Here is a 144,179-nt window from a genome sequence, read left to right on the forward strand (position 1 = left end):
CTCTCTCTTTCTCTCTCTGGGTTGTGTCTTTCTCAATTTCAGATTGATAAATAAATAATTTTAAATAGCAACAACAACAAAAAAAACCAGCTTTTCTTGAAGAGACTAGACTTTTTGCCAGGATTGTTTTCAGTTTTCTTCTCAAACATTAGTTGTCTATACATGTGTGGCTCCCTCTGCTGTTTCTATTCTGTTCCACTGGTACCAGACCCAGCCTGTTTTGATGGGCACTGCTCTATACTAAGTCTTGTGGCCTGAAATTGTGATTCCTCCACATTGTTTTTATTCTTCAGGATAGCTTTGGCTATTTGTGGTATCTTTGGATTCCAGATGAACTTTTGTATCATCTTGTCTATTTCTGAGAATGTTGTTGGGATTTTGATTGGGATTGCATTAAATCTGTATATTTCTTTTGGTATTATTGTCATTTTCATGTTGTTGATCCTGCCAATTCAGGAACATGTTAAGTTTCTCCAGTTTTCAGTATCTTCTTCTATTTCCTTTTCTTAATGTGCTATTGTTTTCATCGTCGAGATCTTGCACTTATCGAGTTTGCTTAATTCCTAGGTATTTCAGATTCCTCTCTGCTATTTTAAAGTTGAATGTACTTACAATTTCTTTCTCATTCATGGAATTATTTGTGTACACTGCTGCCATCGATTTGTGTTCATTAATTTTGCAATCTTCTACTCTGCCAAAGTCTCTTAGAGCTCCACTAGTTTTTTGACTGGGTTTTTTAGTTCTCTTATTTCAGTTACTCACTTCCAATGTGGATTACTCTAAATCTTCATTCTTGCCTGATAGATATGGCAAGGACTTCCAATACAATATTGAAGAGTAGTGGTGACATTTCTGTCTAGTTCCAGATTTTAATGGAAGGGCTTTTAAGTTGCTTTGATTGTGTTGTAGAATGCTCCTTCTATGCCTATCTTGCTTAGGTTTTTCAGCATGAAGAGGTGTTGGGTTTTATCAGATGCTTTCTCTGCATCTATTGAGAGGATCATATGGTTTTTATTTTCATTTCATGAATGTGATGTATCACATTTATTGATTTGAGGATGTTGAACCATCACTGCACACCTGGGATCAATCCCATGTGCTCCGGGTGAATGATCTGCCTGATGTACTGTTGGATCCTGTTGGTTAGTATTTTATTGAGGATCTTTGCGTCTATGTTCAACAAGGGTATCGGTCTGTAATTCTCTTTTTCTGTTGATTCTCTATCTGGGTTTGGCATTAAGGTGATATTGGCTTCATAGAAAGCATTTGGAAGAATTGCCTCTATTGTTTGGAAAGGCTTGTATAGGATTGTGTTATGTTCCTCTTGAAATGTTTGGTAGAATGCAAGAGTGAAACCTTCTGGTCCAGGACTTTTTTTTTGAAGGTTAGGGGTTTTTAATTACTGATTGAATCTCAGTGCATGTCATAGGTCTATTAGATTTTCAATTGCTTCTTGATTCAATTTTAGTCAATTGTATGTCTCCAAAAATCTATCCATCTCTTCTAAGTTGACTGATTTGTTCACATAAAATTACTTATAATAGTCTCTCATAATTCTCTGTATGTCCCAGGTTTCTGTTTTATTTCCTTTTTCGTCACTGATGCTATTGAATCATTTTTTCACCCTCATGTTTTTGATGAGTTGGACTAGAGAGAAGTCTATTTTGTTGATTTTCTCAAAGAACCAGCTCTTTCATTCATTGATCTTATGTATAGTTCTCTTCATCTCTGTTTATTTTTCTCTTGTTTTGTCTATTTCTCTTTTTTTTTTGTAGAAATTTGGGGATAGCTTTGCTGTTGCTTTTCTAGTTTTTTCCACTGTAAGCTGAGCTCATTTGCTTGGTTCCTTTGCAGTCTCTTAACATAAGCACTAACTGAGATGAAGTTTCCTCTTAAATAAACCTTGAATAAGTTAAATAAAACTTGAATAAGTTTTTATATGCTGTATTGATGCCTTCATTTGTTGGTAGCGATTTTTAATTTTCCCTTTGATTTCCTCTCTAACCCATTGCTCATTTTGTAACATATTATTCAGTCTGCATGTGTTTGCCAGTGTTTGTTCCTGTTTTGACTTTTTGGTCTCTAACTTCACTCCATGATGGTCTGAGAAGATGCATGGTATAATGTCAATTTTTCTAAAATTTACTGAGGCTTGTTTTGTAGCCTATAGCACAATCAGTCATGGAAAATGTACATACACTGATGAAAAATATGTATTCTGTGCCTAAAGCATAAAAGGTTGAGCAGATTACTACTAAGTCCATTTGGTCTAGAATTTGTTTAAATTCTGTGTTTTTTCTGAGATTTTCCTTAATCTGTCCATTGATGTTAATGGGGTATTTTGTTCCCCCACTATGACTGTATTGGAGTCTATTTCTCCCTTTATATCCATTAGTATTTGTTTCACATAGCAAGATGCTTTGGTATTTAGCATAAATACATTTATTATGGTGATCTCTTTTTGCTGAATGGATCCTTGGCTCATTATGTGGTGTCCTTCTTCATCTCTCTTAATTTCTTTCACATCAAAGTCTATATCATTTGATACAAAATGGCTGCACCATCATGTTTTTTCCTTACCATTCACTTGGGATATCTTTTTCCACCCTTTCACTTTCAATTTCTTCTGATCTTTGTTGGTGAGATGTGTGTCTTGTAAGCAGCAGATAGCTGGGTTTTGCCTTTTGATCCAGTCCTCTAATATGTGGTGTTTGATGAGTTTAAGCCATTTACATTCAGTGTTGTTATAGATAGGTGGCATTTTGCTCCTGTCATTTTAGTGATGGGTTATTCTTTGATTTAATCTTCTGTTAGCATTTCAGTGGGATGTTCTCCACATTTGCATTGATGTTTGTAGTTGCTATTCCTTTTTTCTTTCATGAGAACATTTTTCAGTATTATTTGTAGGCCAGGTTTAGAAGAGGCAAATTCTTGGAGTTGTTTCTTTTTGTGTGTGTTTGTGTATCTTTGTATTTTGTGTGTTTGTGTGAGTGTGTGTGAGAATTTTATTTCATTTTGAAAGACCAATTAGAGGTTTGCAGGATATATTATTCTGGACTGAAAATTTTCCCCTTATTTGAATCTGGAATATGCTACTCCATTCTCTTCTCTTCTGTATTGTTTCCTTTGAGATGTCAGCTGTGAGTTTAATTGGGCCTCATCTATATGTCACTAATTTTTTTCACATGCACATTTAAGGATTTTCTCCTTTTGTTGAAGAGAGCTTGTCATGTGTTGTGGTAAAGTTTGCTTTTGATCATCACTCTTGGGATTTCTGTGGCCCTCCTATATATGCTTATCTGATTTTTTCTCCAGATTCTGGAAGTTTCCATTGATTATTTCATTGAATACACCTTTAATCCCAGCTTCTTTTTCTGCACCTTCAAAGAACTCACCTAACTCTTATGTTGGGCCTTTCAATCCTATCTTTCAACTCTTGAATACATGTTAGCTATCCCCAGCCCTGCTTCTAGCATTTTCTTTGTTTCTTCATGGTGACAAGAAATATCTTCCATTTCTGAAAATTCTTTCTTCTGCTTCATTAATTCTGTTGTGGAGAGTCTCCATTGTAGTTTTAATTATCAGTTCTGTGTTCCTAATTTCTGATATATCAGCTTCCATTTGATTCTTTGCTGCTATTTTCTGTGTAACAAATTGCTTAAGTTCCTTGAACTCCTGTATGTGCTTCTCATCATTGTTCAAAAGCTTTATCATGAGGTTCTTGAACTCTGTGTCCCTATTTTTACAATGTCTTCCTCAGTTAACTCTGAGGGTAGTCAAGAGTTTTTATCCTGTGCTGTATTGTCTTTAGTAACATTCATAGTACCTCTGTCTTTTCTTTTACCTTTTGTCATTGCCTTTCTGGTTGGCAGATTCTTCTCCTCAGTGCAGATTTCTAAGATATATAACCTATAGATCTACAAGTTGATTTTTATGTTCAATCAGTGCCCTGGATTAGGAAAACACCTGTTGTCCTGAATAACTTTTTTTTTTTTTTTTTTTTTTTGGCAGCTCTGATATTGTCAACACCTGTTGGCTGTTCACTTTGCCTCCTGGGCTTATTTTGGGTGGAGTTGGTAGGGTGCTACGATGGGATTTTTTTCCCCTGTGGAATCTGTGCAGTGCTCTAAGATGAGGTGATCTTGTTCCCAGCTTAGCTCTTGGGCAGCTCAGCTGTCTTCTCTTCAGTTTAACAGTGCCTGGTCCCCTGACACTGGCATCTGAGTACTATTGATTTAGCACATGCGGTTTATCACTGCTCCTCCTGGAGTTTACCAAAGCTATGAGCCCTCATCACTCTGTGTGATATGGTTCTCATAGGGGCACAGACAATGATCCCAATCTGTCAGCCATCAGTTCCAGGGAACACAAATACCCTGCAAGAGACAAGGCTGGCTCTGTTCTCTGTGTGGACTCAGCTCAGTGCAAGCCCACTTTTGAGCCATCTGCTCCCTGTGTTTCACCCTATCTAAAGTTTCTCCATCAGCCCAGATGTGTCTGTACCCTATACTTCCCCCTAAACTGATATTAAAATTATTTCTAACTTAATTCCATGTTATCAGAGAAACTACCTAATGATTTTCATATTTTGGCGTTTAGATCTTGTAGTTTTCATGGGTTTTAATTTTTTTAAGGATTATACAGGAAGAAGAAATAAACACAAAGATTATACCCAATTTTTCCCTAAGCCTTGAAGTATGCCATCCTGATCATCTATGTCAGTATTACCAAAACTGAAACTAAAACCAAAAAAGTTCATATGAAAATATTTTTTTATTGGAAAGGTAGATATAAAAAGACAAAATTCTCCCTATGCTGGTTCACTCTCAAAGTAGCTACAATGGCTGGAACTGAGCTAATCACAAGCTGAAAGTGAAGAGTGTCTTCTGGTTCTCCTGCACAGGTGCAGGGTCCAAAGGTTTTGGGCTCTCCCAACAGAGGAGTTTCCCAAGCTTCTCCATCAGAACCTCTTCCAGTCCCAGATCTTGTGCACACTGGTGTGTCCATGGGCCAGCCCAACTTAGTCCAACTCCTGCTCCAGCTGGAACAGTAGCCTTTCCTGACTGGCCTTCAACCCATTCCAGTTCTTCCTGTTGGATGTGTCAGCCCAGACAATCGTGGCACACACCCAGACACAGCTCACACATGGCTCAGTAGAAACAGAGATCTAGCCAGCCTGTCTTACACCTACCCTCATCCTCCAGAGCTCCAGTGGGTGTGGAGTCTAGCCCAGTCTGGTGGGTCCAGCCCCAGTCCACACCTGCGCCAAAAAAACTCAAGCCATAACCAGACCAGAATGCAGCTACCACTCTGGCTCCCACTCTCACCAGTGAGAACCCCAAATCAACCAGGATGTCCCCTTAGCTTTCTGATCAGGCCTGTTCCCAGCCATAGATTGCATGCATGCCACTGCTTACTCTGTCCCATGTAGACATAGCCCCTTCCCTGTCATGCTCTTTACCTTAGATTCTATATCCTGCCCTGACTCGGCCTGCTGTGGTCCCAATTGTGCTGGCAGGTGATCAAACCTGGCTGTACTCATTCTGCTCCCATCTCTGGCCCCTGTACCCATGAGTGACAATAGGTTCCATGGTCACACCTAACTCAGGCCATTATCACCCCAATGCTGAAGCTAACCATTGGGGCCTGTATCTCCACAGGGTTTGACCCACAAACTCCCCACAGAATCTACCCCCTGACCTGGTTCTCTCAGATGCTGGTTAGTATCATGGCTCTGCCTAATGTGACCCATCCTCTGTTCTGACATTCTGTTAGGTACTTTGATTTAGCCCTGCTAGACTGGACTCCAGTCCAGTGACTCTGTGGTGGTCAATATACTTTGGTGATAACAAAACTACATAGGACTCACAGGTAGGCCAAGAGTAGGCTGGCCAGATCCAAGCTGCAGCACCCAAATGTGCATTCTTAGACAGGGTGTGGGATAGGCTGAATGCACACCAGATCATACAAAGCCAAGATGGAAGGCACACTATGCTGGGCAAAGGCCTAACAGCAGCTGGCATGTACGAGATCTGGGTCTAGGAGTGGCCCAAGAAGGGGAATTTGGGAAACTCACCTAGTGAATCATAACTCCCACTGCTGATCACATGGTCCAGGACTGGGGGTCAGGCAAACTGGGAAAAGTAGTTCCAACTGTTGGTGAATGTGTGGGTCGGTTATGGAAAGGTGTGGACTGGGCAGGGCCAAGCAAAACTTGGCTCACCAGCAAGTACAGAAACCAGGCTGCAGCACAGGTCATGCTGAGATAGGCTCTTGCACATAGTGGTTTACATGAGTCAGGGATGGGAGCAGACGACTTCCAGATAGGTCAGCACCTAATCGACTGAAAATTTGACGCATAGTTCATTAAAGATTGATTGGAACTCTGATTTTTTTAAGTTTCTTCCTAAAGGATAGCTCATGAGACACAGGAATTCCACAATCTGCATGTGTAGGTTTATGCTAGTAATGCCTTTCAAAATTTGTTGGCAAGTAACCATACATCTAGAACTACTTATTGCTCTTTTCATGATCCCTAGCACTTGAATCATCATCTGCCACCTGCCAGATACATTCTCAGGAAGTTGTATTTGAAACAGAGTAGCCAAGACAGGACAAATTGGTGCTGTTATGGGATGTAAGATGCCTCAAGTCTTATTTTGATTTTCTGTGCCACATTGTCAGTCCTATCCCACATCAACTTAAAATACACATTTCAAAGTAATTCAAATTTTTATTTTAGAAAAAAAATGTATCATGTTAATGAACTAATACACAAATGTAATGCTCATTAATTATGCTCATAAATGTCCACATTTCACTAATACTAAAATGTGCTGTATCTAGAATGGCAACAAACCCCATTGGCTTTAATTGAGCATTCTATAAGTAACACTTAGGTGAGATTCATGGAGATGGTTACTCTTTTCCTCATTTCAGATTCCTACAGAAAGAATGAGCTGCTTGGAGCTAAACAGAAAAGTCAAGAAATAATGTTCAGGCAAGTTGTAATCACAAAATTTGCATAATAACCCAAAAGAGAGTTGCATTGCCAAAGGTGATTTTTTTTCTTAAGATATACTTATTTTTATTGCAAAATCAGACATACAGAGAGGAGGTGAGAGAGTAAGATCTTCCATGCATTGATTCACTTTCCAGGCAGCCACATTGGCCAGAGCTGAAGAGAGGAGCATGGACCCCCTTCCAGGTATCCCTCACAGCTGCAGAATCCGAGGCTTTGGGCTGTCCTTGACTGCTTTCTCAGCCATGTGCAGAAAGCCGGATGGGGGACAGGGCTGTCTGGATTAGAATCAGTGCCCATATGTGATCCTGGTACATTCAAGGCCAGGAATTTAGCCACTAATGTACCTCACTGGCATTGCTAATGATGCCTAATATTAGCTGTACCTATAATTATAACATGATGTGAATGCAAAATTGTACAAAACTGAAACTTAAGAGATATAATTTGTTTATATATACATGCATATATTTCATTTATAGACAGAGTGTTATTTTCAAAGTGACCATGTGAATGTAGAAAGCAGATGGAATGAAATATCATTTCTTTTGAGAATGCAAAGAGATGACGTGCCTCTGGAATGGAGAGAGGTAGAAACAACAAAATTCTTTAAAAGTGTTTTAGGTTTTTAAGTGTCCCCTGACCCTTCCTTCTCTGGGCAGGAGCCTGTGAATAAGGCATTTCCCAGTGGTTTTCTCTTGAGGAGTCAGGATATAGATCCTACTTCTAGCTCCAACTATATCCTTGCTATTCTATGCCTGCTCAGGTCTCAGATTCAGGAAGACACATGAATGAACCAATTGAAATTAGATACAAAGGATACAAAGGATACAAAGAAAATCAACTGTTCTTTTTTCAACTCATCTATGTTCTGTAGAATGGGTCATCTAAAGTTCTACATAGGTCATTTCTAAAGATCAAACAAGAGGCACAGCTTGGTAGGATAGCACCTAAGTCCTTGTTTGTACATGCATTGATCTCATATGGGCACTTATTCGCATCCTGGCAGGCCCATTTAGCATCCAGCTCCGTGATTGTTGCCTGCATTGCAATCGAGCATAGCACAAAGCCTTGTGACCCTGCACCTGTGTGTGAGACCCAGAAGAATTTCCTGGCTCCTGGCTTTTGGATCAGCTCATATCCTGCCATTGTGGTCACTTGGGGAGTGAATCAATGGATGGAAGTTATTCCTCTCTGTCTCTCCTCCTGTCTGCATATCTGACTTTCCAATAAAAATTTTAAAAATCGTAAACAGAAAAAGAAATCAAGGGCAAGCTGCATACTTGGGGGTGCAAGGACTCTCATCAGTCCTCCAATAGAATAAACCAACCTGAATCATGAAAAGGAGCCCAGAACGTCAGTACCATGTCATGTGATTGACACTGAGAATCCAGCTAGTGTGTTTCAAGCATGCCAGAAGTGCCCTTTGCCAGAGACCATCAGTCCAATATGAAAATTGAGTAGATAGGAAAAGTGCAAATAGGTAGTTGATGAGTAGTGTGTGTGAAGTGCTAAACTGCTGTGCTTCCTATCTCCACCCCTCTAAAAGTGAAATCCATCTGTAGGTTTAACCCAAGCTATGCAGCAATTGGGGGTTGAGTCTTTGTTCAGGTCTTATATTGCACACCAGAGCAAATGTTACCAGGAAAACTCAGTGCTTCTTTCCTCAACATACTATAGAAATAGCAACAGGAAATCAGTTTTCAATAGTTTTATTGCTAAGTGACCAGATAAACTTGGATGCAGGGCAGAGAAAGCTCCTCCAAGAAGAGATGTTAGAATTCAGCAGGCTTTTGAAAGGAGAAAAGAAAGACACCATAGCTCATTTGAAATCTTTTCCTCCCCATGATGCCTCTTGAGATAAAGCATACCTCTAATTTCCCAGAGACCAAACTCCAGAGTGGGGAAACTCTCAGTCAGCATGATAAGATGCACACTTGTCAGCAGCCTTTTGAACGCAGTTGAGAAGTAAAAACTTTCAACAGGAAGAAGATATTCCTTGTGTGTGAGAAAGTTTATACCAACAACCCAAGTAGTAAGCAACCTGTCAAAGTGGGAGAATCTGTTTAGGTTAAAAGCAGATGTCCCATAACAATCCTGACTTTGCCAAACATCAACAAATACAGTCAGGAGAGAAATCTCATGAGCATTTCCAGAGTGAGAAATCACTTATTTATAAAAAAGATGTCAAAGTCAATCAGATAACCCAAACAGCTAGAATTCACTATATATATGGTTACTGTAAAAAGCCTTTTAACTGTAAATCTTGCAGTACAACCAAACAGAGAACTGGCACTAGATCAAATTTCTATGTGTGGAATGAATATAAAGAAAACATTGACCAGAAGTCAGAACTCATGGGAGATCAGATCCTTGACACTACAGAGAAGCCATATGAATATAATGAGCATGGAAAAGCCTTTCACCAGCAATTATCTCTCATTAGGTATCAGAGAATTCACAGGGAGGGGGACCTTATGAATGCAAGGAGTGTGGAAAAGTGTTTAAGCAGAAATCATCCCTAATCAGACATCAGAGAATCCACACAAGGGAAAAACCTTATGAATGTAGTGAGTGTGGAAAAGCTTTTTCTCAGAAGCCACACCTCATTACACATCAGAGAATCCACACAGGGGTAAAACCTTACGAATCAAATGAGTGTGGAAAAGCATTTAAGCAGAAGTCATCCCCAATCAGACATCAGATAAAGCACACCGCCATAAAACCTTATGAATATAGTGTGTGGAAAAGCATATAAAGTGAACTCATCTCTAATCATATACCAGAGTCCACACAGGGGAAAAACCTTATGAATGTAGAGAGTGTGGAAAAGCATTTACGCAGAAGTCATACCTAATTCTACATCAGAGAATCCACACAGGGTAGAAAACTTATGAATGATGTAGTGAGTGCGGAAAAGTGTTTAAGCAGAAGTCAAAACTCATTACACTTCAGAGAATCCACACGGGAGTAAAACCTTATGAATGGGGGCTCGGTGGCGTGGCCTAGTGGCTAAGGTCCTTGCCTTGATCCCATATGGCCACTGGTTCTAATCCCGGCAGCTCTACTTCCTCTCTGTCTCTCCTCCTCTCAGTGTATCTGACTTTGTAATAAAAATAAAATAAATCTTTAAAAAAAAAAACCTTATGAATGTAGTGAGTGTGGAAAAGCTTTTTCTAAGAAGTCAAAACTCATTACACATCAGAGAATCCACACAAAGGAGAAACCTTATGAATGTAGTAAGTGTAGGAAAGCTTTTTCTCAGAAGTCACATCTCATCACACATCAGAAAATCCACACAGGGGTAAAACCTTATGAATGCAATGAGTGTGGAAAAGCATTCAAGCAAAAGTCATCACTAATCACATCAGATAATCCACACAGGGGTAAAACCTTATGAATGTAGTGTGTGTGTGGAAAAGCATTTAAACTGAACTCATCTCTGATGATCCATCAGAGTCCACACAGAGGAAAAACCTTATGAATTTAGTGAGTGTGGAAAACCTTTTTCTCAGAACTCACATCTCATTAAACATCAGAGAACTCACACAAGGGACAAGTCTTATGAATTTAGTGAGTGTGGAAAAACATTTAAACTGAACTCATCTCTAATCATACATCAGAGAGTCCACACAGGGTAAATACCTTATGAATGCAGTGAGTGTTGAAAAGCTTTTTCTCAGAAGCCACGCTTCATTACACATCAGAGAATCCACACAGGATAAGAACAATATAAATGTCCTGTTGGGGAAAATGCTTTTGCAGGCAATCAGATTTCATTACACATCAGAATTCACATGGGAAAAACATTACAAATATAGGTAATGTGCAGAATCCTTTTGGAAAACATCAATTTTCATTACTCAAGCATGTAAACACATGTTAGCTACCATAAACCTGCTGGCATGCTATATCAGCTTACAACATGAAAGAAACAAGCTTTAGCAACATTGCAACAGAAAGTACTAAAAGTAAAATGGAAGAGGAATAACATTAGAAGTCTCAGCAACTCTTAAAAAAGTAACCATGATGAATGTCATTGTATTTCAGAACGCAGGCCATGTGTTGCGAAAATAAGATGCAATTTGTATGTAATCTGCTTTATTGTGAGGGGTAAAGTGTGAATGAGTACTGCTTTCAGATTTTCATGGGGATAATAAATGTTCAATGCATGACACTTTTTTGGAATGCCATCTTTATTATTTACACATTGTATGTAATAGGAGTTTTCTAGAATTTCAAAATTCCAGATTCTGTTTCACAGCCCAGTTTGCCCACTAGAGCCATATCCAGCACAATTTTGTGTAAGGAGGCAAGGGCTATGGGGCAGGACTGTCCATGCCCTGAGCTAGGAGTGAACTCATTTTTGACTCAGTGGACTGCAGCAACGTGGCTTTCTATAGGTTCCACCAAAGACAGTTCTGGGTAGCCTTCAGACCTAAGGGCCAGCAGATCAAGAACTCTAATAGTGGCATGTCACGTGCCATTTTGTTAGTGTGGCAAAAGCTTTAGGACTGCATGGGACAACAGTAAACTGTGCATGTGTTGAGCTTACAAGGACTCACTGAGTTTAGTGGTTTGCACTGGTCCCACAGGAAAATAATACTGGCTGTGGCATAGTGTGGGTCAAAATAATTCCATGTGGTACCCATACCTCATGTCTAAAAGGTTCCAGCAAAATCAGCACCACCAACAACCTAATTATATAGGACACCTGTTGTCTTCCTAATCCCGGGACCTGCTTCAACCAGAAGTGAGAGAAAGTTTGCAGAGACCACAGTACAGCACAGGAGCTTGGATACTGGTGAAACAGGAGCTGGGGATACAGAGTTCGTTGTGGAAATCTAACATAAGAAGCCAGACCTGGAACTTGATGGTGCAGTGTACCAACTACAATAAGTAAAATTGAACTATAGACCTGTGCATGACATAGTTTAGAAACCTGCCCCAAGGAAAAGAATCTGATAACTAGAAGTACAATGATCAAGAGCAAAAGAATACAGAAAGGTAAAATGGATGTTATTTAAGACTCCCCTGCAAATGAGCAAAGCCTGATGCCAACCTCATAGTTAACTGAGGAAGACACTGAGACAATGGGGGACTCAGAATTCAGAAAACCCATTATAGAGCTTCTAATCAACAATGAGAACCACATACAAGAATTGAAAGAATTTAAGGAATATGTTACACAAGAAATAGCAGCAATAAAGCAAATCAAGACTGATAGAAATTAAGAACAGTAGAGCAAATTAAAAGTACAGTGGAGAGTCTCAAATACAATGAAGCAAGCAGAAGAAAGAATCTCAGAATTGGAAGATATTTCCTGTCACCAGGGGAAAGCAAATGAAAAAGCTGGAAGCAAAACTTGATCAGGCCAAAAAAAGTATTGAAGAATTGAATACTTTAGAGACCTAATATAGGAGTTATGGGAGTACCAGAAGGTGCAGAAAGAGAAACTGATTTTACAGATATATTTAATGAAATAATAAGGGAAAATTTTCCTAATCTAGAGAAAGACTTGGGAAACAAGATCCAGGAAGGGCAAGGAAGGGTAAGGAAAAGATGCTTAGATGTGCATGTAAAAATTCAACAGTCATATAAAGGGATGCCAATTAAACTCACAGCAGATATCTCACAGGAAACTCTACAGGCAAGAAGAGAATGGAGTGACATATTACAGATTCAGAAAGAGAAAAATTGTCTTTATTTTGTCTTTGAAAATGAAATATAATTCTTCCACAGTAAAGTTAAAAGAATTTGCCTCTTCCAAACCTGCCCTACAAATGATACTTCAAGATGTTCTCTTGACAGAGAAGAGGAATAACACTCAATAAAACCAAAGGCAAATGGGAAGAATATCCCAGTAAAATGACAACAGAAGACTAAATCAGGGAACAACCCATTGCTAAAATGACAACACCAAATTACCACCCATACATATTAACCCTGAAAGGAATTGGCTTAATATCAATCAAACGTCATATATTAGTAGACTGGATTAAAAATAAAACACATCTGTTTGTTGTCTAGAAGAGACATTTCACCAACAAAAATCAGTAGAAGCTATATCTCCTGGATTTTGATATTTTTATTTTTGTTAGTTTCATCTCCTCAAAAGTTTTTTGTGATTAAATTATTCAGTGACTCATAGATCATACAGTAGCATCATTTTCTTCAAGAAACTTCTTGATTTTCATTTCTTCAGCAACACATGCACCATTCAGTAGCATGTTATTTAACTTCATGATGTTAATTTCTTTTTTCTCCCTGATGTTGATTTTGTTTTGTGGCTTTTCAATTAAAGGGATGTATAGTAGCTTTATAATGGAGACTGTCATATCTAGTAATATGTTATTTAGCTTAATGGCATTGTAATTTTTTTGCTATTGTTGACTTTGCATTGTGATTTTTTTATATTAAGGGGATGTATAGTAACTGTGAGATGTATAGTAACTGTATAGATGGAGACTAACATATCCAGATGTGAGGATACAATGTAGTATGCATCTCTACTTCCAAAGATGGACTGTTTACTATAAAAATGAAACTGTTTTCTATATCTTGACAATAGGATGCTGGACACTCTGCCATTGTCCATGCCCACAATGATGGACATATGACTGTGTATGAAAAACTATATTTCAGTAATGATACAGAGGAACTAGGTCAGGGGGTGAATTGGGGAGAGGATAAGGGAAATGCCAGGAGCCTCTTTAACTTTTATAATAATAATTTTATAATAATAATAATAATAATTTATTATAATAATTTTATTGTTATAAAATGATAATAAATAAATGCAAGATTTAAAAAAGAATGAGGAAAGAGGAAGGCAGGTTAGAGACACAGGTAGAAAGAAAGGTAGAATAAGATCTACCACTATGCTCATAAATGTGTTCCATGATGTATGTGAAATTTGCTTGCTTTATATAAATTTTAAAAACATATGTTGAATGAAAAACAACCACAAAAAAAGAAATTATGTGATAATCAACTCCAAGAAGTTAAACGCGATTCACATTCTGTTTTCCATTCACATGCAATGAGCAAGCCCCCAGACATGGCTTTCAGCCCAGGTGCTAACTTGTCTTGGCCTGCCTGCATGTGGGATGAAACACAGTTTTGAGTTCTTGTTGTGCGATGTGACCTGTGCTTGATTAGAGGCTTGAGAGAGATAGACATTCCTAGTTAGACAGTTACAATATCATTGTTGTGTGGGAATACTGTTGGTACCACCCTTCCACTTTCCCCCTTTTCTACTCTATATAAGCTTGTAAGTTAGTCCCAATAAATGGATATCCCTCTCCAGTTTGTTTTTGGTGACTCTTCAGCCAAATAACAGCATCTTCTCACCACTCAGTAGTCTTAGTGCCCTGACACTATGATATATATATCCCAGAGACATTAAAATTGTCCAGCATCATGCTCTTGGAGTTTATGTGTCAACTGCCACAACTACTTCTCAGATTCGAACAGATTTTGTGCATCATGGCTTCCCACAATCAGTTTCTTGCCATTGGCTGATCTACACCTCTAAATGCCAGGCTATGTCTGAAGTCTGAACTGTAAGAGTGAGTGAACACCAGGCCCAGCACTACTGTGGTGTAGTAGGTAACATGTCTGAAGTGTTGGCATTTCCAGATGGACACCACTGGTTTACATCCTAGCAGATCCTCTTCTGGTCTTGCTAATGGCTTCTGGCTTCACATCAGCTCAACGACTGCCATTAAGCCATTTGGCATGTGAACCAGTGGATGGTAATTATCTCCCTGCTTCTGTTTCTCTACTCATTATAACACTGCACTTCAAATAAAATATATTTTAAGTGGATACCATGACTTGTGTTGAGGTAAATCAAATATTTTATGTGGAACCTACTGACATGTATCTCAGTGACTTTCACTTATTATTTAGAGTCCAGGCCTTATCAAGCCCCAAAATGATGAGCACTGAGTGCAGGAGAGGCAACTTTCTCTGCTGACTGTGCCATGTAATCAGTGCCTTACTGAAAGTGCAGAATAAAATTTGTACACTGCTAAATGCTTCCCACCAGCATTTTCATGTGAACTTCCAGCTGTGAACCCTCTGTTGTTGCTGATCCGCTCCTGGCTCAGGTCCTCCCTAGGAACACTCCTCATTCTACCTTGCAGTTAGATTTATTTAATGTTTCAATTGCTCTTTTCAAACATTCCCAGAATCTGACAGCCTCCTAACATCCTTTGATTCTTGATTGCATCATAGGGAGGTGGAATAGGGCAGAAGGATGGGATTAATGGGGATTGAGATAAAACAGAGGAGTGAGGTATATATTTGAGTTTTAAATCTTGCTTCAGTAACCACAGGTTGAAACAAAGTGAAAGAATTGTACAGGTGTCTCTCAACAGGCACATCAGCAGCTTGCTTTCTCTTGATATGTACTTTCCTCTTATGTCTTCTTTCCTTGCTCTCCAGGCCATTTTACAAATAAAACTTTGCTGTGTGCAATAATTAATTAATTAATAGAAATAGATGAATTAGAGATCCAGTGTGGCTGCACCAGACTGGGCCAGACCCCAGCACTCACTGGTGTTCGTGAGGACCAGGCTAGGTGTAGGACAGGCTAGACTAGGTCTTTGAAGCTGCCTGGCTGGGTATGAGCTGTGTCTGTGTGTTGACCAGGCTAGACTGGGCTGTATCATCCAACAATAACAGAATGGAATGAAAGTTGATCAGAAAAGGCCATTGTTCCTGCTAGATCAGGAGGTGGACTGAGTAGAGCTGGCCCGTGGACCCACTGGTGTGCACGAGGTCTGGCATTGGTAGTGGTTCTGATGGATGAGCCTGGGAATCTCCTCTTTCCATGCAGGTGAACTACAATAGCCCAGACCAGTCCAGGCAATGGTACCCAGCAGTATACATTTCACACAGACTGGGGGTGAAACAGGCAGGTCAGGCTCACACCACTGGCTGCCAAATCCAAGCACCAGAATGGAGTGTGGGTTGGATCAAGTCCAGTTGCCATACACACCAGTACATATTATAGCTTGGCCTGAGTGCCAGCTGGGCTGGGCTGGGATTTAGCCACCAACAACCTGAGCTGGAATTGGGTGTTGGCTAGGCCGGGCCAGTCTACAGCACCCAATGTCAAAAGCTGAGCTGAGGCAGGCTGTGCCAGAGCAGGCAACCAGGCCCAACCAGCATACACAAGACCAAGTAGGGGGAAGAAGTAAAGCTGGTAGGGGAAATGTGGAGGGCTCCCCTGCTGGGTAGCCACTCCCACTAAAAGAACATGAGCTGAAATGGAGGTAGACCAGTCTGGGTAGAGCTACAACACCTGTGGGCATCATGTGAGCTAGATCAGGGAAAAGCCAGGCTGGGTTGGCTGCTCCTACTGGGTGGTACAAGCATAAATCAGAGTGGGTGAGGTGATGGCCTGCCTCACCTCAGCTTTTGGTTGGGCTTTGCCTCAGCATCAGCTGGCAGATGCTGGCGCATGGGGCTAATTGTATCAAGCTAAACTGCAGAACCACCTGGAGAGTGCATGGTCCGGGAGTGGGAGTCGTCCTAGTAGGGAAAATAGTGGGTAATTCCCTCTTGGGTTACCACTCCCATTGTAAAGCATGAAAACCAGGATTGGGGCAGGTGTGGCTAGACAAAACACCTACCGGCATCTGTGGATAGTGGGGTTGGTTGAGTTGAACTAGGCTTCAGTACCCTCTGACATGTAGGAGAGCTGAGTGGGATGTGGGACAGACTGGACCAGTCTGTTGTGCATACTGGCAAGCATGGAAATAGGGCAGGGGCAGGCCTGGTGGGGGTTATTAGAAGTCACCCTGACTATGCTGCAGCTCTTACTGGTTTGCATGAGGGCCAAGTGTGTGTGGGGCAGAATCAGGGTAGAAAGCAACAACCATTTTTTTTTTTTTTTTAACTAGGACGTTAGTACTGGAAATAGAACTGACCCAGGCATTGCAACCACTAACATATGCATACCATGTTTGGGTCAACAGACGGTGCCGGACACTGTACTGGCAATCACAGGCAGGACTCATGCCTGGAGTCACCTCAGACAAAATTTCTTTTGGGATCCATCAACTAATCTGCTGATTTCAGAAACCCAAACATGAAGAGAAGTACAGATTCCATGGTCTGACACAGAGTGCAGGTAACAAAGCTGAGCCCCCTCAGATGCTCAGATGGAAGAACCTAAAGAGGACATATGGTACCACAACAGAGGACGGAGGACAGAACAAACTGATATGTACCCGAGTCATGTGTTGGCCATGAAAATCTGGACTAATGAAGACTCTCAGGTAGACTGTGTAAGTCAGTGGATTTTAGAGCGATTTCATCATGCTTGGAATGGCAAGATTGGCAGCGTTTCAAGATGGTTGGGCTATCAAAACCACTGAGGGCACGCCCCATGTTGGGGAACTGTGATGGGTGGGAGACTGGGTGGGGCTCCTCGTTTTATCTTACCTCTTATCCCAGATCTAGAAAAAAAATATGCGTAAAATGATCTTACCCAATTTCTGTCACACTTGACCATTTGTGCCCTAATCGACTATGTAAACATTATCAAAATAAAATAATAAACTTAAAAAAAAGAGGAGAAGCTATACCCATCCTCCCAACCACCCCCATACCCAGGCATGGAGACTAGCCCTCCTAGCCCACCCACCCAGAGTCCTAATGTGCACACGTTCCAAGGGCTATGCCCAGGTGGTTTTGATACTTCTGAAATGTTGTCAATCTCACCAATTCAGTGAAAAGGGAACACTTTCAATGTTCATTGGCTGACATAGTGAACCTTAGAGTTTCCTTTCTCCCAGATATTTTCTGTCAACATTTGGCTTGGGATAGTTGTCCAATTTGTTCTGTCCTCCTTCCTCTGGGATGGCACAGACGTCCTCTGTAGAACTCAGTGAGCTGTTGTCTCCGTCCATCAGTAACACTAAAGTGACGAGGCACAATCTTGCATGTCTGGGAAAACAGGAGCCGCCACCTCAACCAGAACATGAATGAACGAACGAACGAACACACGGACACACACACGAACAAAGGAACAAAGCAACCTTTATTGCCGAAAGTGGGCTGCTTATATACAGTTCTCCACCAATCACTTCTCCCTGTGGGTCCACTTGGCGATACCTGATAGGCCAGTAGCAATGACATAATCACAGTGAGGCCATTAGCCTACCCCCATGACTTTCTGTTTGCCTAGTGGCGGGACCAACCCTGCCTCCTAGCCCTCGGCCAGCTGCCATTTTGCGACTGCCTATCATGCACGTGGGGTCAGCTCTGGTGCACTGCTCCCCACAGGTTGTCATATCATTCATAGGATCTAATCCAGCTGTCCACTAATCTGTCTTCCACTGAGGAGGTGCAGTTTCCACGGGTGGGTCAGTTATCTGGCTGTCAGACCTGAGCTAGTTAACCAGTGCACAACTCAACCACCACCCATGGGACTCATGGACCTGGCACCCCAACACAGGTGGACCAAGGACGCACAGAGGAGGGCCTACGGGAGTGTGCCATGCAACATAGCCTCCACGGGATCCTCCACCCCAGAAGCTCACAGATCCAGCACCCACTGTGAAGGCAGGACAAGGATACAGGCCAGGTGACTTGCTTCCCTCTGCATGCCCCATTCCCTAAGGCTCATGAACCCAGCACCGTTTCCATGTCAAGCCCCTCGCCCATGCAGCTCATAGACCCAGCAACTACCTCTCCTGCCTAATATGGCTTACATCACCTCTTTCACCAGTAGGTGCTGCAGCCTGGCCCTGTCCAGCCTGTTCCCAACTCCAGCTAAGCTGGTGAACACTGCAGCCTAACCAGGCTCAGCCAGCCCCCAGCCATGGTCCTAATGTGAATTGGCTCTTGTTGTGACCCAAATGCAGCCCCAGCCCAGCATCTGGGTCTCAAATCTTCCATTGAACACTAAGACTGTCCAATCCTGGCTCCTTTGTACAATAAGCTAATCCAAGCTTGACACACAAGGCACAGGTAATGTTGTCCCTCAGAAGGAAGTGTACAGAATGTTGGAGTCACCAGGATTCAATTTCTCACATGGAACAGGTTTCTTTCCAGGACCCAAGGATTCTTTTTTTTTTTCCTTTACAATCTTTACATAGGTAATTAGGGTAAGATGGTTCAAGAGCTATAGGAAATTGGGTAAGACTATTATTTCCACTTTGTTTTCTTCATGTATCTGAGATAAAGGGGAATATTGAGGGAGAAACCCCACCCAGTCTCCCACCCATCCCAGGTCCCTGATGTGGGGTGTACTCCAAAGGTCTTGCTCAAGTGGTTTTGATAGTTCAACACTTATGAATTGCTGCCAGTCTCGCCACTCCAAGCACGATGAGGTTGTTGAATTATTCACTGATTGATATAGTCCATCTTAGAGTCCCCGTTTGTCCAGTTTTTCACTACCAACATATGGCTGATGTGGTTGGTTGATTAAGTTGTTCTCTCTTCTATCTTTTCATGGTTAGGGTTCTGAGTCCAGTAGTTTGATTGGGCTGATCCCCAAAGAAACTTTGTCTGAGGTGTTCCCAGTGTAACTTTGATTTCTAAGAAAAATAAGTAAATCTTATAAAAAAAGTATAAAATTGTCCAAACAATACCCATAATTTTAGTGTCTACTTAATAGAATCTGATTTTACTTTACTATGAAGATTTTTTCAAGGATTTATATTTGAAAAAAGAGAGATCTTTCATCCACTGGTTTAGTCTCCAAATGGCTGCAGCAACCAGGGCTGAGACAGGATTAAGTCAGGAGCTCGGCGCTTGTTCTGAGGCTTGCATATGGGTGTAGTGGCTAAGCGTTTGAACCATCTTCCACTGCTTTCCCGGTGGCACCGGGAAAGAAACTGGTGCCCATATGGGGTACTGGTGCTGCAGGCAGCAGCCTCACATATTGCATCAAAACTCCGGCTTTTCTTTTTTAAATACTGAAGCACAGTTTAATTATGAGAACTGCACACCTGCCATCCCAGGCGAGGGCTTAGTGAAGCAGGGAGAGCCCTAGCTGCGTTCAGTTTGCAGTACTTAGGGGTTTAGGTATGAATCCCCTGGCGTCCTCCTGCCTCTCAGGTCTGGAATGTCTTTGCGAGGTAGAAGGGTTCCTGGGAGTGGGATAGTCACATTCCCTCCAGGAATCCCCTACAGTCCTCTTGATGGTGCAGGGCAAGTGAGATTCCTCTGAGCTGCTGGAAGACTGGGACCCACCCAGCCGGGTTGTTGAACTTGCTATATAAATGTAAAGCTGTTTCTGACTCATATTTTATTGTCATTTAGATAGATTCTGAGATTCACAAAACCTCTTAACTAGTGTATTTTTGCTTACTTCAGAATGTTTACCAAAACATCTAGTTTCACTTTGAAATCAAGTCAGTTTTAGACTGTATGCAACTTAGGTTACTGATTGAAGCTCTGAAACAAAATACTTCAGATAATCTTCAAAAAAAGGTAATTTTGAAGTCTTTTAACATGTGTGCAATATGTGTATTTTAATGTTTTAAAATAAATTGCTGCTATGTGTGATGCCTGACACCAGGAAGGGGTCTGATGGAGGAATCTGTACAGTTCCTCTGATGGGACACTGACCCTACAAATAAACGCTGGAAGCATGGAGGTAAACAACCCAGAAGAGGCTTTGGAAAGTGACCTACTGGCATACATTTGGCTCAGGTTGGGGGCAGACCAGGCTGAGTCAGTTCACGTCATCCACTGGCAAATCTGAGTGCTGGAACTGTGTGGGGGTCTGGCCAGGTTCGGTTGCGATAAAAACAATACAAAACACAAAATTCCAAGGTGAAATGGCCTGTGCCAATAGGGAATGCAGCACCCAACCAGCACACCTCCCACTGGTTTAGGTGAGGGACAAGTGTGTGATGGGCAGAGCCGGGAAGGGCTGCAATACTCATTGGTTCCAATGGAGGTCGGGGCTGAGAATAGAACCAACCCAGGGGTTACAACCACCAGCTGATTGGAGTGATGGACTGTGGCGGGCACTCTGCTTACTAGTACATGTAGGAGCCTGGACTGGGAACACCTCAAAGTTTCTTTGGGGATTCACTTGAACAAAATGGAGGAATCAAAACATTAACCAAGAAAAGATGGAAGATGGAGTAGATCAATCAACCACCTCAGCTATATGTTGGCAGTGAAATACTGGACAAGGGGAAACTCTATGATGGACTGTGTCAATCAGTGGACTCTGCACCAGTCTCATCGTACCTGGATTGTTGCTGATGATATGTTGGAGCTTCTAATTGATCGAGGTGACGCTCTGCTGGCTCTGCCTTCAAACCTGAGAGGGCCTCCCTAAGAGGCCGTTGAACTTGATTGAACAGTGGGATGCTGGACTCTATGTATGGTGTGTACTTGTAATGAGGGAATCCCAACAGAACTTGAGCTGTGGTTATGCATCAAGGTGAAGGAACCCACCATCGGGGGAGGGTTTGGGGTGAAGGGGGGAGAATCCCAGTACCTATGAAATTGTGTCATGTAATACAATGTAAACAGTGAATAAATGAAAAAAAAAGATAAATAAATAAATAATTAAATAAATAAATTGCTGCAAGAATTGTTATCTACTTTGCAAACCGGTTTATGTAAGGTACATGCAAACGTGTGTATATATATATTTAACGTTTAATTGTGCATGTAGCTCACTGTGGACTAGTTCATGAAATCTGTATTTACCAGATATTTTAAGAGATGAATTTGGATATTTGCCTTGCCAGGGTAGCTGGTTTTGAGACACTGTATCACCATTAAATATGCTTTTGATTAATGTATGTCTGAAAAAATTCGTGAGACCTTCAGAAGCCACAGTATTTTTTGTTGGTGTATAAGGAGTTATATATGTTCATTTTTGTCAATGCTGTATGGCTCTCACACCTCTTTAAATGTGTGGAAGACAGCACTGATTTTGTGTCTTGTTAGCGTGTGGCCCCTGAAGCTGTGTGGGCTGGTGCTTGCTCACATGGGAAATGAGAAGTGCATCTCAGCAGCCTTCATTCTAATTTCACTATTTCCTAGTTTGTGGTCACTGAATTAATTTCCTTTGACTAGGAAAGATTGACTTGGCATATGTCAGTTAATGTGAGAAGACAGAACTGGTTGAGAGAATGATCCAGCATAACTAGTTAGACAACTTTCTTCTATTTTTGCTCAGTGCATTTGCTGAAGAAAACTCTACAGAAATGTGAAAAGAAGGGGTGGATGGAGCAGATCTCTGGAAAAGGATTCAGTGGCACCTTCCAGCTCTGTTTTCCCTGTTACCCCAGGTAAGCACTTTTAATAGGAAGCATTGGCCATGGTGGATTTAAAGTCTGATTTTAGGTTATAGGATTGGTTTAATTTATTTTACCCTTATTGCTGTTACACACAACTGGAAATGTATGAAAATGAAGGCAATATTGTTTTGAAGCAGAAGGTCTCCATATAAGGACAGGAGAGGGGACAGGTAACTGGACAGTGCGTTAAGCTGCTGCTTGGGATGCCCACATCACATCTGAGTTTCTGATTCAAGTCATGGCTTCTCTGCTTCTGATCCAACTTTGTGCTAATGCAGTCCTGAGCAGTAGCAGATGAACATTACACAAGTGCTTGAAACCCTGCCACCCCGTGGTAGAACCAGATGGAGTTCCGTCTTGTTGCTTTGACCTGGCCCGCTCCTGCCGTTGAGAGCATTGGGGGAATGAACCAGCAGACAGAAGGTCTCTGTTTAACACATACAAGCACATACACGCATGTGTATACACATTCTTTATCCTGCCCTGTCTCCCTCTAAATGAATTTGAAACAAAGACTAAATTGGAGTTTTTGCTGTCCTATCGAGTTTACTAGCCAGTTGTTTTTCAAATGAAGCACTCAATTGTTGAGATTCTTGGACAGTCATTTTGATACTCATATCTTTAAGTGATAATGACAGTAAGATATTGGAAAATTACATGTATGCTTCAGGGCCTGTACTGTGGCGTGTTATGCTAGGCTTTCACCTGAGATGCCAGCACCAGTGTAAGTCCCAGATGCTGCACTTCCCATCCAGCTCCCTGCTAATGGGAGAGCAGCATAGGATGGCCCAATTCCTTGGGCCCCTGCACCCATGTGGGTGGCCCAAAAGAAGCTCCGAGGTGCTGGCTTTGGGCTAGGTCATCTCTGGCTATTGAGGCCATTTGAAGAGGGTACCAACAATGGGAGATCTCTCTCCCCCTGATGCGTCCTTTGTGTATCTTTGCCTGCGTGATGGTTCATTGAATAAATCTTCATCTTGCAAGTGTCAATCCCATGTGAATGTCAGTTCATATATCAGCTACTCCACTTCCCATCCAGCCCCCTGCTTGTGGCCTGGGTATGCAGTCGAGGATGGCCCAATGCATTGGGACCCTGCATCCGTGTGGGAGACCTGGAAGAGGTTCCTGGTTCCTGGCTTCAGATCGGCGTGCACCAGTCTGTTGTGGCTCACTTGGGGAATGAATTATCGGACGGAAGATCTTCCTCTCTGTCTCTCCTCTCTGTATATCTGACTTTGTAATAAAAATAAATCTTAAAAAAAAAAAAACAGAAGTTCTTGTCAAATTGCTCTTGAGTATTTTTGTGTATGAGGGACTCTTCAAAAAGTTCATGCCAAACTAATTGGGAAAAAAAATACCTTGTGAATTTCAGATTGTAAGAGATAAAGACTTTGAGGTCTTTACCCAGAATTGTGAAGGCAAAAACTGTATGCTGATGTGTCGACTGTTACCTGGCTTATATACCTTCCATGGTTATGTGCTCAGTGTCTCACAGTGTTGGACATGTCAGGAATTTGTAATTGGTTACTAATTAAATGGTAAATTACATGAAATGGTAGGAAGAGGACAATGAAGGATAGTCTGCAACTTGTCAGGATTTGTCCTAAGTTTTAATGTGTGTTCAAAATAGGTGAAATTGGGGCCAGTGTTGTGCACACAACCACCACTTGTGCTGCCAGCATCCCATAGGTGATGGAGTGGCTAGTTTGAGCCCCGTTTTTCCTGCTTGCAGATGCTTGTGGAAGATTGCATTTGATGACCCAAGTGTTTTGGCTCCTTCTACCCAGATAGGAGACCAGGATGGAGTTCCTGGCTTCTGGTGGCTTCAGTCTGGCCCAGTCCTGGCTGGTGCCGGTATCTGGGGAGTCAGTCAATTATTGAAAGAGGTCTCTGCCTCTCCCTGTGACTCTGTCACTCTCCCTTTTATTTACTTTTTAATTTATTCATTTATGTATATCATTTTATGACACAGTTTCATAGGCTCTGGGATTCACCCAGACCCTCCCCCCACGTTGAATTCCTCCACATTGTTACAGTTCATAACCAGTCATGTACCATGTGGAGTGTCACTCTCCCTTTTAAATAAATAAACAGATCTCTTTTTGGTGAAAAAAAAAAGTTGTTTATCGTTTGTAACATGGCATTTGTAACCTAACATGCTGTTTCAGAGGTAGCTGGGGTGGAGTGGGCTGTGTCCTGGGTGGGGCAGGTGAAGCCTACATTCTCCGCTGTGTGGACTGTTGGCTGTAATAGATTTTTGTTTTTTTCAGCCCGGGGGTTCTGTTTCCAAAGAAAGAGCCAGAGGATTCTGAGGATGAGGATGAAGATGACAATGAGTCATCAGAGCATGACTCTGAGGATGAGCAGCCGCCACCTAAGAGAAGGTGTGGGTGTGTGGAAACCCTGCGTGGGGTGGGGAGGAGTATGGGGGCTGCAAAATGTTCATGGGAAATGAGAAGTTTATTTGGATGCCAAAAAACATTGAAATCCATGTGTACATTTTTCATGATCTATATGAACTTTCTGAAGTGCCACTGTGGAAAGGATTCAGATAGAAAGGTGTTTTTTTTTTTTTTTTTAAGATTTTATTATTATTGGAAAGCCGGATATACAGAGAGGAGGAGAGACAGAGAGGAAGATCTTCCGTCTGATGTTTCACTCCCCAAGTGAGCTGCAACGGACCGGTGCGCACTGATCCGATGCTGGAAACCAGGAACCTCTTCCAGGTCTCCCACACGGGTGCAGGGTCCCAATGCATTGGGCCATCCTCGACTGCTTTCCCAGGCCACAAGCAGGGAGCTGGATGGGAAGTGGAGCTGCTGGGATTAGAACCGGCGCCCATATGGGGTCCTGGCGCGTTCAAGGCGAGGACTTTAGCCGCTAGGCCGCGCCGCCAGGCCCAAGATAGAAAAGTGTTTTAAGAGCTCAAAATTCTCAGGTTCTTTGTGTGACATTGAAATTTATCTTCTCTGAAAATGCAGAGGCTCTGAGTATAATGAAACTCTCACTGTGTAATAAACCTTTCGGTTAAGCCTCTCTAGGTGTATACATTTGTGTATATACAAAATATGTATGAATGTATATATTTATACTTTGTTGAAAGAAAAATAATCTGAAAATGAAATTTTGCATAGATTTCCATGAATTGGACTGAATTTTTAAACAGTTTTACTGAAGTCACTAGGAAGTATTTAAGTCACATTGCCATCATAGTTGCTGTCTACTGTGTTGTGTTTCTTCAGAGCACCTGGCTGTCTTGGCAAACTGAATTTCTGCTTTAAGTCATTACCTTTGCTTTTTTGTTCCTGCAGGTTGCAGAAGAAAACCCCAGCCAAGTCCCCAGGGAAGGCTGCAGCCATGAAACAAAGGGGGTCCAAGCCTGCACCTAAAGTTCCAGCTGCTGTACGGGGGTAAGTGAGGCCTCTGCCCAAGAAAGCCCCTCCAAAGGCCAAGACGCCAGCCAAGAAAGCCAGGCCTTCCCCCCACCCCAGTCACTAAGAAACCCGCTGGTGGCTCTTCAAAGAAGCCTGCAGCCAGAGCAAGAAAGCAAGTGAAACTGCCTACTAAAGGCAAATCTACTGTGAAGAAATCTTTCAGAATAAAAAAGTAAATTTTATAGGAAATAAGGGTATCATGATGGAATTCAAAATCTTATTTTCTAAGGTCAGTGTGCATTTGTTTTAGTTTTGGTGTTTTTAAAACTACATTTTCCCCCTCCTCTCTGAGTATTATGAGAAGGGGACTATACATAACACACGGAGGCATTGGCTAGCTTGAGGTGCTGTTCTCAGTGCCTGCTCTTGGAGTCATTTTAATTTCTGCAATAATCCTGGACTTTATTCAACCATGTAACCTATATTTGCCCTTTGTTGCTCCCCTTCCCCAGACTTTTTTTATGGGCAGCTTGGCACTCCCCTCCCCCCGCCCCACCTTCTAGTTTTATGTAAACAGTTGTAAAAGTTTTTATATTTGTAAAACGCATCAAAAACAGATGCCAGCCGGTGCTAGAAGTAAAAACAGTATAGCACTGACAGGCCTGTTGACCCTCCTGCCGAGAAGGCTGGGTTAGAGCCATAGTGATCTTATTTATACAAACCACTCCACTCATCCTTCCTCTCCGGCCATAAATACAGAGACATGTTAGCTTTGGAAGTAAGCCAGAAGCGAAGTGATCTCATTTAATTTGAGGACTGGCGGCTCCTGGGGGCCACTCTTGACACTGATTTTCTAGGTGTTTTTCACAGAGCCAAGTGTTGTATTCCCTGAACAGCAGCACACAGTTTCTGTACCACTTGGTTTTCGACTGAAGGGGAAGTATAAGGCTGTATTGAATCTGTGATTTCTAGTGTCACTTGGTTACCAAAAATCAAAACATAGAAATCTTGATCAAATGTTTAAATATATCTTTTAATATTTGGAGAATGAATTGTCATTTCCTGTTCACCTTTTTTATAAGGAAATGTTGAAGAGTTCCCTCAATGCTAATATAGAAATGTTAAATGGAAAAGCAAACAATTTGCTAAAATAAACTAGATTGGAGATTCATCTCTGGGTTTTTCCCCTGTCTTCTTTCCAAGGCATTTTTGATATTAAGCAAGTGGCTTCTTTTTTGAGATATTAAAATCAGATAAGTAAATGAAGCCCTACTACCTACCCCTTTCTTACTTGTATTTGTTTCAATATTGTGAAATTGTGTTAAGTAGTACTAGCTTTCTACCTGGAGAAATTCCAGTGTCTGGTTATCATTTATCCGCCCTGTGGCACTTACTATTTTAATTGTCTTAAACTTTTTGCAGTACATCTTCTGGCCCCTTGAGTGCTACCAGAGACAAAAGGTGTTTGTTTCATTTTCATTCCACTTTCATTGTCTGCTGGGATCCCTTCTGCAGCCTAAACTGTGGGAAATGGACTGAAGAAGATTGGCTTAAATTCCATTGAAATCATGTGTGATCCCATCATGAATTATTGGAATTGTGTTGCACGTAGGCAGTCTTTCCTGTTGTAAATCTTCCTTTTTTTAAATGTACATATATTTTGAAAAATATGAATAAACATGACATTTTAAAAGCTGCTGACCAGTAGCTTATGTTTTAAAGTTTCTAGTGTTTCCCCAGAAGTTGCTAATATTATTAACCTCACTTTGAGTTTTACATTCCTTGTGGTGGAATGTTTTGCTTTACTTTTTAAAATACAAACTCTGGTTTATTTGCTTTTTTAAAATCCACTTATTAAGACAGTGTTTCTTTATCTTTTTTTTAAGAGTTATTTATTTTATTACAAAGTCAGATATACAGAGAGGAGGAGAGACAGAGAGGAAGATCTTCCGTCTGATGTTTCACTCCCCAAGTGAGCCGCAATGGCCGGTGCCCACCGATCCGATGCTAGGAACCAGGAACCTCCTCCGGGTCTCCCACACGGGTGCAGGGTCCCAAAACCTTGGGCTGTCCTCGACTGCTTTCCCAGGCCACAAGCAGGGAGCTGAATGGGAAGTGGAGCTGCCGGGATTAGAACCGGCGCCCATATAGGATCCCGGGGCGTTCAAGGCGAGGACTTTAGCCACTAGGCCATGCCACCTGGTCCCACCTTCTTTTTTAAAAAAAATTTGTATTGGAGAAGCCGAGAGAGGTCGGGTGGGAGGGAGGCCTGTCATCTGCTGGTTCACTCCGTAAGTGGCCACAATGGCCAGCCTGGTCTGGAGCAAAGCCAGGATCTTAGAACACCCTCGGGTTCCTCCCACACTTGGGTCATTTTCCACTGCCTTCCGAGGTGTGTGAGCAGGGGGCTGGATTGGAAGAGGGCTGGGATCACATTAGTGTACTCTGATATGGACTAGGTGTTGTTGAAAGGAGCAGCTTACTTTGTTTTATCACAACAGCAGCCCTGCTTGATTTTATGTATGTGTTAACAAAGAGCTGGATTGGAAGTGGCACAGCAAAGGTGTGAAACCATTGTCATTATCTGATGCTGGCATTACCAGGAAAAACAACCTGCTACACCACAATGCCAGTTCCGAGTTCTTTTTTTTTTTTTTTTTTTTTTTTTTTTTAAGATTTGTTTATTTTTAACTGTCAAGGCAGATTTACAGAGAGAAGGAGAGATTTTCCATCTGCTGGTTCACTGCCCAAGTGGCCACAAGCCAGAGCTGAGGTGGCCCTAAGCCAGCGGCCAGAAGCTTCTTCCGGGTCTCAAATGTGGGAGCAGGTTTCCAAGGCTTTGGGCCGTCCTCAGCTGCTTTTCCCAGGTCACAGTCAAGGAGCTGGAAGGGAGTGGAGCAGCCAGGGTAACGAACTGGTGCATATGGAATCCCAGCACATGCAAGGTGACGACTTTAGCCACTAGGCTGCCACGCTGGGTCCAGAATTCGTTATTTTATTGGGAAATTATTTCTGATCTGTTGAATCCTGATTGCTTAATTGGAGTTTTCAGAAATAGTTTTCTGGGGGCCCGGCGGCATGGCCTAGTGGCTAGGGTCCTCACCTTGAGGGCTCTGGGATCCCATATGGGTGCCGGTTTGAATCCCGGCAGCTCCACTTCCCATCCAGCTCCCTGCTTGTGGCCTGGAAGGGCAGTCGAGGGTGTCCCAATGTCTTGGGACCCGGAGGAGGATCCTGGTTCCCGGTTTTGGATCGGCGCAGCACCAACCCGTTGTGGTCACTTGGGGAGTGAATCATCGGCCAGAAGATCTCCCTGTCTCTCCTCCTCTCCGTATATCTGACTTTGTAATGAAAATAAACAAATCTTTAAAAAAAATAGTTTTCTGGGTTTTTAAAAGATTTACTTATTTGAAAAGCTGAGTGACAGGAAGAGACAGATCTTTCTTCTGCTGATTCACTCCCCATATGAGCACAACAGTTGGGCTGCGCCAGCTGAAGCCAAGAGCTAGTAACTTCCTTGGTCTCCCATGGGTGCAGACACCCACATACTTGAACCGTCTGCCACTGCCTTTCCTGGCACCATCACAGTATGCTGGATTGAAAGCAGAATAGCTGGGACTAGCATCAGCACTCCGATAGAGAATGGTGGCTGTGTAAGCCTTGGTTCAATCTACCTGCACAACACTGGCCCGTTTCATATTTTCTTCAGGGTTGATAAAGATCCTAAGTCCTGCTCTTGGACTGGCAAACACTGAAGCGCTACGCACAGTGGTTAGCAGTTTTCTCTTGAGCTGTGGACATTGTGTGAGGTGCTCATGACGCCTTCTGCTGGCCCAGCAGCCCTGTGACTAGTCCTGGGGAAGAGGAAGGGCTTTGAAGCACAGATGGGGCAGGCACCCTACAGTGATGAAGCTGGCACCTGGGGCACTCCTTTCTGTGCTGGAGTCCCTGGGTTCCCGTTGCAGCTCTGCTTCTCATTACAGCTTCCTGTTAATACGCATCCTGGGAGCTTCAAGTCATGCCTTGGGTCCTGATACCCAGGTGGGAGGCGAGTTGCAGGCCATTAGCTTTTGGTTGGCCAGTTCTAGGCCATTGTGGTCTCTGGAATGAGCCAGTGGGTGTTACTTTGTCTGCTTGTCTTGCTCTGCCTGCCTGCCTTTCTTTGAAATCAACAGTGAAAATACTTTTTTAAAAAAACGAAAGAAAAGCAAAGGACAGGCCTGGCAGGCACCGTAGCCTAATGGCTGAAGTCTTCACCTTGCATCCACCAGGATCCTGTATGGCACAGGTTCTTATCCCACCTTCCCCACGTCCCTTCCAGCTCCCTGCTTGTAGCCTAAGAAGGCAGTGGAAGACAGTTCAGAGCCTTGGGACCCAGAACCCACGTGGGAGAGCTGGAAAAGGCTCCAGGCTCCTGGCTTTGCCTCAGCTCAGCTCTGACTGTTGCAGTGACTTGGGGAGTGAGTCAGCAGATGGAAGATCATTGTCTCTCCTCTCTGTAAATCTGATTTTCCAGTGATAGATGAATGAATCTTAAAAATAAGTATGTATAAACAAGAAAAGGAAAGGACTTGGAAATGAAATTGCATACTCAAATTTATTAGTATGAGTGTCTTTTAAATTTTAACATATTTAAAAACACTGTCTTGACTGTGCTGTTGAAATTAGGTGTGAGATTACTGAGAAGTGTCTGGACTGCCCTTACTTCTGAAGGACATCGTCCAGATTCCACGGCTGCCCTCAAATCCTGTCCTCACAGTGGAGTCACCCTCAGCGTGGGAGGGGGCAAGTTTACGGGACGCTAACACATGCATGATCTTGTCCCCCGCCTGGAGCCGCAACGCGTGTCACAGCTTTTATGATCCTACTCTGCGCTGTGGACTTGGTATTGCAAAAGAGGCCATGGGGAATTCCCAGTGAGGACTGTCAGATGAGTGGGTTGTTTGGACGTGCTGTTGCTTCGTAAGGATGAGCTGGAAGTTGGAAGTCCTGCTTGCGCACTCACTCTGCAGGGAATCTTTTTTTTAAGATTTATTTATTTTATTACAAAGATATACAGAGAGTAGATTGAGAGGAAGATCCTCCGTCTGATGATTCACTCCCCTAGTGACTACAACGGCCAGTGCTGTGCCAATCCGATGCCGGGAACCAGGAACCTCCTCCAGGTCTCCCACGCGGGTGCAGGGTTCCAAAGCTTTGGGCCATCCTCAACTGCTCTCCCAGGCCACAAGCAGAGAGCTGGATGGGAAGTGGAGCTGCCGGCATTAGAACTGGTGTCCATATGGGATCCCGGGGCACATTCAAGTCGAGGACTCTAGCCGCTAGGCCACGCTGCCGGGCCCACTCTGCAGGGAATCTTACTCATCCAGTCTTTGAAGCTGTCCAGCAGCAGCAGAAACCATGCTTTCCTGAGGCCCAGGCTGTGTCATCCTCATGCGTCCATTTTCCTGATGGAGAGCTTTAGTTCCAATGAGGTCGCTTGCATAGCAGCATGACTCCTTTAGGTAACTTGGTGTGACTCAACCTCACTGAAATAGTGTGTCCAGTGAAAGCATTTTAAATTATGCAGAGACAGAATGAGTCCCTTTGCAGTGTTCATTCCTCAGATACCTGCAGCAGCTGGGATGGGCTGGGTGGAAGCTGGCCCTGGGGACACAATCCAGGTCACCTTGTGGTGACATTAGATGGCAAGATGGAGCCAGGAGTTGGAGCTGAGAATTGAATCGATTTGAGTGTGTTACGAGGGTGTCCTACCTACTGGACCCCTAAAAGAGCAGCTTCCCATCAATTCCCACGTTACAGTTGACTTAATTGTGGTACACCACTCAGCCCAGTATCCTAACATCTCTGGTTGTGTGTGGTCCTACATGGTGATCCATGGGATGTGTCATTCACCATCTGTGTAACTTTGGCTATCCACTTCATCACCCCAAGTCTTCACTTCCACATTTGAAAACAGTGGGCTCAAAATCCACAACCCTTGTTTGTTTTTTCAGAATGATCACTTAGAAGCATTGTGATTATTTCAAGGAAAATTGAACTGTATTGGTAACATTGCAGTTACTAACACACTGTAGAATCCTAGCAAAGACTTAACTTGCTCCTTAAATCATTGGTGTTTTGGGCCAGCATGTTGGGTCAACTGGCCAATCCTCCAGCTCCAAGCAGAATCCCATATGGGTGCTATTTTGTGTCCTGGCTGATCCATTTCTGATCCAGCTCCCTGCTTGTGGTCTGGGAAAAGCATTAGAGGATGACCCAAAACTGGGACCTTGCATCTGCATGGGAGACCTGGAAGAAGCTCCTGACTCCTGGCTTTGTATCACCTCCGCTCCAGCTATTGCAGCCATTTTGGAAGTAAACCAACGGATGGAAGATCTTTCTGTCTCTTCTCTCTGTAAATCTGCCTTTCCAGTAAAGTAAAATAATTCAGACAAAAAAAGCAAGGTTCAGAGAGCATTCCCATAAGAAAAAACATTTCTCTGAAAGACTGAGTGGCAGAAACCTCCTGTGAGCTGGCTGGTGCCCCAGGTGGCCACAACAGCTGGGCCCTGTTGGAGCCAGGAGCTCAGACCTCCAACCTGGTCTCCCACATGGGTGACAGAAATCAAGTCGCCATCCCCTGCTGCCTCTCAGGGTGTGTGTTCGTGGGATGACAGGATCCTAAGCAGTGTGGGGACGAACCCCCAGGCATTCACATGGGGAACACAGGTACCAACTAGCAGGGTCTTAGCCTCCAAACCACAGAGCTTTTGTTGTTATAGTTTCTTTTTTTTTTTTTTTTTTTTTTTTATCTGCTCATATTATTTAATATACTTAGCATAAGGTTTGAAATAACATAGATTATGTCTTAAAAATCATAGGAAAAAAGCAAGATGGAAATAGAAGCAATTCCATCACACCGATGATAGTAAGATTACAGATTTTTTCAGTTTTGTTTGTGGCTAGATTTAGGTAGCTTTGAGAATTTGTTAAGATGCTTTAAAGCATGTAGCATTAAGAAACTATAACACTGAAGTGTATACTTTTAGTGTTATAGTTTCTTAATGCTACATGCTTTAAAGCATCTTATCAAATTCTCAAAGCTACCTCCGAGTTCAGCAGCAAGTGAATTTAGCTAAACTGTCCCACAGTTAAAAGTAATAAGTCATGGACAAACCCAGACCTGGCTAAAACTTAGTTACTGCTCATCTGTCATTCACTCGTCTACCAGTTCTGTACACTAACAGTTAAAGCAATAAAACCTGGCAACAAAATACAAGAGGGCTGAGAGTTTTTTTATTCGGCGTGTTAAAAAATATTTTTTAAGGGAGGGGGCAGTGTATATCCTAGAGGCTAAAGTCCTCGCCTTGAACATGCCGGGATCCCATATGGGCGCCAGTTCTAATCCCCTCAGCTCCACTTCCCATCCAACTCCCTGCTTGTGGCCTGGGAAAGCAGTCAAGGATGGCCCAAAGCCTTGGGACCCTACACCCACATGGGAGACCTGGAGGAAGTTGCTGCATCCTGATTTCAGATGGGCACAGCACCGGCCGTTGTAGTCACTAGGGGAGTGAATCATCAGATGGAAGATCTTCCTTTCTGTCTCTCCTCTCCTCTCTGTATATCTGACTTTGTAATGAAAATAAATAAATCTTTAATAATATTAATAATTTGTTTTTGCTTGAAAGAACCAGGGAGGACCCGGCAGCGTGGCCTAGCGTCTAAAGTCCTCGCCTTGAATGCCCCAGGATCCCATATGGGCACCGGTTCTAATCCCGGCAGCTCCACTTCCCATGCAGCTCCCTGCTTTTGGCCTGGGAAAGCAGTTGAGGACGGCCCAAAGCATTGGAACACTGCACCCTCGTGGGAGACCTGGAAGGGGTTCCTGGTTCCCGGCTTCGGATCGGTGTGCACCGGGCCGTTGCAATCACTTGGGGAGTGAATCATCGGACGGAAGATCTTCCTCTCAATCTCCTCCTCTTTGTATATCTGACTTTGTAATAAAAATAAATCTTTAAAAAAAGAAAGAAAGAAAGAAAGAACCAGGGAGAGATGTTCATCCACTTTCACTCCTCAAATGACCGCAACAGCCAGAACTAAGCAAGAGAGGAGCCAGGAGCTGCTTCCGGGTCGCCCAGATGGTTGGCAGAGACCCAAGCACTTTGGACCATCTTCCACTGCCTTCCCAGGGCATTGCAAGGAGCTGGTTGGGGGTAGAACAATTGGGAGTCTAACTGGGGCCCATTTGGAATGCTGGCTTCCTGGTATGCTATGCAACTTTGCCAGCCCCTACTCAGCATATTTTAAAATTAGATTTTTTTAATGATTTATTTGTTTATGATTACAAAGTCAGATATACACAGAGGAGGAGAGACAGAGAGGAAGATCTTCCATCCGATGATTCACTCCCAAGTGAGCGCAACGGCCGGTGCACACTGATCCGAAGCCGGGAACCAGGAACCTCTTCTAGTCTCCCACATGGGTGCAGGTTCCCAGTGCATTGGGCTGTCCTCGACTGCTTTCCCAGTCCACAAGCAGGGAGCTGGATGGGAAGAGGAGCTGCCGGGATTAGAACCGGTGCCCACGTGGGATCTCAGGGCGTTCAAGGCAAGGACTTCAGGTGCTAGGCCATGCCGCCGGGCCCAAAAATTAGATTTTTTAAAGATTTTTATTTCAAAGGTAAAAGTAACAGAGATCTTCCATCCATGGTTCACTCCCCAAAATGGCCACAACGGCCAGATGTGAGCTGATCTGAAGCTGGAAGCTTCTTCTAGCTCTCCCATGGGGGTGCAGGGTCCTAAAGCCATAGCCCGTCCTCCACTGCTTTCCCAGGCCATAAGCAGGGAGCTGGATCAGAGGTGGAGCAGCCCAGGCTTTCTAGCTGTCAGGGAGATACAAATGAAACCCACATGGAGGTTTCACCTAATTCCAGTGAGATTGGCCTATATTCACAACTCTACTAATAACACCTGCTGGTGTGGATGTGGGGAGAATGGTACCCTCCTCCACTGTTGAGTGTAGATTAGTATCAACCCCTATGGAAGTCAGTATGGACTGAAATAAACCTGCCGTATGACCCAGCTGTCCTAGGAATATAACCAAAGGAAATGAACTCTGCATATGCGAACAGGATCTGTGATTCTGTATTCACAGCAGCACAGTCTGCAATAGCAAAGACATGGAAGCAACCCAGATGTGCGTCCAAAGAAGAGAGATAAAGAAACTGGTACATCTACTTGTTGGAATATCACTCAACCATTAAAAAGAATGAAATTCTACTATTCACAACCAAATTGTTCCAACTAGAGACCACTATGCTCAGTGAGATAAGTCAGTCCCAAAAGGACAAACATCGTATGTTCTCTGATATAAGGCAACTTTCATGCAAATTGTAAGATCAATAGCCTTTTTCAGTACTGTTTTTGCTGCAACCCATGTTTTGATATTTTTATTTTTCTTCAAAATAGTTCTTTTTATTAAATTCTTCACTGACTCATAGATCATACAGTAGCACCATTTTCTCCAAGAAGGGTTTTTTTTTTTTTTTTGCATTTCTTCATCTACATATTGGTTATTCAGTGGCATGTTATTGGACTCCATGGTGTTGTAAATTTTTTTTTAACTTTATTCCTGTTGTTGATTTTGTTTTGTGGCTTTTCATTTATGTAACTATGTAATAGAAACTATCATATCCAGATGTGAAGATACAATGCAGTGTGCATCTCTACTTTCAAATCACAGATGGACTTCTAATAAAACTATTAAATATATCTTGACAATAGGATGGTGCACCTTTTGCCATTGTCCATGCCTGCAATACCAGGATACACTTAAATAGCAGAATAATGAACTTATGACTATATATGAAAAGCTGTAGTATTCTAATAATAGAAGGGAAAGCAGTGGGATGGGACAATATGAGGATACACTTAAACAGCAGAATGATGGACTATGACCTATTGCAAAGGACTATACTATTATAATAATATAGGAGAAACCATTGGGGGCAGGGAGAGGGATATTGGGAAGGGGCAAGGGAAATCCCAGGGCCTATAAAATTGTATCCTAAAATAAAATAGCATCATAAAAAAAGAGGAGTAGCCAGGACATGAACTGGCCCCCTTATGGAATGCCAGAGCTGTGGGCAGCTGATTAGCTTGCTATGTCACCACACTGACCCGTAAAATGAGGCTTTATGTTTTGTTTTGTTTTAATTGTTAAGGGCTTATTTGTTAAGAGAGGAGTGGAGAAAAAAAAAGGAAATAGACCATCTTGAGTTTCCAAAGCCAGGCCCCAGAGAAGAGAAGCCAGGAGGGTAAGAGGTGTGGACGAAGAGCCAGGCTGCAGAGAGACGGAAGGCACTTGATGGGTGGTTTTGTTTTGTTTCCAGTCTTCATTCAAGTGCCAGGGGCCATTCTCTATTCCTCTGCCTCAGCTGGATTGCAGGCAGCAAGAGGCCACCTTCTGGGCCTTCAACTGTACAGATAGGGTGGGGCTTGGCATGCCATTCTGTGATGGTAAAGATGGGCACCCAGAAAGAGCACTAGGGCACAAGGGCTGGTCCGAGGAAGCCCTGGGACGCTATCACCTGATCTCAGAGAGGGCACGTTCACTTGCAGAATGGGAGACGGTGCCCTTGGCCCTGACCCTTATGCAGGGAGAGGCCCCTGCGGTCTGTGTCCCTGCTGAAAGTGGCACTAATGGTGTGACCTTGGATAAGCACATAGTCTGTTGGCCCACCGGGAAAGGCAGAGAGTTGAACTAGAGTCTGTGGCCTGCCCTCTGGCTTGGACACTTGTTGACACTAACACGTATCTTGCGCCCACCCGTCTTTCAGGCTTGTTTATTGCAGATCAGATGTGTGCAGGCGCACAGCAAACCCTCACAAACGATCTCATTTGAATTTACCTCTTCAGGGGTGGACATTTAGACTGGCAGCTAAGACACCAGTCTGGATCATCTGCAGCCCACAGCGCCATGCCTGGGTTCGATTCCCAGCTCTGGCTCCGGACTGCAGTTTCCTGCTAATGACGTTGTGGGGGGCAGCAGTGACGGTTCCAGTACCTGAGCTTCCATGTTGGGGGCACTTCAAGCTGCCAGCTTTGGCTGCAGCTCAGCCCTGGCCATTGTGAGCTGGGGGTGTGAAGCAGCAGACTGCAAAGACCCCCTGCAATTCTGGTTATGTTACAACGTTAGGATCCTATTGGGAAGGATTTCAAAACAGATTTGGTGAGGTGATGACACAATCCAGTCTGTAACACTGACAATTTTTTAAAATCTCCATTCTAGGTCACTTATTGTGGGGGAGAGTGCTGGATGGATTGTAGGGACATCCATGAGCACACTTATGAGGGATCAGCAAGGGGTGCTCAGGGACCGGATGGGGTGGGGCCGCAGGGGAAAAGGAGATGCCAGCGTGTGCGTGTGCGTGAGGAGCCGCTCGCGTGCCAGGCCTGCCTGAGCTCACCCCCTCGGCTCCAGGTTCAGCGCTCCACCCGTGTCGCTGCCCACTCACCGCTCAGCTGGCAACAACAGAGCCAGATTCTGGGATTTGGGAGAAAGGATGTGACAGCAGGCTGACACCTGTGCAATTCAGTAATTGTCACTGACTCACCGGCCGCGCCTGCCTCCGCTGCCATCCCTTCCCTGGCGGAACAAGGGCGGTTCCTTGGGGCTGCCTACGCAAGTGAGTCATGAACCCCACAGCTGGCCGACCCTGCTCCCGGTGGCTCCTGAGGGCTGCTTTGGCATGGACAGGGGATAGGCATTGGGCAGCAGCTGCCAGGAGCTGGCTGACCCCCAAGGGCGGTGTGTACCTCCAATGAACTGTGAATGGGGCCACAGTCATGGTAGGGACTTGGAGTCACTGTGTGCCCCGGGAATTAGGTCCGCTGACTTCAGTCAGCCCAGGTAGTGGTAACATTGACACCTAAGTGACAATGAAGGAGTGAGCTTCAAAATGTCTACATGCACTTGGCTTGGAGATACTGTATTTCCAAGGAGGGGTGAAGGCCAGTGGAAGAAGCCCAGGGGTGGCAGCAAGGTCAGGGGGCAAGGTCACGTACTTGACCTCACACACAGTGCTCCAGATGTGGTTTGGAAGGCACTGTGTGTGTGTGTAGATTTCAATGTCTCTGAACCCCAGTGCATGCCCCCCTTGCAAGGTGGTCCTCTCTCCTTCAACCCATTGCAACAGAGGCACAGTGCCCCCTCTCAGCCTTCTCCGTCACATGCAAGTCCTTGGGCTTTTCTTATGTTGACCTGAAATTCCTGTCACTGTTTTAAAATTCTATCAGAAATGTGTTCGAGTCAGTATTTAAGTTTAATATTTGCTTGTTTGAAGATTTACGTATTTGATTCCTGTCACTGTTTTAAAATTCTATCAGAAATGTGTTCGAGTCAGTATTTAAGTTTAATATTTGCTTGTTTGAAGATTTACGTATTTGAAAGGGTGAGTGACAGCGCAAGAGACAAAGCTTTCATCTGCTGGTTCATTCCCCCCAAGGACCCCAACGGCCCTGGCTGGGGCCAAGCCGAGGGTCCGAAAACTCCGCCTGGCAGTTCTAGCATCAGCTAGCATGTGGGCGCTTGGAGCCAGGCCTAGCATGGCAGGTAAGACTCCCAAAGAAGTGGGGCGCAGGGCGACTGCCCCACGCGGCCCTAGCCACACACACCCCAGGCCCTTGGCCCCCTTGCCCCTCGGCCCCGCACTTGCCTCTTGTGTGCTGGGCAGGTGCACGGGCAATCTGCTGGTTTCATCCACATGAGCAGCTTGGCCCACTCGGGTTTACTGTGTCATTTCTAGGCTCCCCCAGGGCACCTGGCTCACAGCACTGGTCTCCACTCCTACTACCTCTGCATTTTCAGGGAGGTGGGGCGGCACTGTCACCCCTCCTGCACAGAGCAGGCCCTGTGCTAGGAGCGGCTGCAAGAGATGAGGATGGGTCCAAACAGCATCGCTGAACGACCAGGGAGCTATAGGATGAGATGGGTAGCAAGCGAGGAGTCACAAGGGTTCCACAGAGTGGTGGTACGGGAAGGCTTCGTGGAAGAGGCGCTGCGGAAGCCAACGCTTGCAGGACCAGAAGACCCTAAGCAAGGGGGAGGAAGGAGTCAGAGTTCCTCAGGAGTGCCCTGGGAATGAGTCCTTGGGGGACTCAGGGCGCGCAGTCCAGCAACAGACTCCCCATTAGGCCCTTTAAGCGGGAGTGTGGGGTGCAGTGGATGGGGATGGGCGGTGTCCAGGCCCCCAGCGGCCGCTGATTGGGCGGCGCGGGCGAGCGCGGCTCCACGGGCTCCGATTGGCTAGCGGCACTGGACACCGCCGCCCGCTGATGCCGGGGTCGCCTCTCTGGGGCACGTGGGACGCGCGGTGCTCGGGACACGGCGGACGCGCGTGAGTGCAGGCGGCGAGGGGGGCCGGGGTACGCGAGGGCCGCGAGGAGCGCCCGGTCAGCGCCGGGGTCGCCGCTTCGGGCGTTCTGCTCGCCCTCGGCGGTGACGCTGGGCTCCCCGGGCCCGCGCTCGGCGGGCTGCTGGACAGAGGCGCGGGCAGCCCACGCTGGGGAACCCGTGCGGCTCGGGCCGGGCCGGGCCTGGCGAGCGTCCCACCCCCGCAGCTCCGCGCACGCAACCCGCGCTCTTTTCTCCCTTGCGCGTTTTCTCCATCACTAACTCCGTCCCCCTCGCCCTCGACTCCAGCTTGGGTGCCCCGCGGAAGCGGGCACTTTGTGTTAGGGAGCAACCACAAGGCTGGCTGCTGCCACCCCAAGATCAGCGCATGGCAGAGAAACTGAGGCAGGGGGAGTGACTCGCCTGGGGGGGTCCCACCTTGTCAGACTCCACCTCCAACTGCTGCGCCCGGCTGCGTGGACCTCGGTCTCCCAGCAGCTGCAGGTCCGCTGGCGAGGGAGGCGCCGGGACCAGGCCGGGACGCAGCCCACTGCCACGGAGGACCCCTGTCCACAGGAGGAGAGCGCCAGCCAAGGTGCCCGGCCCTCAGGGAAGGGCCCCAGGGCGCTGGTTTTACTGCCTGCTGCACCCCATCATCCCCACATTTTGCTGCCAGCAGGTGCCTTCCCATACCTGAGTCCCACCCCACCCTTGGCCCTAGGCTCAGCTGTGTGCAGCAGAGGGGCCTCCGTGCCTGACCCTGGAGGGGCGCCCATCTGTCTCTGAGCTGGACCATCTGGCAAAGCCCAACCCTGTCCAAGTGGTCCCAGCCTGTCCCAGCCGCCCCTCCCCTCCAACTCCCCCGCCCCCAACCCCCCGTGGAGCCATGGAAGAGAAGGGGTAAGGGGGAGGAAGAGCATCTAATTTCAGAGAAGGCTGAGGACCAGAGCTTCTGCAGGTGGGGAGCTAGGATCAGGTGAGGGTGCAGGGGGAGGGTGAGCCCGCCCCCCCCTCCTGCCGCCTGGACGCTGGAGCCACCCAGAGCTCCCACTTGAGCCTGGCTGTAGGCAGCCTTTAACAGCCCTGGGCGAACAGGGGCTGGTGGAGAGCAAGCCTACCAGTGTGCCTGGCTGGCTTGCACCCCCTTGCCCTCTCAGTGCCGGGGGTGGAGAGGGGTGTCAGCCTGAGGGTGGGGTTGGGAACCCTCCTGCTCTCCTCCCCACTTGGCTTCCCACCATCTCTCCCTTGTTCTCTGCTCCTTGTCTCTTTGGTGGTCTTGGCCTCTTTCGCCCATCCCAGCCCCCAGATGGGACTCAAGCCAGGGGGAGCCTGAAGCCCTAAGCCCCTTTTGTGCCAGCTGCACAGCTAACCAGTGCAGAAAGTGGGGGCACACTGGGATCTACATCAAAGGTGCCAGAGAGCAGGGGGAGGCCTTGGGCTGGGAGGGCCCCCCAGAGCGCTTCCTGTCGCTGGGCAGTGTAGTTCCTACCGTGACCCTGGCTGCCAAGACCCCAAGCAGCTGCCGCTCTTTGAAAGGCCCATGTACCTGCACAAGCTCCCAGGCCGGCTAGTGTCATGGAGGGTCCCTGTCAGATGCAGCTAAGGGGACCTGGGGAGAGACTGAGGGGAGGTGATTCCTGGGCCGCTGGGAAGACGCACTGTGCCCCTCGCTGATGGGTAGCCCACTGGTGTGAACACATTGGTTGCCCTGCCCTGACTCAGTGCTGGGGTGGCTGGAGGATGCTTGCGGAGGCCGCTTCTCTGCCCACAAGCGAATGTGTGTGAGGTTGACCACCTTCTCCTTACCCCGGACACTGGGTGACTGTAAGTTCAGTTGGGTTCAGATTTTATGGTCTGCATTGGGTTCTGGGAAGGGCCGGAGCCAGGCCACGCCAAATAAGCCAGGGTGCCTAAATCAGGCTCTCAGCCTTAGCTCTCCCATCCAGCTCATGGCCACCCCATGGGCTGCCCTACCCCAGAACCTGCTTTGGTTCCCCACTGCCCACAAAGCAGAGCTCCCCAGTTTGGCACTGAAGACTGATTACATACCAGATCAGACTGCCACAGGGGCGGCTCTGCCTCAACCCAGCTGCCCACCTGCCGCCTGCCTTTACAGGCCAAGCCCGAGGCCCTCACACCCCTCGGATGCCTACAGTCTGCCCACCACCACCACCACAGCCACCACCCCCCGCGCTGGGAACAGAGGCCATGTGGCATTAGGCTCTGAGCTCTGTGCAGGTTGGAGTTGCTGAACAAAGTGAGCAATTGGCCCGTCCTCGCTCTGCTCCTGGCAGGGCCGGGCACGGCGCAGCCTGTCATATCACGAGGTGTGTAATTTGGTGTCTTTCTCCTCATCGTGATGTGAAATAGAGCGATCACTGCCTGCTAGTCTGTGTCCCCAGCGCCTGTGGCCTGGGGTATTGTTGGATGAGTGGACAAAGGACTGGGAAGGAGCAGAGGAGCTCCTGGGGGCCTCAGCAGGAGCTGCGCGGCTTGCCTGCCTGGAACCCACACTCCTCCCCTTCCCTCCCTCGCCCCCTACAGCCTTCATTCATGGGCATCTTGAAGCTGGGCATCCCAAGGCCATGCAGAGGGTGGAGGCAGGGGGCCGGAGGGCCTCTGACTGTGGGCCTGCCCTGTACCAACCCAGGTGCATCATCAAGTTTGCCCAGATGGGTGGGACTGCCCAGCCTGGGTGCCCTGGCATGTGGGTGGCCCTGTCTGGGTAGGGGAGGCTAAGGGTCAAGGAACTACTTCCGAGTCTCCCCTCAGTGACTTTGGAGTGGGATGCGTGTGTGTGTGTGTGTGTGTGTGTGTGTGTGTACAGGTGAGGGAGGGGATCCACAGGGACATGGCAGAGCCCATAGCTTGCCTGACTGAGCAGAGAGTATCTCTGGGTCGGGGAGAATTGGAGAAGGGTGGCCAGGGGCTTGCGTCTGACCCCTGCCACCTTCCTTGCTCCCTGCCACGCCACCACTGAGCAGTACGTGGGCTCCTTCCCAGTGGACGACCTGGACACCCAGGAGAGTGTGTGGCTGGTGCAGCAACAACTGTGGCTACTGAAGGTGGAGGCGCTGGGGGTGCCCCCAGTGGGGGCCACGACTGGTGGGAGGATGAGCCCCTTCCGAGGCCAGCTGTCCCCTGGGAATATAGCTCCTTTGGCCCGGGAGCCCCTCCCTCGGGGCTGTGCGGGATCCCGCAGCTGGGAGACCACGGGAGATTCTCAGTGTGGCCCTGATGGGGATGGTCAGCGAGGAGCCACCCACTCTCCCCTGGCCCCTGGGGGTGGCAGAGCGGGTTCACGACACCCCGAGGCTGGGCTGGGCAGGTGATGCTAACTCCTGCCAACTCTCCACCCAGGACTGTCCCCACCGCCGGGCTGTCATCCTCAAGTTCAGGCTCCAGGGACTCAAGATCTACAGTGGGGAGTGTGAGGTAGGAGCTTCAGGGGCTCTGGGAGGGGCATCTACCCTGGGGCTGTCCTCAAGCTCTGCCTCCTGGGGTGCACATGGGGGTGGGTACAGGGAGGTGCTCCCCCAGCCCTGCTGAGCCTGGGGCCGGAGATGCCCACTCCTCCTCCTGGCACCCAGGGGCTGGAGACGGCCCACTCTTTCTCCTGGTACAGAATGGACTCTGACCATGGGTCACACTGTGCTGTGCTCCCCGTGACTGAGGGCCTCCATCACCTAAGGTCCAGGCACGTCATGGGGCTCTGCCTTCAAGCACTGAGCTGCCGGCATGAGGTGTCACCCACCACCTGTTTGAGAGGGACTAGTGTCTCCACACTTGAGCCATGTCACGCCAAGGCATGTGGAGGAGGTATGGCAGGGCTAGGACTTGAACCCTTGGCATGTGCCTCAGAGACCAGGCTGCAAGCCCGGGCCTGCGCCACTGTCTGTCTCTGACCCAGTGGTCCGTGCAAGTTCTGCCCTTGGGTCACAACCCCACCCACAGGCTGGCACATCCCAAGGCCATGGCCCCGAGCAAGATCCAGGTGGCTGGAACTGGTTGATGGAGGCCATGAGCACCCCTGCCCCCCAACCCGCAGGTGCTTCTGATGGCGCACGCCCTGGGGCACATCCTCTACTCCACCTGGTGCCCAGCTGACTGCCAGTTTGCCTTCATCGCCCAGAACCCACGGAGCCCGGCCAGCAAGCTGTTCTGCCAGCTCTTCGTGGGCAGGCAGCCAGGATAGGTGCCTGGGCCATAAGGCCGGCAGGTGGGGAGGTCATGCTAAGGATGGAGAAGGGGATGGGCCATGCATCAGGTGGCCTTTCGGGCATGGCTGCCTGCAGGCACAGTGCCCCTGTCCACATGTCACCTTAGAGGCTCTGGAGAGCAGGTCCGTGGCCTCAGTGGTCCCTGGCGGCCTGCAGGCCAGAGCCTGTGCTTGGCTTCGAGGAGTGCAGCCAGCACCAGGCCTCTGCTTGTGCCGTGGCCTCTGTCCTGTCTCTACACTGTCTGCCCTTGAGGCTCAGCCTCCATGTTCCCGAGGCTCCTGCGGCGCCCTCCCCATCCCCATCCCTCTATCCATTTGTCCCTAATGATGGTTGCCTGAGTTCTTGGAGAGCAGAGGCCGGACCAGGCTGGGCTGCGTGTGCTCCACTGGGGTGGTGGGGACAGGGCCATCTGAGAAGCTCTAGGCGAGACAGCTGCAGAGCCCCAGGACCCCGGGGTCGGCAGGCAGAAGCTGAGGCTGTTGCTCACTGCTGCCGTGTGCGTGCAGCTCCATGCTGGATCCAGGCTGGCCCCTGCCCGCGAGCTGGTGCTTAGTCTTCCAGTGTGTGGCATGTCTTGCAGTCGGCACACAAGTCTGGGGCCTCTGCTGGGCCGCTTCATGAACTCCTCAAAGGATCATAGAGAAGGCCATGGTCACCCAGCTGTTCCTGAGGAATGGGGCCAGGCTTGGAACCCAGGGCCTGAACTCTTGGCGCCCTCTCCAGGGTGAAGGCAGGATCCCCAGGGCAGCCGCCTCTGTTCCTGCTGAGTGAGGGAGGCTGGGGTGGGAGCCTGGTGGTGAGGTTCCCGGGGCTGAGTGAGACAGCACTCCTGGTTGAGAGGCTGTGCACAACCGTGGTGATAACCGAGTGCCCCGTCCAATGGGAGCTGCTTCTGCCTGTCCTACATCCACATCTTGCACCTGTTACTCTTCCGCTTCTTCGAGCTCACCTATCTCCTGCAGCACCCTGAAGAGAGGGCATGACCTGAGCCCTGACAGGCCCCCACAGGGGATGAGCCCCGAAAGCCCGCAGTGGGCCCACCGGCCCTAGTGTGGGAACCCTTCGGCCGGGATCAGCTGTCACAGAACGTCCATACCTTAATCTCCTTCTGGCAGCTGCCAGCAGAGGGCCGGTGGGCAGTGGGGTATGCAGTGCCCCTAGCCAGGGGCGGGCAGGAGGAGGGCAGAGAACTGGGGGAGGGTTGGGGGCTGCACCCGGGTAGCTGGGGCCGAGTCTGCCTTCCCACAGCCTCTCCCTGCTTGTCCTAGAAGGAGCTGTCAGAGTTGGAGGGCCGAGGGGGCACCCGCCACGGCCGCCTGGGGAATCCCTACTGCTCCCCAACGCTGATCCACAAGAAGGCTATCCGTAGCAAGGTGATCCTCTGTGGGGCCTACTGGGCCTGCACACATGAGGCTCAGCTGCAGCTGTCGGCACGTGAGGCCTGTGAGTTGCCCCAGCGCACTGGTGCCCATCGCAGGGCATGGCCAGCAAGGGTTGTGCTGCAGGGCAGTGGCTGCACCTCAAGACAGGTGCCTCTGTGCAAATGTGGAAGTACCTGTGCCTGTGTACCCAGTCTGAGTGCCTGGGGCTTGCACAGGTGCCGCTGCACAGCGGGGTGTGCCTGTGAGGCAGGGCAGGGAGGCTCTGGGAGGAGACCCATCTGGGATTCCTGGGGCCTTCATGGAGGGTGGGCTTAGCGCAGGAAGGGGGAGACCCTAATTCCTCTGACCCTGAATGGTATCTCCACAGTTCCTGCCGCATGGGAGGCATGGCCCCAGGGTCCTGGAGGCTCCTTGTGCCTGGTGGAAAGCGAGGGCAGCCTGACGGAGAACATCTGGGCCTTCTCAGGCATCTCCAGGTTTGGGGGAGGGGCATGGGGTTTGGCCTAGTCTGATGCTTAGTTCTGTTGTGGGGATAGGGTGAGGGGACGGACTCCCCACCCTGGTGCTCTTACCAGCCCCATCTCTGTGCACGGACAAAGCTCCCCAGCCCCGCAGACCTTGGGCCCCCTGAGTCTTCTTAAATGTGAAATGAGATAATGAGACCTCCTTGGTGGCAGGGCTGTGGGGAGCTCCAATGACGGATCCCGGGAACATGGCCCGCTGCTGGCCCTCTTCATGGCTCCCTCCTTCTGCTGGGGTCCTGAGGCTAGCAGCAAAGGACAGTTAACCCCAGTGCCACTCCAAGCCCAGGACCCGTCTATTGCTCAGGGAGACTGCCCAAGGCTACCCCAAACTAGGGGTCCTGCCCACAGCCTCTCCCGCCCTCCATCCCCCAGGCCCAGTGCCCTGGCCCTGCTGTGGAGAGACGTGCTTGGAGCCTTCCTGCTGTGGCCAGAGCCAGGCACCAGTGGCCAGTGGTGCCTGTCGGTGCTAACACAGTACGGCGTGGTGCCCTACCAGGTCTTCCGCAACCGTGTGGGCCGCTACTGCCTGGAGGTAAGTGCAGGAGGGGCCTGGCTCTGCCCCATTGGTGGCCTAACCCTCATCACAGCGCAAGCTGGCCCTGCCCCTTATCTTGCCTCCCTTACCCTGCTCCCGATCCTTCCTTATTGGTCCAGGCCTGAGCAAAGCGCTCTTGGAGGAAAAGTTGAAGGCTTTGTGGTCACTGAGGGTCCCCAATCTAGAGGGTGCTCCCAGAGGGCACCCTGCATAGAGCTGGGCTGAGTGACACTTCACATTTCTGCTGGGATGTTGACTCTTAGAAATCCTGCTTCCCCATACCCTAGCCGGTGGGTAGCCAAGCGGAGAACCCACACAGAGGGGCATGACCTTGCCTAAGCCCGCACAACCAGAGTCTCCCTTTGGGTGTCAGCCAGGGTCAGACTGGAATGTCGGGGCTTTTCTGGACAGGTAGTGAGGGCAAGAGGAAGTGGTTTCTGGCCCTGCCCAATAGCACATGCCGCCTGAGCCCTAGGGTGCTGCGCTGGGTGCAAGCCACAGGAAGGTACCCCCATGCTGAAACCCCTTCCTTTGCCAGCACCTGCCGGCTGACTTCCCCAGCCTGGAGGCCCTGGCGGAGAGCCACTCAGGAGCCGAGCGCAGACTCTTCTGCCCCCTGGACATGGGCCACCTGAACCCCACCTATGAGGAACAGGACTTGGCCATGAGGGCAGGCCACCTCGGACTCTCCAGCCCCTCAGCCATGCCAAGTCGGAGGCAGAACTGCAGGGCCTGGGCTAGGAGGCTGCGGGGTCCAGGGCTGCTCCTCATTTAGCTGCAACCTCCGCAGCCTTCTGCCCTTCTCATCTACACTGGCCAGCGGGTCCTGTGGTTGTTGTGTCCCTTGCGTGGGTCTTCTGTCACTTCCCAGCCCGTGGTCTGTGTCCTGCTGACATGCTTCTGTGAGGGGGCGGAACGCAGCACCCAGCCCTAGGGGCTTTGTCATCTTGTTGCCTCCGGCGTACTGCTTGACTCCTGGCTTAGGAGCTTGCCAGGGTGGGTGGGGGGCCCTCCCTGACTGGGGTTTCCAGAATCCAGAATGTTCCTGACCAAGGCCTCCCTTCCCAGCTCACCCTGCTGTTGGAGAGGCATAGGCCGACCCATGCCTATGATTTGTGGCTGGCACAGCTGTCAGGACTCAGCACAGCTCACCAGGCCGGCCCCATGAGGTGAAGGAGATGGGTCTAGGTAGTGGTCCTGCTGACAACTGACAAATCTAGGTTACCCCCCTTTCTGCTTTGAGTGAACTTGGCAGGCCAGCACGGGTGTGCTGGTGAAGTTACGGAATACTTGGTTCCCGAGGCAGAGGCCCCACCACGCTAGCAAGCAGCAGGTGTGTCACCCTTCGGTGGCAGAGACAGCCACCACTCCCGCTCCGCTCAGGGCAGTCCTGGTCAGTGGCCTTGTCACTGTCTCACCAATCTAGTAACAAAAGGGAGCTGTCCACTGGGGTGTCCTCTGTTGGGACAGGCCATCCTGATCTGTGTCAAATGGGAGTGGGCAACTGGGCCTCTCTCCCAGCATCTCAACTGCAACTGCTCCCCTCCCTGGGCATGGGCAGTGGAGGACACCCTGTCCCCCTCCCCTCCCTCCCTCCCTCACTCCTTCCGCAGTCTCACATGCCTTTAGCAGGGAGAGGGTTTTGCGCTTTCCTGTGCCTGGGAAGACAGTCCATGAAACCTTGGAGTTGGCCCAAGCACCCCCGTGGGAGGAATGGGACTGGCTGCATGCTGGCAAGGTCTGGGGCCAGGTGCCCAGATGGCTTCCTGACAGCTTTTATTGGTTAGAAGTTACACCTAGGGCAAGAGTTTTGGCCCACAGGTGCTGACTTCTCAGTGTCCTAACATCAGAGCACAGCTGTGTGTGTGTGTGTGTGTGTGTGTGTGTGTGTGTGTGTGTGTGTGTGTGTGTTTCCAGCCTACATGATGTGGGCAGCCTAGCTGTGTGGACACAAATAAAGTGCATTTCCTCCCCTCTTCCGATACAGGCTCCTTTGAAAGGTGGGGCCTCTGTCCAGCCACTTGGTGCTGAATGGGCTCAGGATCTCTGGAAGGAATTGGGTAGGGGGTGTGATCAGCCAGGTCCAACTCCTTCATACCTTCAGGGGAAGGTGCTGTAGGAACAATGCTTGGTGCCTTGAGCGCTGGCTACTGGAGCTTGCTCTCTGCTCCTGTAACATGCCACAGGGCCTTGGCACAGCCCGGGTGGCCGCTGGGGCCTCCCCTTCCTCCTGGGCGGCCCTCATCCTCAGCCTTGGTGTTTCAACTTGGTCCCAGGGTGCCTGTGGCCCCTCTCCCGGAGTGGGAGTGCGAGCCTCCCTCTGCGGGTCCAGGTAGGTGTACTGGGTCTGTGCCGCTAACCGCTTTGGAGGATGTTGGCTTCCAGGGACAGTCTCCTTTGCTGGGCTGCGGGTTGCAGGGGTATCGTCCAGCGGCTCCCCTGGCCAGCCCTTAGGGATGGGCCAGACTGCCTCTGCCTGCCCAAAGGGTTTGACTCCTAAAGCTTTGAAAAGTGATGAGGTTTAGGAAAAACGAGGTGACATCTGGGGAAGGAGGGCCCGGGCTCTGGGCTGCCCCACACTGACTGATGCACACCAGAGCTGAGCTGTGGGTAAAGGACAGCGGGCACTATCGGCGTCTGGAAAAGGAATTGGAGTCCAGTCTGCGGGTCCCTTGGTGGCGGGGCATCCTGGAGTCAGGTGCTGGACCTGGACCATTCCAGGCAACGACGGACTGCGGGTGGGGGGCTCAGGTCGCAGAGAACACATGGCCTTTGCGCTGCATCCTCCTGTGACGCCACGGCCGTTGCCAGGCAACCGCGAACGCCTTGGCGATGTGTGCTGGCGCGCACGAGCCAGTGACTCCGGGGCTCTGGTCCTGTGGTGGCGCCAGCAGCTCGGATCTCCCCCCGTCCCCGCACCCCCTTTCCCCGCTGAGGCCCAGGCCCAGGCACGGGCGAGCCCGGGCTCCGGAGGAGGCGGCGGTGGTGCCAGCTGGAACCCTGGGAGTGTCCCAAGCGCCCCCTCCTCCCGCCGCGGCCCCGTCCCCGCCACAAGCCCCTGCCCCGCGCGGGCACCGGCCGCGCCATGGCCGCGGAGGAGGTGAAGGTGGTCATGCGCTGCCGGCCCATGAACCTGCGCGGCCATTGCTTCATCCAGAACCCGGGCGCCGCCGAGGAGCCCCTCAAGCAGTTCACCTTCGACAGCGCCTGCCACACGGACCACATCACCCAGCAGATCTACAAGGAGATCACCTACCCGCTGGTGGAGGTGCGCCTAGGGACGGCCCTGCCCCCAGGCGCTCGGGGTGGGCGAGGGGCTGGCAGCTGGGCACAGATGGACAGCAACCAACTTGTGTGCAGACAGGAGATGGCGTCCTGGGCTCCGCCATGCCCAATGCCCCTTCCTGTTCCTGCAGACTGAGAACTCCGCCCAAGGGTACCCCTGCCTCGTGGGATCCATGAAAGACCCATATGCTCCGTGTCCAGCCTCCTGTGTCCCTCCTCCTGCCCTTGGCCAGCCTCACCTTTGCCACTCTCCACCTCAGACTGTAGTGTGAGTGCAGCTGGCTCCTGGAGGCCCCGGCCCTAGCTCGGGGGCAGCCCCAAGGCTGTGAACAGGGGCTCTGCCTCTTGCTGCAAGGACCCTGGTGTCTCACTCCTGGGGACAGCGTGGCCAGGCTCTCCCAGTGAGCTTGACTGGAGCTAACCTGCTTCCTACCCTGTCCTCTGTTAAACACTGGCTCAGGTATTTGAAAGAGAGAGGGTAGGAGAGATGGTTTGCTCCAGTGGAGTAGCCAGGGCTGGGTCGGGACCAGCGCTCTGACATGGAATGCTGGTGTTGCCTGCAGCAGTTCCCTTGGCTCCCCATCTCTTGTGCCAGGAGTCAGTCCAAGCCTGGAATGAGCTGATATGGTCTGAAGCTCCCCCAGCCAGAGATGATGCCCCAGGCATGAGGGCCAGCTTCCTCCAGGCTTTGAGACTTAGCAAGGTTGTGCCTTGGCCCAACTCCACTCTCCAACTGGAAGGGCCCCAGGGGCTCACCTGACCCAGTTGTTGTTCCCTATTGGGTTCTCAAAGGCCACCAAAGTGAGGACCAGCTCTCCCCAGCACATCTGCTCCACAGGTGCTCAGGCTTCCCAAAGCAGCCCCTTCTGCCTTGTGGGAACTTGGGTCCCCTCCTTGGCCTGGAGCATGGCCCTGGGCCAGCCATTTGTGGGGGCCCAGGGAGCCCCAGCCCATAGAGGGAGGCAGACAGGACAGCCCTTCAGGTCCCTCCTGCAGCTCCTGGGCAAGGGGCAGCGTCTCTGTTCTTAGCAAGTTAATGAGGAACAGCAGCAAGCTAACAGTTGAGATCCAGGGTGATGAGTTGGCAGGGGAAACCCTGGGGACTGGCAACACGGGGATGCTCCCAAGCCTGGATCTAGGTGGGGAGAGGTGTGGATGGGAGGAGCAGGAGGACTTCCTGGGAGAGGTGTCACAGAGGCTGTGAGCTGAAGGCTGAGTGGAGTCAGCCAGTTCCCAGAGCGGTCCTCTGCGTGGAATCAGGCTGGAGCCGGGCGGGTTTAGTCTTCAAAAGAGCTGGGGACCCTGAAGACTGAAGAAATATGGAAGGAATTAGGGCTGGTACTGAGCCTGGCGCCAACATTCCCTGCCCCGTCCGGCTGCCTCCTGTTAGCAGGGCAGCCAGCAAGCACTTACAGCCTAGGAGCAGTGGTACTGGGCAGGCCGGGCTGGCAGTCTTGGTGGCTCCGGGGTCCTGTGACAGCCTGGACAACCTCTGCCCAGGACACTCCCTCTGGGTCCTCCGTGCTCCTCCCCTCCTTCAGATAGAGGCTCCCTTCCTGACCTTGTCACTGGGTGATATGTCACCTCAACTGGAAGCTGCCCACCCAGGACCCTCCTTCCAGCTGATCCATCTCCCCACCACACCCCATCACCACCTGGTCAGCTCAAGGAGCCCAGTCCCAGGACAGCCCCGAGTTAAAGAGTTGGTTAACCCTTGATCTCCCGGAAACTGTTTGGCCCTTAACTTCAGGGCTGTGGAGGAATGCTAGGTCTGACATGCGGACCTGCTCCATGGATGTACTTGTCCCATGGAGGTCTGTGAGGCCAGCTGGTGGGAGAGACGCTGTCTCCATGGAGATCTGGAGCTGAGCCGAGGGACCTTCTGTGACAGTGGTCGTGCTCCGTGGCTGCACTGTCCTGTGATAGCCATGAACTACATGGTGCAAGTGAGATGCCACTGAGTGTCACCCGGGGGCTGTATGTTAATTGTTCTTTTTAATGTGTTTATTTGAAAGGCAGAGGGACAGAGAAGGAAGGAGAGAGGGAAGTTGGGGGAGGGTGGGCAGAGAAGATTTTCTCCATTCTCTGATTCAATGCCCCAAATAGCCCCAACTGCCGGGACTGAGCCAGGCTGAAGCCAGCATCCTGGAGATCCACCCACGTCTCCTACATGGGTGGGAGGGGTGCAGGTGCTTGGGCCGTCTGCTGCTGCCTTCCCAGGCCAAGCTAGCAGGGAGCTGGATAGGAAGTGGAGCAGCTGGCACTTGCACTGACATTGCAGGCAGCGGTTTAATGCACTGTGCTGTGATGATGGCCCTCTGAATGCTAATTTAACTAGAAGTTTTGGTTTCTGAAAGATCAAGTTTTTAAAATTAATTAATTTATGTTTTATTGATTACATTGCATTATGTGACACAGTTTTATAGTCACTGAGTGCCCCCCCCCATGGTGGATTCCTCCACCTTGTTGCATTACCACAGTTCAAATTCAGTTGAGATTCTTTCTTTGCAAGTATCTACCAAGTGCAAAGTCCAGCATCTTGCTGTCCAGATAAGTTCAATGGTTTCTTGGGGAGACCATCTCTGGTCTGAAGGTAGAGCTGGCAGAGTATCATCCCATTCAATTAAAAGCCCCGACATTACATCAGTAACAATTTATAATGTTATGGAATTAGTTGACATGGTATTGAGTAACCAATATGTTAAAAGAGAAAAAAAAAGAATGCAAGTTCTGAACCACATCCTGTCACTTCTACATTGACATTTCTTTTTTTTTTTTTTTTTTTTTTTTTTTTACATTGACATTTCAATTATTAGTTTATATACAGCCGGGTGCTATAACCTTAAAATAGGTATAGATTACTATTCAGCTGTCTCGCGCTGTTTTAATTTTAGTATTTAGCAGTTCATAGCGTTGAAGCATGATTTTGCTGAACCTGGCTGTTTTTCGGGTAGTCTAACTCCATAACTCTAACAAGACATATGTCAACAGTTTAGGTGAACAGTTTTAGGAGGGGTGTGCAGAGAAATCTTCAATACCCCAGTGAGGAGTGACTAATCTTTGTGTCCCACCCAATGAGTTCTTAGTGCATCCCCGCTGACCATTTTCTGTCTGTTTCTAAGCTGAAAGATCAAATTTAACTAAACCCTTGTGGCTAGCAGCTGCTGTGCTTCCTGGCACAGCTCTCCAGCCAAGTCTTCCGGTACGAATACCAAGTGAGCCACATTTTGTGAAGTGAAAGGAAACAGATTCGACTATTCCAGCTCATATTAACTACATATTGCTTCCCTAAGATGTAAATGGGTATTATCTTCATTGCATAATGTTAGTGAAATCTCTTACATCCTTTGTTCATACTATGTAAAATCCAGTGTATGTTTTATGCTAATGTCCCAGCAGTTGAATTGCAGGTGGGCGTTTGGTGTAGTAGTGAGGGTGCTGCTTGGGGTCACCATGCCCGGTATTGGCACTCCTTCCTGTTCCACTGTCTGCCGACGTGCATTCTGGAAGGAACAGGTGCCAGCCATCCTTTGTTAAGTTTCTGGATCCTGGCTGTTGTGGCCCTCTGGGGAGCGAAGCAATGGAGGGGAACTTGTCTGATGTCTAACCCCCTTCAGCTGAATTGAATACATTAACACAGCAGTGAAACTGTGGCTCCTGGAAGGCTATTTTATAGTGCTTAGGCTTTAAAATCTAAATTAATTGGAAGTTCAGTTTCTTAGTAACATGGGTGTCCCCTAGTGGGGGCTGGGAGCTGCTTGAGTGGGTGGGGCAGCCTGGCAGTGCCACTAGGATCCCTCCCCGTATGTGGGTGAGGCCACAGTCCTCCAGCTAAGTGTCAGGGCCACACGAGTTTCCTGGGATGAGGCTCCTGAGCTTCCAGTGCACCTGCTCTGGCCACAGGGCTTTAGAAGTGTGCTTGTGGACTGGTGGTCTCCTGCTCCTGCCCTGCAGCTGTCCACTCTCGAGTCCCAGCTTCTGCGGGTAAGAGTGCATGCTTACCCATCCTGTGGACAGCTGGGAACGGTGACCTTAGTCTCCTTGGGATGGCCACACCCCATTCTGTCCACCTGATGGGCCTGGGGTGTCATACAGGGCCCTGGGGCATGGCAGCAGCCCTCCAGGTCCACATTCCAACACTCTGTTCCATGGTAAATTCTAGAATATGTGACCTCATGTGCTGTGTGTATGGCGGGTGGACAGATGCTGGCTAAGTAAAGAAAGTCCAGGAGATGGGCTGGTTCGCCCCCATTTTCCTGGGCAGCCTCGTCCCCTCTCCATCCTTCCCCGCACCTGCTCTCAGTTCGCACCTCTCCATCCGTGCTCAGCTCCCCTGTGACCTGCTGTGAGTCTTGTACCTGCAGCCCTGTGGGAACCCATACCTCCCTTTTGGTTCCTGATGCCCCTGGGAGACTTTGCCGAGTTCTTGCCTCCCCTCCCCGCCCCCTTTCCCTCTTGGCCACCTCTCTTTGTGCAGTGCCTATCATTACTTGCAGCCACACGGCCTGCTACAGGTGTCAATGGTGCTTGTCCTGCCCCCACAGTCCAGGGGGACACTGAGCGAATGCCCTGTGTGCCTGCTCTTGGGTGCTGCTGCAGTGTGACTCAGTATGGTAGGCCCAACAGCAGGTGTTCTCTGCCCTTATTACAGGTGGGCACACTGGGGCAGACCTGGCCATGGGCACAGGGCCAAAAGTGCAGATGGGACATGAATGCCCTGGGCCATATCCCCCAGCAGGCTTGTCACCCTCCAAGGGGTCAGTTCCTCCCTCTCCTTCCCAGCACACCCCTGGCAGGGTAGAGCCCAAATGCTTGCTTGATTTTTTTTTTTTTTTTAGATTTATTTGATTTATTTGAAAGGCAGAGTGAAAGAAACAAAGAGATCTTCCATGCACTGGTTCACTCCCCAGATGGTCAGCATGGCAAGGGCTGGGCTGTGTGCATTAGCAGGTAGGGGAGCCTCAGGCTTCAACTCTCTGAGCTCTCCTAGTCTCTACTGCAGCCAGGGCTGTTGTGCAGGAGGCCCAGGGAGGGCCCCAGTCTAGTGGGGGGAGCCTCACTGTCCACCTTGACCCTGCCCTGGACCCCTGCTGAGCACCAACTTGGGTTTCCTCCCCAGCAGGGTGTCACCAAGGGCTACAATGGCACCATCTTTGCCTATGGCCTGAGGGGCAGCAGAAAGTCCTTCACTATGCAGGGCCTGCCGGACCCGCCCTCCCAGCAGGGCATCATTCCCAGGGCCTTTGAGCACATGTTTGAGAGTGTGCAGGTACAGCCTTGGGTGGAGGGTTTGGGAGGCTGCCCTGTCAGAGGCCTGCCTTGCCGGCCCACAGCTGCAGGGTTGGCACTGTTTTCTGGCCAGCTGGTAGAGACAAGCTCACCCTAGGATATTGGTGATGTTGGTGCCAAACACCCGGTGGCCCTGGCTTGGACCTGTCTTGAGCTTCTGTTTGGATTAAGCCATTGCTACTGTCCAAGCCTGTGTGGGGAGCTCTTTGCCTAATGATGTCACCAAGCTTCGAGACAGACCCAGGGGGTAACTTAGAGCCCATTTCTGAGATGGGGGAGACTGAGATAGGGGAGACCCTGACATCTGAGACAAGTCCTTCCCAGTGCCCGGGGTGTGGGGGGCCATGGGTGGCACTGGGTAGAAAGTCCCCCAATGGGAGATGGCAGAGCCTGGCCTGAGAAGGAGCAGCTGGGGGCTGGGGCTGGCTCGAGTCTCACCTGACCCCAGGGAGGACTTTATTCTTGTCCCTGAGGCATATGGCTGGAACCTTGGGCATAGCAGGTGGATACAATGCAGCTTGGAGAGGCCTGGAGTCCCCGGGTTGGAGTGGCAAGGAGGGAGAGGCAGGGTGGGGCCTCCTCCCAGCCTGGCCTCTCCTGCTCCCTGGCTGCAGAGGACTGTAGTCCAGGGCGGGCTGGTCAGCCAGTGGCTTGGAGCTCAGTCCTGTCTGTGCTTCCCAACCCTGCAGTGTGCAGAGAACACCAAGTTCCTGGTGCGGGCCTCCTACCTGGAGAACTACAATGAGGACGTGTGGGATCTGCTAGGAGCAGACACCAAGCAGAAGCTGGAGGTGGGTGCAGGGGTGACTGAACGGGGGATGCTGCTCCTGCCCCAGGGCTCTCGTGCCAGTTCACACTAGGTGGGGACTTTGAACTTGGACTTTGGAGTGTTCTCAGTCAGATTTCACGGTGCAGGGGAAGTATAATGGGCCTCTCCGACCATTGGGCGATGGAGAAAAGACTGGATGTCTCCCAGGTGCACCTGCTCAAACACGGCGTTGGTGATAGGCGTCATTTGACTAAAGCCTTTCTCTGCTACAGTACTCACAGAAATGCACACTTGCACATGCGTACTGGCAGGTGCACACATGGACACAGATGCATACAGAACAACACCTGTGCATACACACGTAATCAGCACACGATGCTTATGGCAATGTGTGTATGCATGCATGGTGCGCATATGCTAATAAGTGTGCAATGCATGCTAACACGTGCTAGCATGCAAACATACATGCACATATACTCACGAATACACATGTATCCATGCACACACAGCAGCACCACTATCCCTCCTCACCTTTAACCGTAGGCCCCAGATTGCAGGCAGGGCTCCCATCACAGGACCCACCCCAGCCCTCACCCTCCTCCTCTGCCTTGGCCCCTTCACTCCCTGACACTTCCTGTGTGCTACTGCACAGGTAACAGCCCCTCAGCTCCACCTGCAGCTCCACTGCCCGCACGCTCCCCTTGGATGAGCCGTCTGGCGTCCAGCCTGCCTCAAAGGCAAGATGCTCTCCCACCTGCCTCCCACGCCTCAACCTCTCTCCCTGAGACCACGTCCACCTGCCCACTTCTCACTTCCAGCACCAAAACGTCAACTTCCTGGCTCCATGCGCCCCTCCAGGCCTCATGCCAAGCAGGCTCAGAACACGCTAAGGATGAAGGGGCTGCAGCACAATTCCCCCTCCTCTTGCTTGGTCCTCACTGCACATCCCAAAAAGAGATGTCCCACATGTCGCATTGCCCACCCCATGCAGCTGTGGGACAGCTGCCAGGCACCTGTGTGTGCTACAGGTGAGGACCCAGAGGCGCCATGCCCACCAGCAGCCTGCCCAAGGTCTCAGAGCCTGCCAGGGCCAGGCCACAAAACAAGACAGCAAGATGGGAATATTCTGGTCAACTCTCATTGCCCCTTCCCCCATCCTGTCCATACAGGTCAGAGCACCCCTCACACGAACTCATAGCTGACTCGTTCCTGACCACACCACTCCCTGCCGAGAGGCCTCCTCCCTGGGCCTGCGCCTCCTCCCTGGACCCTTTCCTCCTAGGACTGTGCCTCCTGCTTACATTGTAATGGACAGGAAAGCCCAGCCCCAGCAAGTCCCCTCGCCGACTCCTCCAAGTAGGGCTCCCAGGAGAGACCCCTGGGGCAGTCAACTGAATCCCGGTGGCGAGGCAGCAATGGCGGCGGCGGGGGTGGTCGGCTCTTGCTATCACCGTGCTGTGCTGGAGGATGGCAGGCGGCCTGGTTCATGCCCAAGGCACTAGGCCCTCCCCTTTCTGGTCTCCTGCCCCTTCTCTCCTATACAGTGGACTGGCAGCAGCGCTGTTCTCCAAGCTGACCACGAGATGGCGCCAGCCGCTCTACATGGAAAAGGCTGAACAAGGTCCTGGACCCAGGAGCAAGGTCCCACAGTGGCTGCTGCTGCCATGCCCCGCCTCTCCTGTCTGTGGACTTCTGCCACTCATCATGCCTCCTCCCTGGGAGCCCTCCCCAGGAGCCAGCCTCCCAGAACCTCGAGCTCCCCTAAGCGTCGCCTACTGTGCTTCCCCCAACCAGGGGAGCCCCTGGCCCCTACAGCCTGAAAGACTTCAGGGTCTGAGGGTTGACCCCAACTGAGGTCATGTTGAGTGGCAGGAGCCAAACTGTCCCTGCAAGAGTCAGGGTGCTCAGGGGAGGGGTGGTGCCCAGTTCCCCACATGAAGGTCTCAGGGGCAGCCCTCGAAAGGGAGGGGTGTCCAGAAAGCCAGAGACGAGAGGCTGTGGCAGTGACCCCTGCCCCACAGCTCCCCAGGGAGGCTGGGAGGCCCTTGGGTCCCAGAGGCTAAGTCTGCCCTCATCCACTGGCCAGAGGCTGCTCTGTTGGACGCCCCAGCCTGTGTACAGGCCTCTCCCACAGCCAGGAGGCCCTCTCTGCTTCCATCCCCAGGGCTCCTGGAGGAGCCTCGCACCCTGCTGCTCTCTCCCATGCAGGCTCTGAAGTGGCAGGGCCTGCAGGCTGGACTCAGGACCCCAAGTTCAAATCCTGGAACCTGCCCTCCTTAGCCACGTGAGCTTGGACAAGTCATGGCATCTCGAAGCTTCATCCACACAGTGGGCCTGCAGGTGCAGAGGATAGCGACAGCAGTGAAGGAGGAACTCTACCTATGGAGAGGAGGCAGCGTCTCCCAATCCCCATCCCTCTCCCCACTGTGCCTGCTCGGGCCTCACCTCCCGGATGAGCTGTTTCTCAGTCTCAGCGTCATGCTGGTTCACAGGTGGGATCAGCTTCTCCTCACCCTGGCCGCGACTCTGGGGCTCCTGGCCAGACAGTAGGGCTGGGAGAACAGGGGAGAGCAGCTGAGAGGGAGGCACACACGGCTTGCAGGATCTCATGCAGGGGTCACCACATGCTCGCTTGGATATGCCCGTGAGGGCTGAGGTCATCGCAGACAGGACACAGGGTGGGTGCCAGAGCCGCAGGTGCCAGAACCATGGGCATGCAATGCCATCAGCAGGTGCGGATAGCAACAGGACACTGGGGCAGCATGAGCCTCGGCCATCCTGGGGCAGTGCTTTCCACTGCTTCACGGGGAGGACTGGGGCCCCAGGGGCCTGCGGAGCCGGTGGGGGGTGGTGAGCTGGTGTTGGCTATCTCACTCACCACCTGCCCTCACTGCCATGCTCGCTGTAGCCGCGGAGCAGCGACCCTGGAAGGCCTCAGTGTTAGCGGACCCAGAGACACAGCCTCCCCAGCCACTCCTGGGACCTCTCACCATTCCAACTTACTGCCCTTGGGGGGTGGGGGGAGCTGGGCAAAGGGGAGAAAGGAAAGAAGAAGAAAGCAGGTGGCCAGAGTGGAATTCCTCCTGGAGGGTTCAAGGCCCTCCCCTCTCCACACCCTGCCAGTCCCTCCCCCCTGCCCGACCTTAGCAGCCTGTGGGTCTTCCCAGAGGAACCTCGAAACCCTAAGCAATCACACCGGCTACTCGCAGCCCCACGTCCTCACAGGCTTAGTCACTGTCTGCTCCGTGAAGCCAGCTGGGACTGACCACACCCCACCCCACACAGACCTGGCCACCCACCCCTTTCTGCCCACTGCGGGGGTCTGCCCTAGGGCCTGCTAAAACATTTAGCTCAGGAACTGGGAATAGGTGAATGAATGAAAGGGGGAGGAGGTTGGACTGGAGTGAGGAGGTTGGACTGGATATATGGACTGCAGGGTGGGCTGGGAGGGCAGTGGGGTCTGGTAACTGCATGGGTGGAACAAATGAGGAGCAGGTGGGTGTGTGGTGAAGGAAGGAAATGGACAAACCATGGCGTGGATGAGAAGGCAGGCAGGAGGACATGTGAGCAGACCAGCCGATGGAGGTGGCACGGGGCTTGACAGATGGGCAGACAGACCCGGCTCTCGCACACTCGCTTCCCCGAGACAGAGAAGCAGATCAGGCAGTGCTCTGGGCCCTGTGCTCTGGGCTCTGTTCCGCGGGACTGGGCCACCTTGCGTCTGATCTTGACCCTCATGGATCATGTGCATTTGGCAGGCCTGGCTCAGCACAATGGCCTGATATCCCTCTGCCCAATGGCAGCCCACGCACCTGGGGTGCACATGGCAGCAACATCCTCCTTACTCAGAGCAAGGTGGGACGTGGGGGAGTCAGCCAGCCAGCCAGCAGCCATGCAGCCCAGCACCACAACACTGCCCTGGGGACAGCCAGCACAGAGGGAATGACGGAGGTGCAGTGGGGCAGGCAGCGGGTGACAGGGCCTGTGGCTGGTGGGACATACCAGAGCAGGGCCACTTCCTTAGATCACTGACACATTCCACGTGACTGTTCCAGCCAGGGCTGCATCTGACTCTTGCCAAGCTGTGCCCAGGAGTGAGCCTCCGGGACAGCAGGTAAGACAGTGAGAGCTTGGGAAGCCTGCATCAGTATTGGAGTGCCTGGGTCCAGCTCTGGTTATCTTCCCAATGCCAGCTTCCTGCTATTGCTTGCCCCGGGAGACAGCAGGTGATGGCACAAGCACTTATGCAGGGAGAACCAGACTGTGTTCCGGGCTCCTGCCTTTGGCCTGACCCAAGCCCAGCTGTCGCTGACACTTGGGGAGTAAACCAGTGGATGGAAGATCTGTCTCTCTTTCAAATAAAATGAACAAAACAACCAAACAGGGAAAGCTGTGCCCACATGGAATCAGGAGAAGTGGGGGCAGGAAATCAGGGGCAAGCTCCCGCCTCCTTTGCCGGCCGCCACTGCCCGGCAGCCTACCTGTCTGGCCGCCAGGGCCCATCTGCTGGGCCAAGATGGCCTTGAGCTTCTTGATTTCCTCCTGGTACTTGTGAAGGAGCGCGTCCTTGGGCTCCTCATTGATGCGCGGCTTGTTCTTGATGTTCTTGGCCAGGTTGGCATAGCGCAGCGTGCTCAGGGACTCGTCGTAGTAGTTGTCAGCAGGCGACAGGCAGGCCATCATCAGCGTCTTGGTGTTGTCGCCCAGCAAGTCCTGTAGCAGCTGGGTGAGCTTCAAATTGCAGTACGGGATGTGCTTGCAGCGCCCGTCCACCAGTGCCGAGATGACGTTGCCTAGCGCTGACAGCAACAGGTTGATCTTGGTGGCCTCCTTGAGCTGCTCCCCGGTGGCTCCTGTCTTGGACTGCCGCTCGCTGCCCGCCAAGTCCACCAGATTCAGCTTGCCAGCGCGGAGGTGGTCCTTGCCCCGCTCATCTGCAGACAGAGTGGCCAGGTGCGGTGGGGTCATCACGCAGTGAGAGAGGAGTCCCTGGGAGGTGCCACCATGGTGCCCAAGTGACAAAGGAGGTCACCGGGCCCAGAGAGGACACATGATTCACCAAAGTCAAATCCACATGATCTACTAGGTCAAGATCAGACGCAAGGTGGCCCAATCCCTGGGAACAGGGCCCAGAGCACAGGCTGTTCTCGGGATAGAGGTTCTTTCTGGCTCCCCCAGCAGCTCCTTCATCCTCCTCCAGGCCTGAGGTAGAGGGTGAGGAGGTAGCCGGGCTACCTCTTTGGTCCTCAGTTCTGCACACCAAGCCAAGGAGAGCAGCTCTAGCTCCCCCCGAGGGTCAGCGGCTGGGACGGGAGCAGCTAGGGCAGCAGCACATTCACAGGGTGCAACAGCCCTGGCGTGCAGAGCGGTAGCACAGCAGCCGTGGTGGGCTGCACCAGGTAGCCTGGGGGCTGTGGACTTAAAGGGTCCCATGCTGACCCTGTCCCTCAGTAGCTGTGACACTTGGGGGGGACAACTCCACTGGATTCAAAGCCTGCTCTCTTCCTCTCAGCACAGGTGCCCCGAGCCCAGGTCTGGACCTGCCCAGGGCCCGTGCCCACCTGGAGAGTGCTCTGTCGCTCCCTGTCCCTGGGCAGCCCTATAACTGCCCCCACGTGAAGGAGGGCAACAGCGCCCATGTCCCACTCAGCAAACAAGGCCCAAAGCCCCAGCTGTGGGGGCAGAGAGGCAGGGGCAGGGTCTCCCGCTGGCTGGAACCATTTGGGGAGTACACTAGCAGATGGATGAGCTCCGTGTCTCTCCCTCAGTGTCTCTCTGTCTCTCCCTGTTTGTGACTCTGTCTTTCAAATACACAAACCTTTAAAAAAAAAAAAGAGCAAAGCAGAGTGTGCTCTGATGTGAGAGCTGGCTGTGCCGGTTCATTTCCCCTCCGATTTCTATCTTTGTGGAGCTTGGATATTTTAGAATGAAAACAGTAGCTGGGCCCGGTGCAATAGCCTAGTGGCTAAATCCTCGCCTTGCATGTGCCAGGATCTCAGATGGGTGCCAGTTCCTGTCCTGGTTGTTCCAGTTCCTATCCAGCTCCCTGCTTGTGGCCTGGGAAAGCAGTAGAGGACAGTTCAAAGCTTTGGGACCCTGCATATGTGTGGGAGACCTGGAGGAGGCTCCTGGCTCCTGGCTTTGGATCGGCTCAGCTCTGGCTGTTGTAGTCACTTGGGGAGTGAACCAGCGGATGGAAGATCTTTCTCTCTGTCTCTCCTACTCTCTGTATATCTGCCTTTCCAATTAAAAATAAACAGTCATCGCTTTTACATCTGTTAATGGTCTGTCACCCCCTCCTACAAACCCCCAGAGGGACACCACCCTCCCACCTGCCCACTTCCGTCCCTGTCCCTCCCCCAGCCACCTCACAGGCAGCTATGACGAGGTTGATCCTTCCCTCCACAGAGGCACACCCCTGGGGAGTGTTCAGCCAGCAGCAGGTGTAGGGAGGGGGGTGGCCTGGGCCCCAGCTGCTGACTCTGCTAGGTGTCTGCTCCCCAACTCTCTGGGTCTCCCGCCACCTTGGGGACAGCAGCAGCAGGGATCACAGGGGAGCTGGGGTGTCAGGAAGACGTGGGCTCCACCTGGGCTAAAGGAGCTGAGACAAGCAGTGCACCGGGTGGCTGCGAGCCTCAGCTTCTCCACTGTAAAAGCAGACAGATGGGGCCTGCCCAGCCCAGGGCTGCGGGGTGGGACCCAGAGCACAGCACCTGCACCTGCGGGTGGCCCCAGATCAGCCTTCCTTTCACTGAGGTTCCCACAACTCTAGCCTGGGGCAGCCTAAGGGTAGGGTCTCAGTGATACACGCCTGGGAAGCCCCCAGATGGAAGCCCAGCTTGGACACCCCCGGCTGTGCAACCTCGACTCCACCCTGGGAACTGTGGACAGTGGTCTGCCTTGGGGAGTGGGGCGACTGTCATGTCCCTGGGGCAATGTCCACAGACTGCGGGCTCATGGTGACCAAGGGACTGCTGCTGTGATGGCCGTGGGGGCGCCCTCTGGCGGTCCCCCTCCTAGCTCCTGACTGCACTCATACCCACCCCCAGGAGTGGGACTGGCTCAGGGCCTGCCCTGCCACATACCCACAGCGTAGATCTCGATGCTGATGGTGAAGATGGAGCGGGAGCGCGAGGAGTCCTTGTTCATGAGGGTGTAGCCCACCGAGCGGTTCTTCCAGCCCCTCTCCATGATGCGCTCGCACTGTGCCACGCTGTGCACCGTGTGCATGGACAGCCCCTTCACATACATGCCCTTCTCCGGGTGCTCCTTCAACAGCAGGCGGGAGGGACTGTTCAGGGGTGGGGCCTCCAGCCTGGGGGGTGCAGTTGCACCCAGCTCCACCCAGACCACTCCTGCAGCCTCGGTGGGCTCTTTCCCATGTCCCTGGGTAGTCATTCCAGGCTGCCCTATCCCTGCCTCCTTCTTGTGGGACGTTGGGTCTGTGACTCAGTGTGGGCCTCAGTTTCCACATTTGTACAAAAGGTGTGAGAACCATCTCATCCAGACATGGTGAGAACCCAATGAAATAAGGGGTGTTGCTGGTTTGGCATGGTGCCTCTGGCATAGGACAAGTGTCCCCTAAATGCCAGCTGCCATTCCGAAGCTGCAGTGTCACCACTGGAAAGGTGGGTTTTAGCCTGGCAGCTGCCCTCACTCCTGGGACCCTAGCAGGTGACTGGCCATTTGCTGCCACGGCTCACAGTGCCAGGGATGCCAACAGCTGTGCCAACCTGAACACAGAAGATGCCAATGCTTCGCTCCAGGCACTTCAGGGCCTCACATCTGAGGGGCCCAGCCCAGGGAGTGGACCTGGGGCACAGGGCAAACAGGGAGGCACAGCAAGGCTGAACAGCTTGCTGAAGGTCCTAGCTATGGTGGGGCCCTAGCAGTGGGAGACTTCAGGGGCTGGGCGGAGGCAGGCTGAAGCCTCAGCAAGACAAAAGGCTGACCTTGACCTGGGAGGAGATGCACAGGCAACAGAAGTAGGAGGCAGGGTTGTGGGGGGCAGGGCAGCCCCTCCAGCTGCAACCACACCATTCAAGGGCTGCTGGAGGGCTGGTTGGTGTGATCCCTGCCACCCCCAGAAGCTGGGACCCCACCTGGCACAGAGGTCCAGTGAGAGGGGCTCCCAGCTGCACCAATTCCCTGTTTTAGACTCAGACTGGAAACCTGGTGGTGCCACCTGCCTCTCTCTATGCCTCAGTCTCCTTGCCTGTGAAATGGGAATGACACATTCTACTTGCATGAGACTGCCCTGCGCGTGAGGCCAACAGTGGGTCTAAACAGCAGTTCGGTGCACCTATGTCGGGATAGGTCGCACAGGCCTGGGAAGCCCCAGAAGATGCAGCCCTGTACAGGGTTGTGGGGCTCTCGATGCTCGATCATTGGTACAGGAGGTTCTGTTCCCCACCCCCACACCTGAGGGGACCCCAAGGAGTGCCCTGCCGAGAACCCCACCCCCGGCAGGGCTCCACTGAGAAGTGGCCACCCACAGTGCACAGCTCCTCAGTGACTGCTCATCCCAGCTGTGCTGAGGCCACAGTAGGGTTGCTATGACAACCAGCTGGGAAGTGGCAGGTACAGAGATGGACCATGATCCACATCTGTAGGTTGGGGGAGCAGGCAGGCCCTTGACATGAGTTGTATGATGGAGGTTTTTAGCGGCTGCAGCAGACATGAGACTCTGCTTCCCCGATCTCTTGCAGGCAGATCTGTGCCAAGCAGGTTCAGGGCCCACGCCGAGAGCACACGGCCCAAAAGGCACAGCCTTGCTCTACCAGCTATGCAGCGGCTGGCCGTGTATAGGCCATGCATGGAACCTCTGTTCCCCTCTCTGTGGCAAAGGATGAGAAAGTACCCGTGCCTTTGTGTCCCCCTGCATGTCCTCCACAAGGCATGGGCCAGACTCATGGTGCCCCCTGGGGAGTGGTCACGGGCAGTTCCTGGCAGGCCAGCTCACCCAGCCCTGGGTCCGCAGGAGGTGGGTGAGGGCATGGATGGTCTGGATTGGCAGGGAAGAGCAGTCAGGGTGGCAGAAGTTTCCCAAGTGGGCAGGGCAACCAGACCCCTCTGTCTGACACAGCAGCAGCCGATGTGCCTGCCCGCCTGCCTGGGGGCTTAGCCATGTGGCAGATGTACCCAGAGCCAGAAGGAGGGCACAGCTCCAGGTGGGTGGCCGAGGATCTCACACAGACAGGGCAGAGCACTGCTGCCTAGCAACAAGCCAGCTGGGTCCTGTTCTGGGTCGTGCAGATGGCAGAAGCAGGTAGACGAACATTCCTGAAGGGCCTGTGTGGCTCCATGTTGTGAGGATTTGTCTAACTCCTCCCTGGGCCTGGGCTGCTCAGTTGGCCGCACAGTTGTCACCCATTCCCGGGACTCACAGACCTTCCCCCTCAAAACCCAGGGTGCAGGCAGCAAGGAGTGAGCTGAGCAGGACATGAACGGCCCTGAGGGTCACTGCAGAGTGGGGAACCCTCCCAGTCAGGACCCCCAGCCCACAGCAGTGACGGGGCATGGCCTGGGGATCATGGCCAAGGTCCAGCGTGGAGTCTAGCTCCCAGCCCTGTGGCCGCAGCAAGCCGCCTCCTCTTTCTGAGTCTGTTCCCCTTGGGTAAAGCCAGTGTCTCCATAGCACCCTCCCAGCTGGCTACTCCTAGAGGACTAAGGATTCCCCACGGAGGTGGGCTGGCCCTAGGTCACCCACAGGCCTCTGGGGGCCCCGGTTGCCTGGCCAGACAAGCAGCATCAGAGCTGCAGGAAAGGGAGAGCCCACCAGAATTCTGGCCATGGATTTGTATCAGCACCCCTCCTCCCACCGCTGCTAGTCTATTCTTTCAGGCTAACCCCACATAAGAGACACGACCAAGGCTGCTCACCAAAGTGCAGGCCAAACAACCCCAAGCAGAGCCAGCCTGGCCACTCACTGGCTGCCCAGTCCTGCCAGGTCTTTCAACTTCACTGGAGTTCCCAAGGGACCAGCCTGGTCTACGTATGGTGACAGAAGGAAGGTAACACACCTCCCTCTGCTGCCCCCTGCATCTGGCCACTAAGAGGCCAGGGACAAACGACAGGCAGTGTGCAGTGATCGCCCACAGAGCCAGCCCTAAGCTTGGCTGCTCTGAGCGATCTGTGCCCCTGAGGCTCCTCTCTGCAGTGCCACCCCAGCATGGATCTCCATCCTACTCTCAACACAGCCACCGCCACTAGAGCTGGGTCCACGCGGGACTCCTGCCCAGAGGGATAAGGTCCCACATCTGAACCCTTCTATAAAATGGGGTGTGTGATGTTCCGGATCTCCGCGTCCCCTCCCCATGCTGGCAGTCTGGAGGTTTCTATACCCCCTCCCCATGCTGCCAGCGTGGAATCTCAGCCACCAACCAGGTGACTGAGCAGGAGGCAGGAGGATGTGCTGCCAACAGCCGGTAGACAGGAAGTGCTTAACAGGTGACCATTGCTATGGCCTTTTTTTCAGCACAGGGGGCCTTTGGAGATTCCCTGACACTCCTGAGTAGCAGAGAAAGGCTTTAGTCAAATGACGCCTATCACCAACTCCATATTTGAGCAGGTGCACCTGGGAGACATCCAGTCTTCTCTCCGTCGCCCAATGGTCGGGGAGGCCCATTATACTTCTCCTGCACCGTGAAATCTGACTGAGAACACTCCAAAGTCCAAGTTCAAAGTCCCCACCTAGTGTGAACTGGCACGAGAGCCCTGGGGCAGGAGCAGCATCTCCCCTTCGGTCACCCCTGCACCCACCTCCAGCTTCTGCTTGGTGTCTGCTCCTAGCAGATCCCGCACGTCCTCACTGTAGATCTCCAGGTAGGAGGCCCGCACCAGGAACTTGGTGTTCTCTGCACACTGCAGGGTTGGGAAGCACAGACAGGACTGAGCTCCAAGCCACTGGCTGACCAGCCCGCCCTGGACTACAGTCCTCTGCAGCCAGGGAGCAGGAGAGGCCAGGCTGGGAGGAGGCCCCACCCTGTCTCTTCCTCCTTGCCACTCCAGCCCAGGGACTCCAGGCCTCCCCAAACTGCATTGTATCCACCTGCTATGCCCAAGGTTCCAGCCATATGCCTCAGGGACAAGAATAAAGTCCTCCCTGGGGTCAGGTGAGACTCGAGCCAGCCCCAGCCCCCAGCTGCTCCCTCTCAGGCCAGGCTCTGCCATCTCCCATTGGGGGACTTTTCACCCAGTGCCACCCATGGCCCCCCACAGCCCAGGCACTGGGAAGGACTTGTCTCAGCCGTTGGGGTCTCCAAGTCTCAGCCTCCCCCATCTCAGAAATGGGCTCTAAGTTACCCCCTGGGTCTGTCTCGAAGCTTGGTGACATCATTAGGCAAAGAGCTCCCCACACAGGCTTGGACAGCAGCAATGGCTTAATCCAAACTGAAGCTCAAGACAGGTCCAAGCCAGGGCCACCGGGTGTTTGGCACCAACATCACCAATATCCTAGGGTGAGCTTGTCTCTACCAGCTGGCCAGAAAACAGTGCCAACCCTGCAGCTGTGGGCCTGCAAGGCGGGCCTCTAACAGGGCAGCCTCCCAAACCCTCCACCCAAGGCTGTACCTGCACACTCTCAAACAGGTGCTCAAAGGCCCTGGGAATGATGCCCCGCTGGGAGGGCGGGTCCGGCAGGCCCTGCATAGTGAGGGACTTTCTGTTGCCCCATCTGGCCATAGGCAAAGATGGTGCCATTGTAGCCCTTGGTGACACCCTGCGTGGGAGGAAACCCAAGTCAGTGCTCAGCAGGGGTCCAGGGCAGGGTCAAGGTGGACGGTGAGGCTCCCCCCACTAGACTGGGGCCCTTCCTGGGCCTCCTGCACAACAGCCCTGGCTGCAGTAGGGACTAGGAGAGCTCAGAGAGTTGAAGCCTGAGGCTCCCCTACCTGCTAATGCACACAGCCCAGCCCTTGCCGTGCTCACCATCTGGGGAGTGAACCAGTGCATGGAAGATCTCTTTGTTTCTTTCACTCTGCCTTTCAAATAAATCAAATAAATCTTAAAAAAAAAAAAAAAAAAATCAAGCAAGCATTTGGGCTCTACCCTGCCAGGGGTGTGCTGGGAAGGAGAGGGAGGAACTGACCCTGTGGAGGGTGACAAGCCTGCTGGGGGATATGGCCCAGGGCATTCATGTCCCATCTGCACTTTTGGCCCTGTGCCCATGGCCAGGTCTGCCCCAGTGTGCCCATCTGTAATAAGGACAGAGAACACCTGCTGTTGGGCCTACCATACTGAGTCACACTGCAGCAGCACCTGAGAGCAGGCACACAGGGCGCTTGCTCAGTGTCCCCCTGGACTGTGGGGGCAGGACAAGCACCACTGACACCTGTAGCAGGCAGTGTGGCTGCAAGTAATGATAGGCACTGCACAAAGAGAGGTGGCCAAGAGGGAAAGGGGGTGGGGAGGGGAGGCAAGAACTCGACAAAGTCTCCCAGGGGCATCAGGAACCAAAAGGGAGGTATGGGTTCCCACAGGGCTGCAGGTACAAGACTCACAGCAGGTCACAGGGGAGCTGAGCACGGATGGAGAGGTGCGAACTGAGAGCAGGTGCGGGGAAGGATGGAGAGGGGACAAGGCTGCCCAGGAAAATGGGGGTGAACCAGCCCATCTCCTGGACTTTCTTTACTTAGCCAGCATCTGTCCACCCGCCATACACACAGCACATGAGGTCACACATTCTAGAATTTACCATGGAACAGAGTGTTGGAATGTGGACCTGGAGGGCTGCTGCCATGCCCCAGGGCCCTGTATGACACCCCAGGCCCATCAGGTGGACAGAATGGGGTGTGGCCATCCCAAGGAGACTAAGGTCACCGTTCCCAGCTGTCCACAGGATGGGTAAGCATGCACTCTTACCCGCAGAAGCTGGGACTTGAGAGTGGACAGCTGCAGGGCAGGAGCAGGAGACCACCAGTCCACAAGCACACTTCTAAAGCCCTGTGGCCAGAGCAGGTGCACTGGAAGCTCAGGAGCCTCATCCCAGGAAACTCGTGTGGCCCTGACACTTAGCTGGAGGACTGTGGCCTCACCCACATACGGGGAGGGGTCCTAGTGGCACTGCCAGGCTGCCCCACCCACTCAAGCAGCTCCCAGCCCCCACTAGGGGACACCCATGTTACTAAGAAACTGAACTTCCAATTAATTTAGATTTTAAAGCCTAAGCACTATAAAATAGCCTTCCAGGAGCCACAGTTTCACTGCTGTGTTAACGTATTCAATTCAGCTGAAGGGGGTTAGACATCAGACAAGTTCCCCTCCATTGCTTCGCTCCCCAGAGGGCCACAACAGCCAGGATCCAGAAACTTAACAAAGGATGGCTGGCACCTGTTCCTTCCAGAATGCACGTCGGCAGACAGTGGAACAGGAAGGAGTGCCAATACCGGGCATGGTGACCCCAAGCAGCACCCTCACTACTACACCAAACGCCCACCTGCAATTCAACTGCTGGGACACTAGCATAAAACATACACTGGATTTTACATAGTATGAACAAAGGATGTAAGAGATTTCACTAACATTATGCAATGAAGATAATACCCATTTACATCTTAGGGAAGCAATATGTTGTTAATATGAGCTGGAATAGTTGAATCTGTTTCCTTTCACTTCACAAAATGTGGCTCACTTGGTATTCGTACTGGAAGACTTGGCTGGAGAGCTGTGCCAGGCAGCACAGCAGCTGCTAGCCACAAGGGGTTAGTTAAATTTGATCTTTCAGCTTAGAAACAGACAGAAAATGGTCAGCGGGGATGCACTTAGAACTCATTGGGTGGGACACAAAGATTAGTCACTCCTCACTGGGGTATTGAAGATTTCTCTGCACACCCCTCCTAAAACTGTTCACCTAAACTGTTGACATATGTCTTATTAGAGTTATGGAGTTAGACTACCCGAAAAACAGCCAGGTTCAGCAAAATCATGCTTCAACGCTATGAACTGCTAAATACTAAAATTAAAACAGCGCGAGACAGCTGAATAGTAATCTATACCTATTTTAAGGTGTATAGCACCCGGCTGTATATAAACTAATAATTGAAATGTCAATGTAGAAGTGACAGGATGTGGTTCAGAACTTGCATTCTTTTTTTTTCTCTTTTAACATATTGGTTACTCAATACCATGTCAACTAATTCCGTAATGTTATAAATTGTTACTGATGTAATGTCGGGGCTTTTAATTGATTGGGATGATACTCTGCCAGCTCTACCTTCAGACCAGAGATGGTCTCCCCAAGAAACCATTGAACTTATCTGGACAGCAAGATGCTGGACTTTGCACTTGGTAGATACTTGCAAAGAAAGAATCTCAACTGAATTTGAACTGTGGTAATGCAACAAGGTGGAGGAATCCACCATGGGAGGAGGAACTCAGTGCCTATAAAACTGTGTCACATAATGCAATGTAATCAATAAAACATAAATTAATTAATTTTAAAAACTTGATCTTTCAGAAACCAAAACTTCTAGTTAAATTAGCATTCAGAGGGCCATCATCACAGCACAGTGCGTTAAACTGCTGCCTGCAATGTCAGTGCAAGTGCCAGCTGCTCCACTTCCTATCCAGCTCCCTGCTAGCTTGGCCTGGGAAGGCAGCAGCAGACGGCCCAAGCACCTGCACCCCTCCCACCCACGTAGGAGACGTGGGTGGACCTCCAGGATGCTGGCTTCAGCCTGGCTCAGTCCCGGCAGTTGGGGCTATTTGGGGCATTGAATCAGAGAATGGAGAAAATCTTCTCTGCCCACCCTCCCCCAACTTCCCTCTCTCCTTCCTTCTCTGTCCCTCTGCCTTTCAAATAAACAAATTAAAAAGAACAATTAAAATACAGCCCCCGGGTGGCACTCAGTGGCATCTCACTTGCACCATGTACTTCATGGCTATCACAGGACAGTGCAGCCACGGAGCACGACCACTGTCACAGAAGGTCCCTCGGCTCAGCTCCAGATCTCCATGGAGACAGCGTCTCTCCCACCAGCTGGCCTCACAGACCTCCATGGGACAAGTACATCCATGGAGCAGGTCCGCATGTCAGACCTAGCATTCCTCCACAGCCCTGAAGTTAAGGGCCAAACAGTTTCCGGGAGATCAAGGGTTAACCAACTCTTTAACTCGGGGCTGTCCTGGGACTGGGCTCCTTGAGCTGACCAGGTGGTGATGGGGTGTGGTGGGGAGATGGATCAGTTGGAAGGAGGGTCCTGGGTGGGCAGCTTCCAGTTGAGGTGACATATCACCCAGTGACAAGGTCAGGAAGGGAGCCTCTATCTGAAGGAGGGGAGGAGCACGAAGGACCCAGAGGGAGTGTCCTGGGCAGAGGTTGTCCAGGCTGTCACAGGACCCCGGAGCCACCAAGACTGCCAGCCCGGCCTGCCCAGTACCACTGCTCCTAGGCTGTAAGTGCTTGCTGGCTGCCCTGCTAACAGGAGGCAGCCGGACGGGGCAGGGGATGTTGGCGCCAGGCTCAGTACCAGCCCTAATTCCTTCCATATTTCTTCAGTCTTCAGGGTCCCCAGCTCTTTTGAAGACTAAACCCGCCCGGCTCCAGCCTGATTCCACGCAGAGGACCGCTCTGGGAACTGGCTGACTCCACTCAGCCTTCAGCTCACAGCCTCTGTGACACCTCTCCCAGGAAGTCCTCCTGCTCCTCCCATCCACACCTCTCCCCACCTAGATCCAGGCTTGGGAGCATCCCCGTGTTGCCAGTCCCCAGGGTTTCCCCTGCCAACTCATCACCCTGGATCTCAACTGTTAGCTTGCTGCTGCTCCTCATTAACTTGCTCCTCATTAACTTGCTAAGAACAGAGACGCTGCCCCTTGCCCAGGAGCTGCAGGAGGGAACTGAAGGGCTGTCCTGTCTGCCTCCCTCTATGGGCTGGGGCTCCCTGGGCCCCCACAAATGGCTGGCCCAGGGCCATGCTCCAGGCCAAGGAGGGGACCCAAGTTCCCACAAGGCAGAAGGGGCTGCTTTGGGAAGCCTGAGCACCTGTGGAGCAGATGTGCTGGGGAGAGCTGGTCCTCACTTTGGTGGCCTTTGAGAACCCAATAGGGAACAACAACTGGGTCAGGTGACCACCTGGGGCCCTTCCAGTTGGAGAGTGGAGTTGGGCCAAGGCACAACCTTGCTAAGTCTCAAAGCCTGGAGGAAGCTGGCCCTCATGCCTGGGGCATCATCTCTGGCTGGGGGAGCTTCAGACCATATCAGCTCATTCCAGGCTTGGACTGACTCCTGGCACAAGAGATGGGGAGCCAAGGGAACTGCTGCAGGCAACACCAGCATTCCATGTCAGAGCGCTGGTCCCGACCCAGCCCTGGCTACTCCACTGGAGCAAACCATCTCTCCTACCCTCTCTCTTTCAAATACCTGAGCCAGTGTTTAACAGAGGACAGGGTAGGAAGCAGGTTAGCTCCAGTCAAGCTCACTGGGAGAGCCTGGCCACGCTGTCCCCAGGAGTGAGACACCAGGGTCCTTGCAGCAAGAGGCAGAGCCCCTGTTCACAGCCTTGGGGCTGCCCCCGAGCTAGGGCCGGGGCCTCCAGGAGCCAGCTGCACTCACACTACAGTCTGAGGTGGAGAGTGGCAAAGGTGAGGCTGGCCAAGGGCAGGAGGAGGGACACAGGAGGCTGGACACGGAGCATATGGGTCTTTCATGGATCCCACGAGGCAGGGGTACCCTTGGGCGGAGTTCTCAGTCTGCAGGAACAGGAAGGGGCATTGGGCATGGCGGAGCCCAGGACGCCATCTCCTGTCTGCACACAAGTTAGTTGCTGTCCATCTGTGCCCAGCTGCCAGCCCCTCGCCCACCCCGAGCGCCTGGGGGCAGGGCCGTCCCTAGGCGCACCTCCACCAGCGGGTAGGTGATCTCCTTGTAGATCTGCTCGGTGACGTGGTCCGTGTGGTAGGCGCTGTCGAAGGTGAACTGCTTGAGGGGCTCCTCGGCGGCGCCCGGGTTCTGGATGAAGCAATGGCCGCGCAGGTTCATGGGCCGGCAGCGCAGGACCACCTTCACCTCCTCCGCGGCCATGGCGCGGCCGGTGCCCGCGCGGGGCAGGGGCTTGCGGCGGGGACGGGGCCGCGGCGGGAGGAGCGGGCGCTTGGGACACTCCCAGGGTCCCAGCTGGCACCACCGCCGCCTCCTCCGGAGCCCGGGCTCGCCCGTGCCTGGGCCTGGGCCCCAGCGGGGAAAGGGGGTGCGGGGACGGGGGGAGATCCGAGCTGCTGGCGCCACCACAGGACCAGAGCCCCGGAGTCACTGGCTCGTGCGCGCCAGCACACACACACCACCAAGGCGTTCGCGGTTGCCTGGCAACGGCCGTGGCGTCACAGGAGGATGCAGCGCAAAGGCCATGTGTTCTCTGCGACCTGAGCCCCCCACCCGCAGTCCGTCATTGCCTGGAATGGTCCAGGTCCAGCACCTGACTCCAGGATGCCCCGCCACCAAGGGACCCGCAGACTGGACTCCAATTCCTTTTCCAGACGCCGATAGTGCCCGCTGTCCTTTACCCACAGCTCAGCTCTGGTGTGCATCAGTCAGTGTGGGGCAGCCCAGAGCCCGGGCCCTCCTTCCCCAGATGTCACCTCGTTTTTCCTAAACCTCATCACTTTTCAAAGCTTTAGGAGTCAAACCCTTTGGGCAGGCAGAGGCAGTCTGGCCCATCCCTAAGGGCTGGCCAGGGGAGCCGCTGGACGATACCCCTGCAACCCGCAGCCCAGCAAAGGAGACTGTCCCTGGAAGCCAACATCCTCCAAAGCGGTTAGCGGCACAGACCCAGTACACCTACCTGGACCCGCAGAGGGAGGCTCGCACTCCCACTCCGGGAGAGGGGCCACAGGCACCCTGGGACCAAGTTGAAACACCAAGGCTGAGGATGAGGGCCGCCCAGGAGGAAGGGGAGGCCCCAGCGGCCACCCGGGCTGTGCCAAGGCCCTGTGGCATGTTACAGGAGCAGAGAGCAAGCTCCAGTAGCCAGCGCTCAAGGCACCAAGCATTGTTCCTACAGCACCTTCCCCTGAAGGTATGAAGGAGTTGGACCTGGCTGATCACACCCCCTACCCAATTCCTTCCGGAGATCCTGAGCCCATTCAGCACCAAGTGGCTGGACAGAGGCCCCACCTTTCAAAGGAGCCTGTATCGGAAGAGGGGAGGAAATGCACTTTATTTGTGTCCACACAGCTGGGCTGCCCACATGATGTAGGCTGGAAACACACACACACACACACACACACACACACACACACAGCTGTGCTCTGATGTTAGGACACTGAGAAGTCAGCACCTGTGGGCCAAAACTCTTGCCCTAGGTGTAACTTCTAACCAATAAAAGCTGTCAGGAGGGCATCTGGGCACCTGGCCCCAGACCTTGCCAGCAGGCAGCCAGTCCCATTCCTCCCACGGGGGTGCTTGGGCCAACTCCAAGGTTTCATGAACTGTCTTCCCAGGCACAGGAAAGCGCAAAACCCTCTCCCTGCTAAAGGCATGTGAGACTGCGGAAGGAGTGAGGGAGGGAGGGAGGGGAGGGGGACAGGGTGTCCTCCACTGCCCATGCCCAGGGAGGGGAGGAGTTGCAGTTGAGATGCTGGGAGAGAGGCCCAGTTGCCCACTCCCATTTGACACAGATCAGGATGGCCTGTCCCAACAGAGGACACCCCAGTGGACAGCTCCCTTTTGTTACTAGATTGGTGAGACAGTGACAAGGCCACTGGCCAGGACTGCCCTGAGCGGAGCGGGAGTGGTGGCTGTCTCTGCCACCGAAGGGTGACACACCTGCTGCTTGCTAGCGTGGTGGGGCCTCTGCCTCGGGAACCAAGTATTCCGTAACTTCACCAGCACACCCGTGCTGGCCTGCCAAGTTCACTCAAAGCAGAAAGGGGGGTAACCTAGATTTGTCAGTTGTCAGCAGGACCACTACCTAGACCCATCTCCTTCACCTCATGGGGCCGGCCTGGTGAGCTGTGCTGAATCCTGACAGCTGTGCCAGCCACAAATCATAGGCATGGGTCGGCCTATGCCTCTCCAACAGCAGGGTGAGCTGGGAAGGGAGGCCTTGGTCAGGAACATTCTGGATTCTGGAAACCCCAGTCAGGGAGGGCCCCCCACCCACCCTGGCAAGCTCCTAAGCCAAGAGTCAAGCAGGACGCTGGAGGCAACAAGATGACAAAGCCCCTAGGGCTAGGTGCTGCGTTCCGCCCCCTCACAGAAGCATGTCAGCAGGACACAGACCACGGGCTGGGAAGTGACAGAAGACCCACGCAAGGGACACAACAACCACAGGACCCGCTGGCCAGTGTAGATGAGAAGGGCAGAAGGCTGCGGAGGCCAAATGAGGTGCAGCCCTGGACCCCGCGGCCTCCTAGCCCAGGCCCTGCAGTTCTGCCTCCGACTTGGCATGGCTGAGGGGCCGGAGAGTCCGAGGTGGCCTGCCCTCATGGCCAAGTCCTGTTCCTCATAGGTGGGGTTCAGGTGGCCCATGTCCAGGGGGCAGAAGAGTCTGCGCTCGGCTCCTGAGTGGCTCTCCGCCAGGGCCTCCAGGCTGGGGAAGTCAGCCGGCAGGTGCTGGCAAAGGAAGGGGTTTCAGCATGGGGGTACCTTCCTGTGGCTTGCACCCAGCGCAGCACCCTAGGGTTCAGGCGGCATGTGCTATTGGGCAGGGCCACAAACCACTTCCTCTTGCCCTTACTACCTGTCCAGAAAAGCCCCGACACTCCAGTCTGACCCTGGCTGACACCCAAAGGGAGACTCTGGTTGTGCGGGCTTAGGCAAGGTCATGCCCCTCTGTGTGGGTTCTCCGCTTGGCTACCCACTGGCTAGGGTATGGGGAAGCAGGATTTCTAAGAGTCAACATCCCAGCAGAAATGTGAAGTGTCACTCAGCCCAGCTCTATGCAGGGTGCCCTCTGGGAGCACCCTCTAGATTGGGGACCCTCAGTGACCACAAAGCCTTCAACTTTTCCTCCAAGAGCGCTTTGCTCAGGCCTGGACCAATAAGGAAGGATCGGGAGCAGGGTAAGGGAGGCAAGATAAGGGGCAGGGCCAGCTTGCGCTGTGATGAGGGTTAGGCCACCAATGGGGCAGAGCCAGGCCCCTCCTGCACTTACCTCCAGGCAGTAGCGGCCCACACGGTTGCGGAAGACCTGGTAGGGCACCACGCCGTACTGTGTCAGCACCGACAGGCACCACTGGCCACTGGTGCCTGGCTCTGGCCACAGCAGGAAGGCTCCAAGCACGTCTCTCCACAGCAGGGCCAGGGCACTGGGCCTGGGGGATGGAGGGCGGGAGAGGCTGTGGGCAGGACCCCTAGTTTGGGGTAGCCTTGGGCAGTCTCCCTGAGCAATAGACGGGTCCTGGGCTTGGAGTGGCACTGGGGTTAACTGTCCTTTGCTGCTAGCCTCAGGACCCCAGCAGAAGGAGGGAGCCATGAAGAGGGCCAGCAGCGGCCATGTTCCCGGGATCCGTCACTGGAGCTCCCCTCAGCCCTGCCACCAAGGAGGTCTCATTATCTCATTTCACATTTAAGAAGACTCAGGGGGCCCAAGGTCTGCGGGGCTGGGGAGCTTTGTCCGTGCACAGAGATGGGGCTGGTAAGAGCACCAGGGGGGGGGAGTCCGTCCCCTCACCCTATCCCCACAACAGAACTAAGCATCAGACTAGGCCAAACCCCACGCCCCTCCCCCAAACCTGGAGATGCCTGAGAAGGCCCAGATGTTCTCCGTCAGGCTGCCCTCGCTTTCCACCAGGCACAAGGAGCCTCCAGGACCCTGGGGCCATGCCTCCCATGCGGCAGGAACTGTGGAGATACCATTCAGGGTCAGAGGAATTAGGGTCTCCCCCTTCCTACGCTAAGCCCGCCCTCCATGAAGGCCCCAGAATCCCAGATGGGTCTCCTCCCAGAGCCTCCCTGCCCTGCCTCACAGGCACACCCCGCTGTGCAGCGGCACCTGTGCAAGCCCCAGGCACTCAGACTGGGTACACAGGCACAGGTACTTCCACATTTGCACAGAGGCACCTGTCTTGAGGTGCAGCCACTGCCCTGCAGCACAACCCTTGCTGGCCATGCCCTGCGATGGGCACCAGTGCGCTGGGGCAACTCACAGGCCTCACGTGCCGACAGCTGCAGCTGAGCCTCATGTGTGCAGGCCCAGTAGGCCCCACAGCGGATCACCTTGCTACGGATAGCCTTCTTGTGGATCAGCGTTGGGGAGCAGTAGGGATTCCCCAGGCGGCCATGGCGGGTGCCCCCTCGGCCCTCCAAATCTGACAGCTCCTTCTAGGACAAGCAGGGAGAGGCTGTGGGAAGGCAGACTCGGCCCCAGCTACCCGGGTGCAGCCCCCAACCCTCCCCCAGTTCTCTGCCCTCCTCCTGTCCGCCCCTGGCTAGGGGCACTGCATACCCCACTGCCCACCGGCCCTCTGCTGGCAGCTGCCAGAAGGAGATTAAGGTATGGACGTTCTGTGACAGCTGATCCCGGCCGAAGGGTTCCCACACTAGGGCCGGTGGGCCCACTGTGGGCTTTCGGGGCTCATCCCCTGTGGGGGCCTGGCAGGGCTCAGGTCATGCCCTCTCTTCAGGGTGCTGCAGGAGATAGGTGAGCTCGAAGAAGCGGCAGAGTAACAGGTGCAGGATGTGGATGTAGGACAGGCAGAAGCAGCTCCCATTGGACGGGGCACTCGGTTATCACCACGGTTGTGCACAGCCTCTCAACCAGGAGTGCTGTCTCACTCAGCCCCGGGAACCTCACCACCAGGCTCCCACCCCAGCCTCCCTCACTCAGCAGGAGCAGAGGCGGCTGCCCTGGGGATCCTGCCTTCACCCTGGAGAGGGCGCCAAGAGTTCAGGCCCTGGGTTCCAAGCCTGGCCCCATTCCTCAGGAACAGCTGGGTGACCATGGCCTTCTCTATGATCCTTTGAGGAGTTCATGAAGCGGCCCAGCAGAGGCCCCAGACTTGTGTGCCAACTGCAAGACATGCCACACACTGGAAGACTAAGCACCAGCTCGCTGGCAGGGGCCAGCCTGGATCCAGCATGGAGCTGCACGCACACGGCAGCAGTGAGCAACAGCCTCAGCTTCTGCCTGCCGACCCCGGGGTCCTGGGGCTCTGCAGCTGTCTCGCCTAGAGCTTCTCAGATCGCCCTGTCCCCACCACCCCAGTGGAGCACACGCAGCCCAGCCTGGTCCGGCCTCTGCTCTCCAAGAACTCAGGCAACCATCATTAGGGGCAAATGGATAGAGGGATGGGGATGGGGAGGGCGCCGCAGGAGCCTCGGGAACATGGAGGCTGAGCCTCAAGGGCAGACAGTGTAGAGACAGGACAGAGGCCACGGCACAAGCAGAGGCCTGGTGCTGGCTGCACTCCTCGAAGCCAAGCACAGGCTCTGGCCTGCAGGCCGCCAGGGACCACTGAGGCCACGGACCTGCTCTCCAGAGCCTCCAAGGTGACATGTGGACAGGGGCACTGTGCCTGCAGGCAGCCATGCCCGAAAGGCCACCTGATGCATGGCTCACCCCCTTCTCCATCCTTAGCATGACCTCCCCACCTGCCGGCCTTATGGCCCAGGCACCTATCCTGGCTGCCTGCCCACAAAGAGCTGGCAGAACAGCTTGCTGGCCGGGCTCCGTGGGTTCCGGGCGATGAAGGCAAACTGGCAGTCAGCTGGGCACCAGGTGGAGTAGAGGATGTGCCTCAGGGCGTGTGCCATCAGAAGCACCTGCGGGTCGGGGGGCAGGGGTGCTCATGGCCTCCATCAACCAGTTCCAGCCACCTGGATCTTGCTCGGGGCCATGGCCTTGGGATGTGCCAGCCTGTGGGTGGGGTTGTGACCCAAGGGCAGAACTTGCACGGACCACTGGGTCAGAGACAGACAGTGGCGCAGGCCTGGGCTTGCAGCCTGGTCTCTGAGGCACATGCCAAGGGTTCAAGTCCTAGCCCTGCCATACCTCCTCCACATGCCTTGGCGTGACATGGCTCAAGTGTGGAGACACTAGTCCCTCTCAAACAGGTGGTGGGTGACACCTCATGCCGGCAGCTCAGTGCTTGAAGGCAGAGCCCCATGACGTGCCTGGACCTTAGGTGATGGAGGCCCTCAGTCACGGGGAGCACAGCACAGTGTGACCCATGGTCAGAGTCCATTCTGTACCAGGAGAAAGAGTGGGCCGTCTCCAGCCCCCGGGTGCCAGGAGGAGGAGTGGGCATCTCCGGCCCCAGGCTCAGCAGGGCTGGGGGAGCACCTCCCTGTACCCACCCCCATGTGCACCCCAGGAGGCAGAGCTTGAGGACAGCCCCAGGGTAGATGCCCCTCCCGGAGCCCCTGAAGCTCCTACCTCACACTCCCCACTGTAGATCTTGAGTCCCTGGAGCCTGAACTTGAGGATGACAGCCCGGCGGTGGGGACAGTCCTGGGTGGAGAGTTGGCAGGAGTTAGCATCACCTGCCCAGCCCAGCCTCGGGGCGTCGTGAACCCGCTCTGCCACCCCCAGGGGCCAGGGGAGAGTGGGTGGCTCCTTGCTGACCATCCCCATCAGGGCCACACTGAGAATCTCCCGTGGTCTCCCAGCTGCGGGATCCCGCACAGCCCCGAGGGAGGGGCTCCCGGGCCAAAGGAGATATATTCCCAGGGGACAGCTGGCCTCGGAAGGGGCTCATCCTCCCACCAGTCGTGGCCCCCACTGGGGGCACCCCCAGCGCCTCCACCTTCAGTAGCCACAGTTGTTGCTGCACCAGCCACACACTCTCCTGGGTGTCCAGGTCGTCCACTGGGAAGGAGCCCACGTACTGCTCAGTGGTGGCGTGGCAGGGAGCAAGGAAGGTGGCAGGGGTCAGACCCAAGGCCCCTGGCCACCCTTCTCCAGATCTCCCCGACCCAGACATACTCTCTGCTCAGTCAGGCAAGCTATGGGCTCTGCCATGTCCCTGTGGATCCCCTCCCTCACCTGTACACACACACACACACACGCATCCCACTCCAAAGTCACTGAGGGGAGACTCGGAAGTAGTTCCTTGACCCTTAGCCTCCCCTACCCAGACAGGGCCACCCACATGCCAGGGCACCCAGGCTGGGCAGTCCCACCCACCTGGGCAAACTTGATGATGCACCTGGGTTGGTACAGGGCAGGGCTGCAGTCAGAGGCCCTCCGGCCCCCTGCCTCCACCCTCTGCATGGCCTTGGGATGCCCAGCTTCAAGATGCCCATGAATGAAGGCTGTAGGGGGCGAGGGAGGGAAGGGGAGGAGTGTGGGTTCCAGGCAGGCAAGCCGCGCAGCTCCTGCTGAGGCCCCCAGGAGCTCCTCTGCTCCTTCCCAGTCCTTTGTCCACTCATCCAACAATACCCCAGGCCACAGGCGCTGGGGACACAGACTAGCAGGCAGTGATCGCTCTATTTCACATCACGATGAGGAGAAAGACACCAAATTACACACCTCGTGATATGACAGGCTGCGCAGTGCCCGGCCCTGCCAGGAGCAGAGCGAGGACGGGCCAATTGCTCACTTTGTTCAGCAACTCCAACCCGCACAGAGCTCAGAGCCTAATGCCACATGGCCTCTGTTCCCAGCGCGGGGAGTGGTGGCTGTGGTGGTGGTGGTGGGCAGACTGTAGGCATCCGAGGGGTGTGAGGGCCTCGGGCTTGGCCTGTAAAGGCAGGCGGCAGGTGGGCAGCTGGGTTGAGGCAGAGCCGCCCCTGTGGCAGTCTGATCTGGTATGTAATCAGTCTTCAGTGCCAAACTGGGGAGCTCTGCTTTGTGGGCAGTGGGGAACCAAAGCAGGTTCTGGGGTAGGGCAGCCCATGGGGTGGCCACGAGCTGGATGGGAGAGCTAAGGCTGAGAGCCTGATTTAGGCACCCTGGCTTATTTGGCGTGGCCTGGCTCCGGCCCTTCCCAGAACCCAATGCAGACCATAAAATCTGAACCCAACTGAACTTACAGTCACCCAGTGTCCGGGGTAAGGAGAAGGTGGTCAACCTCACACACATTCGCTTGTGGGCAGAGAAGCGGCCTCCACAAGCATCCTCCAGCCACCCCAGCACTGAGTCAGGGCAGTGCAACCAATGTGTTCACACCAGTGGGCTACCCATCAGCGAGGGGCACAGTGCGTCTTCCCAGCGGCCCAGGAATCACCTCCCCTCAGTCTCTCCCCAGGTCCCCTTAGCTGCATCTGACAGGGACCCTCCATGACACTAGCCGGCCTGGGAGCTTGTGCAGGTACATGGGCCTTTCAAAGAGCGGCAGCTGCTTGGGGTCTTGGCAGCCAGGGTCACGGTAGGAACTACACTGCCCAGCGACAGGAAGCGCTCTGGGGGGCCCTCCCAGCCCAAGGCCTCCCCCTGCTCTCTGGCACCTCTGATGTAGATCCCAGTGTGCCCCCACTTTCTGCACTGGTTAGCTGTGCAGCTGGCACAAAAGGGGCTTAGGGCTTCAGGCTCCCCCTGGCTTGAGTCCCATCTGGGGGCTGGGATGGGCGAAAGAGGCCAAGACCACCAAAGAGACAAGGAGCAGAGAACAAGGGAGAGATGGTGGGAAGCCAAGTGGGGAGGAGAGCAGGAGGGTTCCCAACCCCACCCTCAGGCTGACACCCCTCCCCACCCCCGGCACTGAGAGGGCAAGGGGGTGCAAGCCAGCCAGGCACACTGGTAGGCTTGCTCTCCACCAGCCCCTGTTCGCCCAGGGCTGTTAAAGGCTGCCTACAGCCAGGCTCAAGTGGGAGCTCTGGGTGGCTCCAGCGTCCAGGCGGCAGGAGGGGGGGGCGGGCTCACCCTCCCCCTGCACCCTCACCTGATCCTAGCTCCCCACCTGCAGAAGCTCTGGTCCTCAGCCTTCTCTGAAATTAGATGCTCTTCCTCCCCCTTACCCCTTCTCTTCCATGGCTCCACGGGGGGTTGGGGGCGGGGGAGTTGGAGGGGAGGGGCGGCTGGGACAGGCTGGGACCACTTGGACAGGGTTGGGCTTTGCCAGATGGTCCAGCTCAGAGACAGATGGGCGCCCCTCCAGGGTCAGGCACGGAGGCCCCTCTGCTGCACACAGCTGAGCCTAGGGCCAAGGGTGGGGTGGGACTCAGGTATGGGAAGGCACCTGCTGGCAGCAAAATGTGGGGATGATGGGGTGCAGCAGGCAGTAAAACCAGCGCCCTGGGGCCCTTCCCTGAGGGCCGGGCACCTTGGCTGGCGCTCTCCTCCTGTGGACGGGGTCCTCCGTGGTAGTGGGCTGCGTCCCGGCCTGGTCCCGGCGCCTCCCTCGCCAGCGGACCTGCAGCTGCTCGGAGACCGAGGTCCACGCAGCCGGGCGCAGCAGTTGGAGGTGGAGTCTGACAAGGTGGGACCCCCCCAGGCGAGTCACTCCCCCTGCCTCAGTTTCTCTGCCATGCGCTGATCTTGGGGTGGCAGCAGCCAGCCTTGTGGTTGCTCCCTAACACAAAGTGCCCGCTTCCGCGGGGCACCCAAGCTGGGGTCGGGGGCAAGGGGGACGGAGTTAGTGATGGAGAAAACGCGCAACGGAGAAAAGAGCGCGGGTTGCGTGCGCGGAGCTGCGGGGGTGGGACGCTCGCCAGGCCCGGCCCGGCCCGAGCCGCACGGGTTCCCCAGCGTGGGCTGCCCGCGCCTCTGTCCAGCAGCCCGCCGAGAGTGGGCCCCGGGAGCCCAGCGTCACCGCCGAGGGCGAGCAGAACGCCCGAAGCGGCGACCCCGGCGCTGACCGGGCGCTCCTCGCGGCCCTCGCGTACCCCGGCCCCCCTCGCCTCCTGCACTCACGCGCGTCCGCCGTGTCCCGAGCACCGCGCGTCCCACGTGCCCCAGAGAGGAGACCCCGGCATCAGCGGGCGGCGGTGTCCAGTGCCGCTAGCCAATCGGAGCCCGTGGAGCCGCGCTCGCCCGCGCCGCCCAATCAGCGGCCGCTGGGGGCCTGGACACCGCCCATCCCCATCCACTGCACCCCACACTCCCGCTTAAAGGGCCTAATGGGGAGTCTGTTGCTGGACTGCGCGCCCTGAGTCCCCCAAGGACTCATTCCCAGGGCACTCCTGAGGAACTCTGACTCCTTCCGCCCCCTTGCTTAGGGTCTTCTGGTCCTGCAAGCGTCGGCTTCCGCAGCGCCTCTTCCGCGAAGCCTTCCAGTACCACCACTCTGTGGAACCCTTGTGACTCCTCGCTTGCTACCCATCTCATCCTATAGCTCCCTGGTCGTTCAGCGATGCTGTTTGGACCCATCCTCATCTCTTGCAGCCGCTCCTAGCACAGGGCCTGCTCTGTGCAGGAGGGGTGACAGTGCCGCCCCGCCTCCCTGAAAATGCAGAGGTAGTAGGAGTGGAGACCAGTGCTGTGAGCCAGGTGCCCTGGGGGAGCCTAGAAATGACACAGTAAACCCGAGTGGGCCAAGCTGCTCATGTGGATGAAACCAGCGGATTGCCCGTGCACCTGCCCAGCACACAAGAGGCAAGTGCGGGGCCGAGGGGCAAGGGGGCCAAGGGCCTGGGGTGTGTGTGGCTAGGGCCGCGTGGGGCAGTCGCCCTGCGCCCCACTTCTTTGGGAGTCTTACCTGCCATGCTAGGCCTGGCTCCAAGCGCCCACATGCTAGCTGATGCTAGAACTGCCAGGCGGAGTTTTCGGACCCTCGGCTTGCCCCAGCCAGGGCCGTTGGGGTCCTTGTGGGGAGTGAACCAGCAGATGAAAGCTTTGTCTCTTGCGCTGTCACTCACCCTTTCAAATACGTAAATCTTCAAACAAGCAAATATTAAACTTAAATACTGACTCGAACACATTTCTGATAGAATTTTAAAACAGTGACAGGAATCAAATACGTAAATCTTCAAACAAGCAAATATTAAACTTAAATACTGACTCGAACACATTTCTGATAGAATTTTAAAACAGTGACAGGAATTTCAGGTCAACATAAGAAAAGCCCAAGGACTTGCATGTGACGGAGAAGGCTGAGAGGGGGCACTGTGCCTCTGTTGCAATGGGTTGAAGGAGAGAGGACCACCTTGCAAGGGGGGCATGCACTGGGGTTCAGAGACATTGAAATCTACACACACACACAGTGCCTTCCAAACCACATCTGGAGCACTGTGTGTGAGGTCAAGTACGTGACCTTGCCCCCTGACCTTGCTGCCACCCCTGGGCTTCTTCCACTGGCCTTCACCCCTCCTTGGAAATACAGTATCTCCAAGCCAAGTGCATGTAGACATTTTGAAGCTCACTCCTTCATTGTCACTTAGGTGTCAATGTTACCACTACCTGGGCTGACTGAAGTCAGCGGACCTAATTCCCGGGGCACACAGTGACTCCAAGTCCCTACCATGACTGTGGCCCCATTCACAGTTCATTGGAGGTACACACCGCCCTTGGGGGTCAGTCAGCTCCTGGCAGCTGCTGCCCAATGCCTATCCCCTGTTCATGCCAAAGCAGCCCTCAGGAGCCACCGGGAGCAGGGTCGGCCAGCTGTGGGGTTCATGACTCACTTGTGTAGGCAGCCCCAAGGAACCGCCCTTGTTCCGCCAGGGAAGGGATGGCAGCGGAGGCAGGCGCGGCCAGTGAGTCAGTGACAATTACTGAACTGCACAGGTGTCAGCCTGCTGTCACATCCTTTCTCCCAAATCCCAGAATCTGGCGCTGTTGTTGCCAGCTGAGCGGTGAGTGGGCAGCGACACCGGTGGAGCACTGAACCTGGAGCCGAGGGGGTGAGCTCAGGCAGGCCTGGCACGCGAGCGGCTCCTCACGCACACGCACACGCTGGCATCTCCTTTTCCCCTGCGGCCCCACCCCATCCGGTCCCTGAGCACCCCTTGCTGATCCCTCATAAGTGTGCTCATGGATGTCCCTACAATCCATCCAGCACTCTCCCCCACAATAAGTGACCTAGAATGGAGATTTTAAAAAATTGTCAGTGTTACAGACTGGATTGTGTCATCACCTCACCAAATCTGTTTTGAAATCCTTCCCATTAGGATCCTAAGGTTGTAACATAACCAGAATTGCAGGGGGGTCTTTGCAGTCTGCTGCTTCACACCCCCAGCTCACAATGGCCAGGGCTGAGCTGCAGCCAAAGCTGGCAGCTTGAAGTGCCCCCAACATGGAAGCTCAGGTACTGGAACCGTCACTGCTGCCTCCCACAACGTCATTAGCAGGAAACTGCAGTCCAGAGCCAGAGCTGGGAATCGAACCCAGGCATGGCGCTGTGGGCTGCAGATGATCCAGACCGGTGTCTTAGCTGCCAGTCTAAATGTCCACCCCTGAAGAGGTAAATTCAAATGAGATCGTTTGTGAGGGTTTGCTGTGCGCCTGCACACATCTGATCTGCAATAAACAAGCCTGAAAGACGGGTGGGTGCAAGATACGTGTTAGTGTCAACAAGTGTCCAAGCCAGAGGGCAGGCCACAGACTCTAGTTCAACTCTCTGCCTTTCCCGGTGGGCCAACAGACTATGTGCTTATCCAAGGTCACACCATTAGTGCCACTTTCAGCAGGGACACAGACCTCAGGGGCCTCTCCCTGCATAAGGGTCAGGGCCAAGGGCACCGTCTCCCATTCTGCAAGTGAATGTGCCCTCTCTGAGATCAGGTGATAGCGTCCCAGGACTTCCTCAGACCAGTCCTTGCGCCCTAGTGCTCTTTCTGGGTGCCCATCTTTACCATCACAGAATGGCATGCCAAGCCCCACCCTATCTGTACAGTTGAAGGCCCAGAAGGTGGCCTCTTGCTGCCTGCAATCCAGCTGAGGCAGAGGAATAGAGAATGGCCCCTGGCACTTGAATGAAGACTGGAAACAAAACAAAACCACCCATCAAGTGCCTTCCGTCTCTCTGCGGCCTGGCTCTTCGTCCACACCTCTTACCCTCCTGGCTTCTCTTCTTTGGGGCCTGGCTTTGGAAACTCAACATGGTCTATTTCCTTTTTTTTTCTCCACTCCTCTTTTAACAAATAAGCCCTCAACAATTAAAACAAAACAAAACATAAAGCCTCATTTTACGGGTCAGTGTGGTGACATAGCAAGCTAATCAGCTGCCCACAGCTCTGGCATTCCATAAGGGGGCGAGTTCATGTCCTGGCTACTCCTCTTTTTTTATGATATTATTTTATTTTAGGATACAATTTTATAGGCCCTGGGATTTCCCTTGCCCCTTCCCAATATCCCTCTCCCTGCCCCCAATGGTTTCTCCTATATTATTATAATAGTATAGTCCTTTGCAATAGGTCATAGTCCATCATTCTGCTGTTTAAGTGTATCCTCATATTGTCCCATTCCACTGCTTGCCCTTCTATTATTAGAATACTACAGCTTTTCATATATAGTCATAAGTTCATTATTCTGCCATTTAAGTGTATCCTGGTATTGCAGGCATGGACAATGGCAAAAGGTGCACCATCCTATTGTCAAGATATATTTAATAGTTTTATTAGAAGTCCATCTGTGATTTGAAAGTAGAGATGCACACTGCATTGTATCTTCACATCTGGATATGATAGTTTCTATTACATAGTTACATAAATGAAAAGCCACAAAACAAAATCAACAACAGGAATAAAGTTAAAAAAAAATTTACAACACCATGGAGTCCAATAACATGCCACTGAATAACCAATATGTAGATGAAGAAATGCAAAAAAAAAAAAACCCTTCTTGGAGAAAATGGTGCTACTGTATGATCTATGAGTCAGTGAAGAATTTAATAAAAAGAACTATTTTGAAGAAAAATAAAAATATCAAAACATGGGTTGCAGCAAAAACAGTACTGAAAAAGGCTATTGATCTTACAATTTGCATGAAAGTTGCCTTCTATCAGAGAACATACGATGTTTGTCCTTTTGGGACTGACTTATCTCACTGAGCATAGTGGTCTCTAGTTGGAACAATTTGGTTGTGAATAGTAGAATTTCATTCTTTTTAATGGTTGAGTGATATTCCACCAAGTAGATGTACCAGTTTCTTTAGCTCTCTTCTTTGGACGCACATCTGGGTTGCTTCCATGTCTTTGCTATTGCAGACTGTGCTGCTGTGAATACAGAATCACAGATCCTGTTCACATATGCAGAGTTCATTTCCTTTGGTTATATTCCTAGGACAGCTGGGTCATACGGCAGGTTTATTTCAGTCCATACTGACTTCCATAGGGGTTGTACTAATCTACACTCAACAGTGGAGGAGGGTACCATTCTCCCCACATCCACACCAGCAGGTGTTATTAGTAGAGTTGTGAATATAGGCCAATCTCACTGGAATTAGGTGAAACCTCCATGTGGGTTTCATTTGTATCTCCCTGACAGCTAGAAAGCCTGGGCTGCTCCACCTCTGATCCAGCTCCCTGCTTATGGCCTGGGAAAGCAGTGGAGGACGGGCTATGGCTTTAGGACCCTGCACCCCCATGGGAGAGCTAGAAGAAGCTTCCAGCTTCAGATCAGCTCACATCTGGCCGTTGTGGCCATTTTGGGGAGTGAACCATGGATGGAAGATCTCTGTTACTTTTACCTTTGAAATAAAAATCTTTAAAAAATCTAATTTTTGGGCCCGGCGGCATGGCCTAGCAGCTGAAGTCCTTGCCTTGAACGCCCTGAGATCCCACGTGGGCACCGGTTCTAATCCCGGCAGCTCCTCTTCCCATCCAGCTCCCTGCTTGTGGCCTGGGAAAGCAGTCGAGGACAGCCCAATGCACTGGGAACCTGCACCCATGTGGGAGACTAGAAGAGGTTCCTGGTTCCCGGCTTCGGATCAGTGTGCACCGGCCGTTGTGGCTCACTTGGGAGTGAATCATCGGACAGAAGATCTTCCTCTGTCTCTCCTCCTCTCTGTATATCTGACTTTGTAATCATAAACAAATAAATCATTAAAAAAATCTAATTTTAAAATATGCTGAGTAGGGGCTGGCAAAGTTGCACAGCATACCAGGAAGCCAGCATTCCAAATGGGCCCCAGTTAGACTCCCAATTGTTCTACCCCCAACCAGCTCCTTGCAATGCCCTGGGAAGGCAGTGGAAGATGGTCCAAAGTGCTTGGGTCTCTGCCACCCATCTGGGCAACCCGGAAGCAGCTCCTGCTCCTCTCTTGCTTAGTTCTGGCTGTTGCGGTCATTTGAGGAGTGAAAGTGGATGAACATCTCTCCCTGGTTCTTTCTTTCTTTCTTTCTTTTTTTAAAGATTTATTTTTATTACAAAGTCAGATATACAAAGAGGAGGAGATTGAGAGGAAGATCTTCCGTCCGATGATTCACTCCCCAAGTGACTGCAACGGCCCGGTGCACACCGATCCGAAGCCGGGAACCAGGAACCCCTTCCAGGTCTCCCACGAGGGTGCAGTGTTCCAATGCTTTGGGCCGTCCTCGACTGCTCTCCCAGGCCAAAAGCAGGGAGCTGCATGGGAAGTGGAGCTGCCGGGATTAGAACCAGTGCCCATATGGGATCCTGGGGCATTCAAGGCGAGGACTTTAGCCGCTAGGCCACGCTGCCGGGTCCTCCCTGGTTCTTTCAAGCAAAAACAAATTATTAATATTATTAAAGATTTATTTATTTTCATTACAAAGTCAGATATACAGAGAGGAGAGGAGAGACAGAGAGAAAGATCTTCCATCTGATGATTCACTCCCCTAGTGACTACAACGGCCGGTGCTGTGCCCATCTGAAATCAGGATGCAGCAACTTCCTCCAGGTCTCCCACGTGGGTGTAGGGTCCCAAGGCTTTGGGCCGTCCTTGACTGCTTTCCCAGGCCACAAGCAGGGAGTTGGATGGGAAGTGGAGCTGAGGGGATTAGAACTGGCGCCCATATGGGATCCCGGCATGTTCAAGGCGAGGACTTTAGCCTCTAGGATATACACTGCCCCCTCCCTTAAAAAATATTTTTTAACACGCCGAATTAAAAAACTCTCAGCCCTCTTGTATTTTGTTGCCAGGTTTTATTGCTTTAACTGTTAGTGTACAGAACTGGTAGACGAGTGAATGACAGATGAGCAGTAACTAAGTTTTAGCCAGGTCTGGGTTTGTCCATGACTTATTACTTTTAACTGTGGGACAGTTTAGCTAAATTCACTTGCTGCTGAACTCTGAGGTAGCTTTGAGAATTTGATAAGATGCTTTAAAGCATGTAGCATTAAGAAACTATAACAACAAAAGCTCTGTGGTTTGGAGGCTAAGACCCTGCTAGTTGGTACCTGTGTTCCCCATTTGAATGCCTGGGGGTTCGTCCCCACACTGCTTAGGATCCTGTCATCCCACGAACACACACCCTGAGAGGCAGCAGGGGATGGCGACTTGATTTCTGTCACCCATGTGGGAGACCAGGTTGGAGGTCTGAGCTCCTGGCTCCAACAGGGCCCAGCTGTTGTGGCCACCTGGGGCACCAGCCAGCTCACAGGAGGTTTCTGCCACTCAGTCTTTCAGAGAAATGTTTTTTCTTATGGGAATGCTCTCTGAACCTTGCTTTTTTTTGTCTGAATTATTTTACTTTACTGGAAAGGCAGATTTACAGAGAGAAGAGACAGAAAGATCTTCCATCCGTTGGTTTACTTCCAAAATGGCTGCAATAGCTGGAGCGGAGCTGATACAAAGCCAGGAGTCAGGAGCTTCTTCCAGGTCTCCCATGCAGATGCAAGGTCCCAGTTTTGGGTCATCCTCTAATGCTTTTCCCAGACCACAAGCAGGGAGCTGGATCAGAAACGGATCAGCCAGGACACAAAATAGCACCCATATGGGATTCTGCTTGGAGCTGGAGGATTGGCCAGTTGACCCAACATGCTGGCCCAAAACACCAATGATTTAAGGAGCAAGTTAAGTCTTTGCTAGGATTCTACAGTGTGTTAGTAACTGCAATGTTACCAATACAGTTCAATTTTCCTTGAAATAATCACAATGCTTCTAAGTGATCATTCTGAAAAAACAAACAAGGGTTGTGGGTTTTGAGCCCACTGTTTTCAAATGTGGAAGTGAAGACTTGGGGTGATGAAGTGGATAGCCAAAGTTACACAGATGGTGAATGACACATCCCATGGACCACCATGTAGGACCACACACAACCAGAGACGTTAGGATACTGGGCTGAGTGGTGTACCACAATTACGTCAACTGTAACGTGGGAATTGATGGGAAGCTGCTCTTTTAGGGGTCCAGTAGGTAGGACACCCTCGTAACACACTCAAATCGATTCAATTCTCAGCTCCAACTCCTGGCTCCATCTTGCCATCTAATGTCATTGCAAGGTGACCTGGATTGTGTCCCCAGGGCCAGCTTCCACCCAGCCCATCCCAGCTGCTGCAGGTATCTGAGGAATGAACACTGCAAAGGGACTCATTCTGTCTCTGCATAATTTAAAATGCTTTCACTGGACACACTATTTCAGTGAGGTTGAGTCACACCAAGTTACCTAAAGGAGTCATGCTGCTATGCAAGCGACCTCATTGGAACTAAAGCTCTCCATCAGGAAAATGGACGCATGAGGATGACGCAGCCTGGGCCTCAGGAAAGCATGGTTTCTGCTGCTGCTGGACAGCTTCAAAGACTGGATGAGTAAGATTCCCTGCAGAGTGGGCCCGGTGGCATGGCCTAGCGGCTAGAGTCCTCGACTTGAATGTGCCCCGGGATCCCATATGGACACCAGTTCTAATGCCGGCAGCTCCACTTCCCATCCAGCTCTCTGCTTGTGGCCTGGGAGAGCAGTTGAGGATGGCCCAAAGCTTTGGAACCCTGCACCCGCGTGGGAGACCTGGAGGAGGTTCCTGGTTCCCGGCATCGGATTGGCACAGCACTGGCCGTTGTAGTCACTAGGGGAGTGAATCATCAGACGGAGGATCTTCCTCTCAATCTACTCTCTGTATATCTTTGTAATAAAATAAATAAATCTTAAAAAAAAGATTCCCTGCAGAGTGAGTGCGCAAGCAGGACTTCCAACTTCCAGCTCATCCTTACGAAGCAACAGCACGTCCAAACAACCCACTCATCTGACAGTCCTCACTGGGAATTCCCCATGGCCTCTTTTGCAATACCAAGTCCACAGCACAGAGTAGGATCATAAAAGCTGCGACACGCGTCGCAGCTCCAGGCGGGGGACAAGATCATGCATGTGTTAGCGTCCCGTAAACTTGCCCCCTCCCACGCTGAGGGTGACTCCACTGTGAGGACAGGATTTGAGGGCAGCCGTGGAATCTGGACGATGTCCTTCAGAAGTAAGGGCAGTCCAGATACTTCTCAGTAATCTCACACCTAATTTCAACAGCACAGTCAAGACAGTGTTTTTAAATATGTTAAAATTTAAAAGACACTCATACTAATAAATTTGAGTACACAATTTCATTTCCAAGTCCTTTCCTTTTCTTGTTCATACATACTTATTTTTAAGATTCATTCATCTATCACTGGAAAATCAGATTTACAGAGAGGAGAGACAATGATCTTCCATCTGCTGACTCATTCCCCAAGTCACTGCAACAGTTGGAGCTGAGCTGATGCAAAGCCAGGAGCCTGGAGCCTTTTCCAGCTCTCCCACATGGGTTCTGGGTCCCAAGGCTCTGAACTGTCTTCCACTGCCTTCCCAGGCTACAAGCAGGGAGCTGGAAGGGACGTGGGGAAGGTGGGATAAGAACCTGTGCCATACAGGATCCTGGTGGATGCAAGGTGAAGACTTCAGCCATTAGGCTACGGTGCCCGCCAGGCCTGTCCTTTGCTTTTCTTTCATTTTTTTAATAAAGTATTTTCACTGTTGATTTCAAAGAAAGGCAGGCAGGCAGAGCAAGACAAGCAGACAAAGGAACACCCACTGGCTCATTCCAGAAACCACAATGGCCTAGAACTGGCCAACCAAAAGCTAATGGCCTGCAACTCGCCTCCCACCTGGGTATCAGGACCCAAGGCATGAAGCTCCCAGGATGCGTATCAACAGGAAGCTGTAATGAGAAGCAGAGCTGCAACAGGAACCCAGGGACTCCAGCACAGAAGGAAGTGCCCCAGGTGCCAGCTTCATCACTGTAGGGTGCCTGCCCCATCTGTGCTTCAAAGCCCTTCCTCTTCCCCAGGACTAGTCACAGGGCTGCTGGGCCAGCAGAAGGCGTCATGAGCACCTCACACAATGTCCACAGCTCAAGAGAAAGCTGCTAACCACTGTGCGCAGCGCTTCAGTGTTTGCCAGTCCAAGAGCAGGACTTAGGATCTTTATCAACCCTGAAGAAAATATAAAACGGGCCAGTGTTGTGCAGGTAGATTGAACCAAGGCTTACACAGCCACCATTCTCTATCGGAGTGCTGATGCTAGTCCCAGCTATTCTGCTTTCAATCCAGCATACTGTGACGGTGCCAGGAAAGGCAGTGGAAGACGGTTCAAGTATGTTGGTGTCTGCACCCATGGGAGACCAAGGAAGTTACTAGCTCTTGGCTTCAGCTGGCGCAGCCCAACTGTTGTGCTCATCTGGGGAGTGAATCAGCAGAAGAAAGATCTGTCTCTTCCTGTCACTCAGCTTTTCAAATAAGTAAATCTTTTAAAAACCCAGAAAACTATTTTTTTTAAAGATTTGTTTATTTTCATTACAAAGGCAGATATATAGAGAGGAGGAGAGACAGGGAGGAAGATCTTCTGTCCAATGATTCACTCCCCAAGTGAGCCACAACGGGCCAGTGCTGCGCCGATCCAAAGCTGGGAACCAGGATCCTCCTCCGGGTCCCAAGACTTTGGGCCCTCCTCGACTGCCCTTCCAGGCCACAAGCAGGGAGCTGGATGGGAAGTGTGGCTGCCGGGATTAGAACTGGTGCCCATATGGGATCCCGGTGCGCTCAAGGTGAGGACTTTAGCCGCTAGGCCACGCCGCCGGGCCCCCAGAAAATTATTTCTGAAAACCTCCAATTAAGCAACCAGCATTCAACAGATCAGAAATAATTTTCCAATGAAATAATAAATTCTGGACCCAGTGTCGCAGCCTAGTGGCTAAAGTCGTCACCTTGCATGTGCTGGGAGTCCATATGCACCAGTTCGTTACCCTGGCTGCTCCACTCCCTTCCAGCTCCTTGGCTGTGACCTGGGAAAAACAGTTGAGGACGGCCCAAAGCCTTGGGAACCTGCTCCCACATTTAAGACCCGGAAGAAGCTTCTGGCCGCTGGCTTAGGGCCATCTCAGCTCTGGCTTGTGGCCACTTGGGCAGTGAACTAGCAGATGGAAAATCTTTCCTTCTCTCTGTAAATCTGCCTTGACAGTTAAAAATAAACAAATCTTAAAAAAAAAAAAAAAAAGAACTCTGAAACTCGGAACTGGCATTGTGGTGTAGCAGGTTGTTTTTCCTGGTAATGCCAGCATCAGATAATGACAATGGTTTCACACCTTTGCTGTTCCACTTCCAGTCCTGCTCTTTGTTAACACATACATAAAATCACAAGCAGGGCTGCTGTTGTGATAAAACAAAGTAAGCTGCTCCTTTCAACAACACCTATTCCATATCAGAGTACACTAATGTGATCCCAGCCCGCCTCCAATCCAGCCCCCTGCTCACACGCCTGGGAAGGCAGTGGAAAATGACCCAAGTGTGGGAGGAACCCGAGGGTGTTCTAAGATCCTGGCTTTGCTCCAGACCAGGTACTTACAGAGCGAACCAGCAGATGACAGGCCTCCCTCCCACCCATCCTCTCTCGGCTTCTCCAATACAAATTTTTTTTAAAAAAGAAGGTGGGGCCAGGTGGCGTGGCCTAGTGGCTAAAGTCCTCGCCTTGAACGCCCCAGGATCCCATATGGGCGCCGGTACTAATCCCAGCAGCTCCACTTCCCATCCAGCTCCCTGCTTGTGGCCTGGGAAAGCAGTCGAGGATGGCCCAGTGCCTTGGGACCCTGCACCCACATGAGTGGGAGACCTGGAAGAGGTTCCTGGTTCCCAGCATCGGATCGGCGCAGCACCGGCCATTGTGGCTCACTTGGGGAGTGAATCATCAGACGGAAAATCTTCCTCTCTGTCTCTCCTCCTCTCTGTATATCTGACTTTGTAATAAAATAAATAAGCCTTAAAAAAAAAAGATAAAGAAATACTGTCTTAATAAGTGGATTTTAAAAAAGCAAATAAACCAGAGTTTGTATTTTAAAAAGTAAAGCAAAACATTCCACCGCAAGGAATGTAAAACTCAAAGTGAGGTTAATAATATTAGCAACTTCTGGGGAAACACTAGAAACTTTAAAACATAAGCTACTGGTCAGCAGCTTTTAAAATGTCATGTTTATTCATATTTTTCAAAATATATGTACATTTAAAAAAAGGAAGATTTACAACAGGAAAGATTGCCTACGTGCAACACAATTCCAATAATTCATGATGGGATCACACATGATTACAATGGAATTTAAGCCAATCTTCTTCAGTGCATTTCCCACAGTTTAGGCTGCAGAAGGGATCCCAGCAGACAATGAAAGTGCTTGAATCAAGGATTCGAAGCCACAATGTGTAAGGCTGAGGCTAGGACAAATGAGGGACGGCAACAAGCTGAGTCAGAGCAACCACTGGCAGGCACATGATCTACGGCTAGTAACATGCCCAGTCTGGGAGCCAAGGGGATACCCTGACTAGGTTGAGGCTCCCTCCATGGGGAACGTGTGCGGGAATGGGGGCTGTGTCCTAACCTAGAAATAGTTGTAGTCTTCCAAGACACCTGTGTGGGCTGGGATTGGATGCACCGGACTGGGCCGGACCCCGACACCGTCTGGTGTCCTGGATAACCAGGGTAAACATGAGACTGGCTAGGCTAGGTCTCGACCCCTACTGAGGCACTTGTGAACTGTACATGGGTATAGACGAGCCACAGCTGGGCTGAAACATCCTATAACAAGAACCCAAATGGGGTGAAAGCCAGCCAGGTTAAGCCACTGTTCCTGCTTGGACAGGAGGTGAACTGAGAAGAGCTGGCTCAAAAACCCCCTGGTATGCGCATAACTTGGCAAGGGGAGAGGCTCAGAGGAAGGTGCCTGGGCAACTCCTCTGGCAAGATACAGACCCTCCAGGTCAGCGCAAGAAGCACAATAGGAAACAGCCCAGAATAGGCCATGGAAAATTTCCCACGGGCATACATTTGGCACGGGACAGGGGCAGACCAGGCTGAATCGGTGCATGTTGTCCACTGGCAGGTCCGGATACCAGAACGGAGTGGGGGTTGGGTAAGGTTTGGTTGCGACAAAACCAGCGTACATTGTGGAATGTCAGGGCGAGGTCACTGGTACTGGATTTGACTGCAGCGCCCAGCCAGCACACGTGAGAACCAGGGGTGGCAGAGCCGGCATCGGAATTTAGGGGCTGGTCCCCTCACTGGACGACTGCTCCCACTGGCGAGCGTGGGCTGGTTTGGGGACAGACCACACTAGGTAGGGCTGCAACACCTGTGTGCCGCACAGGAACTAGACCAGGGAAAAGTCAGACTGAGCAAACTATCCCATACTGGGGCAAGCATAGATCAGAATGAATGAGGGGTGTAAGGACTTGGCCGCTGCACTGGCTGGCAGAAGCTGGCTCTGGGGACTGATTCTGTCAAATCAAATCGGAACCACCCGAAAAATACATAAACCGGGACAGTGAACGACCCAGGAGGGAAACAATGGGTTCCCCCCTCCTGGGTCACTGCTCCCGTGGGAGGCCATGATAACTTGGAGAGGGGCTGGGGTGGCTAGACAGAGAGGAATGCAACAACATCTGTGGGGGCTGGATGGCTGAGCAGCTTATTCAGAACTATGCTTTGAAACCTAGGGACAAATACAAGAGCTAGATAGGATGTGGGACAGGCTGGACTAGTCTGCTATACACACAGGCGGACCAGGATAGGGGGCGTGCCTGGTGGGGGTTATTGTGGGTCTCCCCGACTAGGCTGCAGTCCCCACTGGCTGACGCAAGTGCTGAGTACGTGCTGGGCAGAACCAACCTAGTCTGCAGCACCCACTGGTTCCAGAGCAACTTCATTCTGAAAACAAACCAGCCCAGGATTTGCACCTACAAGCTGATTGTGGCGATGACCAGAACCCTAGCCAAGAAAAGACAGAGGACAGAACGGGTCAACCAACCATCTCAGACATATGTTGGCAGCGAAAACCGGGCAAATGAAGACTCTATGATGGACAGTGTCAACCAGTGAACTCTACAACGACCTCATCGAACTGGGAGTGGCAAGACTGGTAGTAATTCATATCTAGAGAAATATTAAAACCACGTGGGGTCGATCGCAGCTAAATAGTCTACCCAAGAAGCTGTACATTCTATCTGGACAATGAGCAGCTGGACTATGTGCCTAGCATCTGTTTGCAAGGGAAGAATCTTGATTGAATTTGAACTGTAAAGCTGCAATGGGGTGGGGGGGTCCACCACGGGGGAGGGGTATGGGGAGGGGTGGGGGGAAATCCCAGAGCCTATGAAACTGCCACATAATGCAAAATAATTAATAATTAAGAAAAAAATAAAAACATTAAAAAAAAAAAAAGAAAGTGGAATGAAAATGAAACAGACACCTTTTGTCTGTGGTAGCACTCAAGGGGCCAGAAGATGTACAGCAAAAAGTTTAAGACAATTAAAATAGTAAGTGCCACAGGGAGGATAAATGATAACCAGACACTGGAATTTCTCCAGTAGAAAGCTAGTACTACTTTACACAATCTCACAATATTGAAACAAACACAAGTAAGAAAGGGGTAGGTAGTAGGGCTTCATTTACTTATCTGTTTTTAATATCTCAAAAAAGAAGCCACTTGCTTAATATCAAAAGTGCCGTGGAAAGAAGATAGGGGAAAAAACCCAGAGATGAATCTCCAATCTAGTTTATTTTAGCAAATTGTTTGCTTTTCCATTTAACATTTCTATATCAGCATTGAGGGAACTCTCCAATGCTTCCTTATAAAAAAGGTGAACAGCAAATGACAATTCATGCTCCAAATCTTAAAATGTATATTTAAACATTTGATCAAGATTTCTATGTTTTGATTTTTGGTAACCAAGTGACACTAGAAATCACAGGTTCAATACAGCCTTATACTTCCCCTTCAGTCAAAAACCAAGTGGTACAGAAACTGTGTGCTGCTGTTCAGGGAATACAACACTCGGCTCTGTGAAAAACACCTAGAAAATCAGTGTCAAGAGTGGCCCCCAGGAGCCGCCAGTCCTCAAATTAAATGAGATCACTTCGCTTCTGGCTTACTTCCAAAGCTAACATGTCTCTGTATTTACGGCCGGAGAGGAAGGATGAGTGGAGTGGTTTGTATAAATAAGATCACTATGGCTATAACACAGCCTTCTCAGCAGGAGGGTCAACAGGCCTGTCAGTGCTATACTGTTTTTACTTCTAGCACTGGCTGGCATCTGTTCTTGATGCTTTCTACAAATATAAAAACTTTTGCAACTGTTTACATAAAACTAGAAGGTGGGGGGGGGGCGAGCACCAAGCTGCCCATAAAAAAAGTCTGGGGAAGGGGAGCAACAAAGGGCAAATATAGGTTACATGGTTGAATAAAGTCCAGGATTATTGCAGGAATTAAAATGACTCCAAGAGCAGGCACTGAGAACAGCACCTCAAGCTAGCCAATGCCTTCATGTGTTATGTATAGTTCCCTCCCCTTAATGCTCAGAGAGGAGGGGAAAAATGTAGTTTTAAAAACACCAAAACTAAAACAAATGCACACTGACCTTAGAAAATAATATTTTTAATTCCATCATGATACACTTATTTCCTATAAAATTTACTTTTTTGTTCTGAAAGATTTCTTCACCGTAGATTTGCCTTTAGTAGGCAGTTTCACTTGCTTTCTTGCTCTGGCTGCAGGCTTCTTTGAAGAGCCACCAGCGGCTTTCTTAGTGACTGGGGGGAGGGGGGTGGGCCTGGCTTTCTTGGCTGGTGTCTTGGCCTTTGGAGGGGCTTTCTTGGGCAGAGGCCTCACTCACCCCCACACGGCAGCTGGAACTTTAGGTGCAGGCTTGGACCCCCTTTGTTTCATGGCTGCAGCCTTCCCTGAGGACTTGGCTGGGGTTTTCTTCTGCAATCTGCAGGAACAAAAAAGTAAAGGTAATGACTTAATAAAGCAGAAATTCAGTTTGCCAAGACAGCCAGGTGCTCTGAAGAAACACAACACAGTAGACAGCACCTATGATGGCAATGTGACTTAAATACTTCCTAGTGACTTCAGTAAAACTGTTTAAAAATTCAGTCCAATTCATGTAAATCTATGCAAAATTTCATTTTCAGATTATTTTTCTTTCAACAAAGTATAAATACATACATTCATACATATTTTGTATATACACAAATGTATGCACCTAGAGAGGCTTAACCAACAGGTTTATTACACAGTGAGAGTTTCATTATACTCAGAGCCTCTGTATTTTCAGAGAAGATAAATTTCTTTTTTTAAAATTTATTTTTAATTAATATTTAGCATTATATGACAGTTTCATAGGCTTTGGGAATCCCCCTCCCCCTCCCCTCCCCCCTGGTGGATTCCTCCACCTTGATGCAGCATTACAGTTCAAATTCAATCAAGATTCTTTCCTTGCAAACATATATTAAGCATGGAGTCCAGCTACTTATTGTCCGGATGGGTTGAACAGTTTCTTGGGGAGACCATTTCTGGTCCGAAGTCAGAGCTGGTAGAATATCATCACAGTCAATTAAGAGTCCCAATATAACATCAACAGCAATTTGCAATATTATGGAATTGACATGGTTTTGAGTAACCAGTATGTTAAAAAAAAAACAAAAAAACAAAAAACAAAGAACAAAATAACAATAAACAAGTCCTAACCACAACCTATGATTAGCTCATTGACATCTCAATTTTAGTTTATATACAGGACCGGACCGGCTGCTATATACCTTGAAAAGGCTATAGGGTACCATTCAGCTGTCTCATGTCTATTTCATTTTAGTATTTAGCCATTTGTTGTGTTGAAGTATAATTTTGTTGATCTTGGCAGATTTTGGGATAATCTAGACTGGCTTGTAACTCTAACAAGATATTTGTCGACATTTAATGTGCAGAACATTTTTCTTTTTTGGGGGGTGTGTGCAGGAGAATCCTCAACACCATGGTGAGGAGTGACTAATCTTTGTGTCCCACCCAGCAAGGCATGAGCCAATCCATGCCAGCTCTTTCCTGTCAGATTTCAAGCTCTACTTTCTGTTGTTTGTCTATTTATTTTAGGTTTTTTTTTTTTTTTTTTTTTTTTTTTTTTTTTAGTTTGTATGATTGTTTGCTGTGAGGGGTTTTCGAAGTGATCCCGATGGTCACTGCGAGGGAGGGCGGGGGTCCAGAGGTGGAGCCAGGCTCGGACCAGAGAAAGCTCTCCTCCCTGGTCCCGAAGGACATTAATTGTTCTTCTGTGTCTGCGGACCGCTCAGGGCTTCTGGTTGTCTTTCCGATGACGTTGGTTTCTGCACGGTAGTGTTTGGACTTCTTCCATCCCCTGGGGAAGCTCCGGTTGGGGGTGGGTGACCTCAGAGTACTCGGCCTCCGAGGGCATCCAATTCCCTGTGGCCTCCTTGGCAGTTGGGGTATAGTCCTTGTTGCTCGTATTAGTAGTTTGTGTTGAAGATCTGGGAGTCTTCATGGTTGGGATCCAAGCTTCCTCCTTACCACCTGCTCCACTCTGGAGTGCCCCCCTGCTCCAAGCACATGACCTCCTGTTAAGAGGTTGTCAGGATCACACCCGATTCCCCCCTCATGCATTGGTATAGTAGTTTTATTGTTGTTTAGTGCCGCTTTGAGTCTGTTGTCTATGAATTACCAGATTTGATCTTGATATGCTATATTGTACTTTTTTTTTCTCTCACTGTTTTTATGGTCTTGAAAGATTTCCCTGCACTCCCTCCCCATTACCGGTTAACATAGCGTATTGAGGGTATAGTAGGTTTTACAGTTTTTTGATGTAGATCTTAAATATTCTGACATTAATTGTTGGTTTATAGATTATATCGTGTTATCTTATTGCATGGGATACAGGTTGTTAGAGATTGCACTAATATTACAATATACAGGTACTATCTTTCAAGTTGTCATCTTTTCATCTCAGATTAAGGCAAACATATGGTATTTAACCTTTTGGGATTGGTTCATTTCTCTTAGCATGATGGATTCCAGTCGGGCCCATTTGTCCACAAAGAACTGCATTTCATTTTTTTTAATAGCTGAGTAGTATTCCATAGAGTAGATGAACCATAGCTTCCTTATCCAGTCTTCTATTGATGGGCATTTTGGCTGCTTCCAGGTTTTTGCGATTGTAGATAGTGCTGCTATGAACATAGGCGTGCATGTTGGTTTCTTGTGTAGGAGATCTTTTGGATATATCCCTAGGAGTGCTATTGCTGGATCATATGGTATGCTGATTTTCAATTGTTTGAGTATTCGCCAAACTGATTCCCATAGAGGCTGTACAAGTCTGCAGTCCCACCAGCAGTGGAGAAGGGTTCCCTTTTCCCCACAGCCTCGCCAGCAAGTGTTGGTGGTATTATGTATGTGTGCCATCCTTACTGGAGTTAGGTGGTACCTCATTGTTGTCTTCATTTGGATTTCCCTTATTGCCAAGGAACTTGAGCATTTTTTGATATGCTTGTTTGCCATTTGGGTTTGTTCTTTTCTGAAATGTCTGCCCATTTCCCGTGCCCATTTCTTGAGCAGTTTATTTGTTCTGTTGTTTTGGTTTCTCTGTAGCTCTCTGTATATTCTGGAGATCAGCCCTCTATCTCCTATGTAGTGTGCAAAGATCTTCTCCCATTCTGTAGGTTGCTTTTTTACTTTGTTGATTGTTTCTCTAGCTGTACAGAAGCGTCTTAGTTTGATGAGGTCCCAATTGTTTATTTTGGTCTCGATTTCTACTGCTTTTGGAGTCTTTTTTAGGAAGTGAGGGCCTACCCCTAAGTGTTGCAGTGTGTTTCCAACATTTTCTTCCAAAAGTTTGAAGGTTTCTGGATGTAGGTTTAGATCTGTTATCCATTTAGATTCGATCTTGGTGTATGGTGAGAGATGTGGGTCTATCTTTTTGTTTCTGCAGGCTATCAACCAGTTGTCCCAACAGCATTTATTGAACAGACCTTCCCATTTGCCTGGGTTGTTGTCTGTCTTTTTGTCAAAGATTAATTGACTGTATCTGTGTGGGTTTCCATCTGTTGTTTCTATTCTGTTCCACTGATCTTCCTCTCTATCTTTGTGCCAGTACCAGGCTGTTTTGATGACCACTGCCCTATAGTATGTCCATAGATCCGGTACTGTGATTCCCCCTGTTAAGTGCCTGTTCTTCAGAGTGGTTCTGGCTATTCGTGGTTTTTTGTGTTTCCAGATGAATCTGTGTATCATTTTTTCCAGTTCGATGAAGAATGTTTTGGGCAATTTGATTGGGATTGCATTGAATGTATATATTGCTTTTGGCAGTATAGACATTTTGATGATATTAATTTTGCCTATCCAGGAGCATGGGATGTTGTTCCATCTTTCGAGGTCTTGTTCTATTTGTTTTTTGAGTGTTTTGTAATTTTCTTCATTAAGGTCCTCTACGCTTTTGGTTAAATTTATTCCCAGATATTTCATGCTTTTCTCTGTTATTTTGAATGGTAGCTTGTTGGTTAGATCTTCTTCCATCTTGCGGCCATTTGCATACACCATGGGTATTGATTTTTGTTCATTAATTTTGTATCCTGCCACTCTGCCAAATTCTTGTATGAGTTCTAGGAGTCTTTGTATTGAGTTTTTTGGTTCTTCTATGTAGAGAATCATGTCGTCTGTGAATAGTGAAAGCTTGATTTCTTCGTTTCCAATTTGGATTCCTTTGATTTCTTTGTCTTGTCTTATGGCTTCTGCAAGTACCTCTAGGACTATATTGAATAGCAGTGGTGATAGTGGGCAGCCTTGTCTTGTTCCAGATCTCAGTGGGAAGGGATCCAGTTTTTCTCCATTTAGTATGATGCTGGCATTGGGTTTTCATATATTGCTTTGATTATGTTGTGGATTGTTCCTTCTATCCCCACCCTGGTTAGGGTTTTTAACATGAAGTGGTGTTGAATTTTGTCGAAGGCTTTTTCTGCATCTATTGATACTATTATATGGTTTTTGTTTTTCAGTTTTTGGATGTGATGTATCACATTTATGGATTTTCTTATGTTGAACCATCCCTGCATTCCCTGGATGAAACCTACTTGGTCTGGATGGATGATCTGTCTGATGTTTTTTTGTATTCTATTGGCTAGGATTTTGTTGGGAATCTTAGCGTCAACGTTCATCAGGGAGATCGGTCTGTAGTTTTCCTTCTCTGTTAAGTCTCTATTCGGTTTGGGGATTAAGGTGATATTGGCTTCATAGAATGAGTTTGGAAGAACTGCTTCCTTTTCTATTGTTTTGAAGAGCTTGTAAAGGATTGGGGTTAGCTCTGGTTGGAATGTTTTGTAGAATTCTGCAGTGAAGCTGTCTGGGCCTGGGCTTTTCTTTGTTGGGAGCTCTTTAATTACTGATTCTATTTCTGATTCGGTAATGGGTTTATTCAGGTCTTCTGTTGCTTCTGGGGTGAGTTTTGGTAAGTGGTGGGAGTCTAGGAATCTTTCCATTTCCAAATGGTTATCGGATTTGTTGGCGTATAGTTCTTAGTAATAATTTCTAATTATTTCCTTTATGGTGGCAGTGTCTGTTGTTATGTTGCCTATTTCATCTTTGATGCTGCTAATTCTTGCTTTGTCTTGTTTCTTCTTTGTCAGTCGGGCCAGTGGGGTATCTATTTTGTTTATCCTCTCAAAGAACCAGCTTTTTGATTCATTTATTTTCTGAATGTTTTTTTTAATTTCTTTCTGATTTAGTTCTTGTCTTGTTTTGATAATTTCTTGTTTCCTCTTGTTTGTGGGGTCCTTCTGCTGTTGCTTTTCCAGTTCCTGGAGGTGTGTGCTTAATTCCTGCATTTGTTGCCTTTCTTGAGCTTTGATGTGCATGCTAATTGCAATAAACTTACCACGTAACACTGCTTTGGCGGTGTCCCATAAGTTTTGGACATTTGTATCTGGGTTTTCATTGGTTTCCATAAATTTTTTGATCTCGTCTTTAATTTCTTCTCTAACCCATTGTTTGTTTAGTAGCATATTGTTCAGCCTCCAGGAGTTTACATGTTTCCTGGGACATTTTGAGTTTTTGATTTCCAGTTTCACTCCGTGATGGTCTGAGAAGGTACATGGTATGATTCTGATATTTTTGTAGTTAGTTAAACTTGCTTTGTGTCCTATTATGTGGTCTATCCTGGAGAAGGTACCATGCACTGCTGAGAAGAAGGTGTAGTCTGTGGCCTTAGGATGAAATATTCTATAGATGTCTACTAGGTCCAGTTGTTCTATTGTTTGTGTGAGTTCTGTGGCTTCTCTGTTGAGATTTGCTGCGTTGATCTATTGGTGTTAGTGGGGTGTTCAGATCTCCAAGAATTATCGTATGTTCATCTATGTCTCCCTTTAAGTCCAAAAGTAGTTGCTTCACATAGCTGGGTGCATCCGGGCTAGGAGCATATATGTTAAGAACTGCGATTGGTTCTTGTTGGATCCTCCCTTTCAAGAAGATGTAGCGCCCTTCCCTGTCCTTTTTGATGTTTGTTACTTTGAAGTCCGTATCATCTGAGAATAGGACTGCCACACCAGCCTTTTTTTCTCGTCCATTGGCATGGAATATTTGTTTCCTTCCTTTCACTTTGAGTTTCCTGAAGTTTCTTCTGGTTAGATGCGTTTCTTGCAAGCAGCATATAGTTGGGTCCTGATTTTTAACCCAGTCTGCTAATCGGTGCCTTTTCAGTGATGAATTTAAGCCATTTGTGTTGAGGGTTAATATTGAGAAATTATAATTATGCCGTGACATATGCATGTGTTTTTGAGGTTGTTGGTAATTGATTGTCGTTTCCGTGGATGGACTTTATTGAGATCTCCCTGATTGCCATCCTTGCTTATGGCTTGCTTCCTTTTTCTCTGGGAGTAGCGCATTTCTAAGGAGATTTTGTAGAGTTGGTTTTGTGTTGGCATATTCTTCTAATTTCTCTTTGCTGTGGAAGTATCTAGTTTTGTTCTTGTATACAAATGAAATCTTTGCTGGGTAGAGTATTCTTGGTTGACAGTTGTTCTCTTTCAGTACTTGAAAGATTTTATTTCACTCCCTTCTTGCCTGGAGCGTCTGTTCTGAGAAGTCGGCAGTGATTCTGATGGTCCTGCCCCTAAATGTAAGCTTCTCTTTGGATCGTGCTAACCTTAGGATTCTTTCTTTGTATTCATTGGAGGGTAGCTTGATTACCACGTGTCTTGGGGAGGATCGTTTTAGGTCCACCCTGTGGGGAGTCCTCTGGCCTTCCTGAATTTGGACTCATGTTCCAGGTATTTTGGAAGTTCTCCTGCATAATTTCCTCAAGTACTGGTTGTATGCCTGTTTCTCTTTCCACTCCTTCTGGGAGCCCCATGATTCTGATATTTGACTTCTTGATGTTGTCATTCATCTCCTGGATCGTCTTGGTCGCCTTGTGTAGTTGTGACTCTAGTTGGTTAATAATCTGCCTGCTTTCATTCTGGGAATCTTCTAAGTCGGATATCCTGTCTTCTGCTGCTGTAATTCTGTTGGCTAAGCTCTCAACTTTATTCTTCAAGTCCAGGATCTCGTTTTTGAGTGATTTTGTTTCTGTGATTATGTGGTTTTTAAAATCTTTGAGCTCGTCCCATCGGTTTTCATTGTCTCTGAAGAGTTTTATAATTATTTTTCTGAACTCCTGATCAGAGATGTCTTCAATTTCTTCATCTGTAATTTCTGTGATTGACCAGGCTTTATGTTGGCTTTTGGGGGTGGAGGAAGCTGTGTCTAGGTCACTACCTTTCTTACTGCGTTTCATATTTGTAGCCTAAGGTGTTGCTGAATTCTCACCCTTGACCTCTGTTGCCACCTAGTGGGTGGCCTGAGGTCTTGCTAGCCTAGGTTTTTGTTTTCCTTCTGGAGCAGGGAGTTGTTTTTGTTTTCCTTCTGGGTTTCAGGTTTCAGCGCCTTAGGTTTCAGCGCCTAGGATTTTTGTTGTTGTTGTTTTGCTTTGGTTTTTTGTCTGAGGCATGGCCGCTTTCCTTCGGCCTGGGTTGGCCCAGAATTTAGTTTAGCTGTGGTCCTGGGGTAGCTGCCGGCTACCGCACTTCAGGGTCCTAGCGCCCTTCCGGTACCGTAGCGTTTGTTATGTGGGAATGTGTGTTACTTAGCCATCCCTGTCTTTGCCTCGGTCCCACCAAGGTTATTAATATCGCCACCAGTGCTAGAGGTTTCAGCACTCCTGCAGTTTCCAGCCGCCACTGGCGGGGCCTTGTGCAATGATCTCCCAAAATTGGCCGTTCAAAACTCCCGCAGGCCTTTCCCCTGCTGGGTTCCCAACTCACCCGTTTTCGAGCTGCGGTGAGACTGAGCCGGCCGCTGAGCGCTGCCTTGGTTTATTTGTTGTTACTTTTGGTTGATTCTCCAAATTGCGTGGATCTTGTTGATTCCGCAGTGTCCTGTGGGATTTGCACACCTGTGTATACTATTTTTAACTAGACTTGCTCCTTCTTCTGGCACTTTTTGGCCCTCTCTCTCTGCCTTCCCCTTTACATCAACCCTCCATGGTCGGCCATTTTTTCAGGACTCTCGAGAAGATAAATTTCAATGTCACACAAAGAACCTGAGAATTTTGAGCTCTTAAAACACTTTTCTATCTTGGACCCGGCAGCATGGCCTAGCGGCTAAAGTCCTTGCCTTGAACGCCCCAGGATTCCATATGGGTGCCAGTTCTAATCCCGGCAGCTCCACTTCCCATCCAGCTCCCTGCTTGTGGCCTGGGAAAGCAGTAGAGGACAGCCCAAAGCTTTGGGACCCTGCACCCGCGTGGGAGACCTGGAAGAGGTTCCTTGTTCCCGGCTTCGGATCGGCACGCACTGGCCTGTTGCGGCTCACTTGGGGAGTGAAACATCAGATGGAAGATCTTCCTCTCTGTCTCTCCTCCTCTCTGTATATACTGCTTTCCAATAATAATAAAATCTTAAAAAAAAAAAAGCACTTTTCTATCTGAACCCTTTCCACAGTGGCACTTCAGAAAATTCATATATATCATGAAAAATGTACACATGGATTTCAATGTTTTTTGGCATCCAAATAAACTTCTCATTTCCCATGAACGTTTTGCAGCCCCCATACTCCTCCCCACACCACGCAGTGTTTCCACACACCCACACCTTCTCTTAGGTGGCGGCTGCTCATCCTCAGAGTCATACTCTGATGACTCATCGTCATCTTCATCCTCATCCTCAGAATCCTCTGGCTCTTTCTTTGGAAACAGAACCCCCGGGCTGAAAAAAACAAAAATCCATTACAGCCAGCAGTTCACACAGGGGAGAGTGTAGGCTTCACCTGCCCCACCCAGGACACAGCCCACTGCACCCAAGCTACCTCTGAAACAGCATGTTAGGTTACAAATGCCATGTTACAAATGATAAACAACTTTTTTTTTCACCAAAAAGAGATCTGTTTATTTATTTAAAAGGGAGAGTGACACTCCACATGGTACATGACTGGTTATGAACTGTAACAATGTGGAGGAATTCAACATGGGGGGAGGGTCTGGGTGAATCCCAGAGCCTATGAAACTGTGTCATAAAATGATATACATAAATGAATAAATTAAAAAGTAAATAAAAGGGAGAGTGAAAGAGTCACAGGGAGAGGCAGAGACCTCTTTCAATAATTGATTGACTCCCCAGATACCGGCACCATCCAGGACTGGGCCAGACTGAAGCCAGCAGAAGCCAGGAACTCCATCCTGGTCTCCTATCTGGGAAGAAGGAGCCAAAACACTTGGGTCATCAAATGCAATCTTCCACAAGCATCTGCAAGCAGGAAAAACGGGGCTCAAACTAGCCACTCCATCTCCCATGGGATGCTGGCAGCACAAGTAATGGTTGTATGCACAACACTGGCCCCAATTTCACCTATTTTGAACACACATTAAAACTTAGGAGAAATCCTGAGAAGTTGCAGACTATCCTTCATTGTCTTCTTCCTGCCATTTCATGTAATTTACCATTTAATTAGTAACCAATTACAAATTTCTGACACGTCCAACACTGTGAGACACTGAGCACATAACCATGGAAGGTATATAAGCCAGGTAACAGTCGACACTTCAGTATACAGTTTTTGCCTTCACAATTCTGGGTAAAGACCTCAAAGTCTTTATTTCTTACAATCTGAAATTCACAAGGTATTTTTTTTTCCCAATTAGTTTGGCATGAACTTTTTGAAGAGTCCCTCATACACAAAAATACTCAACAGCAGTTAGGCAAGAACTTCTGTTCTTGCCTAACCAAGGTAGGCATAGATGGAAAAATCCACAACATAATTAAAGCCATATATGAAAAACCCAATGCCAGCATCATACTGAATGGAGAAAAGCTGGAACCCTTCCCACTGAGATCTGGAACAAGACAGGGATGTCCACTTTCTCCACTACTATTCAACATAGTCCTAGAGGTACTCGCTGAGGCCATAAGACAAGAAAAAGAAATCAGAGGAATCCAAATGGGAAACGAAGAAGTCAAACTCTCACTATATGCAGATGATATGATTCTTTATGTAGAAGAGCCAAGAGACTCAATACAGAGACTGCTAGAACTTGTACGAGAGTTTGGTAGAGTGGCAGGGTACAAAATTAATGAACAAAAATCAACAGCCATAGTGTATGCGAACAGCCCCAAGATGGAAAAAGACTTAACCAGCAAGATACCATTCAAAATAACAGAGAAAAGTATGAAATATCTGGGTATAAATCTAACCAAAAATGTAGGAGACTTATTTGAAGAAAACGACAAACTACTTAAAAAAGAAATTGAACAAGACCTCAAAAGATGGAGTAACATCCCATGCTCCTGGATAGGTAAAATCAATATCATTAAAATGTCTATACTGCCAAAAGCAATATATACATTCAACGCAATTCCAATCAAATTGCCCAAAACATTCTTCATGGAACTGGAAACAATGATCCAAAGGTTCATCTGGAAGCACAAAAAACCACGGATAGCTAGAACCATCCTTAAGAACAGGAAGTTAGCAGGGGGAATCACAGTTCCGGATCTCTGGACATACTATAGGGCAGTGGTTATCAAAACAGCCTGGTACTGGCACAAAGATAGAGAGGAAGATCAATGGAGCAGAATAGAAACACCAGATGGAAACCCACACAGATACAGTCAATTAATCTTTGACAAAAAGACAAATGACAATCCAGGCAAATGGGAAGGTCTGTTCAATAAATGCTGTTGGGACAACTGGTTGATAGCCTGCAGAAACAAAAAAAAGATAGATCCACATCTCTCACCATACACCAAGATCAGATCTAAATGGATAACAGATCTAAACCTACATCCAGAAACCTTCAAACTTTTGGAAGAAAATGTTGGAAACACACTGCAACACTTAGGGGTAGGCCCTCACTTCCTAAAAAAGACTCCAAAAGCAGTAGAAATCGAGACCAAAATAAACAATTGGGACCTCATCAAACTAAGAAGCTTCTGTACAGCTAGAGAAACAATCAACAAAGTAAAAAGGCAACCCACAGAATGGGAGAAGATCTTCGCACATGACATAGGTGATAGAGGGCTAATCTCCAGAATATACGAAGAGCTACAAAACAACCAAAATGTCAAAACAAACAAGCCACTCAAGAAATGGGCACGGGAAATGGGCAAACACTTCACAAAGGAACAAACCCAAATGGCAAATAAACATATGAAAAAATGCTCAAGTTCCCTGGCAATAAGGGAAATCCAAATTAAAACATCAATGAGGTACCACCTAACGCCAGTAAGACTGGCCCACATGAATAAAGGCACCAACAACACTTGTTGGCGAGGTTGCGGGGAAAAGGGATCCCTACTCCACTGCTGGTGGGGCTGCAGGCTGGTACAGCCTCTATGGAAATCAGTATGGAGAATATTCAACCAACTCAAATTCAACATACCGTATGATCCAGCAATAGCACTCCTAGGAATATATCCAGAACAATTGTTTTATGAGAAACCAACATGCACTCCTATGCTCATAGCAGCACGATCAGTAATTGCAAAAACATGGAAGCAACCAAAATGCCCATCAACAGAGGATTGGATAAGAAAGCTATGGTTCATCTACTCCATGGAATACTACTCAGCTATTAAAAAAAACAAAATGCAGTTCTTTGTGGCCAAATGGGCCAAACTGGAAACCATAATGCTAAGGGAAATGAGCCAATCACAAAAGGTTAAATACCACATGTTTGCCTTAATTTAAGATGATATGATGTTATGTATAACATGTTATGTTTTGAATGTTATATTTTGTGTATAAACTAAAATTGAAGTATAGGTGAGGGGTCACAGAAGGTGGCTGGGAACTCGCATTTATCTTTAACATATTGGTTACTCATTACTATGTCAATTAATTCCATAATGATGTAAATTTTTGCTGATGGTATGTTGGAGCTTTCAATTGACTGGGATGATACTCTGCTGGCTCTGTCTTCAGACCAGAAAGAGTATACCTAAGAAGCCGTTGAACTTGACTGGACAATAAGATGTTGGACTCTATGTTTGGTATACGCTTGCAATGGGGGAATCTCAACTGAACTTGAGCTGTGGTTATGCAACAAGGTGAAGGAATCCACCATGGTGGGAGGGTTTGGGGAGGGGTGGGGAGAACCCAAGTATCTATGTAACTGTGTCACATAATACAATGTAATTAATGAAGTTAAATAATAAATAATTTAAAAAAAGATTTATTTTTATTACAAAGTCAGATATACAGAGAGGAGGAGAGACAGAGAGGAAGATCTCCCTCCCATGATTCACTCCCCAAGTGAGCCACAACAAACCGGTGTGCGCCGATCTGAAGCCAGGAACCAGGAACCTCTTCCAGGTCTCCCACACGGATGCAGGGTCCCAATGCATTGGGCCATCCTCGACTGCTTTCCCAGGCCACAAGCAGGGAGCTGGATGGGAAGTGGAGCTGCCGGGATTAGAACTGGCACCCATATGGGATCCCGGGGCGTTTAAGATGAGGACTTTAGCTACTAGGCCATGCTGTCGGGCCCAAGAACTTGTGTTTTTAATTTTAATCTTTGAAAAGCAGAGTGACAGAGAAAGAGGGGGAAGGAGGAAGGGAGAAGGAAAGGTCAAAGAAAGAGAGGAAGAAGGGTGGGAGGAGGAGGGAGGGAGGGAGGGAGGGAAGGAGGGAAGCAAGGAAGCCTCTCCAGTATTAAGGAAGGCAGAGCTAAGCTTCCTGGGAGCAGTCAACATTCTCCCCAGTTGGTATTAGTCATTTAAAGCATATATATCATTTCATTTAAAAAAAAGATTTATTACAAATGCTGGTTTACTACCCAAGTGGCTTACTCCCACAGCCACAGCTGTGCCAATCTGAAGCCAGGAACCATGCGCTTCTTACAGGTTTCCCACGTGGTTGCAGGATCCCCCAAGGCTTTGGAGTTGGATGAGAAGTGGGGCAGTAGGGATAAGAACCGGTGTCCATATGGGATCCCAGCGTATCCCAGGTGAGGACTTTAGCCAATAGGTTACCACACCGTGCCCTAATATCCTTTTTTTTTTCTCCCGTTAAAGTATGAGTTAATATTCTGTAGTCACATTAAGACACTTTCCTTTTGTCCTTTTCTTTTTTTTTTTTTTTTAAGATTTATTTATTTCTATTGGAAAGGCAGCGCAGATTTGTAGAGACAAGCAAAGACAGAGACAAAGACCTCATGAATACTGGTTGACTCCCTAAGTGGCCGCAGTGGCCAGAGTTGAGCTGATCCGAAGCCAGGAGCCAGGAGCTTCCTCTGGGTCTCCCATGCGGGTACAGCATCCCAAGGCCTTGGGCCATCCTCGACTGCATTCCCAGGCCACAAGCAGGGGGCTGGATGGGAAGTGGAGCAGCTGATATATGAACTGACATTCACATGGGATTGACACTTGCAAGATGAATATTTAGTCAATGAACCATCATGCAGGCACAGATACACAAAGGAGGCAGCGGGGGGAGAGATCTCCCATTGTTGGTACCCTCTCCAAATGGCCTCAATAGCCAGAGATGACCTAGCCCAAAGCCAGCACCTTGGAGCTTCTTTTGGGCCTCCCACATGGGTGCAGGGGCCCAAGGAATTGGGCCATGCTATGCTGCTCTCCCATAAGCAGGAAGCTGGATGGTAAGTGCAGCATCTGGGACTTACACTGGTGCTGGCATCTCAGGTGAAAGCCTAGCGTAACACGCCACAGTACAGGCCCTGAAGCATACATGTAATTTTCCAATATCTTACTGTCATTATCACTTAAAGATATGAGTATCAAAATGACTGTCCAATAATCTCAACAATCGAGTGCTTCATTTGAAAAACAACTGGCTAGTAAACTCTGTAGGACAGCAAAAACTCCAATTTAGTCTTTGTTTTTAATTCATTTAGAGGGAGACAGGGCAGGATAAAGAATGTGTATACACATGCGTGTTATGTGCTTGTATGCGTTATACAGAGACCTTCTGTCTGCTGGCTCATTCCCCCAATGCTCTCAAAGGCAGGAGCGGGCCAGGTCAAAGCAACAAGACGGACCTCCACCTGGTTCTACCACGGGGTGGCAGGGTTTCAAGCACTTGTGTAATGTTCATCTGCTACTGCTCAGGACTGCATTAGCACAAAGTTGGATCAGAAGCAGAGAAGCCATGACTTGAATCAGAAACTCAGATGTGATGTGAGCATCCCAAGCAGCAGCTTAACGCACTGTCCAGTTACCTGCCCCTCTCCTGTCGTTATAAGGAGACCTTCTGCTTCAAAACAATATTGCCTGAACAATTCTTCATTTTCATACACTTCCAGTTGTGTGTAACAGCAATAAGGGAAAAATAAATTAAACCAATTCTATAATCTAAAACCAGACTTTAAATCCACCATGGCCAATGCTTCCTATTAAAAGTGCTCACCTGTTGTAATAGGGAAAACAGAGCTGGAAGGTGCCACTGAATCCTTTTCCAGAGATCTGCCCCATCCACCCGTTCTTTTCACATTTCTGTAGAGTTTTCTTCAGCAAATGCACTGAACAAAAATAGAAGAAAGTTGTCTAACTAGTCATGCTGGATCATTCTCTCAACCAGTTCTGTCTTCTCACATTAACTGACATATGCCAAGTCAATCTTTCATAGTCAAAGGTAATTAATTCAGTGACCACAAACTAGGAAATGGTGAAATTAGAATGAAGGCTGCTGAGATGCACTTCTCATTTCCCATGTGAGCAAACACCAGCCCACACAGCTTCAGGGGCCACACGCTAACAAGACACAAAATCAGTGATGTCTTCCACTCATTTAAAGAGGTGTGAGAGCCATACAGCATTAACAAAAATGAACATATATAACTCCTTATACACCAACAAAAAATACTGTGGCTTCTGAAGGTCTCATCAATTTTTTCAGACATACATTTATCAAAAGCATATTTAATGGTGATACAGTGTCTCAAAACCAGCTACCCTGGAAAAGCCAATATCCAAATTCATCTCTTAAAATATCTGGTTAATACAGATTTCATGAACTAGTCCACAGTGAGCTACATGCACAATTAAACATTAAATATACATATACACACGTTTGCATGTACCTTACATAAACCAGTTTGCAAAGTAGATAGCAATTCTTGCAGCAATTTATTTATTTATTTACTTATTTATTTATTATCTTTTTTTTTCATTTATTCACTGTTTACGTTGTATTACATGACACAATTTCATAGGTACTGGGATTCTCCCTCCTTCACCTCAAACCCTTCCCCCATGGTGGATTACTTCACCTTGATGCATAACCATAGCTCAAGTTCCGTTGGGATTCCCTCATTACAAGCTCACACAATACATAGAGTCCAGCATCCCACTGTTCAATCAAGTTCAACGGCCTCTTAGGGAGGCCCTCTCAGGTTTGAAGGCAGAGCCAGCAGAGCATCACCTCGATCAATTAGAAGCTCCAACATATCATCAGCAACAATCCAGGCACGATGAGACCCATGCAGAGTCCACTGATTGACATAGTCAATCTTAGAGTTTCCCCTTGTCCAGTATTTCACTGCCAACATATAGCTGAGGTGGTTGATTGATTTACTCCATCTTCTATCTTTTCTTGGTTAATGTTTTGATTCCTCCATTTTGTTCAAGGGAATCCCCAAAGAAACTCTGAGGTGTTCCCAGTCCAGGCTCCTACATGTACTAGTAAGCACAGTGCCCGCCACAGTCCATCACTCCGATCAGCTGGTGGTTGTGACCCCTGGGTTGGTTCTATTCTCAGCCCTGACCTCCATTGGAAACAATGAGTATTGCAGCCCTTCCCGGCTCTGCCCATCACACACTCATCCCTCACCTAAACCAGTGGGAGGTGTGCTGGTTGGGTGCTGCATTCCTACTGGCACCGGCCATTTCACCTTGGCATTTTGTGTTTTGTATTATTTTTATTGCAACCGAACCTGGACAGACGCCCACAGAGCTCCAGCACTCGGACTTACCAGTGGATGACGTGAACTGACTCAGCCTGGTCTGCCCCCAACCCGAGCCAAATGTATGCCAGCAGGTCACTTTCCAAAGCCTCTTCTGGGTTGTTTACCTCCATGCTTCCAGCGTTTATTTGTAGGGTCAGTGTCCCATCAGAGGAGCTGTACAGATTCCTCCATCAGACCCCTTCCTGGTGTCAGGCTTCACACATAGCAGCAATTTATTTTAAAACATTAAAATATACATATTGCACACATGTTAAAAGACTTCAAAATTACCCTTTTTTGAAGATTATCTGAAGTATTTTGTTTCAGAGCTTCAATCAATAACCTAAGTTGCATACAGTCTAAAACTGACTTGATTTCAAAGTGAAACTAGATGTTTAGGTAAACATTCTGAAGTAAGCAAAAATACACTAGTTAAGAGGTTTTGTGAACCTCAGAATCTATCTAAATGACAATAAAATACGTGTCAGAAACAGCTTTACATTTATATAGCAAGTTCAATAACCCAGTTGGGTGGGTCCCAGTCTTCCAGCAGCTCAGAGGAATCTCACTTGCCCTGCACCATCAAGAGGGCTGTAGGGGCTTCCTGGAGGGGATGTGACTATCCCACCCCCGGGAACCCTTCTACCTAGCAAAGACATTCCAGACCTGAGAGGTGGGAGGATGCAAGGGGACTCATACCTAAACCCCTAAGGACTGCAAACTGAACGCAGCTAGGGCTCTCCCTGCTTCACTAAGCCCTCGCCTGGGATGGCAGGTGTGCAGTTCTCATAATTAAACTGTGCTTCAGTATTTAAAAAAGAAAAGCCGGGCCCAGCAGCGTGGCCTAGCGGCTAAAGTCCTCGCCTTGAAAGCCCCGGGATCCCATATGGGTGCCGATTCTAATCCCGGCAGCTCCACTTCCCATCCAGCTCCCTGCTTGTGGCCTGGGAAAGCAGTCGAGGACGGCCCAATGCTTTGGGACACTGCACCCGCATGGGAGACCCGGAAGAGGTTCCAGGTTCCTGGCTTTGGATCGGTGCGCATTGGCCCATTGCGGCTCACTTAGAGAGTGAATCATCGGACGGAAGATCTTCCTCTCTGTCTCTCCTCCTCTGTGTATATCTGGCTGTAATAAAATGAATAAATCTTAAAAAAAAAAAGAAAAAAAAGAAAAGCCGGAGTTTTGAATCAATATGTGAGGCTGCTGCCTGCAGCACCAGTACCCCATATGGGCACCAGTTTCTTTCCTGGTGCCACCAGGAAAGCAGTGGAAGATGGTTCAAACGCTGAGCCACTACACCCATGTGCGAGCCTCAGAACAAGCGCCAAGCTCCTGACTTAATCCTGTCTCAGCCCTGGTTGCTGCAGCCATTTGGAGACTAAACCAGTGGATGAAAGATCTCTCTTTTTTCAAATATAAATCCTTGAAAAAAATCTTCATAGTAAAGTAAAATCAAATTCTATTAAGTAGACACTGAAATTATGGGTATTGTTTGGACAATTTTATACTTTTTTTAAAAGATTTACTTATTTTTCTTGGAAATCAAAGTTACACTGGGAACACCTCAGACAAAGTTTCTTTGGGGATCAGCCCAATCAAACTACTGGACTCAGAACCCTAACCATGAAAAGACAGAAGAGAGAACAACTTAATCAACCAACCACATCAGCCATATGTTGGTAGTGAAAAACTGGGCAAATGGAGACTCTATGATGGACTATGTCAATCAGTGGATAATTCAACAACCTCATCGTGCTTGGAGTGGCGAGACTGGCAGCAATTCATAACTGTTGAACTATCAAAACCACTTGAGCAAGACCTTCGAAGCACGCCCCACATCAGGGACCTGGGATGGGTGGGAGACTGGGTGTGGCTTCTCCCTCAATATTCCCCTTTACCTCAGATACATGAAGGAAAAAAAGTGGAAATAATAGTCTTACCCAATTTCCTGTAGGCCTTGAACCATCTTACCCTAATTACCTATGTAAAGATTGTAAAGGAAAAAAGAAAAGAATCCTTGGGTCCTGGAAAGAAACCTGTTCCATGTGAGAAATTGAATCCTGGTGACTCCAACATTGTGTACACTTCCTTCTGAGGGACAACATTACCTGTGCCTTGTGTGTCAAGCTTGGATTAACTTATTGTACAAAGGAGCCAGGATGGGACAGTCTTAGTGTTCACTGGAACATTTGAGACCCAGATGCTGGGCTGGGGCTGCATTTGGGTCACAACAAGAGCCAATTCACGTTAGGACCATGGCTGGAGACTGGCTGAGCCTGGTTAGGCTGCAGTGTTCACCAGCTTAGCTGGAGCTGGGAACAGGCTGGACTGGGCCAGGCTGCAGCACCTACTGGTGAAAGAGGTGATGCAAGCCATATTAGGCAGGAGAGGTAGTTGCTGGGTCTATGAGCTGCATGGGCAAGGGGCTTGACATGGAAACGGTGCTGGGTTCATGAGCCTTAGGGAATGGGGCATGCAGAGGGCAGCAAGTCACCTGGCCTGTATCCTTATCCTGCCTTCACAGTGGGTGCTGGATCTGTGAGCTTCTGGGGTGGAGGATCCCATGGAGGCTATGTTGCATGGCACACTCCCGTAGGCCCTCCTCTGTGCGTCCTTGGTCCACCTGTGTTGGGGTGCCAGGTCCATGAGTCCCATGGGTGGTAGTTGAGTTGTGCACTGGTTAACTAGCTCAGGTCTGATAGCCAGATAACTGATCCACCCGTGGAAACTGCACCTCCTCAGTGGAAGACAGATTAGTGGACAGCTGGATTAGATCCTATGAATGATATGACAACCTGTGGGGAGCGGTGCACCGAAGCTGACCCCACGTGTATGATAGACAGTCACAAAATGGCAGCTGGCCGAGGGCTAGGAGGCAGGGTTGGTCCCACCAGTAGGCAAACAGGAAGTCACAGGGGTAGGCTGATGCCCTCACTGTGATTATGTCATTGCTACTGGCCTATCAGGTATCGCCAAGTGGACCCACGGGGAGAAGTGATTGGTGGAGAACTGTATATAAGCAGCCCACTTTCGGCAATAAAGGTTGCTTTGTTCCTTTGTTCGTGTGTGTGTTCAAGTGTTCGTTCTTTCGTTCATTCATGTTCTGGTTGAGGTGGCGGCTCCTGTTTTCCCAGACATGCAAGATTGTGCCTTGTCACTTTAGTGTCACTGATGGACGGCGTCTACAGCCCACTGAGTTCTACAGAGGACGTCTGTGCCATCCCAGAGGAAGGAGGACAGAACAAATTGGACAACTATCCCAAGCCAAATGTTGTCAGAAAATATCTGGGAGAAAGGAAACTCTAAGGTTCACTATGTCAGCCAATGAACATTGAAAGTGTTCCCTTTTCACTGAATTGGTGAGATTGACAGCATTTCAGAAGTATCAAAACCACCTGGGCATAGCCCTTGGAACGTGTGCACATTAGGACTCTGGGTTGGTGGGCTAAGAGGGCTAGTCTCCATGCCTGGGTATGGGGGTGGTTGGGAGGATGGGTATAGCTTCTCCTCTTTTTTTAAAAGTTTATTATTTTATTTTGATAATGTTTACATAGTCGATTAGGGCACAAAGGGTCAAGTGTGACAGAAATTGGGTAAGACCATTTTATGCATATTTTTTTCTAGATCTGGGATAAGAGGTAAGATAAAACGAGAAGCCCCACCCAGTCTCCCACCCATCACAGTTCCCCAACATGGGGCGTGCCCTCAGTGGTTTTGATAGCCCAACCATCTTGAAATGCTGCCAATCTTGCCATTCCAAGCATGATGAAATCGCTCTAAAATCCACTGACTTACACAGTCTACCTTAGAGTCTTCATTAGCCCAGATTTTCAGTGCCAACACATGACTCGGGTAGATATCAGTTTGTTCTGTCCTCCGTCCTCTGTTGTGGTACCATGTGTCCTCTTTAGGTTCTTCCATCTGAGCACCTGAGGGGGCTCAGCTTTGTTACCTGCACTCTGTGTCAGACCATGGAATCTGTACTTCTCTTCATGTTTGGGTTTCTGAAATCAGATTAGTTGATGGATCCCAAAAGAAATTTTGTCTGAGGTGACTCCAGGCATGAGTCCTGCCTGTGATTGCCAGTACAGTGTCTGGCACCGTCTGTTGACCCAAACATGGTATGCATATGTTAGTGGTTGCAATGCCTGGGTCAGTTCTATTTCCAGTACTAACGTCCTAGTTAAAAAAAAAAAAAAAAAATGGTTGTTGCTTTCCACCCTGATTCTGCCCCCCACACACTTGGCCCTCATGCAAACCAGTAAGAGCTGCAGCATAGTCAGGGTGACTTCTAATAACCCCCACCAGGCCTGCCCCTGCCCTATTCCCATGCTTGCCAGTATGCACAACAGACTGGTCCAGTCTGTCCCACATCCCACTCAGCTCTCCTACATGTCAGAGGGCACTGAAGCCTAGTTCAACTCAACCAGCCCCACTATCCACACATGCCGGTAGGTGTTTTGTCTAGCCACACCTGCCCCAATCCTGGTTTTCATGCTTTACAATGGGAGTGGTAACCCAAGAGGAAATTACCCACTATTTTCCTACTAGGACGACTCCCACTCCCGGACCATGCACTCTCCAGGTGGTTCTGCAGTTTAGCTTGATACAATTAGCCCCATGCGCCAGCATCTGCCAGCTGATGCTGAGGCAAAGCCCAACCAAAAGCTGAGGTGAGGCAGGCCATCACCTCACCCACTCTGATTTATGCTTGTACCACCCCGTAGGAGCAGCCAACCCAGCCTGGCTTTTCCCTGATCTAGCTCACATGATGCCCACAGGTGTTGTAGCTCTACCCAGACTGATCTACCTCCATTTCAGCTCATGTTCTGCAGTGGGAGTGGCTGCCCAGCAGGGGAGCCCTCCACATTTCCCCTACCAGCTTTATTTCTTCCCCCAACTTGGTCTTGTGTATGCTGGTTGGGCCTGGTTGCCTGCTCTGGCACAGCCTGCCTCAGCTCAGCTTTTGACATTGGGTGCTGTAGACTGGCCCGGCCTAGCCAACACCCAATTCCAGCTCAGGTTGTTGGTGGCTAAATCCCAGCCCAGCCCAGCTGGCACTCTCAGGCCAAGCTATAATATGTACTGGTGTGTATGGCAACTGGACCTGGTCCAACCCACACTCCATTCTGGTGCTTGGATTTGGCAGCCAGTGGTGTGAACCTGACCTGCCTGATTCACCCCCAGTCTGTGTTAAATGTATACTGCTGGGTACCATTGCCTGGACTGGTCTGGGCTATTGTAGTTCACCTGCATGGAAAGAGGAGATTCTCAGGCTCATCCATCAGAACCACTACCAATGCCAGACCTCGTGCGCACCAGTGGGTCCATGGGCCAGCCCTACTCAGTCCACCTCCTGATCTAGCAGGAACAATGGCCTTTTCTGATCAACTTTCATTCCATTCTGTTATTGTTGGATGATACAGCCCCGTCTAGCCTGGTCAACACACAGACACAGCTCATACCCAGCCAGGCAGCTTCAAAGACCTAGCCTAGCCTGTCCTACACCTAGCCTGGTCCTCACGAACACCAGTGAGTGCTGGGGTCTGGCCCAGTCTGGTGCAGCCACACTGGATCTTTAATTCATCTATTTCTATTAATTAATTAATTATTGCACACAGCAACATTTTATTTGTAAAATGGCCTGGAGAGCAAGGAAAGAAGACATAAGAGGAAAGCACATATCAAGAGAAAGCAAGCTGCTGATGTGCCTGTTGAGAGACACCTATATAATTCTTTCACTTTGTTTCAACCTGTGGTTACTGAAGCAAGATTTAAAACTCAAATATATACCTCACTCCTCTGTTGTATCTCAATCCCATTAATCCCATCCTTCTGCCCTATTCCTCCTCCCTATGATGCAATCAAGAATCAAAGGATGTTAGGAGGCTGTCAGATTCTGGGAATGTTTGAAAAGAGCAATTAAAACATTAAATAAATCTAACTGCAAGGTAGAATGAGGAGTGTTCCTAGGGAGGACCTGAGCCACGAGCAGATCAGCAACAACAGAGGGTTCACAGCTGGAGGTTCACATGAAAATGCTGGTGGGAAGCATTTAGCAGTGTACAAATTTTATTCTGCACTTTCAGTAAGGCATTGATTACATGGCACATTCAGCAGAGAAAGTTGCCTCTCCTGTACTGAATGCTCATCATTTTGGGGCTTGATAAGGCCTGGACTCTAAATAATAAATGAAAGTCACTGAGATACATGTCAATAGGTTCCACATAAAATATTTGATTTACCTCAACACAAGTCATGGTATCCACTTAAAATATATTTTATTTGAAGTGCAGTGTTATAATGAGTAGAGAAACAGAAGCAGGGAGATAATTACCATCCACTGGTTCACATGTCAAATGGCTTAATGGCAGTAGCTGAGCTGATGTGAAGCCAGAAGCCATTAGCAAGACCCGAAGAGGATCTGCTAGGATGTAAACCAGTGGTGTCCATCTGGAAATCCCAACACCCCAGACATGTTACCTACAGTAGTGCTGGTTACAGTAGTGCATGTTACCACAGTAGTGCTGGGCCTGGTGTTCACTCACTCTTACAGTTCAGACTTCAGACACAGCCTGGCATTTAGAGGTACAGATCAGCCAATGGCAAGAAACTGACTGTGGGAAGCCATGATGCACAAAATCTGTTCGACTCTGAGAAGTGGTTGTGGCAGTTGACACATAAACTCCAAGAGCATGATGCTGGACAATTTTAATGTCTCTGGGATATATATATCATAGTCTCAGGGGTTCCTGACCAGCAGGCACTAAGACTGCTGAGTGGTGAGAAGATGGTGTTATTTGGCTGAAGAGCCACAAAAAAAAAAAAACAAAACAAAACAAAACAAAAAAAAACTGGAGAGGGATGTCCATTTATTGGGACTAACTTACAAGCTTATATAGAGTAGAAAACGGGGAAAGCAGAAGGGTGGTACCAACAGTATTCCCACACAACAATGATATTGTAACTGTCTAAGTAGGAATGTCTATCTCTCTCTCAAGCCTCTAATCAAGCACAGGTCACATTGCACAACAAGAACTCACAACTGTGTTTCATCCCACATGCAGGCAGGCCAAGACAAGTTAGCACCTGGGCTGAAAGCCATGTCTGGGGGCTTGCTCATTGCATGTGAATGGAAAACAGAATGTGAATCGTGTTTAACTTCTTGGAGTTGATTATCACATAATTTCTTTTTTTGTGGTTGTTTTTCATTCAACATATGTTTTTAAAATTTATATAAAGCAAGCAAATTTCATATACATCATGGAACAGATTTATGAGCATAGTGGTAGTGCAGTCCTAAAGCTTTTGCCACACTAACATGGTCTGAAGGCTACCTAGAACTGTCTTTGGTGGAACCTATAGAATGCCACGTTGCTGCAGTTCACTGAGTCAAAAATGAGTTCACTCCTAGCTCAGTGCATGGACAGTCCTGCCCCATAGCCCTTGCCTCCTTACACAAAATTGTGCTGGATATGGCTCTTGTGGGCAGACTGGGCTGTGAAATCCACCCTGTTCTTGCACTGCCCATCTGGGATCTACTGCTCTGTCTCTGCTCCTGGTCAAATCAAACAGACCTATAGGATGGACATTTCCTTATCTGGGATCACCTCCCAAGCTCCCAGTGAAAGTCCCTTTCTGCCGGTGTGGTGCTAGTGGAGTTTCAGCTGCTGGTAGAGTCAGGTCCCCATTACTTGTATGCTGCTGGATTATCAGTCACTTCACCACCACACCATTGTTTTCACAGCTTTTCTGTGTCTGTCAGTCTCCACATAAACCTCTGCTGTTGTTTTATCCTCTCCTATTTCCTGGAATGTGTCTTCCCTGATTCATCCTGATTGTTTCGTCAGAAGACAGAACAAGTCAATCAACCACCTCAGGTATATGCTGGCAGTGAAATACTGGACAAATGGAGACTCTATGTTGGAATATGTCAATCAGTGGATTCTTCAACGACCTCATCATGCTCAGAGTGGTGAGACTGGCAGCAATTTGTAAGTGATGAACTATCAAAACCACCTGAGCAAGTATCTCCTGACATGCCCCACATCCGGGACTTGGGGTGGGTGGGAAATTGGATGGGACTTCTCCCTCAATATCTCCCTTTACCTCAGATACATGAAAGAAACAATGTGGAAATAATTGTCTTACCCACTTTCCTATAGTCCTTGAACCTTCTTACCCTACTAACTATGTAAAGATTGTCAAAAATATAATAAAAAATGAAAACAAATTACCAAATAAATGAGCTAACCTTACATTTGAAAAAGGCAGAAAAACAGCAGCAAGATTATTGTTAAAGTTTCCCCCAGGGACATGATATGCCATGTGCCTATATATTCCAACAGGGACGAAGTGGGTAGAGATCCACGGATGATCTCCCACACTAGACAATTCAAGGAGTGACTGTGGCCATACAAGATCCACATTTGGCCAGATGCCACAGAAATTCTTCACTCTGATCAAGATTAATTATTCATAGCTGAGTCGTTAGCATTAGAATTGCCACATGCATCAGCTGATGTGTGTGCTTTCAATTTTAGACTGAAACAGAATCTGGAATTTTGAAATTCTAGAAAACTCCTATTACATACAATGTGTAAATAATAAAGATGGCATTCCAAACAAGTGTCATGCATTGAACATTTATTATCCTCATGAAAATCTGAAAGCAGTACTCATTCACACTTTACCCCTCACAATAAAGCAGATTACATACAAATTGCATCTTATTTTCGCAACACATGGCCTGTGTTCTGAAATACAATGACATTCATCATGTTTACTTTTTTAAGAGTTGCTGAGACTTCTAATGTTATTCCTCTTCCATTTTACTTTTAGTACTTTCTGTTACAATGTTGCTAAAGCTTGTTTCTTTCATGTTGTAAGCTGATATAGCATGCCAGCAGGTTTATGGTAGCTAACATGTATTTACATGCTTGAGTAATGAAAATTGATGTTTTCCAAAAGGATTCTGCACATTATCTATATTTGTAATGTTTTTCCCATGTGAATTCTGATGTGTAATGAAATCTGATTGCCTGCAAAAGCATTTTCCCCAACAGGGCATTTATATTGTTCTTATCCTGTGTGGATTCTCTGATGTGTAATGAAGCGTGGCTTCTGAGAAAAACCTTTTCAATACTCACTGCATTCATAAGGTATTTACCCTGTGTGGACTCTCTGATGTATGATTAGAGATGAGTTCAGTTTAAATGCTTTTCCACACTCACTAAATTCATAAGACTTGTCCCTTGTGTGACTTCTCTGATGTTTAATGAGATGTGACTTCTGAGAAAAAAAAAAACTTTTCCACACTCACTATATTCATAAGGTTTTTCCTCTGTGTGGACTCTTAGATGGATCATCAGAGATGAGTTCAGTTTAAATGCTTCTCCACACACACACTACATTCATAAGGTTTTATGCCGGTGTGGATTATCTGATGTGTGATTAGCAATGACTTCTGCTTGAATGCTTTTCCACACTCATTGCATTCATAAGGTTTTACCCCTGTGTGGATTCTCTGATGTGTAATGAGTTTTGACTTCTACTTAAATGCTTTTCCTCACTCACTACATCATTCATAAGGTTTCTACCCTGTATGGATTCTCTGATGTAGAATTAGGTATGACTTCTGCATAAATGCTTTTCCACACTCACTATATTCGTAAGGTTTTTCCCCTGTATGGACTCTGGTGTATGATTAGAGATGAGTTCATTTTATATGCTTTTCCACACACTATATTCATAAGGTTTTATGGCGGTGTGCTTTATCTGATGTCTGATTGGAGATGACTTCTGCTTAAATGCTTTTCCACACTCATTTGATTCATAAGGTTTTACCCCTGTGTGGATTCTCTGATGTGAAATGAGGTGTGGCTTCTGAGAAAAAGCTTTTCCACACTCACTACATTCATAAGGTTTTTCCCTTGTGTGGATTCTCTGATGTCTGATTAGGGATGATTTCTGCTTAAACACTTTTCCACACTCCTTGCATTCATAAGGTCCCCCCCCCACCATGTGAATTTTCTGATACCTAATGAGAGATAATTGCTGGTGAAAGGCTTTTCCATGCTCATTATATTCATATGGCTTCTCTGCAGTGTCAAGGATCTGATCTCCCATGAGTTCTGATTTCTGGTCAATGTTTTCTTTATATTCATTCCACACATAGAAATTTGATCTAGTGTCAGTTCTCTGTTTGGTTGTACTGCAAGATTTAGTTAAAAGGCTTTTTACAGTAACCATATATATAGTGAATTCTAGCTGTTTGGGTTATCTGATTGACTTTGACATCTCTTTTATAAATAAGTGATTTCTCACTCTGGAAATGCTCATGAGATTTCTCTCCTGACTGTATTTGTTGATGTTTGGCAAAGTCAGGATTGTTATGGAACATCTGCTTTTAACCTAAACAGATTCTCCCACTTCGACAGGTTGCTTACTACTTGAGTTGTTGGTATAAACTTTCTCACACACAAAGAATATCTTCTTCCTGTTGAAAGTTTTTACTTCCCAACTGTGTTCAAAAGGCTGCTGACAAGTGTGCATCTTATCATGCTGACTGAGAGTTTCCCCACTCTGGAGTTTGGTCTCTGGGAAATTAGAGGTATGCTTTATCTCAAGAAGCATTTCATCAGGCATCATGGGGAGGAAAATATTTCAAATGAGCTATGGTGTCTTTCTTTTCTCCTTTCAAAAGCCTGCTGAATTCTAACATCTCTTCTTGGAGGTGCTTTCTTTGCCCTGCATCCAAGTTTATCTGGTCACTTAGCAATAAAACTATTGAAAACTGCTTTCCTGTTGCTGTTTCTATAGTATGTAGAGGAAAGAATCACTGAGTTTTCCTGGTAACATTTGCTCTGGTGTGCAATATAAGACCTGAACAAAGACTCAACCCCCAATTGCTGCATAGCTTGGGTTAAACCTACAGATGGATTTCACTTTTAGAGGGGTGGAGATAGGAAGCACAGCAGTTTAGCACTTCACACACACTACTCATCAACTACCTATTTGCACTTTTCCTATCTACTCAATTTTCATATTGGAATGATGGTCTCTGGCAAAGGGCACTTCTGGCATGCTTGAAACACACTAGCTGGATTCTCAGTGTCAATCACATGACATGATACTGAAGTTCTGGTCTCCTTTTCATGATTCAGGTTGGTTTATTCTATTGGAGGACTGATGAGAGTCCTTGCACCCCCAAGTATGCAGCTTGCCTTTGATTTCTTTTTCTGTTTAAGATTTTTAAAATTTTTATTGGAAAGTCAGATATGCAGACAGGAGGAGAGACAGAGAGGAATAACTTCCATCTATTGATTCACTCCCCAAGTGACCACAATGGCCGGATCTGAGCTGATCCAAAAGCCAGGAGCCAGGAAATTCTTCTGGGTCTCACACACAGGTGCAGGGTCACAAGGCTTTGTGCTATGCTTGATTGCAATGCAGGCAACAATCAGGGAGCTGGATGCTAAGTGGGCCTGCCAGGATGCGAATAAGTGCCCATATGGGATCAATGCATGTACAAACAAGGACTTAGGTGCTATCCTACCAAGCTGTGCCTCTTGTTTGATCTTTAGAAATGACCTATGTAGAACTTTAGATGACCCATTCTACAGAACATGGATGAGTTGAGAAAAGAACAGTTGATTTTTCTTTGTATCCTTTGTATCTAATTTCAATTAGATCATTCATGTGTCTTCCTGAATCTGAGACCTGAGCAGGCATAGAATAGCAAGGATATAGTTGGAGCTTTGAAGTAGGAGCTATATCCTGACTCCTCAAGAGAAAACCACTGGGAAATGCCTTATTCACAGGCTCCTGCCCAGAGAAGGAAGGGTCAGGGGACACTTAAAAACCTAAAACACTTTTAAAGAATTTTGTTGTTTCTACTTCTCTCCATTCCAGAGGCACTTCATCTCTTTGCATTCTCAAAAGAAATGCTATTTCATTCCATCTGCTTTCTACATTCACATGGTCACTTTGAAAATAACACTCTGTCTATAAATGAAACATATGTACGTATATATAAACAAATTATATCTCTTAAGTTTCAGTTTTGTACAATTTCGCATTCACATCATGTTATAATTATAGGTACAGCTAATATTAGGCATCATTAGCAACGCCAGTGAGGTACATTAGTGGCTAAATTCCTGGTCTTGAATGTACCAGGATCACATATGGGCACTGGTTCTAATCCAGACAGCCCTGTCCCCCATCCAGCTTTCTGCACGTGGCCTGAGAAAGCAGTAAAGGACAGCCCAAAGCGTTGGGATTCTGCAGCTGTGAGGGAGATCTGGAAGGGGGTCCATGCTCCTCTCTTCAGCTCTGGCCGATGTGGCTGCCTGGAAAGTGAATCAATGCATGGAAGATCTTATTCTCTCACCTCCTCTCTGTATGTCTGATTTTGCAATAAAAATAAGTGTATCTTAAGAAAAAAAAAATCACCTTTGGCAATGCAACTCTCTTTCGGGTTATTATGCAAATTTTGTGATTACACCTTGCCTGAACATTATTTCTTGACTTTTCTGTTTAGCTCCAAGCAGCTCATTCTTTCTGTAGGAATCTGAAATGAGGAAAAGAGTAACCATCTCCATGAATCTCACCTAAGTGTTACATATAGAATGCTCAATTAAAGCCAATGGGGTTTGCTGCCATTCTAGATACAGCACATTTTAGTATTAGTGAAATGTGGACATTTATGAACATAATTAATGAGCATTACATTTGTGTATTAGTTCATTAACATGATACTTTTTTTATAAAATAAAAATTTGAATTACTTTGAAATGTGTATTTTAAGTTGATGTGGGATAGGACTGACAATGTGGCACAGAAATTCAAAATAAGGCTTGAGGCATCTTACATCCCATAACAGCACCAATTTGTCCTGTCTTGGCTACTCTGTTTCAAATACAACTTCCTGAGAATGTATCTGGCAGGTGGCAGATAATGATTCAAGTGCTAGGGATCATAAAAAGAGCAATAAGTAGTTCTAGATGTATGGTTACTTGCCAACAAATTTTGAAATTTTGTGGAATTCCTGTGTCTCATCAGTTGTCCTTTAGGAAGAAACTTAAAAAAAATCAGAGTTCCAATCAATCTTTAATGAACTATGCGTCAACTTTTCAGCCGATTAGGTGCTGACCTATCTGGAAGTCATCTGCTCCCATCCCTGGCTCATGTAAACCACTATGTGTAAGAGCCTAACTCAGCATGACCTGTGCTGCAGCCTGGTTTCTGCACTTGCTGGTGAGCCAAGCTTTGCTTGGCCCTGCCCAGTCCACACCTTTCCATAACCAACCCACACATTCACCAACAGTTGGAACTACTTTTCCCAATTTGCCTGACCCCCAGTCCTGGACCATGTGATCAGCAGTGGGAGTTATGATTCACTAGGTGAGTTTCCCAAATTCCCCTTCTTGGGCCACTCCTAGACCCAGATCTCGTACATGCCAGCTGCTGTTAGGCCTTTGCCCAGCATAGTGTGCCTTCCATCTTGGCTTTGTATGAGCTGGTGTGCATTCAGCCTGTCCCACACCCTGTCTAAGAATGCACATTTCGGTGCTGCAGCTTGGATCTGGCCAGCCTACTCTTGGCCTACCTGTGAGTCCTATGTAGTTTTGTTATCACCAAAGTATATTGACCACCACAGAGTCACTGGACTGGAGTCCAGTCTAGCAGGGCTAAATCAAAGTACCTAACAGAATGTCAGAACAGAGCCATGATACTAACCAGCATCTGAGAGAACCAGGTCAGGGGGTAGATTCTGTGGGGAGTTTGTGGGTCAAACCCTGTGGAAATACAGGCCCCAATGGTTAGCTTCAGCATTGGGGTGATAATGGTCTGAGTTAGGTGTGACCATGGAACCTATTGTCACTCATGGGTACAGGGGCCAGGGATGGGAGCAGACTGAGTACCGCCAGGTTTGATCACCTGCCAGCACAATTGAGACCACAGCAGGCCGAGTCAGGGCAGGATATATAATCTAAGGTAAAGAGCATGACAGGGAAGGGGCTATGTTTACATGGGACAGAGTAAGCAGTGGCATGCATGCAATCTATGGCTGGGAACAGGCCTGATCAGAAAGCTAAGGGAACATCCTGGTTGAGTTGGGGTTCTCACTGGTGAGAGTGGGAGCCAGAATGGTAGCTGCATTCTGGTCTGGTTATGGCTTGAGTTTTTTTGGCGCAGGTGTGGACTGGGGCTGGACCCACCAGACTGGGCTAGACTCCACACCCACTGGAGCTCTGGAGGATGAGGGTAGGTGTAAGACAGGCTGGCTAGATCTCTGTTTCTACTGAGCCATGTGTGAGCTGTGTCTGGGTGTGTGCCAGGATTGTCTGGGCTGACACATCCAACAGGAAGAACTGGAATGGGTTGAAGGCCAGTCAGGAAAGGCAACTGTTCCAGCTGGAGCAGGAGTTGGACTAAGTTGGGCTGGCCCATGGACACACCAGTGTGCACAAGATCTGGGACTGCAAGAGATTCTGATGGAGAAGCTTGGGAAACTCCTCTGTTGGGAGAGCCCAAAACCTTTGGACCCTGCACCTGTGCAGGAGAACCAGAAGACACTCTTCACTTTCAGCTTGTGATTAGCTCAGTTCCAGCCATTGTCGCTACTTTGAGAGTGAACCAGCATAGGGAGAATTTTGTCTTTTTATATCTACCTTTCCAATAAAAAAATCTTTTCATATGAACTTTTTTGGTTTTAGTTTCAGTTTTGATTATACTGACATAGATGATCAGGATGGCATACTTCAAGGCTTAGGGAAAAACTGGGTATAATCTTTGTGTCTATTCCTTCTTCCTGTATAATCCTTAAAAAAAATTAAAACACATGAAAACTATAAGATCTAAAAGCCAAAATATGAAAATCATTAGGTAGTTTCTCTGATAACATGAAATTAAGTTAGGAATAATTTTAATATCAGTTTAGGGGGAAGCATAGGGTACAAACACATCTGGACTGATGGAGAAACTTTGATAGGGTGAAACACAGGGAGCAGATGGCTCAAAGTGGGCTTGCACTGAGCTGAGTCCACACAGAGAACAGAGCCAGCCTTGCCTCTTGCAGGGTATTTGTGTTCCCTGGAACTGATGGCTGACAGACCGGGATCATTGTCTGTGCCCCTATGAGAACCATATCACACAGAGTGATGAGGGCTCACAGCTTTGGTAAACTGCAGGAGGAGCAGTGATAAACCGCATGTGCTAAATCAATAGTACTCAGATGCCAGTTTCATGGGACCAGGCACCGTTAAACTGAAGAGAAGACAGCTGAGCTGCCCAAGAGCTAAGCTGGGAACAAGATCACCTCCATCTTAGAGCACTGCACAGACTCCACAGGGGAAAAAAATCCCATCGAAGCATCCTACCAACTCCACCCAAAATAACCCCAGGAGGCAAAGTGAACAGCCAACAGGTGTTGACAATATCAGAGCTGCCAAAAAAAAAAAGTTATTCAGGACAACAGGTGTTTTCCTAATCCAGGGCACTGATTGAACATAAAAATCAACTTGTAGATCTATAGGTTATATATCTTAGAAATCTGCACTGAGGAGAAGAATCTGCCAACCAGAAAGGCAATGACAAAAGGTAAAAGAAAAGACAGAGGTACTATGAATGTTACTAAAGACAACCCAGCACAGGATAAAAACTCTTGACTACCCTCAGAGTTAACTGAGGAAGACATTGAAAAAATAGGGACACAGAGTTCAAGAACCTCATGATAAAGCTTTTGAACAATGATGAGAAGCACATACAGGAGTTCAAGGAACTTAAGCAATTTGTTACACAGAAAATAGCAGCAATGAATCAAATGAAAGCTGATATATCAGAAATTAGGAACACAGAACTGATAATTAAAACTACAATGGAGACTCTCCACAACAGAATTAATGAAGCAGAAGAAAGAATTTCAGAATTGGAAGATATTTCTTGTCACCATGAAGAAACAAAGAAAATGCTAGAAGCAGGGCTGGGGATAGCTAACATGTATTCAAGAGTTGAAAGATAGGATTGAAAGGCCCAACATAAGAGTTAGGTGAGTTCTTTGAAGGTGCAGAAAAAGAAGCTGGGATTAAAGGTGTATTCAATGAAATAATCAATGGAAACTTCCAGAATCTGGAGAAAAAATCAGATAAGCATATATAGGAGGGCCACAGAAATCCCAAGAGTGATGATCAAAAGCAAACTTTACCACAACACATGACAATCAAGCTCTCTTCAATAAAAGGAGAAAATCCTTAAATGTGCATGTGAAAAAAATTAGTGACATATAGATGAGGCCCAATTAAACTCACAGCTGACATCTCAAAGGAAACAATACAGAAGAGAAGAGAATGGAGTAGCATATTCCAGATTCAAATAAGGGGAAACTTTTCAGTCCAGAATAATATATCCTGCAAACCTCTAATTGGTCTTTCAAAATGAAATAAAATTCTCACACACACTCACACAAACACACAAAATACAAAGATACACAAACACACACAAAAAGAAACAACTCCAAGAATTTGCCTCTTCTAAACCTGGCCTACAAATAATACTGAAAAATGTTCTCATGAAAGAAAAAAGGAATAGCAACTACAAACATCAATGCAAATGTGGAGAACATCCCACTGAAATGCTAACAGAAGATTAAATCAAAGAATAACCCATCACTAAAATGACAGGAGCAAAATGCCACCTATCTATAACAACACTGAATGTAAATGGCTTAAACTCATCAAACACCACATATTAGAGGACTGGATCAAAAGGCAAAACCCAGCTATCTGCTGCTTACAAGACACACATCTCACCAACAAAGATCAGAAGAAATTGAAAGTGAAAGGGTGGAAAAAGATATCCCAAGTGAATGGTAAGGAAAAAACATGATGGTGCAGCCATTTTGTATCAAATGATATAGACTTTGATGTGAAAGAAATTAAGAGAGATGAAGAAGGACACCACATAATGAGCCAAGGATCCATTCAGCAAAAAGAGATCACCATAATAAATGTATTTATGCTAAATACCAAAGCATCTTGCTATGTGAAACAAATACTAATGGATATAAACGGAGAAATAGGCTTCAATACAGTCATAGTGGGGGAACAAAATACCCCATTAACATCAATGAACAGATTAAGGAAAATCTCAGAAAAAAAAAAAAGCAGAATTTAAATAAATTCTAGACCAAATGGACTTAGTTGAAATCTATTCAACCTTTTATGCTTTAGGCACAGAATACTTATTTTTCATCAGTGTATGTACATTTTCCATGATTGATTGTGCTATAGGCTACAAAACAAGCCTCAGTAAACTTTAGAAAAATTGACATTATACCATGCATCTTCTCAGACCATCATGGAGTGAAGTTAGAGACCAAAAAGTCAAAACAGGAACAAAGACTGGCAAACACATGCAGACTGAATAATATGCTACAAAATGAGCAATGGGTTAGAGAGGAAATCAAAGGGAAAATTAAAAATCGCTACCAACAAATGAAGGCATCAATACAGCATATAAAAACTTATTCAAGTTTTATTTAACTTATTCAAGGTTTATTTAAGAGGAAACTTCATCTCAGTTAGTGCTTATGTTAAGAGACTGCAAAGGAACCAAGCAAATGAGCTCAGCTTACAGTGGAAAAAACTAGAAAAGCAACAGCAAAGCTATCCCCAAATTTCTACAAAAAAAAAAAGAGAAATAGACAAAACAAGAGAAAAATAAACAGAGATGAAGAGAACTATACATAAGATCAATGAATGAAAGAGCTGGTTCTTTGAGAAAATCAACAAAATAGACTTCTCTCTAGTCCAACTCATCAAAAACATGAGGGTGAAAAAATGAATCAATAGCATCAGTGATGAAAAAGGAAATAAAACAGAAACCTGGGACATACAGAGAATTATGAGAGACTATTATAATTAATTTTATGTGAACAAATCAGTCAACTTAGAAGAGATGGATAGATTTTTGGAGACATACAATTGACTAAAATTGAATCAAGAAGCAATTGAAAATCTAATAGACCTATGACATGCACTGAGATTCAATCAGTAATTAAAAACCCCTAACCCTCAAAAAAAAGTCCTGGACCAGATGGTTTCACTCTTGCATTCTACCAAACATTTCAAGAGGAACATAACACAATCCTATACAAGCTTTTCCAAACAATAGAGACAATTCTTCCAAATGCTTTCTATGAAGCCAATATCATCTTAATGCCAAACCCAGATAGAGAATCAACAGAAAAAGAGAATTACAGACCGATACCCTTGTTGAACATAGATGCAAAGATCCTCAACAAAATACTAACCAACAGGATCCAACAGTACATCAGGCAGATCATTCACCTGGACCACATGGGATTAATCCCAGGTGTGCAGTGATGGTTCAACATCCTCAAATCAATAAATGTGATACATCACATTCATGAAATGAAAATAAAAACCATATGACCCTCTCAATAGATGCAGAGAAAGCATCTGATAAAACCCAACACCTCTTCATGCTGAAAAACGTAAGCAAGATAGGCATAGAAAGAGCATTCTACAACACAATCAAAGCAACTTAGAAGCCTTTCCATTAAAATCTGGAACTAGACAGAAATGTCACCACTACTCTTCAATATTGTATTGGAAGTCCTTGCCAGAGCTATCAGGCAAGAATGAGGATTTAGAGTAATCCACATTGGAAGTGGGTAACTGAAATAAGAGAACTAAAAAACCCAGTCAAAAAACTAGTGGAGCTCTAAGAGACTTTGGCAGAGTAGAAGGTTGCAAAATTAATGAACACAAATCGATGGCGGCAGTGTACACAAATAATTCCATGAATGAGAAAGAAATTGTAAGTACATTCAACTTTAAAATAGCAGAGAGGAATCTTAAATACCTAGGAATTAAGCAAACTCGATACGTGCAAGATCACTACAATGAAAACAACAGCACATTAAGAAAAGGAAATAGAAGAAGATATTGAAAACTGGAGAAACTTACCATGTTCCTGAATTGGCAGGATCAACAACATGAAAATGACAATAATACCAAAAGAAATATACAGATTTAATGCAATCCCAATCAAAATCCCAACAACATTCTCAGAAACAGACAAGATGATACAAAAGTTCATCTGGAATCCATAGATACCACAAATAGCCAAAGCTATCCTGAAGAATAAAAACAATGTGAAGGAATCACAATTTCAGGCCACAAGACTTAGTATAGAGCAGTGCCCATCAAAACAGGCTGGGTCTGGTACCAGTGGAACAGAATAGGAACAGCAGAGGGAGCCCACACATGTATAGACAACTAATGTTTGAGAAGAACTGAAAACAAACCTGGCAAAAAGTCTAGTCTCTTCAAGAAAAGCTGTTTTGACAACTAGATAACTTAAACTTGTATAATTAAGAAGCTAGATTCACACACATTATACAAAAATCAGCTCTAAATTGATCAGCCAGTTAAATCTACACCAAGAAACCATGAAACTATTTTTAAAAACATAGGAAGTACACTCCAAGATACAGCAACAAGGAAAGACTTCTTAGAAAAGACACCAGAAGCAAAGGCAGTCAAAGCCAAAATGGACAAATAGGACTACATTAAACTAAAAAGCTTCTGTAAAGCAAAGGAAACAATTACAAAGTCATGAGGCAACCAACAGATTGGTAGAAAAATTTTGCACACTACACAAGCTATAAGGGAACTTCAGAAATTCTGTACAATAATACAAAACAAAACAGAAAAACTAACACCAAATACCAAAAAACCCTGTTGAAAGAAATGGTCAAAAGAAAGGAACAGACATTTAAAAATAAAACAAAACAAACAAAATGATTCAAATGGCTAATAGACACATGAAAAGATGTTCAGGTTCCCTAGCCATCAGGGAGATAAAACTGACAACCACATTGAGATACCACCTAACTTCATTGACTGGCTACATTTAAAGCTCTACTAAAAACACTTGCTGGCGTGGATGTGGGGAGAAAGGTGCCCTCCTTCACTGCATGTGGTAGTGTAGGCTAGTACTATCATTGTGGTAATCAGCTTAGAGAATTGTAAATAAACATGGCATATGACCCAGCTATTCTGCTCATAGGAACATACCCAACAGAAATGAAACCTGCATACGAGTAAGGGACATGTAATCCTATATTGACAGCAGCATAATCTACAACACCAAAGATATGGAAACAGCCCAGATGTGTATCCAAGAGGAGTGGGTAAAGAAACAGTGTCATTTCTTAATGAACGGTGATTTCGCTATTGCAAGGTTTCTTTTTGTTTGTTTTGACTTTAAGATTTATTAATTTGAAAGGCAGGTCTACAAAGAAAGAAAGAAATGGAGACACATCTCCCATATGCTGGTTTACCAGAATGAGCAGAGATGAGCAATTCTGAAGCTATGAGCCAAGAGCATTGTTCAGGTCTCCAACTTGATTACAGGAACCCAAGTGCTTGAGCCATCCTCCACTTCATTTCCAGGCCTGATACCAAGGAGTTGGGTCAGAAGTGGAGCATCCAGGATATGAACCAATGTCCAAATGGGATGCCAGTGGCTTTATTTGCTAAGCATAGGGCTGGCCTCTGTTGCATTCACTTTGGTTTTCATCTCAAATGCAAAGTTTCTCCACTTGGCAGCAATGGCAAGAGGTAAGCCAATCCAATGCCAGGAGCATTTTTTGGATCTGCCACATGGGTGCAGGTGCCCAAGGCCTTGAGCCATCCCTTATGCTCTCCCAGGGCAAAAGCAGGTAACGGAATTGGAAGTGGAACCCACAGGACATGAACTACACCTATTAGGGAAGCTCAGCCTGCCAGACTACAGTTCAGTCCACAGACACTGACAGCTTTCAAATGAAGCAGGGCCAGACCATGAAAACACTGACATGCTTACTGCATCTTCCAGAGGATACCCTGTACTGGTTCCACAGTTTGTGAGATGGTTAACACCACAGGCAATCCTGGAGTACCATTTGCAATATTAGTTTCATCATTTTACACTTAGATCAGCAATCTGTAATTTTCATTTCTGTTTGTGAACATTTTTGAATGAAGGACATTGCAATGAATGTGAAGTGGTATCTCATTGTGGTTGTCATTTTCATTCACCTGATGTTGAATCATGCTGAGAATCTTCTTGTGCTAATTAGGGTTTTGGTGACCTTTGTAGAAATATCTGTTCAGTTCTTTGTCCATTTTGGAATCTGTTTTTATTGCTTTTGAGTCTATGGTGGGTTTCCCGCCAGATGGCCCCAAGAGGGTGCCATCTGAGGGGGTGAGGCATCAATGTTCTCTGGCTGCAAGAGCCATGGGGGACAGTTTGAGGGCATGTCCATTTGTTGTAAAGCAAGCACAACTCTTATGGACTAGGAAAGAAAATGGCAATAGGGCAGTGCCTGACAGGCCTCCCACCCAACAAGGACACTGTAATTAACTATAAGGTGTGTCTATCCCTTTAGACCCTCTAATCATGTCACAGTTCATGTTCTGCACTCAAGTACAAGCCATGCCTCTGGTCATGAAAGGAGGGCTGCTAATCACACCCACCAGGTGGTATTTAAGTTGACAATCATGCTTACAGTGTAATACAAAATTATTTACTTTGCAACTGCATTAGCTTATCATATTGTGAACTGTAGTCACCACACACTGTAATGAAACACTGGATCTTGTTCCTTTTGTCTCACTTTCTTCGCTGCCTGTTCTATCTCCCTGCTGTCCCCAAGCCCCTTCTTTCAAACCTGGAATAATCACAATCCTAAGTCTTACCATATCTGGTTTCATCTGTTTTGCAGGAAATAGCAATATTTGATTTGTTCTAATGGCTGAGTGCAGTCTCGGCATTCATTAGGCTTCACTCATAATAAAATCAGAGGAAACAGCATCTAAACCAAAAGGAATTGTGCCTTCATTCCTATTTCTGTGCCTTTGGATTTCTTCCTTTTGTATACCATTATTTTTATTTGGTATAAAGGTGTAAGATATGTTTAATTAGATTTCTTGGGTTTGAAAGGTTATTTAAGAAGAAGCATTAAGAAATAAATCTAGGGCACGGCGGCGTGGCCTAGAGGCTAAAGTCCTCGCCTTGAACGCCCCGGGATCCCATATGGGCGCCGGTTCTAATCCCGGCAGCTCCACTTCCCATCCAGTTTGTGGCCTGGGAAGGCAGTCGAGGACAACCCAAAGCTTTGGGACCCTGCACCCATGTGGGAGACCCGGAAGAGGTTCCTGGTCCCGGCACCGGATTGGCGGGTACCGGCCCGTTGCGACTCACTTGGGGAGTGAAACATCGGATGGAAGATCTTCTTCTCTGTCTCTCCTCCTCTCTGTATATCCGGCTTTCCAATAATAATAAAATCTTTAAAAAAATAAATATATCTTTTTAAAAAATCATTTATTTTTATTGTAAATGGTGGTACATAGAGAGGAATATAATAGAAAGATCCTCAATCTGCCGGTTCATTGCCCAAGTGGTACTGCAGCCAGAGTTGAGCTGCATCAAAGTCAGGAGGCAATTCTGGGTCTCCCATGCTAGGGCAGGCTCCCATAGCTTTTAGCAATTCTCTATTGCTTTCCTAGGCCACATGCAGGGTTCTAGATGAGAAGTTGAGTCACAAGGACATGGGCTGGCACACATATGTGATCCCTCATGTGCCAGATGAGGATTTAGCTACTGAGCCACTAGTCCAGTCCCACATTTTTATTAATGTTGTTAATGAATTGCCACAATAGTGGCAAATCATTATGGCTGATGCTTTAAATTGACTCAAGTAAATCTCTACTTTTGGGTCACTTTATGTATTATACTCTGTTCTCCCTCCCGGGTTTCAGACCCTATGCTGACAAGCCTTGTCTGCCTCCTCATGTCTCCAACCCCATGAGGCTGTGATTACATTGGTATTGTGTATCTCTAATCTTCTTCCTAGGATTACAGGTGCCCTGCCATTTCAACACCTAATATGAATAGGACACATGTTCATCCTTAAATCGTGTCATTTTAAAAGTGCATCATTTAAAAATACATCATTTAAAATCATTAGACAAGTATTCATTGTGCCTACAGCACAAACAGCTACTTGCTGGAATGCATGGCATTCAGATAAGATGTGTGTGATAACAGGTGTGAAAGCTGTGCTGCAAATGTGTACCAAATTGGGTCTTAATTCCATGGCTTCATAGAACTTTGTCTTCAACACTGGAAGCATGCTAGAAATATGCAGTCAGGGAAGATGGAACAAAGGTGTAAGAAATATGGCTCCACAGTTAACAAGGCTGTGAGGAGTTTCTGGTTGCATGGCAAGGCCTGGCAGAATGTTTCCATAATCACCTCATTGCTGCCTCAACCCATTGTATGGACACTTGATCACCTCTCTGATATTTCATGGACTTTTCTTGAGGGTGTTGTTATTTTTCTACAAATGTGACATGATGTCTGTAGCTGGCATGACACCTGAAATTTACTCTATCAATCAAGTGATGGTAAAAAGGGTCTGTGGCAGCTTAAGACAATGACACACAGCTAAAAGCATACAGTGGTGCAATTGAACCTATATTGTTCCCAAACCTCTTAGCATGTGATCACCTTTGTCCTGGAATTTACCCTAGGATGCGTAATGTTCTCCTGAAGAAATGGCTTGATAATATCTTAAAAGCAGATAGCAATCCTAGAGGCACAAAGATTTTATTAACTGCAGAGGCTCAAATGGCTCTATTACACAGAATGATGCATTTGGCTTCTCACCACATAAAGCACAATATATATAAGACATCATCTAAAGAGTGACAAATGTTGCGATTTTGTAGTGCAAAAATAATTTGAAACATATACGATTTTTTGGCACTTATATTTAGAAGTGCTGGGTCTTATCCAGTGCTGCCATCCATCCAACTCTCTGCTTGTGGGATGGAAAATCAGTCGAGGATGGTTCAAAGCTTTGGGAACCTGCACCCACAGGGGAAATCTGGAGGAAGCTCCTGGACTCTGCTGTCGGATCGGTGTAGGTCCGGCTGTTGTGGTCACTTGGGGAGTGAATCATTTGACAGAAGGTCTTCTTCCCCCTCTGTCTCTCCTCGTCTCTATATATGTGACTTTGCAACAAATATTAATCTTTAAAAAAATCAATTGCAGGCCACGCAGTGTGGCCTAGCAGCTAAAGTCCTCCCATTGAACACGCCCCGAGATCACATATGGATGCAGATTCTAATTCCGACCCCTCCGCTTCCCATCCAGCTCCCTGCTTGTGGTCTAGGAAAGTAGTTGAGGATGGCCCAATGTTTTGGGAGACCTGGAGGAAGGTCCTGGCTCCTGGATTCAGATCGGTACAGCACCGGCCATAGTGATAACTTGGGGATTGAATCATTGGATGGAAGACCTTCCTCTCTATCTCTTCTCCTCACTATATATCTGACTCTGTAATAAAAATTAATAGATCTTTAAAAAATAAATATTAAAAAAATGAAATTAAAAATCAATTACATCAATACTAAGTAAATGCAAAGATAACTAGTATATGATTGATCATACAACTTAAGAATCTATTATATGTCTTCATAAACTTTTTAAATTTAAATTTTGTGTTCTTGATTTTTATGTAATATTAATACAAATTTAGATAAAATTGACTTTGTATACACATAAATCGCCTGTCCCTATGTAACCATATGTGCTGCAATCTGTGGAGTTCCTGGCTTCAGCCACGTGACTGCAGTTTGGATTGAGCAATGGCTTGCTGCAAATGTTTTCATAAAGCAAAATGATAATATTTTTGAGCTGCTTTTGTAATCATTCTTTCAATCATAGTGTGAAAATAAAGCCATTGGATGTTGTGTAAATGCTTGTGATGCTTCCTGCAAAATAAAGAAGGCACCTTTTCTGAGTTGTCTATTATGAACATCACACTGTAGTGGTCTGTGTCTCTCCTTGTCTTCTCTTCTTCCAATTCAAGCACCCTTCCTGAGCTCTGAAATTGGCTGCAGCTGTTCTCCAGCAAGAATTAGCACTAGAGTTACAATTATGTTAGTTGTTACAGATAAGGATATGACGATGATTATTGCAAGAGTTAGGGTTAGCTTTAGGAGTTTTATCTGTGTTTGAGCTAGGGATGCTTTTAATAGTAGAAATACGATCATCATTTGATCTAGGGGTATGATCAGGTAAAGTATAGGATTTGGCTTAGAGTTATAGACAGGGTTGGCCTCAGGGAAGGTTTGTTTCAGGAATAGGCCTGGTTTAGTATTAAGGGAATCTTTTGTGTTGTGTTCAGGTCTGGTGTTACAGTAAGGGCTATGACTATGTCTGGCATTACATTCAGCTTTAATGTTTATATTTCAGTTAGATTGTTTAAAAATCTTGGGATTAGAATCTGACTAGGCTTATGGTTAGAGCTAAAAGTATGGATGGGCAATTATTAGTGTTAGTATTTGGCACAGGGTTAAGTCAAAGCATATATCTACGATAGGTATGAGGTTTAAGATAAGAATTAGTGCTGGTTAAGCCAGAGATTTGATTGGCATTAGAATTAAGATTACAGTTAGCTTTAAGGTAATCTGTAGTGTTAGGAATGGGCTAGTATTAAACTTTGGGTGAGTGCTACCATTGTCACTAGGATTAAGATTGGTGTTAGCATTAGGGCTGGGGTGAAGGCAAGTGCTAAGGTTGAAGTTAAGGTCAGAATTAGACTTAGGAGTAGAGTGATAATGGAGATTAGGTTAGGGCTTAAGGTTAGTGTTACTATTAGGGCTGTGACTTGGTATTACTCTTAGGGTTGGGTTAGGGTTAGGTTCTGGGTTAGGATGAAGAGGAGGATTAGAGTTAGGACTAGCCCTATGATTGGTGTTCAAGTTATGGTTAATGTTAGGGATATTTCAATGATTATGGAGAAAGACTAGCATTAGGAGTAGGGCATAAGTTAGAAAAAAGATTTATAGCTATGATTAGCGTTAGGGTTAGAACTACAATTGGTATCAAACTCAGGGTGAGGGTTAAGGTTAGAGCAAAGTTTAATGTTAGGAGAAGTGTTAGAGTTAGGACAGGAAGAGTACTATGTTCTGTCATTCATTTGGTATTGGGGTTAGAGCTATGGTTAGAGTTAAGTCTGTACTTAGTGTTAGAACAGCATTAGAGTTTGTGTCAGGGCATGATTATAAAATAGGATTAGGGTTAGAAGTTGAGCTTGAGTTAGTGCTGTGATGAGAGTTACAATAGGGCTACAGTTGGTCATAGGATAAAGGTTAGGACTAGGACAAGGGATAGGATTAGGATTAGGGCTAGATTTAGATTCAGAGCTAGATTTAGAAGTAGGGATTATCTTAGGGTTAGCAACTGGGTTATGCTTAGTGCTGACAATAGGGCTAGATGAGAGTTAAGATTATGGTTGTTGTTAACCCTAAGCATAGACATTAGCAATAGCCAGAACTAATCCTAACCCTAACTCTAACCCCAACCTCAAATTTTAGGCTAACTGTAAATCTCCTTCTAGGCCTTACTCTAAACCTAGTACCAACCTTAGCATGACTTCTAATCATAACCCTGGCTGGAACATTAACTTAGTCTCTTGAATTTTTATAGCTGTAATCAGCGAGACAGGCTGTAGGCTGAACCGTAAACCTGACGTTGACCCTAGTCATAAATTCAAGCTAAAGCAGCCATAACTCTTTTATTTTTAAGAATTATTACTGTATATTGGAAAGTAAGATATACAGCACTTACCCAACCCCTATTCCAAAACATAGCATGAATACTAATTACAACCTAGAGCACACCTGAAGCCAGAAAGGATTATCCTTAATCCTTGCCATCATCTTAACCCTCATGCTGATACTAACTCTAGCTCTAGCCCCAACCATAAAGTGATACTAGTCCTAAATCCAACCAAATCCCTAGTCTCAACACTGACTCCAACCCTGACACAGATGGAGCCATCCCTATAACACTAAGCCTAGCCCTAACACTGAACCCAATCCCAGCAACATTTCTAAACCCAAACTGTAATCCTGACTTGAATCATCACCCTCATTATAACACTCAACCTAAATTCAACCATAGCCAAACCCTTCATCACAAGATTTGGACCTAACACTAGATTTGGACCTAACCTTCATCCTAGAAGAACTGTAGCACTAGCATTAGCCCACACCCTAACATGAACTCTAGCTCTAAGCATAATCATTTGCACATTGACTAGAACCTCACCATAATACTCAAATTCACACAAAACAGCAACTTAATCCTAAACGTAGCCACAGCTTTAACCTTAACATTAATTGTAACCCTAACTGTATTCTAAAACCACAGAGCCCTTACCCCAATCCTAACAATAACTCTCAGTCTAGCACTAGCTAAAACTAAGTCTGAACCAGAAATATGAACCCAAACTCTATATCTAACATTAATCCAAACATTAATCTATCCCTAATACTAATCCTGATGTAAATCCTACTTCATGTCACATACAAAACCTAGGTCTGTACCTAATCTTATTTGTAAGTTTAACCCAAACCCTAACCATTGGGCTAACTATACATAACTCAAATCTCAATCCTTTAAACCTCTCACCTTAATTTCCACCTAATCATATTCCTACTTCAATGCCTAACGGCAACCCAAATCATAAGCCTAAATTTAAGCTTAACACTCAATTTTGCCCTAACCTGAAATCTAGGCTTTGACATCACTGCAACCATAAGCTTAGATAGCATTATAACCCTGATTCCAACCCTGTACCCAACCATGTTATTAAACCTAATCTCCCTGATGTGTTCTCTTATAATATGGTGACCTTGGTACATGACACTGTATTTCGTTAGGGAAAATTCACTGAGAGCCATGACAGGAAATATCATGTAGTCTGCCTATGGAAATCAGCTTGACTTGGATCCTCTACATTACCTAGGTTTTTCTACACACTACCTCTAATGGAGAACTAGAATCAGTTTGGTTCCTTGAAGAGACACAAATATTCTCATCAATGGAAAATTGGAAATGCTTTCATAGTACCAGTGTTGAAAAGGCCCTAGGCTTCACTACATTTTCATCAGATTTGCAAACTCACACTCAAGGGAAGCCCAGCCCCATACATTCGCACTCTGCTGGCTTCCATGGAGTCTGAACATCCTCCCTGCCAGAGCCTGTTGGGAAGAAAGACCACAGAAAGCAGAGCTAGAGCCACTCACCATCTTTCTCCCCCATGCAGAGGAGGCTGTCTGTCACCATGGCTTTTCTAGAATGCGGAGGCTGCAGGATTCTGGGCTGTTATGACCAGCAGCTTCTGATTGGACAGCTTGTATGTCCATGAAACCCTATGAGGTCAAAGAGATGCAGCCAATCAGAATGCTCTCTGTCACCAGGGCAACCACACAAATTTATGCGATCAAACAAAAATGAGAGCCAAGGCCATAGCTCAGATTCAGGGTTTTGATAATTTCCTTGGTCATGGCCCTCCAAAGTTTTTTTGTGATCACCTCTGGCTGGTCCATCTCATCTGCCCACAGGCCTATCTCACTGTGATCTAAAGGTTGACACAACCTGTGCCACCTTAGTTATAATCCTACGCATGTCAAATTTCCACAACTGTTGTTCTTTTGGAACTTCTCTTCATACTCTCCAATGTATTACATTATGTCATGGGTGTTATTTACAAGTATGTTGCAAATAATGCTTACAGATCTTACATGTATACAAAAAACCGTGTGACTTACTTGTGTCCCACATTCATATCATGTACTTGCAGTCCAGTAGAATTTCCTATGACATCCTTCTGGGTGTGCCAAACACTGCCTGAATGAAAATACAGCATCAGTAGCTGTGGTTTGATTATGTTGGAAAATATGAACGTGTTATTTCTTGGATTGAATATAGCTTTGGAAAAATGATATCCTTTATTATTTGAGGTTTATTTGCATTCTCTATATATTTCTCTCTTTCTCTAGTGTTAATTTAGTTGAAATTAAAATCAACAGTAACAGGAGACTAGGAGACTAGGTGAGTGTGAGATTCTGCATCCAGTGGCTCACTCCTTAAGGGGATGCCACCTGTAAAGACTGGGGCAGAGTCAAGCAATAGCCTAGAAATCTGTGTCCCCCAAGTGGGTGACAGGGTCCTGTGCACTTGTGGTTTCTCCTGCTGCTCTCCTTGCTGTCTGGATGTGGAAAATGCAGGTCTTGGGGCCCTGCAATGGAAGTCTGATATCCAAGGGGGTTGTTATGTCCACTGTGCTACCACACCAGCCTCTCAAAGATGTTGGTTCACATGCTTACATGCAAGTACTCATTGCCAGGCATGTCCTAGTGATTCCATCAAACAAGCTTGGAAGATGCCTTGCCCACATTGAATGGACTGGCTGGGTTTCTGCATGGGTGTCAGAGACCCTAATCCTGGGGCCATCATCAGCTTCTCTCAGGTGCACTAGCCCAGAGCTGGAGGGGTAGCAGAGAAGGCAGAACTTAGCTGAATACTTCAATAGGACATGTCAGTGTCACCAGCGGTGGCATTGCTGATGAAGTCCGGCCGGTTGGGGCACTGTGCCCATGGACTGAGGGGAAAGAAGCCTAGTATTGACCCAGGGTTGGCCTACATCATGGCACATCCCTTCCTGGCAGGTGAATCTGCTTAGTACTTCTTCATTTATTAAGCTGGTGCTTAGGAGAAGGAGACCATGTTGCATGGCTAGTGTCATTGAGATACCCTCTGAGTGGAACGTGCACCCTCAGCTCATGCTGTCCTTTCACATCCCTGGATCCCATCATTTGTTCGATTCTAAGGGTTTTTGACACATTGGAAATCTAAAGTGTCCCAACCCACCAGACCCACACCTCCCTCTCTGAAAAATAACCAGCATGCCGTACTTTGTGTTTTCAGAGCCTAATGGAGCACAAGTAGTGCTTACAAAGCTTTGGAGAGTAGGAGGGATGAGTACTAAAATACATGCATATACATTCATATATACAGTTCCACACCACTGAACTCCTCCTTCTCATCTAGGCAGCCAACCCTCCATGTGGTCTCCAATCTCTTCCTCTCTCATGATCCTGTGTGCCTTCAAGACTTCCTCCAACCTCTTTCTTGCTCTCTTCTCCTTCCAGGATTGCTGCTGGATGTCTCCAGGAGTCACCTGCTGGCTGGAGAAGGACTGGAAGAGACTCAAATTGACTAGAGGAACAACCATGGGCCCATCTGTGGCTGAACCAGGGTTGTACCTTGGCCTGCTGTACTGAAACCCAATATCAGTGAACAACAGCCATGTCCCTTGGATTTGGGTGTTTGCATGTGGAAGACACTGGCAAAATCCATATTTCTCAGCAGAGGGAGCATGAAAAACCACAGCACTGACTGTGAACGATGAGGTTATCTTAAGTGTTCCAATCACATCATCATCTCCCAGTGCTTTTTTCTTTAATAAATACATACTGCAAAAATATTTAATATATTTTGCTAAAACATTTTTTTAAAGAGTGTTAAAATTTTTGCACTGCAGACTTTTATAGGTTACCACTTCCTCTGTTTTAGCATCTGTCACAATGGAACAATGTCCACTTTGGATTGGTACGGTCAATTCCGGGATTTGTGCCATATTTGGCTGACATCATCCACGAGTCCCAATGATTTACAGAGCAGAAATGAATTTGGGTCAATCCATACAGAACAGACTGTTAATGTGTAATTGCTTGTGTGAGTGTGTAAGTGTGTTTGTTTTGTAAATGTGAGTGTGGCGTGTGTATGTGTGTATGTATGTGTGTATGGGTGTATAGTGGGTGTATTCACTATTTGAGCATGTGTGTGATCATTTATGTGCCTCAGGAACTTTCTGGTCAGCAGACCCTGAAACCACAGTGGGGTAAAGTAATGGTGTTCTTCATTTGCAGAACCTCTGCAGACAAACTGGTTAGGGATGTACCTTTTTTGTGGAAGAAGTTACAACCGTACATAGAGAAGCAAAAGAAGCAGGCAGAAAAGAGATCCCAATGGTATTTACACCCAGCAAAAACAAGCTGGATAGTAGGCATGTCTATCTCTGGAATCTTCAATCATGTCATTGGTCACATTCTGTATTAAGAGCTGAAAGCTGTGCCTCAGGCCATGGACAGATGCATCAAAAATAACATGCACACATATGCCAACACCTGGGCTGGAAGACACATCTTGGAGCAAACTCATCGTATGCGGCCGAAAAACAGGATAGGAGTTACATTTAACTTCCTTAGTTGTTTACCAGGGAAGTCCTAGCACAGCTCTTCCAAGGACAGAGAAGAGTGACTTTGGGTGCAGCGCAACACTCTCACTGCTTACCAAATGAACAAGACAGGTTGAGGTATTAGTTAGCCAAGAACACAGTGGCACCCCACATGGGCTAAGCAGGCAGAGATCCATGGACGATCTCCCACATATGTGAGTAAGAGTGCATTGGTGTTTAAGTGTGTTATTTATTCCAAGAGCCAAAATTAGGTACAACCTGTTAGCTCAAGCAAAAAATCACATAGCATGAGAAAACTTAGTAACACCTGCTATGTTGTAAATGTTGAGACAAAAGACTTTATGTGTCATCTCCACAAGAATAATAGAGCAGCAAGGTTAAGTATTTGTTGGAATAAATGAATGTATACAGTTATCAAAACTGGTCTTCATAGCCATGCAGGTGTATAATTTAAAGTCACCAATTTCAACGTGAAAATGCACATCTCAAAGCCCTCTG

The 144,179-nt window shown here is 48.5% G+C and overlaps 2 protein-coding genes and 2 pseudogenes across 2 annotated transcripts; 2 read left to right on the forward strand and 2 right to left on the reverse strand.

Annotated features, from left to right (window-relative positions):
• Nucleotides 1-22,196: 22,196 nt before the first annotated feature.
• Nucleotides 22,197-26,231, forward strand: LOC131479616 (heterochromatin protein 1-binding protein 3-like). Its single transcript, XM_058660971.1, has 3 exons — nucleotides 22,197-22,302; nucleotides 24,582-24,695; nucleotides 25,623-26,231. Exons 1-3 carry the CDS (start codon nucleotides 22,238-22,240, stop codon nucleotides 25,723-25,725), a joined length of 282 nt encoding a protein of 93 aa, XP_058516954.1. The 5' UTR covers nucleotides 22,197-22,237; the 3' UTR covers nucleotides 25,726-26,231.
• A 15,413-nt stretch (nucleotides 26,232-41,644) lies between these two features.
• On the forward strand, nucleotides 41,645-46,461 carry LOC131479617 (SH2 domain-containing protein 5-like; annotated as a pseudogene).
• Nucleotides 46,462-56,919: 10,458 nt separating this feature from the next.
• LOC131478228 (kinesin-like protein KIF17) lies at nucleotides 56,920-72,407 on the reverse strand. Its single transcript, XM_058656517.1, is given in 9 exon segments — nucleotides 56,920-56,949; nucleotides 57,509-57,615; nucleotides 59,545-59,997; nucleotides 62,149-62,332; nucleotides 65,819-65,926; nucleotides 66,635-66,733; nucleotides 66,735-66,782; nucleotides 71,901-72,226; nucleotides 72,341-72,407. Coding segments are annotated over 9 exon segments (1,422 nt in total).
• A 2,002-nt stretch (nucleotides 72,408-74,409) lies between these two features.
• Nucleotides 74,410-79,212, reverse strand: LOC131477951 (SH2 domain-containing protein 5-like; annotated as a pseudogene).
• Between the last annotated feature and the right edge of the window lie 64,967 nt (nucleotides 79,213-144,179).

Source organism: Ochotona princeps, chromosome 2 (assembly GCF_030435755.1).
Source record: "Ochotona princeps isolate mOchPri1 chromosome 2, mOchPri1.hap1, whole genome shotgun sequence".
Classification (NCBI taxonomy): Eukaryota; Metazoa; Chordata; class Mammalia; order Lagomorpha; family Ochotonidae; genus Ochotona; species Ochotona princeps.

Bases quoted from the DNA above. Each gene is read 5' to 3' on its own strand.
- LOC131479616 (XM_058660971.1), top strand. From the start codon at position 22,238: ATGGAGCAGATCTCTGGAAAAGGATTCAGTGGCACCTTCCAGCTCTGT. The intron at 22,303-24,581 runs GTAAGCACTTTT...TGTTTTTTTCAG, and splicing joins TGTTTTCCCTGTTACCCCAG to CCCGGGGGTTCTGTTTCCAA. The intron at 24,696-25,622 runs GTGTGGGTGTGT...TTGTTCCTGCAG, and splicing joins CAGCCGCCACCTAAGAGAAG to GTTGCAGAAGAAAACCCCAG.